Source organism: Rousettus aegyptiacus, unplaced genomic scaffold (genome assembly GCF_014176215.1).
Source record: "Rousettus aegyptiacus isolate mRouAeg1 unplaced genomic scaffold, mRouAeg1.p scaffold_m13_p_17, whole genome shotgun sequence".
NCBI lineage: Eukaryota > Metazoa > Chordata > Mammalia > Chiroptera > Pteropodidae > Rousettus > Rousettus aegyptiacus.
Genome location: NW_023416292.1, coordinates 32,238,382 through 32,368,600, shown reverse-complemented (window position 1 = coordinate 32,368,600; position 130,219 = coordinate 32,238,382). Strand labels below are relative to the sequence as shown.

At 52.5% G+C, this 130,219-nt stretch overlaps 1 protein-coding gene, 1 non-coding gene and 1 pseudogene across 7 annotated transcripts; 1 reads left to right on the top strand and 2 right to left on the bottom strand.

Annotated features, from left to right (window-relative positions):
* Nucleotides 1-9,020: 9,020 nt before the first annotated feature.
* On the bottom strand, nt 9,021-60,305 carry SYT6 (synaptotagmin 6). Of its 6 annotated transcripts, none has more exons than XR_004955259.1 (8): nt 60,046-60,305; nt 49,101-49,366; nt 46,811-47,369; nt 20,112-20,232; nt 15,546-15,717; nt 14,050-14,200; nt 10,917-10,984; nt 9,212-9,312 (listed from the first exon to the last, which is right to left on the bottom strand). XR_004955259.1 is itself a non-coding variant. In XM_016124426.2 (7 exons), exons 2-7 carry the CDS (start codon nt 49,268-49,270, stop codon nt 9,241-9,243), a joined length of 1,245 nt encoding a protein of 414 aa, XP_015979912.1. In that variant the 5' UTR covers nt 49,271-49,366; nt 60,046-60,305; the 3' UTR covers nt 9,021-9,240. The 6 variants fall into 6 exon arrangements, 3 of the variants coding, with proteins under 3 accessions (XP_015979912.1, XP_015979911.1, XP_015979913.1); XR_001594392.2 differs by having other exon boundaries at nt 49,101-49,449; nt 60,046-60,299; XR_004955258.1 differs by having other exon boundaries at nt 14,071-14,200; nt 49,101-49,449; nt 60,046-60,299.
* A 21,165-nt stretch (nt 60,306-81,470) lies between these two features.
* On the bottom strand, nt 81,471-81,589 carry LOC118613084. The gene has a single exon (XR_004955338.1). It is a non-coding gene; the product is annotated as a 5S ribosomal RNA (ribosomal RNA).
* A 27,255-nt stretch (nt 81,590-108,844) lies between these two features.
* On the top strand, nt 108,845-108,960 carry LOC118613086 (annotated as a pseudogene).
* The last annotated feature ends 21,259 nt before the right edge of the window (nt 108,961-130,219 follow it).

Sequence of the window (130,219 nt, the reverse complement as noted above, 5' to 3'; positions counted from 1 at the left end):
TTCCCTCTCCCAGGAGTTCAGCTGAGGTTTTCTCTTGAAAACTTTCGAGCTCTGAGGAGTTCGCAGAGGCACGAGTGGTGCATCTGCATGAAAACACGGCGTGGACACCTCATGTGTTCCTTCTAGCCGAGGGCAAGAAGGCGGGCGAAGGGCAAGGAGAATGGATCAGTGGGGAGGGGTCCCCACGGAGCAGCGGCAGCACCCAGCCCTCTGGGGGTGACGCTTGTTGTCTCCTGTTCCTGCAGCCTCTAGGATCTCCTGCTTCTGAAATAGGTGCCCGCGCTCACCTAGTGGGCAGACACCGGAATTGGTGGCTGTTAGCACAGACCTTCCAGCGACAAGGAAAAAGAAGCGTGAGATATTTGACATTTAGAAAGACAGCTGGAGCGCGCGAGATATCGACTGACACATTCATTAAATGTCACCACTTTTGTTTCTCTTCGACGCTCAGTGCTTAAGTTATTCTAAATTAATTACACAGACACTCGATTTATTCCTTACACACCCCCCCTCCCTGTTCTCTCCCACCCTCTCCAGGCTTAAGAGCAGCAGAGCGGCTCAGTCCCTTTGTTCTCAAGTGACCCGGTGAAAGGGGAACAGGCCTTCGAGGAAAGAGGATGTTGTCCAGGCAGCTGTGCTGTAACGTGCTCTTGGGGTGCAGACCGGAAGCCGGACCTGACCACCGCCACCAGAGCGACGACACTCCTGCTTTGCAGATGTGCAGAATGAGGCTCAGAGAGGTCGTGGGATCTGCCCAGGGTGGACTGGGGAAGCTGGAGAAGCTGGGGGAGCCAGGACTTAGGCTCTCGAGTTTTCCAAATGCATTCTCGTCCAAGGGATGAATCCATCCTCATGTGGTGAATCTGGCAGGAAACAGCATGCCATGTCAGGTAGCCACTGGGATGAAGCGACTGGAGAAAACAGTTCTACCCTCGTCTTCACCGCCCGGGAGAGAGTGAGCTGGGAGCCTCAGGGCAGCCACAGGTTTGAGACCAGGAGGCAGAAGAATAATTCTGCATAGTAAGTCATGCATATTTGGACCATTGGGAGAGAAAGTTACTGGTGATTTAAGGAAGACAGCGTCGGAAGCTTGTCTGGTACTTTGATTTCGCAATCTATTTTCAACTGCAGTGCGTCGTCGTCAGTAATTTCTCCAGGGAGATGAAAGACCACGGTACAAAGGGCCGTAGCCCTTTCAACTGTGATTAGCTAGCCGTCTGTTATCTCAGGGACTCATATTTCCCCGAAACGCTTAGAATTTCTAGCCAGGGGTTTTCATTCCTAATTGCCCCCGCCTGAAGCATCCCCGCCAACCTGGCTCAGGCGGAGACTGCAAGGGGAAGCTGCAGAGGAAAGAAATGTTACATGTCTCAGGATGCCTGAGGCACCTGCCCACATCGGCGCTCTGTGTCTCTCTGGATCATCCCTGATGTGTCACCAAACTTTCCCAATCTGTGCAGAAGAAAGAGTCACCTCAGGGAAAAGAGTCACATATCTCCCCACTCCAAGCCCCCGTACTAATTCACTGTGAGTTAGTGGTCCTGCAGGAGGAGAGCCACCGCTCCAGTACCGAAAGGAAAGAGAGGCGAGAAGCCAGGAGGGCTGAGCTGGCCTGGGGGAGTGTCCGAATTTGCAGGGTCCCTCTGAACCCTCAGAGGTCTCCTTTCTGCCCTCTCCCAGGGCGGCTCATCGTCAGGTTTCCCTTTGCATCGAGGCCAATGGCACAGGCTTTGTTTGGAGCTGCGTTCTGGAGAGCGATGAGTCCTCCTGCCCTGACTGAGCTCAACACCGCCTTCCAGTTGAGCTGCTCAGTTACAGCCAGACTGCCCTGCATTGTGCAACACAGAGCACGTTTATGGGATGTCTGGCTGGTTGGGTGTGTTGGGAAGACTCCACAACTCTGTAGCTGTTCCTGGAGGAGTAGCTGGTGTAGGGGATCGAGTTAGCACACATGACCGATGTTTCACAAAGAGGTCATTGCAGGGCTTTCTCCAGCAAGGGGTGAGGCTGTGATCTCAAAGGGTACATTTAGGGGTGCATAAATTTAGGGGTATGTGCATAGATGGCTGGGTTAGGCGATTTTTCTCTAGGATACCTTAAATCTCTGGTATATCTCTAGCATTGCCCTTACCACATATGGAGTAATTTTTAGTTTATGTGTCTGTCTCCTTCTCTGAATTCTGAGGTCCTTCAAGAGCTGTGTTTTGTCTGAAGGCAGCTTAGCATCATGCTTAAGTGTGCGAGCTCTGGAATTTAATTATCTGGGTTCAGTTCTGTAACCTTGGGCAGGTTTCTTAACCTCTTAGGGTTCGAGGGAGAATTAAGTGAGATAATGGGTATAAAGCACTTAGAACAATGCCTGACATATATGGAGTGCTTAGTGTATGTTATTTATTATTAATTTGTATGTCCTCAGCCATACCATGTTACCTGATAAACACTAGGTGCTCAACCTGTTTGTTGAGTGAATACCTATGTGCGTGCAAAAAAAAGAGAGAGATGAGCCTGCATTCATGGGAGTAAGTTCAGCTGAAGTTATTTTTTTTTGCCCTTGGTATTTAATTAATTAATGAATTAATTAATTAATATATTTTTCCCCCTCTTTAATCCCCCCTCCCCGCCAAGAAGTTCTTGAGTGGTCAGTGACTGAGTAGTGCAGGAGAGAGAAGCTGGGTTGCAGAGCTGAGTTTAGTCGGCAGGTAGGGAGCAGGCCCAGGACATTTGCTGTTGTGGGAGATGACTCCCATAGGGACCTGGCAAGAGTTGAGTTGAGTGTAAAAGGTCTGGTTTGATCTCCGTGACGTGCTTCATCTGGCATTAAGGATCACAACACAAGTTTATCAGTAGGAACCCCAGAGGAGAGGATGGGTTTGTAGATAGAATGTTAGCAAATGACACATTATAGTTTCCTTAAGAGTTGGTCCTTGTAAATAGTACCCAAAGCAATCTGCATACTCAGTGCAATCCTTATAATCATCCTAATAATTTTTTTTGCAGAATTAGATTCATCCTGAAATTCATATGGAATCTCAAGGAACCTCAAATAGCCAAAAACAATTAAGAAAAAGAACAGAGTTGGAAGATTTACACTTCCTGATTTCAAAAGTTACTACAAAGCTACAGTAATCAAAACAATGAGTCACTGGCATAAAGACAGACATATAGACCAATGGAACAGAATACAAAGCCTAGAAATAAATCTTCTCGTATATGGTCAAACTGTTTTCTACAGGGTGCCAAGAACATTCAATGGGGATAAAACAGTCTTTGCAATGAATTATGTGGAAGAAAATGGATATCCATATATAAAAGAATGAAATTGGGTCCTCACCTTATACCATATATAAGAAATTGGCTCAAAATAGATCAAAGACCTAAGAATAAGAGCTAAAACTATAAAACTCTTAGAAGAAAACATAGGGGGAAACGTCCTGGCATTGGATTAGGCGGCAATTTCTCGACTACGTCTCCAAAACCACAGATAACGAAAAAGTAGACAAACTGGGCTTCATGAAAATTAAAAACATTTGTTCATCAGATGACATGATTAACAGAGTAAAAAGGCAACACAGAATGCGAAACGTTGTTTGCAAATCATAAATATGACAAGGGATTCATATCTAGAATATATAGAGAACTCCTAAAACTCAACAACAAAAAATCCCAATTCAAAAATGAGCACAGGACTTGAATAGATGTTTTCCAAAAAATATATACAAATGGCCAATAAATTCATGAAAAGATATGCAACATCACTAATCAGTAGGAAAATGCAAATCAAACTCACTGTGAAACATCACCTCATACCCACTAGGGTGCCTACCATCAAAAACAAAACAAAACAAAACACCAGAAAACAGCAAGTATTGATAAAGATGTGGAAAAACTGGAGTCTTTGTACACTGCTTGTAAATGATAACGTCAAACATTGCAGCTACTGTGGAAAACAGTATGACAGTTCCTTAAAATATTAGAAATGGAATTGCCATGTGATCTCGCAATTCCCCTTCTGGTTATACACCCAGACTTGAGGCAGGGACACAAAGAGTTATTTGTACGTCCGTGTTCATGGTAGCATTATTCACAACAGCTAAATGTCCTACTCAGATGTCCATTGATGGGTGAATGGAAAACAAAATGTAGTATATACACACAGTGGAATATTACTAAGCCTTAAAAAGGAAGGAAATTCTGACATATGTTATAACACAGACGAACCTTGAGTACATTCTGCAAAGTGAAATATTCCAGACACAAAAGGACAAATTTCCTATGATTTCACTGATATGAGGTACATAGAGTAGTCGAATTCATAGCAACGGAAAGCAGAGTGATGGTTGCCAGGAAGGGAGGAGGGGAGGGAGAGCTGTTGATTGATGGGCAGAAAAAGTTCCGTGGCTGGATGGTGGTGCTGGTTGCACAACAGTGTGGATATGTTCAAAGCCACTGAACGGTGCGCTAAGAATAATTAAAATGGTAAATTTTATGATGTGTATTTTTTACCACAGTTATTTCGAAAGGCAAGAACATAGCCGAGGGGAAAGGAAAAGAGGTGGGCTTCTGCAAATGTGGGTGAAGGTAAACTTGGGAGTCAAGTTACAGGTAACATCGTAAAGAATCATGTTACAAATAATCATTTTACAAAGCCCGTGATGGCTCTGTTGTTGCTCGTCAGCGTTTCCGTCGTCAGCTTTGCTTGGGCACCCCTCCCTTATTATTCACATCCCGTTCGTTGTCCTTGACCTCTCAATGTTGATGGTTCCCAGAGAACCTCTCTTTGAGACTCTCCTTGTCAACTTGTCCCCGTGTGGCAGTTGTCAGCCTCCTGTCTTCACATCTCATTTTGGTGTGTGGGCTTTCTATAAATTAACATCTCATGCCTGACCTGTCCGCTAGGCTACATCTCGAACTGTAGCTGTCTGCTAGACATCCCTCCAGCATCTTAAACTCAGTTTGGCCCAAAGCGGACTCATCATTTTTCTCCTTGTTCTGCTGAGTTTCTGGTTTCTATGGAAGGCACCTGGTGTCTCAACCATAAAAAAATACAATGCTTTAGAATCCCCCTTCCCTCTCCCTGTCTTCCAGATCTGCTCAGCTGTCAGCCCTGTTGCATTTTCTGGCTGTGATCCCCACATCCCGTATAGCACCCCCTACACAAAGGTCTAGATCAGAGGCCCTTTCCTTCTCGAAGCCGTCACTCATTCTGCCCAGCTGTGATATTCTTCCTCAGATTTCTGTGGCCTTTTATTTCACCTCCCTTGATACCTTGGGCTATAGTTACTTATGCTGCCAACTTACAAGACTTCAAGCTTTTTGTGGGCAAGATTCAAGCCTGAATCTTGTTGTGTGGCCCGATCGACAGCCTTTGATTTCATGCAAACACTTCGATTTCATCCAGCAGTGAAAAACAGTGCAGTTTCCCTTTATTAGTGTCTCTGAATCGGCCGTTGAGCAGCAGTCACCCTCCACGGGTCTGCTAAGTTCCCTGCGATCTTCCCAAGTGCGGCTAACCAAACATTTCCAGTTCTTCTTCCCCTGGGTGTTTGAGCCTCTTATGTTTTGAGAGGCCACAGGAGTAGTTCTGGGCAATGAACCGTGAAGGAAAGTGACAGGTGCTCCTTCTGGCCAGAGCACTGAGGCCAGTATAAGACCCTTCTGAGCTCTTTTCCCTAGGGCGCACGACTAGCAACGTTTGGGATGTTGGCTGCTCTGTCATCCTGAGTCCCCCTGAATAAATCCCTGAGCAGAGCCCCCGTGCTGACCTGTGATGGACACCTAGCAGGAATGACAAATAAGCCTTCGTCGTTTTTAGCCGCTGAAATCCGAAGGCTGTTATTGCTGCGTGACGCAGCCCAGCCAGACAGACACATTTACCCCGCCGCTCAGTCAGTGCCAGATCGGATGGCTAGAGCACCATGGAACCCCGCCGGCTGGCAGGTGACCAGACGGGAGTGCGGAGGCCAGCGGAAGCTGCGTCTGCGGGCGGCAGAGTGCTTCTCCCAGCGTTTCGGACCCCAGGGTGGCATCTCACTGTGGAGTGCCAGCGCCTGGGACGCAAGTACAGGCGGCACCCTTCGCTCTCTTCTCCATGGGCTGCCTTCTAAATTAATTAAGAGCTGGGGGCGGGGAGGGAGGTGAACAGAGAGAGATTCTATTAAGTTAGAATGCTCTGTTTAAATTTTCAAGTCTTCAATAGGATTTTCTTCTCACTTGGCCAAGGTGTAGTTTATGAAAATTAACAGGAGTCCTCCCCTGGTGGGCAGAGCGTCGCACTTTCCAGGGATGAATGTGCAACCCATTTGCCTAGAGAAGCTTCGGCACCTAGAGGGGACCACTGAGGAAACAGCTGAGCCCCGTGCACCCAACGCCCTGCGAACCGTGAGCCTGGCAAAACACAGGCGGCTTCCAGCCATGTGGGGCATGCAGGTATCCCCTGGGCGGAATGAAAAACAGGAGAGAGCCGTCTGCTGTACGTCTCTGATCGAGGGGAAGTGGTTATCTACGGGAAGCAGGTGAAAGAGAAACGCTCCACAGTGTCCTTCCTGTATGTGATGACTGATAAACCTCAGGAACACGTGAGAGAAATGGGCGAGGACAGAGATTTCACTGAATGCAAACTCTAGGCTGTGACGGGGTGAGAAGACACGAAGCAGTAATTAACGACATAATTTTTTAAATGATGATGTAATTAATTAACATCCTGAGTATGTAGGGGGTGGTGCTGGTGGTGGTGGGGAGCATCTTTCAGCCCAGAAACACTGCTAAATAAAGGAGAAGGGAGCTCAGCATTTAAAAAAAACCTACATGCCAAAGACCTGATTATCAAGACTTCAGCAAAGCTCACAAGATCAACCCAAGAGGTTTCTCCTGGCAGAGGAACCTAACAAATGAATCAACCTGTGTTTCGTTTTATTTGGGAGCTTGTAATTCATTTTATTCTCATGCGTGGGGGAGAGCTGTTGGGCTAGATAATGAAGTTCTGACGTTCAGCTTTCACTCCCATCTCGGTTGAGGACCGGTCTCCCCTAAGGACCCCAAAAGCCTCCTTGGGTGGGCTCCCAGCCCGTGGAAATTCATCTGCTGACCAAGACTGCTGGAGCAGGAGCGCTGTGGGAGCTGACTGCAATCTGCCTCCCGAAACCGCTGTGGGCCTCACTCGTGTGAATGAGCTTGGATGGAAGAGGGGCCACAGAGAGCAGGGGCTGGCCCTAGACTCACGCCAACCACAGCGAGAATGGCCACCCCGCCTGCCTGGGGGTTTGAAGATGACAGCTGGCTATGCATCCTGAGCTCACGTCTGGAAGGACCTCTTCACACTAGCTTCTGGGCTCCTTATAACCCAGCAAACTCAACTGCCCCTTCAGGGGTGCGGGACCCATAGCATCCGTGATCAAGGTGGCCATCTTGATGAGGTCAGTTAAGAAAAATGAAGTGCATGGCCTGTTGGGAGTCTTGTCTCGACCTCGGCTTTTTTCTTACTCTCAAGCGACTATCCAACCACAGGACTATCTGACTAGCAAGGCTATTGATCGCAAGACATTTAGGGAGAAAACTTACCGTTGTACAGCTGCCCCTAGCCTAGGACTCAGTACAGGGTGAAGTTTGGGTTTATCTACAATTACTTTTTCTATGCTAAAATTTTCTTTTGCCACAATCTCCTATTACCTCATGACTAATCTGGTCGTTTTTAAGACCAGAAGGTGCTACCCAAAGTTATAACAAAAGAGAATCCTGAGAACTTGGCTTAAAATGAGGGTCACTTTATTGAGTTGCGGCTCCTAAAGCATGTGACACATAGAAAGAAGACAAGGGCTGTGCGAATGGCGTTTACGTCTGTGACCTTCCATTGCAGGAACTGCGTCTTCAGCACACTTGCCAAGTCACACACACGGCTCTGGAAGTTGGCGATGTCTAGTCACACCTTGAAGTGGAAACTCACCTCCATGCAGTTAGCAGGGCTGTGCAGAGGGTGGTGAGCAAGTCAACCTAGCTACAGGGGGTCGGTGGGAAGGCCACTGTTAACGCAACAGAAAGGTACTATTACATGACGGAATAGTTTAAATTTTTTTTTTTTCCTAAACTAAATTTGGCCTAAGGTAGAAATCTAAAGAGAAAAAAACAAACAAACCTTCATTACCACTGAAACAAATAAACAAACAAACACTGAAATACTCAGTCATTTATAGAACTAAAGTTTAAGATGAATACTGTCCCAGAGTCAAGGTGCTGAAATAGGTTTACGATGACTTGGTTTCAATCCAGAAGATGCTCTTCATATGAAGATGGACTCCACCTATTACAGAACTCCTCGTTCGGAAAAGAACATTTTACCCGGCTTTTCCTTTGATCTTCATAAACGGCTGCTTGATATTATTTCATGGAATCATAAAGCCATGTATAATGCAGAAATCATTCTGGAACACGCGTACCTCCTTTTCTTTACAATGAAGGTTACTTTCGAGAACAAAGGTCCTGTTTCCAAACAAATGTGGTCATTATCTGTGGGGCGCAAGGACGCACGGCACCTTTGGTTTCAGCAGAACCACCCCTACAGAAAGGGACCACGTTCTCACGAGGAACCAAGGCATTTCCACACCACGAAGGAAGGCGGTGGGGGACGGGAGCAAGGAGCCCTGCTCGAGCAGCCGCGTGTCCAGACGCCGCAGGGCGCGCGCGAGTCGGGCGTGGGGCCAGGAGCCCGCATCTCGGCTGACGTCACATCCGCCCGGCTGGCGTCACATCCGCCCAGAGCTTGGAGGAGCCGCGCGCGGCCTCGTCAAGGCTCTGCCCGGCTGGCATCGGTCCTGCAGGCCACCGAGAGAGCGGCCGAGCTCCGCCGCGTCCAGGGCGGGGGAGCGCGGTGGACGCGAGATTTCAGAAATCCGAACCATCTTCCCCCAAAAGACAACTATTTTACATTGATTTTGTGGAACCGACTTCCGGGCTCTGCACGCTTGGGTTTTTTTTTTTTTTCCCCTCTACTTGCTGCTTCTTCTTTTCTTGACAGCAGATCCATAAAAAGCGAAAACCACAAAAAACATCACCTTGGGAGACAGAGAAGACGAAGACAGATCTGACCACACGACGAGGGTCTCGGCCTCGGCCTCCGCAGGAGCAGCGGAGACCGCAGCAGGCGACGTCCTGTCCCGCCGCCGCCGCCGCACAGCACCGGGTCTGGACGGCCGGACAAGTGCGCAAAGAACGGTGCGGAGCCCCGTCCGTGCCGCTCGGCCGTGCAGCTCACGGGGTCGGCGGTGGCTTCGGAGAGGGACTCGAGCTCTCGCTGTCGAAGCTGGCAGCTCGGCCCTGCCACTGGCGGGAGGAGAAGAAGCTGGTTATTGGTTGCCAGGGGAATCCACAGTCCAGCTTCCAAAACTTATCCGGCCCATGCACTGAATTTACCTCTCCCGGCTTCTTGTAAGCTTTCTCGAAATTTGCTGTCAGCCATGCAAAAACGTAAGGAAAACAGCTTTAGGGCTCTTAGCTTAGGAATACCTGACTTTTAAAGAAGATCTAATTGCACAGATAATTGAAGCTTTCTTCAGAGAGACAGAGACAGAGTGTGTGTGTGTGCGTGTGTGTGTGTGTTAATGAGGTGCAGTGATTGGGCCATTTCTGAGTGCTTCGGCCATTTTTCACACTGAAAATTGGATTCCGTTAGCAGCGAAAGAGGCAGTCTGCAGAGCATGCCCTTACTGCCAAGAGCCCACGATCATGAATTATTAGCAATTTGCCTGGGAGCTGTTAGTATAGCTGAAAACCTGACACTGCTTCAGCTCTAGGTTCTCTTCTTCGGTTCTTCAGTCTTAACGCTGCGAGGGGCGTTCGCCTGTGTGGGTGATAGCAGCCACCTTTGGGCGCCCCCACCCTTCTCGTCAGTTCTCATCTTAGGTCACCCCCTTGCAGTCTGACCCTAAGCACCCCCATGAGAGTGGGTGATGTAATGAGTCGTGATAGAGCAAGGGAGGGCTGAGGACTGGCGGACGGACCCAGGCTCGAGCCGTTCGGTCCTTCTTTAAATGGAAAAGCCAGTCAGTCATGGATAGAGCAGTGTTTTCTGGGCAAGGAGCTGACCCCGTGAACACGCTTGACTTCGCTGGGGCTTGTGACTTCAAAACGAGTCAGTGTCCACTGCTCACTCTATTCTTTTTGTGAGCTGAGGAGACCCAGTAGCACTCTCCTAGGTTCCCGAAAAATAAGGCTCCAGAGATAGAGGGAGAGGTGAGGGAGGAGGCAAGTTGCCCTTTCTGAACCTGAAGTTCAGCCCCTCCTGCTTCTCCTGAGCTTTGGGGGTCTCCGGGGTGGAGCGAGGGGGCTGAGTAGAAGCTGCACCTTGCGTTTGTGCGTGTATGGGGGCGGGATGGGAAGGACACAGTTGTCCTCTCAGCACGGTCGTTTCTAGACAAAGCCAGGCCAGCTAAGGAATAGCCCACGCGCCATCCAACTTCTCCTGTGGACTGACGGGAAAGTCATGACGCCGAGGACAGACCCAGACCTGCCGAACGCCTCATGCTCCCGGCTCTGAAGAAAGCGTCTGTCATCCTCCCCCAGGCTTAGTGTTCCCTGCCCTGGCCAACCTGCAGATCTTCACAACTAACCAACGGCTGGACAATCGGGTATGGACCACCACGATCACGTGACCTAAGCCTGAGCAATCCTAGCAGGGCGGACCTGGAGGCAGGCCCGGGGGACCACCTGGTGAAATCTCTTGCTACTGCAGACGAGAAAACGGAGACACAGAGACGTCAAGACGCAGCTGGCTGGGGGCGGGGCCCGGATCCTAACCCAGGCCTCCTCACTCCCTTCTCAGTGCTCCTTCCGAGCCTCCCTGCCGCCATCTTGGCCACACCGGGGAAAGAACGGGACATGAGTGTAATGAGAGACCTAACCTCTTCGGGTCCACACCAGGTACTTACTCCTAACTCCGGTGGCAGCCTCTCTGCGTGCGGCATCCGCGTGAATGCAATCACAACCGAGGGTTTCCCTGGTGAAATAGTTTACACAGATAAATGCCCGCTGGTTGAGCCCACTCTGACTTCCGACTCAAGGGTTTCTTAACCAGAAGGTGATATACCACGATTTGCTTCCATTTACCAGACCTTCATTTTAGAAGTCCTACTTTTTCTGTTACAACCTTTAATGTAGGTACGTCATAATTACTGGCTTCTCCCCTGGGTTAGCCAGCCACTTAAACAACCTGACTGATAGGTCCATTCAGGGGAGAAAAAAACGAAATAGCTACCCAGAGTACCTGTTTTTCTTATATAACAGCCCAAAGAGAAGGCACACGGAGCATAATTGTTTATCCAGGACAAACGAAGAAGGCACACGGGCTCGCCTGCCAACCCTGGATTTTTCCTCTGCAGGTAAACACAGGGAGGGGACGGGGTCCGTGGACAGTGGGCGGGGAATGATCCCGGGAGGCTTATCACGTGGATCTGACACAGCAGAGAACGGGCCGGCACATGGGAAGGTGATGGTTCCCGGGTGGCTGCATTCCAGGAAGATCTTTTATTGTTCTGAAACAGGTCCCATTCCAACAGAGATCTGAAATCTCTGGCAGATGATCGGAATCTGGCCGAGCTGGAGAAGGCCGCTGGCCAGCCTGGGCTCTGAGTGTGGTGACAGAGATGACACGCGGCCCTGGGTGGGTGTGCTGAGGGGGAAGAGGACCCAGTCGCTGCCAGAAGGAGGCTCGCTGAGGCTTAATCAATTTGTGTTCATGGAAAAACATCCCAGCAGGGAAAGATACCTTGCAGTTAATTCGTTCCCCTCAATCTTATTTAAAAACCCCAAACAAGTAAGCCGGTATGGTGCCCTCTGTTCTCATTAATAAAAAAGAAATGATCACAGCACTCGAAACTCTTCTAAGAAAAATGCGATACAAACGCAGAGCGCTGTGCAAATACGACGGCATTTATCCTCCCAGGAGCTGGGGAGCGAGATTTCTCCGCATATTTTACAAGCAGTAGAAATAAACAAGATTCTCGCTTGAGGTCCAGAGCAGGACTCAAAATAAGGCAGCTCCGAGGATGACTGAGAGGGATGTTCAAGGACGATGCGTCTCACGAACATAAGGAACGTTTCCTTAATATCAGCCCGGCGGGTGTTTGGTGCGTGCTTACAAAGGTACTTAAACTGTGGGTGCTAAGGGTGTGGATACAAATTTGACACGAGTTTGAACCGATGAAACCCTAAATCGCCAAGACGGATGTCATTTTTGGCTGCTTCATACAGAGATGATCAGCTGAGCAGAAAGTGGCCGGATAGTGAGTGGGGGAGGGGGCAGTCCTGGGAGATTGGTGTTCTGAGTCAAGAAAAAAGTAAACCCAAAGGATATAAATCAATTTATTTCTCTTTTCGTTTTTCATGTACTGTTACTTTCCCTTTACTGCCTCATCAAATATTCATTTTCAAAGGCTTGATTCTACTTTATCTTTCTTTTGTAGTCTGGACTAGTGAGTTGGACTCACTAAAGAAACAGGATTTGGAATCAATTATTTGTCTTAATTAGGTTGTATTCATCACGAAAGAGAGTGATTCTGGGGCCAAGTCCTAACATCTCCGTGCTACCTGCACCCACCCTCAACCCCAGCCGCTGCTGGTCGCTTCCTTCCAGTTTGCGTGGACAGCCCAGCCTGGGAACTGTGATGGGTTGTCGCAGATTCGAGATCGGAAAGGGGGTACAAGATGCCGGCTCCCCGGCTCAGTCATCATTTAGGATCAGAGTTGCCTGGGAAAGCTGACATGAGAGGCGCCTACGCCCTCATTTCACCAACCACGAAAATGAAGTCCAGAGTAGGACAGTGAGTTATCTCTGCCTTACTTCCCCCACTGGCCTCAAGGGCTGCAGGCAGGAGCTGTGCAGAGCGCGCACCTACCTGGGGACGGAACTCACATAGCCCGGCTCCCCTGAGGCCTCCCCCTCCCGCAGGGTTCCACGAGTCCAGTCCCCTCAGCTCCCAGTCTCCCTTGAGACACCTCACACTGCTGCAATCAGGTGGAAATGGGCCTGTCCACCCGAGAAAGAAAGGGAGCCGGCAGGTCCTCTGGTTTTCATATCACAGAGCATGGGGAGGGGATTACTGTTTTTAAGGTGATTCTGCTTTTAAGCTCAGGGGCCAGATGGTGAAAGGGATTAAGCCTTATTTTTTATTAGATTTTCCAATTTTATACAGCTATCTAGACTGCTAGTCTTGAAGCCTGTTAAGATGATCACCTGGCTTTCTAGGATATGGATTGGGGTATGAGATATTCAAAATGAGGCTTATAGCATGCATGGCCACCCACCCCCATGCCCCAACACATGTGAGGAAAAGCAGGCCTGGTGGGGGGGGGCACCAGGATGCTAAGAGACGATTTTAGGCTGGTGGAGTCCGGTAGAGGTGGAGCAGACTGGAAATGTCACTGGAAGGGACATTTTCCTACGGCTGAGAAATGATGGCTCAAGGTTACGCAGCAGGTTGGGAGGCGCGGAGGTTGGAGCGAGACCCTCGGGACTCCCCAGACGGCGCGCTGTCCGTTCCCTGTCTGTTAGAACCCGCCAGGAAGTGTGACACCGGGAGGCCCAGCTCTCCCCTCCCGCAGCGTGAGAACCAGCACTCAGGAAAGCGGGCCCTGTTCTCCCTCCAGGCAGTGAAAACTGCCCCCCACTGTCGGCCAGCCGGAGCCTCAGGGACCTTTCTGCTCTGACAGGGGTAGAGTTTCTTGCCCAGTTCTGATCTCACCCCCTTGGGCCTTTCTCCCCCAGGACTGACTTGGCCCCGAACCTGGCGAAAGCAGGGGGCCCTGCCCCGCTGGCTGCTGGGAAGGCCTCCGGGTGTTTGTTTTCCATTTAGAACTCGGTGTTGCTTTTGAGATGCGCAGCATCAGAGGCCGTTTGCCAGGCAGCTCCCCGCCATTTTCCTTCCTTTCCTCTCCACCTGTCACGCTGGGGGAGAAGCGCCCGGCCCGCACGCCCCGCGGGAGGGGCCCACAGAGGCGAGGCCCCGCAGCAGGCGCCTGCCATTCTCCAGCGCGCGGCCATGCAGCACACACGCCCTCACCCACCTCTTTGAAGGATTTCTTTACCTCCACCAGGGAGTGCCAGTGCGCAATGGGCTTCCGCGGGTACGCCAGCATCTCGTTCCAGTGGTCCCTGCCCAGGCCCTCGGCGCTGATCCCCACGCGGCAGACTCCGATGATCTCGTTGTGGCCCACCCTGAGGAAGAGACAAAGGGCCCGCCCGGCGTTGGGGACCAGACATGCTCTCAGAAAGGGGGGCCCCCGGGGTCTGGGACTCTGCCCAGCAGAACGCCGAGCTCCGAAGGGCCGCGGGGTGTCAGCGGCAGGGACGCTTTGCCCAGCCTCCTCGGGTGGACAGTGGACACAGATAGATGAGCGTAAGGTGGTAAACGCATTTGGAGTCTCAGGAAATGGTGGGCAGATGGCTTGACTTTGGGGAGTTGGAGAGTTTAGGTCTCTTCCCTGTTCTGACTCGGCTAGACACCCGCTCTAGAGACACAGCAGTTGGAAATCAATCAGCCTGTTCTGAGTGCCATTTCTCCACACCCCTGGCAGCTGGGATGTGATTTACTCACACAGCAAGAACATCAATCATCTCTCACATATGTTCACCGAGCACCTACTATGCCCGAGAACTTGTGCTACAGTTCCCAGATCGCGACTTCACTGCATGGTTTCTTTCTCCTTCGGCCAAAGTGACAAGTGCAGAGAGGAGCCATAGTGGCTAGAGCAGTCCGAAAATATTTTTGAGCCAGAATTGATGGAAGAGCAGGATTCGGATAAGTGGAAGACAAGAAAGATGTCCCCAAAAGGAGAAATCAGTGATGGGCATGCTGGTTCAGATTATGGAAAGCCTCGAGAGTCCAGGGGAAGATCCTGGACCACAGGAGCCATTGATGGTTCTTGAGAAGGGCAGGTCCGGGAGGAAAGGGGTCTTTTATTAGGAAGGTGTGCCTTTAACCTGCTGTCTGGGTTGAGGCAGGGAGTGATGAAGGCGGGTGTCAGCTGGAGACCGCACAGCCAACCCCGAGCGGGAGTGGTAGCAGCAGCAGAATGGGGAGGATAGGTACTGGTCAGGGGCCTATTAGGAACCGGGCCACACAGCAGAAGGTGAGTGGCTGACTAGGAGCGAAGCCGCATCTGTATCTGCAGCTGCTCCCCAGCGCCAGCATCACCGCCTGGCTCCACCTCAGATGAGCAGGCATTAGATTCTCACAGCAGCACCGGTCCCTGGTGCCAGAAAGGTTGGGGAGCAATGTTAAAGGACAGATGACGGGGCTTGGTGCCATGTGGAGGAGTGGGAACAGTCGGGGCGAACTCAGGGAAACTGATGGGTGGAGCTGCCCTGATGGAAATGGGCCGCTGAGAAGTGAAGCTTGAGTTCTGACTGGGGGAGCCTGGGCTCCCCAACTCCTGCACTCTTCTCAGGTGGAGTCAGATTCGAGGCCACGGGGCACCTGAGCCATGAACCACAAGGTCGGAGGTCAGGGAGCCCTGTGCTGCACTGGAGGGGGGTGCGGGGAAGGGACTCGGGTACCCACCGGTCATAATCCATAACGGAGATGAGCAGGCTGACTTGATCCATGTTCTCCGGGGGAATGTCAAAGATGATGGCCTCGTTGTAGACGGGGTTGAGCGTGTTCTTCTTTATGGTGGTTTTCTTCTTCTTCAGCCTGCGCCCGTCACAAAGCAGCGACACTTTGACGTATGGATCTGTGCCGACGGGAAGGGAAGGGAGTGTATTAAACAGATGTCCTCGAACATCATTAGCAACAGAGGGACAGACGCCCTAGAACTACTGTTGCTCATCGGGTTGTTAAAATAATTAAACCACCTCATATTTATGTAGCACACCTGTCTCTGAGGACACTCTGTGCTTAATAAACAGAGTCTTCAGGGTCCTTGGGAGAGCACTTAATGGGGAAGCTGGCCCCGAATCAGACAGGACGCCTTCCCAGAGGTGTGCCCAGGACGCCTTCCCGGAGGTGTGCTGTCCGTGCCCTAAATCTCAGCTCCACGATGGCCGGCTGGTTGCCAAGGGCGGTGAAGCTGAGCAGAGGCACTCCGTTCCTTCCTCCTACTTGGAGTCCTTTTCTCCGGGGGGGTTTGTCAGCATTATTAACCAAAGGATATGGGGTAAAAATAGAATTCAATGACACCCAAGGAGTAGCAACATGTCAGAGTAAATGAACAGTGACAGTCACAGTGGCAATCACAATGCCGTTCGTGTCCTCCCCACCCGACAAAAGGATTATGGGTCCCGTTGTCCCAACAAGCTCATTTCCATCTGGCTTCGCAAAGGGGAGCAGTGGCCCTGCACTCTGACTCCCCGGAAGCCATCTCCTGCCCACTTCTGGGCAGTGGCGGAGGAGGGAGCTGTGGCCTGGGGCAGTGAGCGAGGCGGCTCCTCACACTCAGGGCGGCCAGCTCATTCTTCATTTCTCGGTGGGGACTTGGATTCTCTCCATCCCACGAGAAGACAGCTTTTTACCGAACACCTCAGGCCTCCCACCTTTGTTTCTTCTTTAGTTCTCCGAATGGGTATTTCGTGGTCATCTTTCTACCCTGAAATTTTCTACTCATCCAAGTGAAGTGACATCCATTGTATCTCATAGCACAGGTGTCTCGGTCACCATCGTAATTGTTATTTATGCTGCACAGCTCAAGAAGTGGGAGGGCGATTCGCAGGTAATAACAGCTTTCGAGACGCTGATGTGCTGAGACACCTTCTCGCCCAGAAGCCAGGGCTCACGTGAATCTGTCAAGAGGTGGGGGCCGAGCAGCCCTGAGGCGTGCGGCGTGTCTCCCGGGCACCCCAGCACCCAGCAGGCCCTCCTGCTTCCTGAGCATCGTTCGGGCGTCGGCCGAGGCACACAGCTGCTGGGGAGCTAGAGAGAACTGTGACCCTCTCAGAAACTCCAAGCCTTACAGGGATTTCGTAGACCCCCAAATAAGCCACTGACTAACCAGTGTGACAGTGACATGTGTGCCCTGACCGTGGGGACACTGGGTTTATGGGTTTGGGAGACTGGGAGGTATTTAATCAACCAGCTGTCCCTGACGACCCATTCGAAAGGGCCCTCTCTCAGGAGGACTTTCGGTCAAAGGGAAGGAAGCGCTCAGACCCGCTGTGGGACAGCTTCCTGCTTCGGCAGGCTCCATTCCCTGGGGATGCGCCCGGGACAAAGTTCTGGCCAGGCAGAGCGGCGGGACAGAGTTCCCAGGCCTGTGTCTTCAGCCTAGCAACGATGAAGCTCCCGAAGGGCATACACTGCTTTGGGAAGTGTCTTCAGACTGAAGCTGCCTTTGTCCGGCCTTGTCCCCTGCACACCTGTTTCCATGCATTCCCAGAGCAGACCAAATGTCCATGTCACCGGGCTTGGAACAACATGGCAGAGCCTCCTGTCCCGTGGCCCACTAAACAAATGCCTTATTACCGACTGGGGTATTCTCAGCCTCCTTCCCCGACTCTGTTCACCCCTGCGAGGCACATCCAGCTTAGAACATCCAGTGCGTGTGCTTCCCTTGCAGGAGCCAGTGATCTCGCCAGCACCTGAGAGGCTGAGCAGGGAGAGATGCTGTCCCCTGGGGTTCTCCGAGCCCCAGCTGTGTGGCTTCTGGCGGAATGCTGGCTCCAGACAGCCTCTGAGGTCCTGTCCTCTCTAACAGCCTATGCCATCCGCGCGGCCAAGGGTGGGGGCAGCGTATTTCAGTCACATTGTCCGGAGAGTGATTCAGCATTTAGTATGTGCCGGGCACTGTGCTAAGAGAGTTACACACTTCATGTCGCTTCAACGTCACATCCACTCTATAAAATATTTATCATCATCATCCCCATTTTCTAGATGGGGAAATCGAGGTTTAGAGAGATGGAGAAACTCGCCCGAGATTTGCACCCTAGTCTGACTTCAAAGCTCCCATTTTAAGCATGAAACTCAAAGCAGTACAGACCACACGTGGGGAGGTGGGTGGTCTACTTGTTTACCACCCTTCGTGGCATACTGATCCTTGTTATTATTTTGCATGATTTCCATTGTCATGGTTCCAGTAAGTAGGCTCAGAGAATTGATTCACAGCCAGTTTAGATCAGGGAGAATAGGGAGATCCTTGGTTTTAGAAGTCAATGCCATATCACTCAAGAACAGACAATGAATAAGCTCTATGCCCTCCCTAGTTTCGTTCAACATCAGAGCAGTCTGGGCTAAAGGTATCCTCAAACCCACCCTCAAAAACAGGAGAAGTCATCTGAGAGGCCCCTGGCATGTATGCGCGCAGCGCAGCACCCTGACGAGGTTCCTCATGCTGGAAATTCATTCCTTCATTCATTCTCCATTCAATACACATTTATTCAATACTTCATGTATTCTGTGCGCTGTTCCAGACACTTGATTATTTCAGTGAATGAAGTGGACAGAAATCCCCGACTAAAAGATGGCCCCTGAATTTTCAGGATCAAGCTGAGATTCAACACCAGATTCCAAACCCAGAGAGAAAAGCGGGGCGATCGTGAGAGGGAGGAGAGAGCTAAGCATGAGGAACGGCTCCGGCCCCCGACCCTCTGGTGTGGAGCAGCCTTGCCGCGTCCCTCGGCGGCTTTGCCGCACGCTCGCTCCCTAGCACATTGAGTTAATCACACCAGAGGAGGTAGCGTGGGGACTTGGGCAGCACAATCCTATTTCTCTCAGCAGGATTGGGAGTCCTCGGTGAAATCTTTTCCCTGGCACACAGTTATTTCGATATTCAAATGAAATCTACATTCGCTGTCGTTTTGGAAGAAGCCGACTTGCTGCTGCGTAAGAGCTTCACACAGGTGGCCAGATGGGGGTGGTCGTGGTGGGGAGGGGGTGCGGGAGACGGTGGGCGGTGCTCTCTAGGGGAGCTCTTGGCCTGGAGGCCAGAGCTGCCGGGAGCCTGGGGTTCAGAGAGACTGGGGCCAGACCCCCAGGCTCCGAGGGGTTCGAAGCTGCAGCAGAGACACGGTACTTTTGCGGTTCCCTGAAACCTCGTGTGTCAAGACCTGTGCCTCCTCCTCTTCCAGCTGCACCAGGTTGCACCTGGGCGCAGATGTTTTCAGCTCGATAGGCTCCTTTATATGGCACCTGTGACGACACTAAGGAGTTTTCCAGGAAATGAATAATTAATGGGTAAGAGGAAAAATCTTCCAGGTACTTCCATCAAGTTCAGAGGCACCCTGGGAGCACCTTATGGTGGCGATGGGAGCCATCTCATCGGACGAGCCCCCTGGGCGGGGTCCGGGGAGACCAGCCCAGCCTTTTCCTACACGTGCCGCTCGCATGTGGCTGGGACCCCTCTGCGCGTCTCCTCTCTGGGGGGCTTCGCCCCATCTCACCGACTCCGGCTATTTCGAGCCCATGGGGCAGGGAGGCTCCTGGGCTCAAGCTACTGCTCTGCGACACCCCAGCGCAGAGGCCTCCTCCCACAACGGCCCGCAGCACTGTGGGGAAAGAGCCGCCTCTGACGCCAGGCCCAGCCCGAGGTGTCTGCGGCTGCCTCCAAGCAGGCCTTTCGGCAGTGGCTGGGAGAGGACTTACTTTTCCTGCGGCTCCCAGCAGCTCTCCTGGGGCTCAGGCTGGGAGCCCTGCGGGAAAAACTCAAACACAAATACACTTTGCCTTTCAGCGGCTTTGCTGCCGTGACTCGGTCTGCAGGGCTGCAGTCCGCTGTGTGGACCTACAAACATTTACACCCTCAGACTCGGCACAACCCCTGGAAGTTCCGGGGCCTCGTGTAAGCTGGGGAGATTTTCCTCAATCTTTTCTCCTATATATTTACTTCCATTCTCTCCCTCTAAGAGAAAGAATGATGGTTATAACTAATATCTATTGAGTGCTTATTATGTGTCTGGCAGACTTCTAAGCATTGATATGAATTAACTCACTTATCCTTCAAGCAACCTAAGTATGTTATTTTTTTCAGATCAGGAAACCAAAGCATTACAGTGCAAGGAAGTAGCAGAGCAGGAATTTAAATCCAGGTAGTTTGCGTCCAGAGCCGATGCTCCTATTCTAAGAATGCTGATCATCCTTCCCCCTTCTCCTGTCAGATCCTAATGGCTGGGCTGCCGGCCGCTTGGGCAGGAGAGATACCTGAATAGCCCGTGATGTCCATCGCCTTGAGGTTCCGACATTTGATTACCGTGAGGGTGAGCCTGCCCGCGGTGGGCAGGTAGCAGAGGGAGAACATGATCTCTCCCAGATCCACGCTTTCCTGCAAAGAAGCAGATGAGAGGGCAGATGAGGGGCACGCCACTTCCCCTGAGCCGCTGCCGGCCACTCCGGGCAGAGCGAGGGTCTGGCCTCCACGCTGGGAGTAACTGGGCATAAAAGGCAATCATAACAATGGTGCCTGTTCAGTAGGATTTGTCCCCTCAGTAAGCCCCAGACTCCGGTCCTGGTCCTCGCCCTCCTGATCTGGCTTGACTGGCCCTACCTGAGCCCCTTGGCTGCAGTCTCTGGACCACCAGCCCCTTTGTGGCCCGACCCTGTCTCCTCCTGCTCACCCTTCTCAGCCACTGGTCCCCAGAATCTCCTCGCCACCATGCCCGGCCTGCGGTCATGTCAGTGTCCAGTACGAGAAGCAAGCCGGCCGTCAGGGGCACCCTCTCCCCGCAGGTCTGCTTCTGGCCTGCATTGTAGTCCCTCTGTCTTGGCCGTTTCCTTACCTCTCCCCAAAACGCACCTAGCACTCCGACTCCCAGGCCTCAGCGCGGGAGCAAAGGAACGGGGACCCTGCTCGGGACGTGTGGCCGCCCGAGGAGAAGTACACACCCCGTCCCGTGTTCGCGCCGGGTCTTGGATCTGCTTCGCCCTTTGTCCATAAACGTGCTTCTCCTTCGGAAACGACCCAGCACAGAGCACGCCCTCTGAGGCCTCTCCGGCCCCCCGAAGCGTCACGGCCAGGGCCCCCAATCCTAGGACGCTTCTGAGCGACAGGGACTAGGAAAACTGGAAAGCGAGCAGGTCCGTCCACCGAGTTACTAGCGGTTAAGCTGCTCCCTCTTCCTGCCCCCACTTGATGAAGGAGGGCACCGTCACTGTGACAGCCGTCCCCGCCTCAGGCTCTGGGGGCCAACCCACGGAGGTGTTTCCTCCCTACACGCTCCCAGACCCGGGGCGGAGGAGGAGGAGGAGGAGGTCAGCGTTCCAGCGGCTCTGATTTCAGACAGGGCCGTCCGCTCATTCATTCATTCAGTCAGTCAGTCAACGAATATTAATCATGTACCCGATAGGTGCTAGGTGTTGCTCCGGGTGCTAAAGATACAGGAGAGAACGAAATGGACAAACCTCCCTGCCCTCAGGGGGGGCTTGCACTGTGTTAGAGCAATGGACGAGAAAATAAGTGACTTAGTGGACGGTACAAAGCACGAAGGAGACAAACGTAAGGCAGGCCAAGAACTATTCACGGTTGCTGGCATCGTAGGCCAGCTCCAGAGAGAGAGGAGTCCACGGCGACAGCAAGGCTTTTGTCCCTTCTCCTCATCGAGAACAGTCCTAGACCGGGGACTCCTAGAGGCACCTGATACTTGGTCCCATCCAGAGATGAATCCAAGACCTCCCGCCCTCCAGAGCGTGGGGTCCACGGTCCTCCTCTGGGGGCACCAATACCCATCCTTCCCCGGCCCGAGATTTGTCATTTCTTTTAGCCCGCCCCCCAATCAAATCCCAGGGGTAGCAGGAGGAGAATCCTTCTAGCTCCCCGGGAGGGGTCTGGCTGGGGCAGAGGCAGCAGCCCCTCCAGCACACATAACCCCGCGGCCCCACGGAGCCAGCTAAGTCCGACACCCATGGGCTCTGCCCTGCCAAGCATCTCCTCCAGCAGCATTTGGAGGCTCACGGCCACTCCGCGGGGCAGGGAATGCTACCATCACGCCCTCCACAGCTCAGATGAACCCCTCAGTGTTCAAACTCGGGTCTCAGAGCTCTGCCCGGGCTGAGCAGCTGCTGGGAGACACGGCTGGACCCCCACTCTTACGAGGGGCCTCCTTGCACTCTGAGCATCTTCCTGCTCACCCAGGGAGCACCTCAAGGCAACCCTGGCTCCTCCGGACCTTAGACCACTATTACCCATTTGTTCATTTGTCCCTCTGTTCAGATTTATGAAGAACCTGCTAGAGGCACCGTGCTTTGTGGGGAGTATACAGCACCGCCTCAGCATACACACCGTCTAGTGGGGTATAGCCAGTTCAAGGAAGCCACCATCGCCCTCGGGTGCATCTCCCATCTCCGTGGTCCCCGAGGACCAGGGAGGGGGACACACAGGAAGTGGCCCTGTGACGTGGGGTTGTGGGAGCCTGAACGTCCCCACATAGGCAGGGATTGGGTCAGCGGTGCACCTGGGCGAAAGCTTCATCTCTGACAGAGGCCCCGAGGGGCCAGGAGGCCCCAGCTCCCTTAATTTCCCTCAGGGTTCCATCCTGTCCAAAGTTAGAGAAACCCTTCCAGGCTCATTAAAGCAATAAGGACTTACATTGTAGCGTGCTTCCACAGGCCAAGTCTTTTGCCACATTATCTCAGGGAATTTTAACCACAGTCCTAAGAGGAAGGTGCTTTTTATTATCCCTGCTGCAAACAGGAGGAAATGACTGTTTCATGACCTTAAGTAACTTGCCCAAAGTCGCGTGACTGTGAGCATCGTGGCGCGAGACTTTCACAGATCGATGCCACCCTTGGTGGCTCCCACTGTTTGGCTTCTGGACTCAAGGCCCATCTTCTCAGCCCGCATTCAGCACCCTGAACGGTTGGGTCCTGCCTCGCCTCCCCGCACACTGATTATTTCTCTCTACTCCTCTGCTCCGACCATCTGCCCTACATGGCTGGTGTATCCTTGGCCCTTTTTGCCAGACACCGCCTCCTCTTGTCTTTGCTCGGGGGATGCTGTGCATCTCGCAGGGCCCAAGGCCACGGCCCTTGCAGGCATCCCCCACCGGGGCCCAGCCCGCAGAGAGCATCTCCCCCCCATCCGTGGCACTTTCTGCCTCTGAGCCGCTCCCAGGGCTCCCAGGCCCGCCCTCTGCTGCGGTTCCTCCCATGTGTCCAGTGGCTGGAGGCCGCTGTGGGGCAGGGGCTTTGCTTCCCACCCACCTGCCCTTCTGAGGTGCCCAGGAGCACGAGAGAAGCTGCAGGAATGACCATGGGAACGGGTGGGTACGTTTCAGCCAGGAGAACCCTGCAGGAGTGGTTCTCGGTGTCAGGGTTATGGTCGGGGTAGGGCCCGGGATGGAATCTGGAAGCTCCTATGGGAGCGAACACAGGCTGGGGTCACGGTTTCCCCACCATTGGCACCCCCCAGAGGCAGAGTGGGGTGCTCATGGGCCGTCTTGCTCAAGGAGCATCTGAGCTGATGTTTTGAGACTTGGAGACCCTGCCTGGGGAGATGAGGGAGACCTCGGTGTAAACAGGATCACCAGGGGCTCTAGGAACTGCCCTCAGGGCGGCTCCCTCCAGGGGCAGCACTGACCCGGGAGGCCCCCTCTTTTCCGCAGGGGTTCCCTTTCTCCATGGAACTATGAAGGCAGGTGCATGCAGTGCTGAGTCTGGATGGTGGTGTGGGACCCCCCACCCCACTCTGGTCCCTACACCCAACTGTGAACTCCAGCCTCTACCACTGCGCCCAGACAGGCAGAGGGAGTGGGCCCAGGTCTCACCGTGACCTGGAGGCAGAGCGGCCTCAGGGGCCGGGGGGCCGCGGCCTGGCCTCGGAACCTTCTGCTGTGGCCGACTGGGCCTCATGAGGCCTGATGGCAAGTTGGCTGCTCTCGGATCAATGGATCATGGGGGCCGTTGTGCGCCTGCTTATGCAGGCAGCCGAGGACTGGGTTATTTGGTAAAGGAAGATAAATAGGTTGATTCTGAGTAAACAGAGAGATGGAGACTAGGGAAACAGTGTCTGCATCTCTTGGCAACACTCCTCCCTCTCCGGAAAGCCTGGCCCCCAGCTCGGGCCCCCAGTTGCCCTTGCCAGGTCCACTCTGCCCGGTCCTCACCTCTCAGGAGGTTTCGGCCCGAGATCTCTGCGCCTTCCTAGCCTTTTACCCTCATTATGGATGTTTGAGACTTGGGCTTTAATAAAACCAGGAGTGTGACCAGGGGCTGCAGAGCAGCCAGCACGTTATTGCTTTCATCTTTACCTGCTATCGGGGGGCCGCCTTAGGAGCCCTGACTGGTAATGAGCTCCCCAGTGCTGGAGGGGTCACTGCTGTCCAGAAAGTGGCAGAAGCCCACGTGGCCCTTTCGACTCCTAACCTAGGGCTGATAGGGTGGATCCAAGCCCGGGAGCAGCTGAAAGGGCTTGGAGGGGGCGGGCCCGCTGCCAGGGTTAGGACGGCCAGGACGCCGGCTCCCAAAGACGTCTGTGCGTAAAGAGCAGCCCGTCCACCGGCCATCGCTGCCCATTACGGCAGCGCCGTCCCCTGGCGCAGCGGCCAGGCGTCCGGGCGGTCGGATTCTTAAAGGCCCATCCATTGCACGGCATTGTGCTCACTGGCTCCCCAGCAGACCATCTGTAACAGCTTATTAAAGCTCTTCTCTCTCCCTGGTGCACTCAGCCCTGGGCAGAGAAAATGCGTTCCTCTTGGTGGGCTGCCCAGGAAAGAGCAGGGCGCCCAGAGGCTCTCCTCCCTCTGCCGCTCTCTAGCTTTGAGGTCTTGGGCGTGTCCTTTCATAGCTCTGGGCTTCGGTCTATGCAATGAAGGAGCTGTACTAGCCGGTCTATCCTGCAGGTCCTTGCCAAGCCATAAAACCAAAGATTCCCACTGGAAAAGCTGTCGGCAGCCATCACCCACTGAGATGGCCCAAGGAGGCCCGGCGATGTCTGCTGCCGCCTCAAGGAATCGAACGACGTGGATCGGAAACCCAAACGCTCTCCCATTCTCTCAGGCCCCGCTGCCCCGGAGTGTTTCGTTCTTCTCCGGGGCTGGTTTTCTTCCCCCCTAAACGGGCCGAGCCTGGCGTCGGTGCCTCTGCATCTGTCTCGGGCACCCAGGCCGAGCGAGCGAGCGAGGCAAGAACAATGCTTCCCCCTCTGAGAGAACACTTCGCGGCTCTTAGTCACTAAGTGGCTTGTCTGAATCTCTCAGCGTCAGCAGAGAAACATCCGCTATACTTTCAGGAAAGCCACAGGAGACCTAAAAGGATCTCCGAAGCGCTGGGCAGGAGGCGCCGCTAAGTTCGCTTGGGGCGGAGGGCCTGGAACAGAGATGGGGCGGGAGCCAATGTGGCTCCAATGGGGGAAGAAACACCCCGCGAGCATCCTCCGTGTGGGCTGGGGGCTTGGAACTGAGCGCAGCCATCAGAGGTGGAGACAGGACACTCGGGGCTGGGCCGACCGCCCCTGTATCGGCCCCGCATGGCACCACGGCCCAGGCCACGACTGTAACTTTTACGTTGCCCGTGAAGATTCTATGGCGGATGCCGTGGGCTCTCCGAAGGCAGGAATGGGGTCTGGCCTCACTCATCGTTATACCGCTCATGTCTGGTTCAGTGCCTGGCTCGTAGGAAAGGCTCAGTAAACATCGGCCGATGAATGAACAGCCGAGAATACGAATTTGGGGTCAGGCCCTCCGGGTCAAGCTCCAGCCCTGATGTTTATGAGTGTGACATACTTAGCCTTTCGTAGTCTCAGTTTCCTGATCTGTCAAGTGGGGCTAATATCAGTACCTACCTCTTAGGATCGTGGCAAAGATTAATAATTTGTGCAAAGCGCTATGAGCATAGTGCCCAGCACCGAGTAAGCGCTCGGTAAGGATTAGCTGCTATTATAATTGTTACTACTATACTTAATACTGTTATAAGGAACTCATGGTCTCGGGGTGGGGGCAGCGGGAAGAGGGGCGTATACGTAAGTAATACTGTTCGGTTTGATCAGTGCTGTAAGAGGTGTGGACGCGATGTGGAGGAGCACAGGAGGGAATAAAATCTCGGCCAGGGATTCAGGGAAGGCTTCCCAGAGGCGGTGACGTCCAATAGCACCTGGCAAGGTGAGTGGAAGGGGTCCGCTCGCTGAGGACTCTAAGCAGGGGCTCAGTGGGTGCCTAAAGACACAGGGCGAGCAGGGCGAGGCCCCCTGGCGGCCGGAGGGTGAGATCACCCTGCCCCCGAGCGGCCCGGATGATGCTAAGGACAGAGCATGGCCCAGCCTCGCCTGCCTCGTGCGTGGCCCATACCTAGGAGTGTGTCATTTATTCACCACCAGCCTCCTAAACGTTCACGACTACAGGGAGACAGCAGTGATGAGACGAAGTCCCAGCCCTCCAGAAGCTTGTATTCTGGGGGGGGGGGGGACAAAAACAAGGAAGAGTGTCGAGCATGGCAAGTGACCTCGAGCGTGGCAAGCGACCCGCAGAGGCAAGTGACCGTGGGTCTGGCGCAGGCCCAGGGAAGCGAGGGGTGGCCGCCGTGCTGGAGTGCAGGGGGCCAGGGACAGGGACGGGGAAGGGGAGGGGAGTCAAGGGGAGCAGGGCCAGACCGCAGAGGTTTGGATTTTGTTGACTGCGAAAAGCAGAGCAGTTTGGAGAGAAAGGATGCGGGTGAAGGGGGGAGCCAGAAGGGTCCCGGATCCCGGTCCCCATGTAGCCGCCACACCTGGTCGGTCACCCAGCCATCCTGTTCTGCGAGGCAGTCTCTTCCCCTCCCCTCTGCATGACATTCACATTCGAGGCCCACGCCTGCCTGGACCTCCAAGCTTTCTGACCTCCTCCACCTCCCCGGCCCCCCTCCCCCCATTCTCCCCGCCTTGACCAGCAGGCTGTCCTCCTGCTCGAAATCCTTCAGTGCACCCCAGTCTGCATCTGTTTTGTAGTAGGAACACCTCTTCTTCAAGTGAAATATTATCCAGGTGACCAAGTATGTACACCTGATGAAAAACGGCTCTGCCATAGGGCTCCAGAGACCCTTCCGCCCCTCAGCCTGCCTCTTTGGAGCTTACGGACTCAGCCTGAAAATCACTCATCCACAGAATCAAGTGGCATCCGGGTTTCTTCAGGATTTGGTCCTTGCCTTTCTTGCCAGCCATTAACGGATAGCATTTATTGAGTGTTTGCTCTGGGCCATCCTGTCCTAAGTGCTCATACATATTGAGCCATGTAATCTTCACAAAAGCCTCATGAGATGGGCACTATTATTATCATCCGCATTTTGCACACGGAGACGCTGAAATGCAGACAGGTTATGCCACTGGCCCGAAGACACACGACTAGTAAAAGGCGGCTCTGGGATAAGGACCGGGGCAGCCAGGCTGGAGAGCCCACGGTGCGAGCCAGCGCACCCCCCGGCCCCTCCGCGAAGGCCCCTCTTCAAACCCGCCAGGCCCTTTTGCAGCTCCCTGACACACACTGTTCTTTCCACTGCCTGAAATACCCTCTCCCTCCCTCTGACTCTCCTGGACAACGCTCATCTTTCCAAGCCAGCTGTCCGGTTTCCTCCCGTCACTCCCCTGGTCAGGTCTGGGCTCGTGGTCCAATCCCTCTGGGTCTAAAGGCCTAGGGAGGAGAGTCACAAGTGACTTGGAGCGAAGGCAAGGCATATCTGGAACAAAATCTCCAGAATCTGGTGACCTCCCAGATGAGGGGGCTGCAATGGAGCAGAGCGGAGACTGACACCCCACCCGCCCCGCGCCCCCCTGCCGGCTCAGCTCTCTGCTGGGGGAGGGGAGTCGAGGGTCGTGGGCGCTCCCTCCTGGGGTGCTGAGATGGCTCCCGGGGGCTCTGGGGTGGATGCTGGGGGAGGCCGGGGTGGAAGGGCGGGACGAGTCTGCCTGGTGCTCCGGCTCCCTGCTGGGTTCTGTTTGTTCTGAGTTCCACGCCTGCTTTTCCTCTCAAGTGCTTTCTTTCTTCCCCAAGGGCTTTGTGGCATTATGAATAAGTGATTGAGGAGAATAGAGGCAACTTAAACGAAATCCATGTGCTCCAGCTGCATGCAGCCTGCGGTGTGCACTCTGAGAGCTCCGACGCTGGGGGGAAGAGGGAGACCCTCCAGCGTGCTGGGAGCCGGGCGTGCGGGAGGTGCAGGTGTGACCCTCAGGCTGGGTTTGGTCCCCTGACCGGACCATTGAGAGAGGAAAGCTGAGCAGCAGGAGGCAAATGTTTCTGCATCTGAGCATCTTCAGAGAAGCAGATGGTTTTATTTAGGAAACTTCTCAGCCTCTCTTTCCTGAACCTGTCCTTGAAAAAAGGTTTAGTGTTGCACCATCACTTTGGGGCAAATATCCGTGAGTCAGAATCGCACTGGGAGGAGCAGATCTCTTCCCGAAGACTCTTCGAAAGGTGGGCGGAGAGAGCGAGGGGCCGCCGGCGGTGGAGGGAGCGTGGGAGAGCAGAGTTCAGGGGCGTTCTGGAGAGATGGACGCAGCGCCTGCGGCGGCTGGGAAGTCCGCACACGCATGTGCTCCTCCGTGAGAGGCTAGGGCCAAGGGCCTTCCATCCACCAGCACCTTCGCAATGACAGAGAGGAGTAAACGGCACGTGAGGAAGTGAACGTTGAGAATCCGTCTTCATGTCTGGCTCAGTTGTCCGGCGGCCACGTGGCTGTCAAACAGCTGCCAGTGTCCCTCGGGGTAGGGCGGGCATCTCAGCGGGGAGCATCCGATCTGCGCCCCACACAGGGCTTGGCGGCAGTGGCTCTCGGCAGGAGGGGAGAGGTCCTGGTCTCACGGCCTGGTCTCCTCAGGCAGGGCTTTGGCCTCAGCCAAGGACACACACTCGACCTGCCAGTGACAGTGGCTTTAGTGTCATCGTTGCTTTGCTGACCCGAAGGTTCAGGTCTTCACCCACCTCCTGTTCCAGACACTCCCGAATCTCTCGGTCCTGGCGTGGCGAGGCTGCTCTGTGGAGAGCCTCTTTACAGCCCTTCACGGAGTTGGCCATCTGCTCTTGAAACAGCCACTTCCGTTCTCCGCCCAGCTCGCTGGCCGCCCCGCCCCAGTCTCTGCTGGATCCTCCACCTGTCCCCGCCTGTAAACAGTGGAGTTCATCAGGACCCAGCTCCGGGCCCTCTACTCTCTCCCCTCGTCCATTAAGGTGATGCCCATCGCCACGGTCACGGCTCCGCATCCGCGGTTTCCTCACAGGCCTGTGTTCTAGACTCCAGACCCACGTTTCCAACACATGTCATTGCGGACGCCTCACAGAGCTCTAACACTGATCAGACGCTCAGGGGCGAACCTGTCTTCCATGTCCACTCTCCTCTCGTTTTCCCCAGCTCGGGAAACGGGCCCCTCCGGCCACTGAGTCGCTCAAGTCCCAAACGAGGCACCAAGGCTGACCCCTGCCTTGCTCTCTGCAGTTAGTCCATCACCAAGCCCTGTCGGCTCTGTCTCCAAATTCTACCTCTTGTCTGCCCACTTCCCTCCATGGCCAGTGCTGCCCAGGGGGCCACAGCGCCTCTCAGCTGCCCGAAGGCGCCACCCTCCCTGGGCCCCCTGCCGCCCTCTGTCTCCCGCCTCGTTTTCCACAGGGCAGCCCGAGTGCCCTCTCAGAGTCATAAGACAAACGATGCCACTCGGTGTAAAAGCCTCCAATGCTTCCCTTTGCTCTAGGAATAAAAATCCAAACCCTTGCCGAGACCTACAGGTTCCCACACGATTAGGGTCCAACGCGGCCCCCCTCACGACGCTGCAGCCTCTCAGGCTTCCTTCCAGCTCCTTGACTGTCCCGGCAGAGGACCTCACTGAGCAAGGCCGCTCTGGCCAGGGTTGTGACACGTCTTCCACACCTTTAGGCTTCTCACTTTGGTGATCGACGCCCCTGCTAGTTCGCAGAGACCATGCTGGGCACTTAACATAGTTCATTCAGGTCATTCATGCAACACTCCTCGAAGAACCCATAACTGTAGCCGAATTGAGGTTCATAGAGGTAAAGTAAGTTGCCGAGGTCTCAGGGTGGTCGAGTCTGCATTTGGCCTCCTCCGTCGACTCTCGGGCCTCACTCTCCAGGCCTCCGGCCCCCCCTGGAACTGTGTGTGCCCCGCCCCTCCCCCCTCACGCCCTGCCCCTGGTTACTGAGGCTCAGCCGGGCTAAGGACCCGTGTGGGTTTCGAAGGTGAAATTTCTTGATGTTCTGGAAGCGAGAAGCACTAGAAAGGAAACCTCTGAGACTTAGTTTACCTCCCTCTGTCCGACGCAGCCTACTTCCTCTGGAAAAGAGACAGATGGGTGGTTTTTACAGCCTGCATTGCAGACTGCGAGGGTAAGCCACGTCCTGCTAACTCGAACCAGCCAGGGCCGGCACGCGGCTTCGGCCTGTCGTTCATAAAAGCCCCTGTGTGTCATCGGCTCAGGAAGTGCCAGGTTGCTCCAGCGGATACTTTATTATAGGAGAAGTTGGGAGAAGAGGAAGCTGGGCCAACGGTGGCAGGACCTCGGGCCAGAAGCTCTTGTCCCTGCGCGGCAGCTCAGCGGAAGGACCCTGGGCCCTCCCCGCACAGAGCGTCTCGCCTGAGCTCCGGGTGCCACCACCGAGACGGGGAGGAGGAAACCGGACGGGAAGAAGTTCGGGGCAGGCGAAGAGTGTCCTGTATCTCGGCGGAGTTGGCGTTGTTTTCCTTACTTCTACTTCCGTGCTGCCTGATGCCCTGAGGTGGGCGGGGGGGACAGTCTGCAATCCCCGTGGGCTCCCTGGGAGAGCCAAAGGTGTCCTCTCTCAGGATTCAGCCTCTTGCTGCAGGTCTTTGTGGGTCAGGGCGAGGCAACTCCATCACACGTCACTGGGCAGCAAACGACTGAGCGACGACTGGTCGCCTCGTCCAGTCCTGGCCGCCGCGCAGGACCGCACTGCACCCCACAACTGCGGCCTCTTTTTGAACCATGTCACTCTCACATTCCCCGGGAAGTTCTCCTTGGTGTCCAGGCTGCTGCCCCCCACGGCACTGAAGCCCTCCCCTCCTGGTTCCCACCTGCTGCTTCGTGGCGACGCAGACTCTGCGCCTTCAGAGGCTTGAAGGCTGTGTCAGCTTTTACTCCGTCTTCCCTTCTCGGAGTCGAGAAACTATTTCCTTGGCATTTTGGCTTCATCAGCAAAGGTTGGGGGGATCTGGTGGGAAACCAGGGTCGGGGCTCTTTACTGAAGCAGAGGAGCAGGGTCACAAGTCTGCTACACGGGAATGGTACAAACGGCCCCAGTAGAGGATGCTTGGGGTTTGGGGTTCCGGTCCTGCCCCAGTGCTCCAGCCGTGTGACTGTGAAAGTCATCGAACATCTGTGACGTCGAGCGTCAGCCGCCCTGGAGGCGGTCCCCTCTCGGGCGGTGGCTCTAAAGTCCCTGATTTGCAAGCATATGAGGAAACCATGAGGAGAGCCTTGCCAGCAGCTAGTAGAAAAATCCAGATTCACATGCGGCAAGCATGCGATCTGTTTGTCTCCAGACATCTTGCGGAGGCGGTGGCCCTGCACCTGTTGGGCGCGCTGTCCAAGGTGTGACCCACAGATGTCCGAGTCAGCAAGAGGAGGAGGATCGCCGCCTCGGGTGTGTCCCCGAGGTAGGACATCTTCCAGCCTGTGTTTCTCAGGCCCCAGGAAGCTGTGCTGGTTTGTGGGTTGCCTCTTTCTCCCCTCCCAGCCCCGGGCTTCCCCACCCATCAGCCCCTTCAGCAAGTGGGATTAGGGATGGCATCTTGTGGGCTCTCTCAGGCTCCAGGCTCCAGCTCAGGTGTCCCCAGCAACAGGATAAACTTAGGGCTGACACTGAACTTAGAGCCGGGAGGCCTGGGTTCAAATCCCGGCTCTGCTGCTCACCGGTGGAATGATCTGAGGCAAGCCATTTTGCCTCCCTGCGCTGAGGCGAACTCAGCTGTCCAGCGGGAGCACCGTGCCAGCTGCCCTCACCTTCTCATCCATAAGACGAGGTTCGTCATGACAGTGAACGAACGTGTGCGCTTAAACCCCTTGTTGGCGCCCAGCGCAGACAGACCCTTCGGACGCGTCCTCACGCGGCCCAGGCCCCTTCCTGCGCTGGCCTGCTGCGGAGCCGCGTCTGGCGGCTGGCTGGGGGTGGCTGCAGCCATCGCCGAGCCACGCTGTGACTGCACCACCAGAAGGAGAAGCAGGCGGTGGAGAGGGAGGACGAGGGAGGCGGGAGCATGGCCCCACCGCCCCCGGAGGGGCCTGGGGGAGAGCAGAGCGCTGGGCTGGAGGCTGCTCTGAACCGGGCCCCAGGCCTCCCCGCCCCCTCCGCTCACCCAGGAGCACGAAGATGAAGCACCAAATTAGCTCCATTATTGTAACTCCTCCAAAAATTATAGGCCGCATGTTCTGCCAGAGTCAGCTAATGTCTCCCGTTGGTGAGCGGATGACACTAATGGTTATTTCCTCTCTTCCAGGCACCAAGTGCAGTGTGGCGAAAACAAAGGCAGACCGGGGCGGGAGGCAGCCCTGGGGGTGGGGAGGAGAGCGGCCCCTGGAGCGAGGCTCCTGCCTGCCCCTCACCAGAGTCCCAGCTAGTGGGTGCCCAAGCGCCTCCAGGTCCTTCCTTACCTCCTTCAGAGTCACTGCCTCTTGGCACTAACTGAGCCCGGAGGAGAACCCAGGAAGAGCTTGGTCTGGCATTGCGGCAAGGCTGTACCCCACGGCCATGCCCCTGGTCCAGCTCGGCCTCAGCCCCGGAGGCCGGCGTCCCCAGGGCTGCAGCCCATCTTGTCCTGCCCTCCACACAGCAGCTAGGGGTTCCTGTCTCACCTCTCCCTCTCCTCTCACACCAGATGAAGCCATCTCCTCTCTGCGTCAGCAGGGGCCCACCTTACCCAAGGGGGTGGGGCCCAAACAGGAGCTCGTTCCCAGACAGACCCGGGCCGCTCCCTACTGGGGTGGTGGTCCATAGATCAGGACCTGGGGTGGCTCCCGTAAACCCGCATTCACTGCCATCCACACCCGGCAACTCTGGTCTAGCCCACCCCCTTCTTAGAGGCGAGGGTGGGAACTAGGTCTCTTTGAAGAATTTCTAACCGAGCACCTTCTGCAGTTGGCAGTTTAAGAGTAAAGACCTCTCTGTGATACTAAGTGTAAGAGTTCACTGATGTTACAAAGATATCCTTAGGTATTACAAAGAACCTTCTTGTTTTACAGATCAGAAAACCCGGCTTTGAAAACCCAGGCTTTGATGCTAAATGGAGTTCTCCAACTCCCAGACCATTTTGGAATTTCTCTCACTTTCCAGCCTCAATTCCACATGTATAAATTGCGTAATTACTAGTTGAAGTCCGGGGTTAAGGCTACAGAGCACATGCAAACAGACAAGACCCACGGGTGGCAGCGGGAAGTTGAGAGCCATGGATTCCAGGGGCTGCTGCCTCTACCGCAGAAAGGACAGTTACAAGGAAGAACTCCAAGGACCTACTCGTAGCTGCCAGTCATGGGGCACTCGCCGTGCTGTTTACGGAAAACGGGTCATTCATACCCATGTTTTACAGAGGAGGAAGCCTGGAGATGTTCACGGAGCTAGCAGCCAGCCCGCCTGGCTAACGAGGAGGGAGACGCGGCTCGAACCCACACAGCCGGAGCCCAGGCCGGTCTTACCCGCATGCCAAACCAGCTCGGTCCTCCGAACGGTTGTCATCGGCAAAACTCATGTTCGTGACACATGCCACCCGATGTTGCCCTGATTAGGCAGCGTGTGACAGTGCTTTACGTGTGTTATCTCAGTTACTTGTTTTTGTAAGTCTTTTCAGAAGAATCTCCTTTGTCACAACAAATTTACGAACTAGGTTTTACAATTACCCTCCCTCCCAACCTCACTTTGCACACGAAGAAACCGGGCTGAGCGGTGTTCGAGTCTGTGACCATGGCTCCCTCTTCACGTTAGTGCTGGATGCTTACGGCCCAGCGTGCCCCGCTCGGCTGTGTCTGGCCAGCAAGGCACACGTGTTGTGTGAACGCATTTGACTTTCTGTCGTGTGTCCTGTGGCTGCATTTGTATGATGCTGTAAACTTATTTTTTAATCACATTATAGGTCTTGAGAGCTAGCTGAATCCCTTTTGGAGCAACACAAAGTAACAGACAAAAATACGTGAAAGTTTTTACAACTTGCTGTGCAACTTCAGACAGTTCGCTTAGTCTCTCTTAGCTTAGTTTTCTCTCTCTGCAGAATCACAACGACACCCCTACAAAGACTTGCCGAGAATAAAATGAGACAAGGTGTGAAAGGCTCTGTGAATTCATTAGTGCCCTATAAAGGCAAGGTGGACCTGTCGGTAATATGGTTATTAATAACCAGATGGGGTCCTCGCCCTAGGCAGTCTGGACCCAGGGACAGTGAGGAGGGCCTGGTGGGCTGGCACCCAGCCCTGCATATTAGGAAGACACCCAGAGCTGCCGGTGGGCTGCTCGGATGGCCCGGACTGCCCCAGTTGGGGACGGAGCTGTGTCAGACCTCACGCTTCCCAGGCCATCCCTGCCGCTCTGTCCACCAAGGAGCCAGCTGGCTGAAAAAGGGCAGGTGATGTCCCCAGGGCCACCGGGCCCCCAGCAGAAGGCCAGCGGTTCACAGTGAGGTTGTAGGGCTCCCCAGAGAGTCTTGGGCGTGTCTCAACCTTATCACCTGGGAAGAGGGGACCAGCAGCCCCCTCGCTCCTCACACCTCAGGAGACTTGGGGACCCCCTGCTAACAGACACGCAGTGGCCGTGGTCTGTGGTGAGCAGGTGGTCTGTCTCCAGTACCCCGCTCCGAGCCTTGGCCCTGCACACCTGCGTCTCCTTCCTCCTGTTCCCACGCCTTCCCTTGTTTCCTGCATTCTCCCGAATCACTTCATCGCAGAAACCTGCCCCCTCTGTCTCCAGAACATTCCTGCCCGATGCATCACGTGGTTCTTCCAAGCACTGGGCGCACTCTGGACTTTGTCAGAAGGTGAATGGTGGTCATCTCAGGGTAACTGGCTTACTGTGAATAATATTTCCTTTTTTGTGTGGTTTTCTGTATTTTCCAAAATATCTAAAACAAGAACGTAATACTTTGCCTAGAGGCAAAGAAGGGTAAATATACTACAGCCATATAACTTTTAAAGAAAATGATCTCAGTTTCGGTTCTGTTCTAGCGCTTTAAAACTGCGTGACTCTGGGGAATTAATTTCCTCAGTTTGCCTCATCTATAAAATCGAAATACTGGTTTCTTACTGTGTCGAGAGGGCTCAGCGAGATAATGGACTTGGGAAGAGCTTTATGAGCCTGTGAATGTGATCGTTGTTAGAATCGGGGGAATAAGCTGTGGCGAGAACCCCGGAGGGCCCTTCCTCACTGCTGTCTTATCACATCCTCACCACAACCTTGTGAAATACAGGCTATTTCCCACATTTCACTGATGAGGAAACGCAGAGGTGCTGGCACTTGTCTGAGGCCTCGCGGCAGAGGCAGCACTCGAGCCCTGGTCTCCTGACCCCACGTCCTGCTTACGCGCAGGTTCTTGAGGGCTGGCGCCTTGTCTGCCACACGCCTTGCAGCGGCCTCGTGAGCTCTGCCGGACAGGCCAGAGCTGGCCGGTGTTATAACCTTATCAGTGCCTCGGTTTCCCCACGAGCGAAACGAAGAGAGAATCTCTCTCCTCCTTTCTCAACGCGTAGAAGACACTGCACACGTGGGCTCATTCGAGCCCCTCCGACGACATCTTAACAAGCTGTGGACTCTTCGGGGCACAAGATCTTCCTAAAGTTCTTCTGTTCCAAACACAGTTTCTTAGAGCGATCAGAGTGCCCCACGCTCGGGGCCGGGAGTCCTCTAGGGAAGGAGAAGTAACAAAAAGCCAATCAGACAAGCTTGTGTCAGGGGCATGTGCACGCAAGTGCGTGTATGCATGTGTGTGCGTGCATGCGTGTATGCGTGCGTGTGTGTGCATGCATGTGTATGCGTGTGTGTGCATGCATGTGTGTGCATACGTGCGTGTGTGCATGCATGTGTATGTGTGTATGTGTGCACGTGCGTGCGTGTGTGTGTGTGTGTGTGTGTGCATGGCTGCCTGGGGTCTGTCCTAGGGAGGCCCGGGCCGAGTCCCGCTGGCCCGACCCGGGTGGACAGGGGGCTCTGCCGAGACTCTCCCCTCCTGTCTCATGTAAGGGGAAAGAATTGCTCAGCCAGAGTTGCTCGGGTAAATCACTTTCCTCAGGGAGCGCTCACTCCCTGAAGAGAGCCGGGCTGCCAGCCCTCGACTAGGATTCACTAATAACACGAAATGCCCCGTCAGCAGGAACTGGGATCACAGAGGCGCTCGCTGCCCTCTCCCTGGCCTCTTTTTTTCCCTCCGGATCAACCGAAAAGGCCCAAAAGCAAGAAGGCCGTTCGGTCCCCATGTCTCCCCCCATTAAAAGCCACCTCAGAGCCCTAACACCCACCTTCAAAATGCCCACCCAGGGTCTGCCTTCCCAGGACACCTTGCCAGCTCCTGCATTCTCCCGAATTACACTTCCCTGCCCCCACCGTCCCCCAGGCCCTCAAAACTTAGCCGCTCTGCGGACCTGCCTCCCCGCTTTCCTCCCTTCCAGCTAACTCAGTAACCTGGTGTATCGATTTTGGGGAGATGGTAAGGAGGGCTCCTTGGAGTGTCGCTCTGGGAGGTCTCTGGGGGAGTGACTCAGCTGGAGATGGTTTCTGACAATGTGGGGGAGGCATTTTTGAGCAGGTGCCTCAAGTCACAAAGTCAGCCTGTCCCCAAGTTCTCGAGAAGGGAAATGCTCATCATGGTTTCCCGACACATCCCCACAGCTGTTTTTCTTTCTGGAAATTGGACTGTTCCCAGCACATGGTCCCGGATGCCACCACAGTGAATCAACCAAAAGGCTCATGGGAAAAGTGGGCTCACTCAGCCCCCTAGGGAAGGAGCCCCCTGCCAGTCTGTTCCGGGCTGGGGACGACCTCGCCCCATCCCTCCCCACAAAGACCAGGCTCTCTATTCCGAGGCTACAAGGGGCTCTGGCGAGGGTTTGCCAGGCGGGGAGGGTAAACTCCCAATTCCCATGACAACAGACCTCCAACGGAAGCCCTGCTACTGACCCGCGCTGCCTGGGGTGGGGTGGAGAAGGGCTTCTATCCAGTGACTGGGTCAGTGAAGGAAGAGCCGCCGGAGGCCAGGAGGAGGACGTTTTGGAAAAGAGCCAGGGGACCGCGAGACCGTCTGCTTGCTTCATCCCAGGAGGGGACAGCCCTCTTAGCCAGCTTGGGAGAGGCAGCAGGGAGGAGAGTTAGGCACTTGCACAGTGCAGCCAGCTCACCTGGGCCTGACTCCTGGCTCTGCCTCTCGCTGGCTCCGTGACCTGGAGCAGGTTGTCTGAGTTTCCTCGTGGAAACCGGGGATCATACTAGTACCCACCCAGGGGGTGACGAGGATTCGATGTAAGCCTGGCACACAGGAGGTGGAGGAGCCCCAGCCGACACCCCGCTTACACCTGCAGCTGGAATTCTGCGTATAGACAGTAATCTGGGTCTTGTTCTCTCCTCCATTCCCCATCTCACCTCAACTCCTTCGCACCCCACACAGACTCAGGCTGTGCCTTCTGATCACAATACAAAACAGCTCCCGGAGGAACCAGTCTCAGAGGCAAGGATTTGGGTGCCCTCCTCGTACTCCAAGCCGTGCCGAGGCCACGCCACGCGCAGGGGAGCGCTCGACCGTGACAGACATGGACCACGCAGACACGGACGTCTTCCGAAGCGATCACTGCTATGTCTCAGGCCATCACGACTGAGGGCAATGCCGGCCGGCGTTGCTGGCCAGAGAGGAGTGAACGTCTAACTAAACCTCTCGCCCAGCCCCGCCCAGCCCAGGGGCTGCCTCCCGACTCTAATCCCCTCATCCCAAGGCCAAGTGGAAAGTGGACTCCACGGAAAACCCTCCGTCCTGAGTGTTGCTGCTGCTCTAGAGAGACCCTCAAGGTCTCTCTTTGTCCAGAAAGGAAGGCATTAAATATTCATGGGGAATGAGTGGGTGTCAATTCAGACATTAGAGGAAAATGTAGGTACAGAGAATGGCTGATGAGGATGAATGAGGGCCGGATGGGCACGGCGTTGGCGGGGGGTGGGCTGGACAGAGGCTGACTGCTGGAGAGGCCACATCTTTCTGTATTGCCGCTGACACTGAAACACCATAAAATTATGCCGGTACCTAGACGAGGCTGACCCAGACCCTGCAGTTAGTCTGTCTCCTTCCTCCCCGAGGCATAAATATTGATGTGTGATGGGGAGGCTTTGAGGTCGGAGGTTAGTGGCTTAGGGTCTGAGGCACTTTAACAAAGGCTTCCCTTTTTTCCTCCTTGGTTTTCTGTCTCCTGTTGCTAGTTGATTTGCTTATTTTGAGTTTCAGAAGAGGCAGGAAGTCTCCTGCATGGAAGAGACAGACTACTGGTAAAGAGAAAATGGCATCTTTGCTCTGTGCCTTTCGACACTTCATTCTTGGACTCCGGGTCTTCCCTTGGCCCTCTTCCCTGTAGGACAGAGAGGCTCACAGGCCCAGAATGAAGACAGCAAGTGGGCAGCAGCCTAGGAAAGGAGGTAAAAACAAAAAAACAGGGCAAGAGGATTCCCTACAAAAACCTAGAGACCAGGAAGGCAGTGAGCAGAGGGCAGGGTCTCACGAGATCTGGGTTTGGGGTTCGGCTTTACGCGGACTCTCTGAGCCGCCCCAGATGGGTGTGATGTCTCTCATCTTCACTTGCTCATTTGTGGCAAGAGGACTTTGGGCCAGATCAAAGTCCTGGCAAGAGGACTTTGGGCCATCCAAAGTCCTGTCTAGCTCCAACCTTCCTCGAGTCCGCGGCAGCATGGAGTCGTAACCCTGCGGCCCGCAGGAAATGAGAAGCCCCTCAGGGGCCGCCCCTGTTGTCCCAAGGCCATTGCTGTTCTGGTCACAGGTACAATCGCCCTGTGACTCCCCATCTGTCTGCACTGCTGCTGATCCGGGCCCCAGTGCGAGCCCTTCCTCCTGAATGCATCTTGGAGTTCAAACATCCTTGACGGTGTCCAGGGAGGATGTTTGGCTATTGCTTCCCTTGTGGCCAAATACGCTCGCTCTTTCTCTGGGAGAAAATGTCACTGTGGGTTCTCAGGTGATAGAAGCTCCTCTGCGCAGCAAGGCAGGGGAGCGCGTAAGGCGCCCCGGGGATGGAGGAATGGATCTGCCTATGCGCGCGCGCGCTCGTCGACGCTTCCCATTCAGTCTCGTGGAAGGGAAGGATGAGATATGTACACCCCTGAGGTGCGCTGCATCCTAGTGGGGCATGTGGGGGCCAGGCAGGCAGCGTTGGCCGGCACAGCCAGCAGCCCAGGCTGCAGCGAGCTAGCTGCAAGCGGAGGTGGAGGGAGGCAGAACAGGGCCCGCGGTCGGGCTGCCGCCGGGAGCCTGGCTCTGCGGGAAGCCAGCCGGGTGGGTGGGCAGTGGGGCTGTCTGATCGCTAGGAGTTTAGCCTGGTGAGACGGGAACTGTGTCCACTGTTCAGAGCCTCTGGCAGCCTCTTAAGACCATTTCCTGTGAGGCTGCGGGGAAGGATCTATTGCGAAAGGCTGAGTTTAGAAATGACATCAAGGAGAACACCCAAGGCCAGGCGAGCAGTTACTGAGCAACTCTGCTTCCAGCCAGGTCAGAGCTCTGTCTGGACCAATTAGCTTTGTTTTCCAGCACCACGCAGGAAACCCTTCACCCCATGTACCCACGACCGGTCCCCGCTGGCCCCCGAGTGCGGGCGTGGGAGGGTCGGTGCGCGTCCCTGACCTCCGCAGACTTGGCGGGGTCACCTGTGGTCCAGGGGCCCTGCTACCCACCCCAGGAATGGGGCCCCGAGCTGGCGTGCCGCCTGGGGGATGGAGCTCGGACCCACAGCCTGCCTGTCCCACTTCTGCATTCCTGATGGATTTTTAGTCAGCCTTTCCTGGAGGAGCCTGGGCGCTTTGGGTGGCCCCAGAAAAGGCAAGGTCTTTTTGGCTTAAGAGCGTCTGGCCTGGCAGGGCGAGCCACATCCTAGGACCTGTGCTTTGAGCATGGAGGGGCCCCTGGGGCAACCCCCCTCCCTGGCTCCTCCCAGTCATTATGGGACGTGGGCCGAGGGCAGGGCCAAGGGCAGGAAGAGCTGCTCCCGACTTTCCATATGACTAAGACGTCCTTCTAGAGAGGTAGCCAGGCCCCTCCCCACATCCCCTCTTCCAGGAGGAGGGCAGAAGATGGATCCACCCACGCAGCTGCCCTCTGCAGGAGCCTGGCCTGGACCTCTGCGCAGAGCTCTGAGGCTGGGAGTGCAGGAGGAGGGCTCAGCGTTCCGGAGACTGAGGATCATGAGGCCAGGCCGGAGGGAGTGGGGTCGTCCAGGAACATTAGCAGAGACAAGCAGGTCAGAGGCAGCTCTCGCTGAGCAGCACTGAACAGCGAGCTTGCAGCCCTGGTTAGACCCAGGTGGCTTCTGACTCAGGCAGAGGGTCAGGCGGCGGGGAGGGCACAGCCAGGGCTCACTCGGACCAGGCCGCTTGAGGCAGGGCTTCGTAATCATTCAGAGCAGCTCTGGCTAATGGGCTTGGGAGGCAGTCTTCATGGGTCTAGGCAGGCAGCCCAGGCCTGGCCTCGCTCTCTTCACACCTCCTGGGGCATCTGTGTGATCCTGATCTGCCCTGCAGGCCTCTACTGGAAAGTTCTCCCTGTCTGCTTCTATCCTGGCTTGGTCCTATCTGCAAGAGTCCAGACCCTCGAGAATTCAAGGCAGAATTCTAGGGATACTGAGCCCTGGCTGCAAGTTCCAGAGGGAATGAGGTCTGCGTTGCTGTGAGTGGGCTGGGGCTCTCACCTCCTCGCCGCCCCCACCCCACCTTTTCCCCAAGGTACTGCCCTGCAAAACCAGCCTCCCCAGTCCTTGACATCACATCCCATTTCAAGGACAACCAACTCAAGGAAGTTTCCCTAAAATGGTAAGCCCGTGTCCCAATCTTCCACAAACAATCTTGTCCCCAGCTGGGCTCCACCAAAACGGCTCTTGTCAAGGCCAATGCCGGACAAAATGGTCAAGCCTCAGTCTGCGCCTCGCTCGAAGCCTCTCCTGCCCCGGAAACACTTTGTTTCCCAGGACCCTGCACTTCCCTGGTTTTTCTCCTATTCCGCTGGCTGCTGGTCGTTAGTCTCCTTTGATGATTTTTTTCTCATGGTCCCCACATCTAAACAGTAGAGTGTCCCAAGGCTCAGTCTTGAGTCCTCTTCTCTTCTCAAAATTTGAGATCTCAACTAGTCTCATGGCTTGTAACACCTCTTATGCGCTGACATCTCCTGAATGTATTTGTTTTAGCCAAGACCTCTCTCTTGGACTCCAGCCTCTATATCCAACTTCCTAGTCGACATCTCCACACGGATGTCGCAAAGACCTGGACCCTGTTGAAGACCTGGATCGGGATCTTGGCTCTCCATCACTTTTGCCGGGAGGCACTTAACCTGGAACGTCCATTTATTTACATACGGGGAAGGTAATAAGTGTGTGGTGAGGACAAAACGTGATAAAGTGGTGATGCTCTTGGCTCCTGGCAGGAGCTCAAGTAACCGAGGCTGAAAGGAGACGGGCGGGGAGGGAGCTGAGCCCCCAACGTGCCTCTGGGGAGAAGGAGGAAGACAGCTTGTTGGCGGGGTCTTCCCCGAGGTAGGAACCTTCAACAGGACTTTTCTCAGGGGCTTGAAGAGACAGCTGATTCCTACTGACATTTCAAGGGAGCGGCTGTGTCTGGAAATTCCACCCAGTGGCCTGTTCTTCTGGGGTTAGACCACACTCCGCTCTGTGAAAGTGCGGAGGCCGAGAAGCTCAGAATCGCGGGACTCTGCGGCTGGTCTAATCCTGAGAAAATGTAGCCCAGAGACTGGCCAGAACGGCGGCCAGGATCCAAGGAGGGGTCAGCCTGGGGGCAGTACAAAGCGTGACCCCCAGGCTGAACTTGAGGGAGGGACACAGAGAATGGCTGTGCTGTCCTGGGCATCCTGTGCATTTTATTTAATTTACTGCAGATAATGCTCCTATGAGCTGCATACCATTATTACCATTCCCATTTTGCCAATGTGGAAACTGAGGCACGGTTTAGCTAGTGGCCCCCGGAATCTCAAAGGCTAGAAAATGCGGAAGTTAGAACGCGACACGGGTTTGTTTGGCACCAAAGCCCGAGCTCTTTGTACACAGCTCTGCTCAGTCCCCAGCTGGAGACTCGAAGGAGACACTCTGGGCAGCTCGTATCATGTGAGGCCTCCCTTCCTCCCTGCGGACTCTGGGTCCAGGCTCCCCGCACCCTCAAAGCGACACACACACGCACCCTCTGACCCGGCAGGGACCTGGCGAGGCAGGCAGATGGCCGAGTGCATTAACACCACCGAGCACAACACGTATTTATGTCTCCAATTACAGCTTTCACCTCCCGCCTCCACAGAGGAGCTGGAATAGCGTGGGAGTAGCGGATGCAGGGGGGTCTGAGGCTGCTCCAGCAATAACTACAAGATGACAGACGCGTTAGCAAACCCCGGTGACGCGGCTCTATCATGATGATAAATCTACAGCTTTATGTAGAAATAATGAGACTGGGGGGCAGAAGAGGGGGGAAGGGAAGAGCAGGGTGACTTCAGCCAATCGAAGCTTAGGATGGAGAGGCAATGGCAAGCCTCTGGGAAAGCCTGGCGGCCACCAGGGAAGCTAAGCCAAGCCGGGCAGGACGGGGTCAGAGCGGCCCTGCCCCAGGCGGAGCGGATTCAATGGGGTGCTGTGATCTCTTCTGCTGCCCGGGCTTCCTTTTGAAGTGGAGCAGGAGAGGTCTCCAAGTGCCTACTTATCACCCTGCAGGCCGGAGGCGGGAGGGTGGGGAGGAGCTCATTTTTGCTGAGGTTTCACTCCAGAACAGCCTGTCTGGAGGTGGAGGCCAGGGTCACTTGTGGCTTGAGATGTGCAGTTAATTAACCAAGCGGGAGCCTCCCCTTCAATGGCCTTGCTGATGCTCAGGCTTTGCCCTTCAAGCCAACACCCCAGCTGGGGCAGCAACAGAAACGAGGGCCACGCCTGGTCCCGCCCACCAGGGCTGACAACTGGCTCTGGCTCTTCTATACAAGCGCGGAAGAGCAGCAAGGAGCCGGCACTGGTGGACTCCAGTGACCTCAGAGCAGCCTCCTGAGCCCCGTCCTCCCAGCGCCTCCCCTACGCAGCCTGTAGGTCCCTCTAATCCAGACCACCTGATCCAACTGGTTAATCTCTGCCACGAGCTACCCACCTGAGCCACACGCCTGCAGGATGCGCAGGCTGGGTCTGTCCCCGCCAAGCCTGGCTCTCCCCGTTTACGACCTCCTCCCTCCCCAGCTTGACCGCGCCCGACCTTGTTGTTCTTTAATGATCCTTGATTCTTCCCTCATGCACTAATACAGACAGTCCCCGACCTACGACGGTTTAACGTACGATTTTTCAAAATGCTATGCGCGTTCAGTAGAAATCGTACTTTGAGTTTTGACTTTTGACCTTTTCCCGGGGTACTGATACGCGCACGGTATGCTACTCTCTTGGGCAGGCCCGGCGAGGCACAGCTCCCAGTCAGGCACTTGATCACGAGGGTACCTGACTGATGCTTTACAGTGTATTCATTATGTTAGATAATTGTGCCCAACCGTAGGCTAATGAGTTCTGAGCACGTTGAGGGTGGGCCAGGCTAAGCTACGATGTTCAGTAGGTTAGGTGTGTATTAAATGCATTTTCTATTTAACGATATTTTCAACTTATAATGGGTTTGTCCGGATGTAACCTCATCGTAAATCAAGAAGCATCTGTATATAATTGTAATTGAATTAACTAAGCCATTGGTCTTTCAACAAGAATGTGCTGATTTCTTACATGTGCATAAAATAACATGCTCGGCCCTGAGGGAAAGTACAAGAGAAAGCCAAATGTGGGACATGAGCCATTCCTGAGCCGCTGGGAGGACTTTGTAAGACAGAATATGTGACTCGGGATATAACTGAGGGGCACAGAGAATAAATCCAGAGGAGTGATTGCTGTGAGCTGTGAGTGCAGGCCTTCGGGGAGGCTGTGGAAGCTGGGTCGGTCTGGGAGAGGCAGAGAGGCGGGTCAACCGCCCGCCTGACACGGGGAACCCTGTGAGCGAAGGCTAGAGTCAGGACTTTCAGGCACGTTCGGGGACCAGCCAGCAGGCAGAGGACCTGCCAGAGTTCCAAATTTGGGGCCAAAATGTAGCTCTGGGAAGGGAAAAGGCAGGCAGGAGAGATGGGGGCTGGCTGCACGCATCTGTACTGTTCCGCTCCTTGCTGGCTGCAGGATTTCATATGCACTGTGTGCTCCATCATTCCTGGTGATTTGGGCCTCTCTGGCCCCGAAATAATTAGGATCTAAGAGTCAGCGCCAAAACACAGGTGAAAGCACCGGCCTTCTTACTTCGCTTTCCCTCCTCCGCCCGATCCCTTGCCTGCTGGGGAGGCCTGCGGGGGCCTCCTGTAGGCAGGAGTTCGGCTCAGGCATGCGTCCAGCCAGCAAGACGGGGTGTGTGAGCCCAGTCCCAGGATCCTCAGCTTTGGAAACTCCTGGACTCGCTCCGTTCCTGGCTAGATGGCTTCCCCTTCCTCTTTGCCTGTCAAGTTATGTATACTGGTCCCTCCCCACTAGCTCCATCCTCCTCCTGCTCCAGGAAACCTCTCCTGCTGTCCTCTCAGGTCTTGCAACCTCACACGGTGTATAGTATTCTAGTATTCGCTGTTTTGCATCGCTAGCTACCGCATGGAATTTCCTGTCTCTGTAATTAGATCCTACATTTCTGTGGGGTGAAGTGTCTGCCGTCTATCCCAACCCCTGTCATCCCCCAGTGCCTGGCACAGTGTTCTGCTCAGGAGGAGGTGGAGGAGGACGATAATGGTACTGACCAAGGATGTCAGGGACAATGATAATTTGTCCAGCGCCTTTTGGATGATCTGCTTTTTCTAAACCTGGGCTGGGGAAAGGGGCGGGAACGAGGGTGAGAACAGCCCCAGAGTTCTAGGATCCAGGATCTTAACATCCAGGTGAGGGCCACGCTTGGGCGGACTGCCTACATCGGGGGCTTTCACTCAGGGCCAGAGCTAAAGTCCCAGGAAGGGGAGCACTCTGGTACGAAGGGAGGCTCCTCGGAGGTCTGAGGTGAGCTCCGCTTCCCGCAGCCTTCGGCTTTCACTTCTGCTTCGCTCTGAGCCCCTGGGTCTCCACCTCAGTGAGGATGACTGAGCTGCTTTTCTCTACCTGCAGTCAGTGTATTGAAGCTGCTGCCTTATGGGACCGCGCGGGGAGAGCGGCACCAGATGTAAACTTCAGAGTGATTTATGGAGCAGAGCTGCTGTTGCAGGCCGCCCCGTCTGCCCGCCCCGTCTGCCGGCCCTGCTGTTGGGGCTGTTCTTGAGGATGACATTTCAGGGAAGTTAAGGTGCTGGGATATCGGACTGGACTGGTCAAATCAGCCCCACCTGTGAGAATAGGGGGTCCCAGAGACCCTTCCCGGGGCAGAAACAGAGCCCACCAAGCTTGCTTTCTTTGAAGAAATCAAGATTCTTGTCCTTTTCTCATCAGAGCAAAGGACAAATTCAGTGCAGAGATATTATGTATTGACTGTGGGAAGGGAGGGTCTGCAGACGGGGCGGGGTTACCCAATGGTGCCTTACGCTTTACAGAGACAGGAAACGCGCCTGCGTGCTCGTGCGCCCACGTGCTCGTGCTCTGCTCGTGCTCTGCTCGTGCTCTCGGGAGGGCTTCCCGGGCGGCCCGGGAGGCCTCCACCTTCACCTGCAGGACGCACTGCGCAGCTTCCTCAGCGCCCACCCGGAGGACTTGCGCACTCCGTCTCCACCAAGCCGAAGCGCTCGCACGTGGCCTCTTCAGTTCCCGGGGCCAGAGCTGTCCCCCCTCCTCTTAAAAGCCACCTGAGCCTCAGCTGCTCGAACTTCAGGGTTAATTCCGGTTGAGCGTGACTTCCTGGCCCCCTCTCATGCATGGGTCAGCCACATCTGCTTTTGAGGCCTGCCTCCCCGACCTCCCAGACCGGCCTGGGCAGGCGGTGCCTAAGAGAAGGGCCCTGCTGTGTGGCGGTCACTCGTGTTGGTCATCAAGTCCTCCCAGTTCTCCTGGACACAAGGTAGGATTGTTTTGCCCTGCTACGTGTCCTGCTGTGCTAACGAAGTGTGAGTGGAAGTGACACGTGTCACTTCTGTGTGGAACCTTTAAGAAACAGTGCAGGATTTGTCACAGCTCCTACCTCCCGATGTGGTAACTGGGAGCCCGTGCTCATCTGGAGCCTCTGTCAGCTCGGACCCCTCAGGGGCGAGGCCGAGTGAGCCGCAGCCAGGCTGCAGGGCACCCGGAACGTGAATGAGAACTAAAGCTTGGTTGCTCGGAGCCACCAGATCCTAAGACTGTTTGTTGCTGCAGCGTAACCTGGCTCATTCCGATTAATGCAGCCCGGCCCGATCACCTTTGCCCAGCCCCCGGCGTGCACGGGTGCCCTTGGCAGACGCTGCTGTCTGAGTCAGCCTAGGAGCCTGGCCCCGTTCTCACCCGTGATCAAAGAGACAGGTAACATTATTTTATAGGTGGTAAACCTCAGAACATGCCATAGTGAGCGACAGATAAAGATTCCCTTCCGTTCTCACGCGTGTGGGGTCTGCTGCCCTCCACCCCAACCTGGGGCGGAGTGCAAGGACCTCCCCCGGGCGCGCTGGGCCGCTGGTCAGTGTCCAAGTCCTGGCTTCACATGCTGAAGGGCAAAGGCCAATTCGTGTCCAGGGGTGAGGGGGGGGGGGATGAGGACACGCCCCACCCGACCCAGAACTAGGAGCCCGCGAGGCCCGGGGGGCGGGGCTGTACTCACGGTCGTGGCGTACTGGATGTCCTTCCAGATGGAGGTCTCCCGGGACAGGTCGGAGGCCTCGAACAGGTTGTCCAGGATGACCTCGCCGATCATGTCGTGGCGGGAGAAGCGGTCAAAGTCGAAGACGCTGAGGTGCAGCTTGCGGTCGGCCAGCTCCTCGTAGGGCACGGGGAAGTGGAAGTTCTCGTCGAAGGTGGGGTTCAGGGTCTTGCGGTGCACCCGCGTCTGCAGCTTGCACTTGCGGTCCGGCAGGAGGTAGATCTTGACGTATGGGTCGGAGCTGCCGCAGAAGTCCTTGGCGGGGAGGTCGAAGGCCTTCAGGATGCGCACGATCAGGGTCTCGCTCTCATAGTCGTAGCGCAGGCTGAAGTTGATCTTCCCGCAGCTCTTGGCGCCCTCGGGCTTGGCATCGTCCCCGTCCACCGACTTCTGCTTGTAGAGCTCAGGCTTGATGCGGCCGATGCTGGTGGGCTGCTCGGCCGCGGGCGGCAGCTCGTTGCCGTAGTCCACGCTGGACACGTGCATCTGCCGTGGCAGGTGGCGCTTGAAGGACGTGTGCCTGGCGGGGGGCGGAGGGGCGGAGGGTGACGTCAGGCCTCGGGCAGGGGGAGGCAGGCAGATGCCCCTCGGCGGCCCTGACCCGCCCTACCCCTTGTGGGGCCCCCCCTTTCCTTCCATTTGTTACCCCCATTTTCTCTGCGTACACTTTGTGGGCAGCTCGTCATGTGCATTTTGTGTCTTAGTATAAAGTGGTTGGTTGGAGTAGGGCCTGGTACACAGTAAGCTCAAGAAATCTTAGCCATAGCTGTGGTTACCACCTCCCCTGCTTTTCCACCTGCTCTCTAGGTTTCCTTCCCAGTAGACACGACCCTGGTTCCCCCATTAAGCCATGAGATTCCGTAGGAGATGGACCATCCTTTCTTACCCGGACGTGGCTCCCCCTCATCATCTACCACCAGGGCCACCGTCACTGTAGTTACTGGTCACTGGGCTTTGCAGCCCGGACTGCATAGGTTAATTTTGGCTCTGCCACTGTCTCGCTATGTGACCTCGGGCAAGTTACTTAACCTCTCTGCTATAAAATGAGAATAATGAACGTAGCAACTGCATAGGATTGCTGTGAGGATGAAATGAATCCATTTGAATAAAGTACTTAGAATGGGCTCAGGTGTATTATAAGCCACGGGTCCCCAACCCCCAGGCCACGAATGAGTACTGGTCAGTGGCCTGTAAGGACCTGGGCTGCACAGCAGGAGGTGAGCACCCGGCGAGCGAGTGAGGCTTCACCTGCATCTGCAGCCGCTCCCCAGCACCAGCATCACCGCCTCAGCTCCGCCTCAGATCATCAGGCATTAGATTCTCATAGGAGCACCGGTCCCCGGTGCCAAAAATGTTGGAGACTGCTATTATAAGCAACGTATTATTAGCGCTCATTATCACACAGATTCTTTCGTAGGCTCCTCACAGCAACCTTATGCATCGTTAGCCCTCTTTTACAGTTGGGAAAAGTGAGGCTTAGGAATTGTGAGCAGTTTGTCTCAGCTCGTACCATAAATGCTGCGAATGTGATCCCGGCACTTTCATTCCTGGCCTCCAGCTCAGGCCCAGGCCCCCTTCCCCACGGCTGGTCCCCTGGGAGCCCAGGGAGATGCTGCAGGGACCCAGGAACCCACAAGCGCCCTAACTTTTGAATAAACACAATGCCTCATGCGTGCATGCATCATTTTTTTTAAAAAAAAAATGTTTCTGAATTTAGAGTAGCTTTTTGTCCTTACGTGGCAGTTGTTATTTTGTTTGTTTTGGTTAAAGAATGTCATGTGTACACCTGCTGCCATGCAGGGGACTCTGCCAGTTGTGAAGAAATCCTCATTCTCAGAATGTGAGGAATGTCTCGCCTTATGGCTCGTGCACTGCGGACTCTATCTAGGCTTTGTGGACATGTCACTAGACAACCCGGGACTTTTACGCCTCCGGGTCTTTGCATATTCCCTTCCCTCTGCCCAAAGTCTTTCCTTCCCTCCGTACAACCAGCGCCTCCCACCCACACATGTCCCACCACACACCACGTGCACAGCAGCCCTCCTCAAAGGTTCCCCTTCCCTAGAGTTTTTCCTGATGCCCGCCTCCTAGTTGGTCACCCGCCACGGACCACATCATTAGATCTGCTCTCCAACCAAGGTTCACGTGTTATTATTTCTAGTCTCTGATCCGCACAGGCTGGAATCTCGTTATTGAATAAGGAAACATGGAGGCGTGGGATTAGGGAAGGGAGGGGACCACCCCTCCTCACCTGGTGGATGACGCTGGCTCTGTGGTCTGTCGCTGCAGCCGCGTGTGACGCATGATGTGTTCTTTGACCGACATCTGCACCTCGGCCGGAATGTCTGGGGACGTGTGGCTGATCTTCACAGCCGCCTCCAGGAAGCCCAGGGCGTTGGGGTCCTTCAGCTTGTCAGCCATGTTGCCTCTGGAGCGGGGGCTCCGAAGGGCCTCCGGGAGCGCGTTAGCAGAGGAGGGACTGGAGGCCTCCTTGTTCCTCCAGGGCGTCCAGCACAGCTTCCAAAAGAGAAAGAGAAAAACTGCCACCAGGGCCACGCCACACACAATAACTACCACTGCGAGGAGGCTGACAGAGGTGCCTGCCCTCGGCGGGAGCCAGGCAGGGAGGGACAGAGACAGACAGAGGTGGGGAGAAGCAGGGAAGGGTGTTGGGAGAGGGAGCGCACGGAAGGGACAAAGACGGACGAAGAGAAAAGAACGGTCATGAGAAAGCTGCCCGGGCGGGGGGGAGGTGGTTTTAAGGTGACGCTCCACAGTCCGCTACAGTAAAACACCTGTAGCCTTGTCCTCCCCTCCGTCTGAGGGTCTGACGTCGGCAGCGCCGCCCCTGCCCGCCCACTGCCAGCCTGGGAGCACCTGGGCTGCCTCCCCTCCTGCCTGCTGGCATAGGCACAGGGAAGGGAAAGGTATTTAAATGGCAGCCTGAGCAAATGTGCAAATTCGCGAAGTGTTCACATTTGGATGCTGTTCAAATTTCTATTAGAGCCGTTACTATGGCCAGACTTAGAGCAGAGTCGCTCTCGTGTACAGCTCTCCTCCTCAAGAGGCTGCGAGGCCTTGGGGACCAGAGGCTCTGCCAGTTGACCCTCTTCCCTTACCCCAGCCCCGCCGAACCCAAATCCTGCTCAATAGGTGAGCCGACTCGAAGTGAATGAGATGGAGCACCAGCTCCTCGAGGGCCAAGATTAGGTCTAATGCTCCTTGCATACTCAGAACTCTGCACACAGTAGGCTCAATAAAAGCAGTATTAAGTTGAAATCCAATCCACGCAGTTTATTTTGAAGCTAGATACAAATGATTCCTCTAGCCATCTTTTCCCCATTCCTGTGGCTCTTTGAGAACTTTGCTGTGAGACCGATTCATTGAATGTTGCGGTTGGCTCAACATTCAGGGGTGGGCGCTCACTGCCCTAGTCCCAGCCCAGCCCAGCCCCCGGTAGGATGCCCATTTCCCAGGAGAGCTGCGAGGATGGCTCCCTTCGGGAGAAACGATTAAGCAGAACTCCCACCCCACCTTTAGGAATGACCCTGAGCCCAAGGCCTCTTCTTCCTCTGAGTAGAGAGGTCAGAACCAATGGCAGGTGTGCACGAAGGTTGCGTGTGGCCAAAGCCAGCCGTGGAGTCTTATGTGGTTTGCATGATGCTTGGAAAGGTGAGAAATTCCACCACATCACCACCACACCAGATTTGGGTTACTCCGGAAAAGGCCGGATGACTTGGTACCCAGACTTGTACTCCCGCCTGCTGGGAACTGGCGACTCCCTTGAAAGGGAGTTCTACTCCCTGTTACCAGCCTGGCCCCTACGGGTCTGCGAGTTTGCAGTCTCTGGATTGTCCTGTCCCAGTGCCTTAAGAGTCTTAGGATTTAAGGTAAGAGACGACCCTGCAAGCACTGAGGCCAGACCGTGCTTCTGCAGATGGGCTCAGTGGTCCAGAGAAGGGACCACAGTTCGGACACAGAGCCTGGACCAGGGTCGAGATGCCTGGCACCCAGCCTGGGGCTTTTTCCACCGTCCCAGCCTGTTGGTCCCCGATTAAATTGGGGCTATTGTAACCCTATTTTTTATATTTATCTGACTCTGGGCCCAGCACAGAAACCGGCCCATGAAAATGGATGAGTGAATGAACAAACGGCACATAAAAGAGCTGTAATCATCTCTCACCCAACATTCGCTGAGCATTTGCCATGTGCCAGGTGGTAAGCTCTGCTTGGAGTATAGGGATGCTAGGTCCCTGCTGGGGGGATCCGCAGTACTCTCACAGCACACAGGCCCCAAGGAAGGCTGTCGCCCCACTCCGGAGGGATCTGAGAAGGAGGCCAGAACATCAGCCACCGTCCCCGAGGAGCGAGCACTTCCTTCGACTCCCTGGCTGTAGCGTATTGGCCCTGATCAGCTACCATGACTAAGGAGAATCTCAAGTCCTTAGCTCCTTGCCCCAATCCCCAGGCCCCTGCACAGAGACCTGGGAGCTGAGCCTTCCCCTCCCCGCCCCCGAAGGAGCTGGGATTAGCCCTTCACCCAGAGACAGCCAGGGACCCAGAAAGCGGATTCTAAATTAACTTCTAGACTAAAGGCCTCCCATGTGATGTGTGTGCATCTCGGGGGCACCAGAGAAAAGTATCAGATTGTTTTCATATTTATTTATTATCTTTAAAATAAGAAATCCAAGTTTTAATATACAGACAGGTTGATAGTCACAGAAATGATAGCATTTTATTATCAAATTTAGCCAGGCATTGAACCCTACTGTTTCCAAGGTACAGAGTGCTGTTCATGGTTTCACTCACGTAGTAGTGCCCAGGGAAGAGGTCTGGCCATCATGCTCATTCTGCAGATGAGGGAGCCCAGGCACAGAGAACTGAATAGATTGCCCAGGGTCACCGGCTAGTGCGTGGTGGGACGGAGCTGCGTTGGCTCTTCAATACCCCCTCTAGCAATGTGTAGTGCATGACACATCGAGAGGTGTTAAATTAATACATCGGAGGTATTAAATCAAAATGGTTTTTGCTGCTAAGCGTCCGTGGGCTAAATGGTTCGGAGACTGCTTCTTTCAGCCCTGGCACCCCTGGGGTTCGCGAGGAAAGCAACCACAGATAGATGGGCCCTTATTCTAAGTATCCGGCCATCTCCACACCCTTCACATCTGCTCTCTGTTACAGCTGCTCTCGATGCCTTCTCTGCAGTGAGTCACCTTAAAACAAAAGGTATTTCTAGGGCTTTGCTTTCCTTTGATCATACATCTTACTTGCTCTGGTAATAATTAGAATTTTAATGAGGAAGGGGGAGAAATGGGGGAATCCGGGGAGCATAGAGTGCATTTAAATGTTCAGCCTGACAAAAAAAAAAAAAAAAAAAAGAAAGAATTCATAAATGAAAAGAGAGGTGGGGGAAGGGGGTGGGCTGAGGGAATCCATTTTTCCTCGGTGTGGTTGCTATTTTGAATGCTTTTCCACGTGACCCCGGCTGTTGTTCCCTTGGAGCTGAGATGAGGGGAGACAGAGGTATGGATTATTGGGAATCAGCACCTAGTGCTCAACGCTGGCTATGTAAGGATGAGGAGGCCCTTCCTCTGCCTGGAGAACCTTCTTCCAGGATACTTCACAGGCAGGCAATGATGCTGAGAGGCCCCGCACCTCCCACAGGGGGGTACAAGGCAGGGAGCAGGATTGGTAAGAGCAGAATGAGACCAGGGCCAGGGTTGATTGTACAGAAGTTAGCCCCTTTAAAAGCACTGTGTGTGGCCTTGAACTCAGCCAACCCGCAGAGCCTGGTCAAAGGTACATGAAGGCTGAGAAGGGCAGGCTCCTGGATGGCCTACAGGCTGTGCAAAGGCCCAGATCACTGGAGATGCGTGCCTCCCTGCCCTGGGTGCGCTGGGGCCAGCCCACCAGGACATGGTGCCCTCTGGTAAATCACAGATACACAGGTAGGCTTCAAAGCCTTTTTCCCCACTCATCTCTTGTTTGAACTTCAACCTTATAAGGCAGATTGATTTTTGACCTCAGCCACCTTTTGAGTCCTGATCTAGTGCTCTTCGTATTTATACAGTGGACTAGCTTTGTGACAAGAGAGAGAAAACCAACCGTCCAGGAAGGACAAAAGCCCTTAACCACAGCACCGGAGAAGAGAAAGGACTTCCTGAATATCTGTATTCTTCCTCTCTTCTTCCTTCTTTATCTTCCACTCAGCTTGGAGAGAAAGAGGCACGGCCCAGCAGTCAGGCGCAATCAATGCCCGTCCCCACTGGCTCTAACCTGTGACTTTGGCAAGCTACTCAATTGCTCAGCCTCAGTTTCCTCATCTGTAAAATGGGTGTAAAAATAGTATCGACCTCATAGAGTCACTGTGAGGTTTCGGTGAGATCAAAGTGTATCAAAAGTGCTGAAGACAGTGCCAGGAATGTGGTCGGCAACATAAAAAATATTAGCTATTTTTATTAAAAGTACCTAGTTCTACTCAGTCTAGTTTTAAATATCCCCTGGTTTAGAAATTTGTTTTCTTGGTAGAATACCGGCAGCCATGAATACTAATAAATAGACACAGCTTTAACTTATCCATTACAAACCAGGAACAATCTTACCAGCAGAAATAATGTATCATATATGTAATTAGATCGCTCTGTATCTCAAGGCATAATGTGTACTGTGTTAAAGATCTCATATTTCTTTCCGTTTTTCTGTCAATTCTCATTGGCTTGCTACTTGTCCAGTTGTTTTATTGTTAGTGTCACTAGCCCGCTGGTGAACAGGCGTGAGCTCAAAGGACAAGAATGATGGAAGAGAAATCAATTACTGAGAATGTGCTATGCTTTTGCCAAGTTTTCTTGGAAATTGGGGAAAATGAGTCCATTATTGGGTGCTACCATCTCGATATTAGGGATGAAACATCTTCATTCAGGTGTCAGAGTTGTCCAGGGTTCCATGGGCACCCGCTTTGAGAAATCATGTTGGCCAATTACCCAGCAGCCTCAGGGAGAGCAATGAGCTACAGAACCAGGCATTGGAAACACATCCAGTGGCCTGGCATTGTGCAGGGGCTCGTGGCTCCCAACTCCCGGCCAGGGAAGCGGACCTCACTAGGACTTAGGCACCCGGCAGACACCTCTGGTGAACACTAGCACCAGAATGACCACAGAGCACATCCATCCACGTTCCTGACCATGTGACCTTGGGCAAGTTACTAAGCTTTCCCAAACCTTGGTTTCTTTTACTTAATGGGATTCTAATTAATCCTACTTCACCAAATCACTACACAGTGCCTAGGACATGGCGAATGCTCCTGAAATGGGCTCTGATATTATTCTTCACGCTTCGCTTATTTGGTGGAGGGAAATGGTTTACCGTGTACAGAATGGACCCAGAGCTCGGCCCTCTGAGCCAGAGGAAGGGGACCTCAGATCCTTCTTGTCCTGGGAAGTTAAGATCTTCCTGAGGACCAGCAGGGCAGGACCCGCTTGTCACCTTAAGTGAGACCGTCTAGCAGGGGTGATGGCTCATAGCCTCCCTCTCTCCCTGGAAAATGCCAGGTTATTAATTACCGACCCAGGGCTTCCTTATCTCCTCCTCTGCCACTTCCGTCTCCAAAGACAGAGCCCTGGTGCCCCCTCCCCTCTCTTCACCCCTAGTGTTAGGATTTATCAGCAGTTCTCATCACTTGCCTTTGTTCCCGTTTTTCTAATGGGCTCCCATGTCAGGAGAATCTATTTTGTAATGGTAACAGGCATTTTCCCTAATGATCGTAATTGAAAAGATCAACTGAGGAGAGGAAGTGAAAAGAAAGGGCCATTTTTACTGCTCCACTGCCCCCCCCCCCACTCCCCCAAGCTGGAGCAGGCTGGCTGTGGGCCCGGGCTTGCTGGTGGCCCCTCGGATGTGGTCAGTGCTGGGCTGTGCAGAGAAGGGGCTGCTCGGCTGAAGGGCTGTCATTCAGACACAGACAGAGACACAGGCAGGCACAACCCAGAGACCAGACGGCAAGACACGCAGGCGGCGCCCAAGAGCCTGGGAGGGACAGTGCCCCGAGCGGGAAGGAAAATAACTCTGGGCCTTATTATTACCGTAGTAATACTGCTAACATTATTTGTCACTCGTTGTACCCCTTACGTTGCACCCCTGACGTTATCTCACTTAATCTTTAAAGCCTCTCGAAGAAATTGGTATTCGCCTCTCAAAGATAAATTGAGTTTAGAGATGTTAACTAAGTAACCTGTTTAAGGGTAGGGCGCATTAAGTGAAAGAGCTGGGATTCGAACCAGGGACTTTTTGATGCCAAAGTCCAGGCTCTTGAGCCAGTCCTCTGAGGAGGCTGGAGGCTGAGCTGAGGAACTGTCAGTTGAGGGCTTGGGCAGAGGAGCTGGGGAGGCCATTCTTTGTTATGTTCGGCGCTGGGGGCATCCTCTTTGACCTTTGGCCTGACCCTCGAAACCTAGGCAGAACCATGGAGACGAGGATTATGACCAGCCTCCTCATCCCCCATCCTTTCTTCTGCCCCGGAAAGTGCAGCCACCAGGCAAATAACCAATGGCCCCTGGAAAGTCTGCAGAGACGTACCTGAGAAATACCTGAGCATGTGCACGTGTGCGTGTGTGTGTGTTGGGGGACCAGGGGCTCTTCTGGTCTGAGGCTTACAGACGTGGTCCATTAACAATGAGCTCTGCCGTGTCTTGTAAATTTATTAGGAGAACTGGTGTAATTAAAATTCCAGGTTAGCAGGAGGGGGAGCAGAGAGCCCTTGCTTTCTTTCCTTCTTTCCGAGATCGAGGCTGAACTACCGATGGGGATAATTAGCAGAGTCCAAACAGAGAAGGAATTAATGCTCCTGGAGAAGCTGGGATGGGGAGAGACAATGCCCAGCTAATTACGGCCGCACCAGGCTTTACGACTGGGCGCTGCTTCCACCTTCATTAAGGGACTCAGAGATAAATTGGAGGCTAATGTGAAGCGTTCTAGCTAACAGAGCATTGGCATCAGTTTAGCAAATATTAATATTATTATTTTAGCAGATGGTGACTAGCCCTTTCTGCCTGATTGATCAGGGCATGTGGCCCCTCTGAGTGTGGAGATCAGGGCCACGGTGGTGGGGGGAGGGGCAGATGGAGAAGCAGAAAGATTCTTTATTCTCTACCTGCCTCTTCCTGTTTGTACTTGCAGCTAAGTAGTCAGAGGAAAGGTCTGCCGGGGGTCCACGTGGAACAAGAAAAACAGGTCAGCAGTAGAGAGAAGGGAGGGGCGAGGCAGTAGGGCACACCTGGAGAGTCCAGAGCTGGGAGCCCTGTTCACTTCTCCTTTCAAAGGCCCCTCTGCTTTTAGTTCTTGAGTGTGGCCCGGTCCTTCAGTCCTTAGAGGCCTCTTTTTCTAAGCAGGACCAGTGGGGGTGCCACCCAGCTTGGTCAGGACTTTCTTGTACCCCGCTTTCCCCCATTCCAGACAGCCCGACACAGACCCTAAAGAAACCCAGCCAGATCCAGACACCTCAATCTTAGCCTTATGTATTCGCAGCCACATGTTATACTCCCACCTCCGTGGGCAGGGACGGCAGAGTAAGGTTAGAACGGTGAGAAGAGAACACGCTTTCGAGAGCTTGCAGGGATGGGGCATTCTGGACCTGCCATCTCTACTCTTGAAGTTCCCACAGTCGAAGGGAGAAGAGTGCTTCTAGAACTGTAAATCCTAGGGCTCTGCAACTCCCAGATACCGGATCCTGAATGCTGAAGCTCAGACACACTACAGTCAGAATATCACCAGCATGGGTTCTAACGGATCAGGCGAGCATCCTCAAAGGAAGGCAAAATCTGCAGAATTCCTTCCTTCCAGCAAAGAGGGAGAGAGTGACTGTTCAGTTTAAAAAAAAACACAAGACTTTTTTGTTCCGATAAGATGCTGTGCATTTAATTTGCCATCACAAGCAGGAAAAATATTATCTGTGATGCAGAAGGCCAACTTCAAAGACAGGTGGCTGAATCACAGAACATCTCCAGAGTCATTAGAGAAGTGAACAAACATCACATCCATCACACACATCTCATGGCCATGTGTAAGCAGGAGAATGACTATTCCGGGCTGCCAGCCCGGGAGGGGCAGGGCAGCCCAGGGTCCCCCAACAGGCTTCTGCATGTTCTGGAACACCTCTGAATCTCTGCTTACTACCTCAGATCCGAAGCCCACGCTACCCACACCCTACACTGCAACTTGGCCTATAGAAAAAGTTGAAAGGAAGAAAGGTGGAGAACTGCCCATCAGTATCCCCTTGCAGGAGTGGGGGGCAGGGAGAGTCTGTCAAGGAAGGAATCAGACCTTCCATCTTTAGAGTCTTTAAAGAAAAAGGGGGACTTGCTTTTTAGCTGGGACAGTTTGTGTAGAAGTGTTTCCAGGTCGGGGTCTGATTGAGATTTCCTGTGCAATTTCTAGCACAGACACTGGCATGTAGGAGGGTCCCAGTAAACGATAGTAGAGTCTACATCTCAATTGTTGAATCTCAGGGTGTTACTAGAAATCCCATGAGCTAGAGACTTAGAGCAGGAGAAAAGCGTGAGGGAAACACACAGTGGTGAAGGGAACTAGACACTTGCATTTTTTATGAAACTGCAAATAAAAAGACCCAGCGCTCTCTGATTGGAGAATCCAGACCCAGGCAGCGGCTCTGGGGTACAGGGAGTAGGCCGGGAGGCGGGATACTTGGGGGCTTGGTCCTGAATGCCACAGCATCTCCCCAGACCCTGTGCTCACCTAAATCCCAAGATCCCAAAGCCATTCTCAACCTCTGTCTTCCTTTCGCTATGATCAAGGGCCTCCTCTGCCTCCCCCATCCCTTTCAGCCCCCCAGCCTGGCCCTGGGCTTCCTGAGGCTTGTGACTCAGCAGCCAAAGTTAAAGTTCCCCAGGGCTGACAACTCAAACTCCCTTTCTGAAGAGGCCTGCAGGGAAGGCATACTGATTCATCAGGGCCTGCTGGCTTTCACTCCTCAGCCGTCTCTCGCCCTCAGCCTGGCGTCCAGGTACCTGTCATTCCAGACTACGGGGCGTCCCTCTGAAGTCAGAACACCAGTGCCTCTAGGTATCCGGACATGCTACACACATACATCCCCCACCATGCTCCCTCCCACCGCCCCGGCATTTCGGCCCTGCACAGACAGGAGGGGCTCCATCCCAGGTGGGACTCGACAGGTGTGTCCTCACCTTGAATTATCCCCTTCAGGATCTGAGGGGTCGGGATCAGCATTAAGGGCCCCACTGGTGATGGGTCATTGGAGGAAGGATGGAAGGGAGCTGGAGAGGCAGGCGGGAGACTTTGTGACTTGGGGGAAGTCATCCGTCTGGTGAGTATGGGGAGTGGGGTGGCGTAGGAGGCGAGGGCACCAGAAAATGGAAGTCTAATAATACTTGCTGGGCCCAATCTATTCTGAGATTCTTCAAGGGGGAGAATCTAACTCTCCAAGCTCCATCTGTACCACCCTCTAGAAGTTCCTCTTTATGTCTAACCTCAGTCCCTTCTGCTGAAGTAGTCAACCCATTGATTAAACATTGCCAAGGGGAGAGAGAGAGAGAGAGCGCGAGCGAGAGAGAGAGAGCCCTAGCGAGCACAGAGAGCTTCAGCGCTCAGCGCCCCCTACAACCCCCACAGGGCCGGAGGTGGGCTCCACGTCCCCCCAGGCTGGACTCAGCCCCATCATACACACACAAGCTTCCCCTTGGCCAACTACCCTGCTCCCTCTCCTCTTTCCCAAATGGCCCTGTTTCTAACCCAGGACCTACCTATATCCCTGACCTTTAACCTCAAGTGTAAACAGAGCCTGGAACCTGCGGCCTCTGGGGAGCTTACCCCACCCGTCCCCGCCCTCGGACCGCTGCTCGGTCCCGGCTTCTGGTCCCAAGAGAAGCTCGTGGAGACGAAATTCCCGCCTCTCCGCAGCCCCTTCCTCCCTTTCCCGCGCTGGTGCGGCGAAGTCCCGACGCGACCCCTTGGTATCCCTTAGGCCCAGCACCACTGTCGGGGGACGAGGCGGGTGGAGTCTGCGGAGCCAAGGAACCCCGGCGCCGTGGTCCCTGCAGGATCTCCCCACCCCCACCCCCCATTCCCTCGAGGCCTCGCGCTGGCCCCGGGGCACCCCTCCCCGGAGGGAATGCCACCCGGTCCCCCCTCCCGCCCAGGACCCTCCGGGCGTCGGGATCCGGACAAAGAAGCCCGGCTGCAGCGGGCGAGCGTGGCCGCACGGCGGCCGGGTGGCCGGTAAATAAACGCCGGGACCGGCCGGCCGTCACACTGCCCACCCTCCCCGGCTACCGCCGCCAGGGCGCGACACGCCATTCCCCCTGTCGCGACTCCCGGGAGACGCCGCAGCCGCGCGCCGGGCCCGGGCCCCGCGGGCTCGGGCTCCAGACTCACCGGCTCCGGCGAGCTCGACTCGGTTCGGGCTCCCGCCTGGGCTCGGCGGCCGCCCGGGGCTGCGTCGGGCGCGGGGTCCGCGCGGTTCGGGCAGGAGGCGCCCGCCTGGCAAAGTCCGCGGGAGGCACCGGCTCAGTCGCGCACCGGCCCGAGTCCCAGTGAGTCAGAGAGAGACCGAGAGAGCGAGTTATAGGGGCGGGGGGTGGGGAGGGAGGCCGCGGCTCCCTCCCCCACCCCGCCCCCCGCCCCCCGCGGAGACGCGGCCAGCCGCTCGCGGGCACCGAGACCTCGTGCCAGCCGCGGACCCAAGTTTCTCCCCGCGAGGCCCAGGGGGCTCCGGCCGCGCACCCTGAGAAAACAGACAAACGGGCGGGCGGGCGGGCCCCGGGACTCGACACCCCGCGAGCGACGACTTGTGTCCCCAGCCGGGATGTCCCTGGTCTCCGACTCGCTCCGCGGACCCCTCCCCTGGCAGATCGCCCGCGGGGCGAGCGGAGAGACGCGAGGGAAACCGAGGCCCCGAGGGGCGCCACCTTCCAGGGTTCCGGTTTCCGCGAGGTCCGCTCAGGGGCGCAGCGGAGCGGGGCGCAGGGGCTCCTCCCGTCCCCGGCCCCCTTCGCGTCTCTCCGCTCGCGCTGCGGGCCCCGGGCCAGGGCACCGGCCGCGGCTGCCGCGAATCCGGAATCCCGAGCCGAAGTTCTCTCTCTGGGCTCCGGCTGCGGGGCCAGAGCCCGCGAGGGAGGGGGCGGCGGGCGAGCGCGCGGCCGGGGAGGGGGCCTCGCGTTCCGCGTTACCTGCGTCGGCCGCGCTCGGGCTCCGCTCGGGGGGCTGCAGCTCGAAGCTCCGACAAGTCTCCACGTCCAGCCCGAGAGGGGGTGGCCGGGCCCGGCACAGGGAGGCCAGGACCGCGAGCGCCGCCTGGCACCGAGGCCCCCCGGACCCCCACACCCCGCTCATGCCCGGGACGCCCCGGCACTGCGAGCAGCCGCCGGAACCCGCGCCGTGGCCGCACTGGGGAGGGGCAAGGAGGCCCCAAGAAGACCCTCCCCGCAGCGGCCCCCCGCGGCTCCGTTCGGCTTTTAATCACTTCCCCGCAGGGTCTCCGCCCCTCACGTGGCATCCCGCGGCAGCTGGCGAGTCTGGCGCCTCACGGCCGCCCCCTCTACACTCGGGGACCGGTCTGAGTCCCAGCGGGTTCGAAGAGATGGCGGTCGCCCTGCCTCCGGGAGGGCGGAAGGCCTGGGAAAGGGCCTGGGATGCGGCTCCGCGCTCCACTGCCTGGCGTGACCTTGCGAGGGCCTCTCCGAGCCTCAGTTGCTTTCTCTGTCAAAGGAGTGTGATCGCGAGTGCCTCACGGGCTGCCCAGGGACATACAGATAGTGTCTGTGAAAACATTGGGTAAATTGCCACATGCCACACAAGTGGCAACGAAATAGATAAGCCCGCGGCAGAGGGAAGGACGACCCGGCGGGGGGCGGGGGGTGGCAGGACCTTGGCAAGCGCTCCCGACGGGAGAAGTTAATCAGACTTCACCCTAGTCCCAGCTGCGGAGGGCAGAAGACCCTAAGACTGCGGGGCAATACAAACTGCAAAAAGACTTTCCAAGCCCCGCAATCCTGCGGTCCGCCGTACCCGCACGTTGTTGCTATGGCGACGGGAGGCAGCGGCCGTCTCTCTCCATGGCAACCGGAGAGGAAAGTTTCTGCCGAATAGGAATGGGGGGCATTTCAAGAGGGCGCTCGGTTCCCGCCAGACCCACCTCCCCGCAGCCCTGCAACCCCACGGGGAGGTAACGTATCTCGCAAGGACCAGGACTAACCGGGAGGATCGAGGCTAGACTAAGGCAGAACTCGCCTCCAGGCACCGTGGCGCGAGGTCCAGGAGCAGGCTGAGGGGCTCCGAGGAGCCTCACGCAGTCCTGGAAATCTATGGGCCGCCACTGGACGCGGCCCCGCGGGTACCCTGTCACAAAAGTTCTGCGTCCTCGGCTTCTCGGGGGATGGGCCCCCTTCTGTGCGGGGCTCACTGGAAGTTCCAGGCTCGGGTCCCTTGGCTTTCCAGAGCTCGGAAGGAAACTTTGGCTGCAGCACCCAGAAGCCGCAGGGCTGATGTGTACCCGGGTGGCAGATGGGGGAGAAGGGTCTTTCCTGCTAATTAACACGCTAATGGGAAGTGGCTTGGCGGTGACTCACGTTCCGGAGGGAGGCGATTCGGAGCCCCAGCTCCTGGCGGTCGCCACCAGGCACCATCGGCGCCAGCCGCGCTAGCCCACCTGCCCTTGGACTTGAGAGCCTCGGGCAGCTAATGTCCCAGGAACACTGGCCAAGAGAGGCCTGAGGGGACCCTGGCCCCACCAAGCGGGTTTTCTGGTCAGGACACGCTCCCTGGCGCTGTCCAAGGTGCTGAAAGCCCAGTTAGTGTAGCCTTGGCGTGGGAATGGGGTGGGGTGGGCATTGGGACGGGTTCGCAGCTTTCACTGGGACCTCTGGAGCCTGCAGTAATAGACGGCTGGGAACGCAGGCAGGGAGGGTAGGGGGACAATGGGCGGGGGACTGAGAAGGCTTGATCCCAGTGACACTGTGCAACCCAGGCCACCTCCCTGAGAGAGGCGCTCCGTGGCCACTCCAAGCACAGGTGAGGCTATGGCCCGTTGGCCTCCCAGTGCTTCTAGAACCCACCTGAGGAGCTCAGAGGTCCTGTTATCTTCCCCGCCACCCCCCAATGCAAAGCTCAGCACCTGTGAGAGACAGGAGCTAGGAGGCCCCTTGTTACACGCTCATTAGCAGTTTCTGAGGAGGCAGGCTTGTGTTTATGTAAAATACAAGCGGAGAAGAGCTGTTCTCTGCCCGTGTTTATGGCAACTCTGTCACTCCGCGGCGATTTCGCCCTCCCCCTCTCGAGTTCCCGGGGAAATTCGCAGAACAAAGCGCCTTGTTTTGCCTTTGCAGAGAATGAAAAAACACAGGACCGGTCCAAGGGCCCAGGCCTGCGATGCAGGGAAATCAATATTTTGCTTACAACGAGTGGGGGAATTTACATCTAAACCCAAGGCAAAGGAGCCTGTTCGGAGCAGAGCAGGTGGCAGGAGCCGAGAATTAACAGATAATTTCTCATTGTTCCCGGATTCAGCCTCCACACCCGGCAGGCGGTTCTGCAGCGTCTCTGGCGCCCAGCAGCATCTCTGGACCTGGCATTTCTCAACCGAATAGGGAGAAGGAGGTTCTTGCTCTGATAAGGCTGTGGAAAGGGCTGGGGCTCCCGGGTTAGTCAATAACTATCAAATCTGGAGTGTGTGCGTGAGAGAGAGAGGGACAGAGAAAGAAACGGAGGCAAAGATAGAGACAAGAGGAAGACAGACGGGGAAAGGCAGAGACAGAGACGGAAGATGAGAGACACAGAGGGACCAACGCATATATAAAGGGGCTCTTATTAAGAAAGAGAGATGAAAGAGAAATGTATTTTTTTCTTACATTAAGAAAAAGCTTCACCCTAGTTGTCCTCTTCATGCCCTCCCCCGTCCCCCCCCCCCCCGCCACCACCAGGTCAACTGCCGATTCTCATAGTCACATAGCCAGCCACAAAGCAGAAAGAAAAAAAAAAATCCTCATGTAAAGATGGGAACTTTTCCTTTCTAGAACCCCTTTCTCTCGCTGGCCCAATCTTAAAACACATCTGTGCTTCTTCCTATGTGAAGAGACCAAATTCAGACTCCCAGGGTCCTACGCGGGCCCAGGGAGGGAAGGAGAGGACGGAAGTGGGATTGTTGCCCCTTCGCACTTTCTCTCAGGGAAAAGCCATTCTGAGTTTCAGTTTAGGAGTGGGAGGAAAGAGACGGGGGCAGAGAGAGCCGGCAGGGCATAGTGGCAAGCGAGGGCGCTGGGCAGGGCGCCAGCAGGCTGGGTTCCAGGACCGGTGCACCAGACCAGCGCAGGGCAGTCAGATCCCATGTCAGGACATAGATTTCCTTCTCTGCAAGATGATGAGGTTCAATGAGGAGCTCTTTGAGGCTCCTTCCAGCTGCAATACTAGAATTTTATATGGGGGGGGGGAGGAGAAGGCTGAGGAAGGGGAGGGAAGGAGGCAGGCGACTGAAGAGCAGCTTTTCCAGGCGGTGAAGAGGAGGGTGGTGTTACAGATGTCCAGGCTCGCTGCAGGCTTCCCCTTCCCCGTTGCTCTCATCTTATCTGCAGCCATGGCTGGAGCTTCCTGAGTCTGGAGCCCCCTCCTCCAAGGCCAGAGTGCTGAGAAGCAGAGAGGGGAATTAGAGGTGGGGCGTGCGGCAGAATGAGAGGAGGTTTGAGACAGAAGCCAGCAGCCTCCCCCTCCTTTGCCCCCCTCTCCTCGGAAATAGCCAAAATGCACCCTCCTGACCCCCACCACCACTCCAAGTCCCTTAAGGGCAGCCTGACTGTTGTTCTTGGACAGGTTCCCACCCTGCTCTGAGCAGCAGCGTCCTGTTGAGTTACACTACAAATCAAATAAATGAAAACAAAATAATAATTCTAAAAAAAAAAAAAAAAAAAAGTTAAACCTCAGTAGGAAATTGCTAATGCTGTAGGCGGGAAGAATGAGCTCCTTTGACATGAGCAGATGTGTCATATTGTCTTTCTATCTCAATGCAATTTCTAAATAAGGAGCCCTTTCCCCATTCCCTCCTCCCCTCCAAGCCCCCAGCAGAGATGTAAAGGGAGCAGTCTGACGTTCATAGCTGGATTGTCTGCCGCACAGGGAGAGACACCAAGAAATAGACACGAGCAGACCCATCGCTTTGCCAAGAGGGTTGGAGCCAAGACGGCTGTCCCCCCAACCTCGAGGACCTCTGATCTTCCTTTCCCACCTCCCCCAAATGCTCGCTGAGGCACGTGGCCATTTTCTGCAAAGGTTTTACATTTACTCTAAGAAAATAGACATCAGTTGAACCTGTTCTACTGCTGATGGAGAATTAAGTTGATGTCCTATATTGGGGGGTGGGAGTAACTTTACGCTATTATTTGGAACGAGCTGCTATGGAATCTCTGTGAGGTTTCTGCCAGAAGAGCTTTATCAGTATTTCCAGCAGATGTCACCCTCTGCCCCCCCATCCCCCACACCAACATAGCAACTCTAGCCAAAGCTGGGTGACTAATGCAAACCATGCCATTCCAAGCCATCATCAGAGTTTTCAGGAATTCCTTTGTGCCTGAAAAGATGCAGAAGACATTGCAGAGCCCCGAGTCAATGCCCAGGTATTTTTGAGAGTCTAGTCTTGCTTTTATTCTACAAAAGATCTTCAGCAATTCAGACCTCCTAAGCCAGCAGTATATTTGTCTCTTTCTCATTCCTTCCCCATTTCAGAGGTCTCACCTCTTGTTCTGTGCTCTCTGCTCAAGCAGACAGTGCTCTACATTAGATTCGGGAAGACCGGGCAGGCTTCGCTGCTTCCAGCAGTCTGGGGACTGGCGAAGCAGAGACAGGTGCAAGGTCAAAAGGCGACATCATCCCTGAAACAGTTTTGGAGTCGGACCTGGCCATGGTGAGTCCAGGGCTCTCTCTGTATTATTTAAGAAGTGAGAATGATATTGGAGGGGAGAGGCTAGGTAGAAAGCCAAGTGCATTCCTCTTTACATTGACCTCGTGTAGAAGAAAGAGCGCACGTTCTGGAGTCAGACGGACCCGTGTTCAAATCTGGCTCTATCACTTAAGAACTGTATCGCTTCAGGTGCTGTACTTTAGTTTTCTGAACCTCAGGTTCCTCATCTGTAAAATGGGACATATGAGGCCTGTGTTATAGTGTACAAGAATGATGTGTTACGTTAAATGTCTAGTATGCTGTGATTGATTCATAGCAAGTGTTAAATGACAGTTTCTACCCTCCTCCTTTTGTCTCTCGGATCATAGAGGGACATTCAGCAGGCGCGCCGTCCAAAGCTTAACCCTTAGTCTTCCATCAGGCAAGTCCCTGAAGATTGCCAAGAGGGAACTGATCTCATTTAATCCCATAAAAAGCCCAAGAGACAGAATGGGTGGATGTGATTGTCCGTTTAGTTAATGAGGAAATTTAAGTGACTGGTCCCCGGCCACATAAACTAGGAGGTAGCAGAGAACTGGAATCTGGGCTTTCTGATCCCCAGTTAGCACCCTTTCCTTCTACTGGGGAGGATAGTGAAGGTGTAAATAATTTTATTTCTTTTACAAAAAGAAAAGAAAAGTTATAGTATAATAAAAAAAGTATTTGGAAATAAATTATCGGTGAAAGATTTACTCCTGGGTCTCTTTGCGAAGCTCTCGGCCCTCTGACCTGAGCCATTCCAGTTGCCTCTTGGACCCAGCTGCTGGTCTAGAGAAAAGATGATGGGGTGCCCGATGAAACACAGGGTGCGGCCAGACAGCGTCACGGCGCAGGACGTGCTTGGCCACTTCTCCTCCGAGGGCAGCTTGGGGAGTCTCTGTTGCATATGGGTTGTGTCCTGAGCTTTGAGCCCCGCTTCCAGGAAAGGGCCAAGCCAAGATTCTTGTAAGACCAGAACTCCAAAGGCTGGAATTCTCCCCAGGGAGCCTGGAGAGAGTTTGCAATCTCAGGACTCTGGCTGTTCCGCTAATGAAAAGAAACCAGATAAAATGCCAAAACTAATTAAAATGACAAATCCGAAAAGGCCCCGTCAAAACTAGAAAGTCTTAATCCTTGGTTTCAACAGAACCCAGGCAGGAAGAATCCACAGAGCATGTTATGGGTCAGGGTCTCGCAGCCCCCTGTGGAACTGAGGGGCTGGAGACCCCGGAGAGAACAGCTCTGTTCCCCAGGTTTTGACCTCCATCCATTCGGTGGAATAGAAGTCCTTTCTGCCCCGGCCTGCAGACCTAATCTACATTTCTGTTATTTGCTGGAGGTGCAGTAAATGGTTTTAGTGAGTCAGCCCCCACCATTTATTAATAACACGCCCATGTGTTTGTAAAGCGTGGTACAGTTTACACAACACTCTCAGATGGCACCTCGTTTCATCCTCACGACACCTCTGAGAAGCGGATATTATTATCCTCATGTCACTGGTGAGGTCTCATAGGGCCTAACAACCGATGAGATTACAGCTGGCAAGTGGCTGAGCCAGAACCTGAGCCCGTCTTTTCCCATCATTCATTCATTCATTCATCAGCATTTATGAGGCCCTGCTGAGGCCCAGTTCTGTAGCCGGCCCATAGGACGCGGTCCTGCGTTATTCTCCCCCTGCACGCCGGCCTTCGATCACACACAGTGTGCAGAGCCCTAAGCACGTGGGCTCTGTCCTGGGGGGGGGTGCACACAATCGGTTGTGGAGAGGGGCCACACGTGAAATTGGTTCAAGATGAGGTCTTCGACCTCTTTGCTGCAGAGTTGCCCACACCCCCGTCGGCTGTGAAATTCTCTCCTACGCCACGATTCCCTCCTTTCTGGATTCTCTCCTCTGCCTCCTCCCAACCCCTCTATTTTCTGTGGGGTTCAGCTCTCGTCCCTTCGTTCTTCTGTCTCCGCACCTTCTCTCTGAGTGATGTCGTCCACTCCTGGGGTTTCAGACACTAAATAACGCTAATATTAATAGCAGTACTACTGAACATTTACTGAGCACCTCCCGTGTTCTGGGGCCTCTGCTGCTCGGTCCATGCAGACTGGATCACTTACTTCTCACAACGACCCTGTTGCTCTCTGTGGTTTGCAGGTATTGAGTGACAGAGGCAGAAATTGAATCCAGGCAGTTTCCCCTCGAAGCCCAGCGACTGGAGACTCCCAATTCTGTTTCTGTGACTCATCTGTCTGCCCCCCAGGATCTGCATGTGTGTTTCTACATTCCTGTTTATAACGACTTTACCCCAGACCCCCTAATCTGACATGTCCATGACAGAATCCATATCTCCCTTCACAAAAACCTGCTCCATCCCCTTAAAGACGGACATTAAACTAAACCAAACCAAAAGCCTCGGAACCCTCCGCGATTCTCCCCTCTCCCTTATCTGCCCACCCTCAGTCTGTCACGGAAGCCTCTTGTTTTCCTCTCTAAAAAGTTTGAACCCTTGTCCTCCTCGCCGCTGTCACTGCCCGGGCTGAGGCACTCAATGCCTCTCTTCCGGGTCATGGCCGTCGCCTAATGGGATAATATGATTTCGTCCTAGACTTCCTGGGGTCTTCAGATGAGGCTGACAATCTGCAGCACGGCATACGAGGCCTTTCCAGACCTGGCCCACGTCCATCTACCTGGCCTCCTCTCCCGATACCCCTGGCGTCCGAGTAGGCGGCCTGTGCCGTGGTCACAGGGCGATAATTTCTATCTCTCATCTTCACGCCCACCCAGACTTCTGTGCTTCTGCTCTTTGCTTCTTCGGCCCCCCTCCCCTTCTCCCCCTGTGCCCGGTCTAGATTCCAGAACTTTGCAATTGCTTCTCTGCCCTGAGTGCCTTTCCAGGTGGTTCCTACAGGGCATATTGGGGCACAGAGGTGAAGAATGGGGCTTTGGAGCCAGGCTGCCTGGGTTCAAATCTTAAATTTGTCCCGTAGTTGCTGTGTGGCCTTCAGCAAGTTACTAAACCTCTCTGTGCCTTCAGTTTTCTTGTCCATAAAATGGAAATGATAATAGCAGTACCTCTCTCGTCAATTTGCTGAGAGTTTTAAATGAGTTGATAGACACAAAGCACTCAGAACAGCCCCTTCCCCGACTTCCAAGTCTGGCTCGCGAGTCCCCGTTCTTGTCAGCCCGCTGCGCCCAGTGCTCACATTTGTCATAGAGGTTAGCAGCAGCATACTCAGCATACTGTTTGTTGGTGGCTACTAAGCTGTCAGCACCTCGAGCTGGAGTCCGTGTCCTGTGCATCTTTATATCCTCGGTGCCTCACCTGTGGCTCTCATTCATTCAGTGAGCGTGCATCGCTACAGAGAGGTGGATGTGCGAATGTACCATGGTGCAAAGCGAGTGTGTAAGTGCTGGAAGAACCCCAGAAAAAAGCCAAATCAAGGAAGGCTTCCTGGAGAAGCAGACTTCTGAGATTTTAGGTAGGAAAGAGTGGAAGGGATGGGGAAGAGAGTCATCCCAGGGCTGTGGGAACAGCCTGTGCCGAGGTTTTCAGCACAGATGAGCACTTCACAGGTGACAGACAGGTGGGAGAGGGCGGTGGGCGCACCCACATTTACCTCTCTGACCTCGGTCTCGCTCAGCTGGGTTTCCCCAGAGAGCCCAGGTCTCTCCAGCCGGTCAGAAGGCACCTGGAGGGAGAGCCAGGCCCTGCCCTCGAGGAGATTGTGATGAAGCTACGGGAAGCTGGGAGGAACCGGCTCCCAACTCCTCTGTGAACGCCCCGGAGTCTGGGTCACAACAAGTTTCTTTATGAGAAGAAATTGCTCATTTGTCTCAAGTGCCAAGCCATCGCCGTGAAGCAAGTATGTGTCTGCTGGGACAGCTGACTGTTTTCCAGGATAAATTTCTGATAATAACACAGAGTCATTACTGTGCAATTAGCACTGCTAACGGGGAATGTGCGCTCCCTTCCCACTCCCTGCCTCGCCCTCCCTTCCTGCCTCTCCCTGCTCTTTCTCACCCCTGCTGCATATTCTCCTCTAGCCTCTCCCTCCGGCCTGGCTGTGGGAGCCAGAGAGGGCCCAGGGTGGAGGATCAGAGTTTGGATTTCCATGCTCAGGCCTCCCAAATTAACAAAACGCACGCGGAGCTGGGAGGAAGCAGAGAACAAAGGGCGGGCAAAAGGCTGGGAGAGGTTGAACATCGGAAGTTGAAAAAGGGGGAGCCGGTAGTGGGGGGGGGGCTTGCTCTTCAGGGTGCGGAGCGGCTATCTGGCTGTCTGCCATCCTAGGGACCCTATCTAAGGCCCCGGTAATGGGGGAACTTGTCTCACCAGTAATGAGACAACCCCAGCGTCACCGGCTGTGTGGGGGTGACATTGTGTTTGTTTAGGCTGCTGGGAGGAAGAGCAGCTATGTTTGATGGGAACATATTTTGTTTCATTCTGAGTAATTAGTGCCCCCCCCCACACACACTTGCACAAACACACACTCAGCCACACAGACATACACGCATAGGCCACATTCAGACACACGTCCCCAGGGGGAGTTTTCCGACATGCTCCTGAAAGCACCTGACAGATTCTCTGACACGCTTTTCCTCCGGGAGTCTATTGAGGTTTTAGGAAACCTCAGCGATCTTTGTAGGATAGAGAGGGGCACGTTTTGAAACTGCTGAGGAAAATGTGGCGGGGAGGCCTGCGGCCCACGGAGGCCCCTGTCCCCGCTGATCTTCCTCGTGGTGGGCTGGAGACTCATCCACTGACCTGACCAGCTGAATCTACCGTGGCTGATGGAGCCCAGCCCCACCGTTTCGGGGGAAGAGGGTGGGCAGGGAGGAAAACAGGAAGGAGGGGTAAAACGGTTAAGCCTGTTCCTTAAGGAGGAAGAATCAGGGGCAGGGTTCTGCCGAGACAGGGCCTGGACACAGAGGAAACTTCCAGACAGAGCAGGCGGGTGGGTGGCAGCCTGGCCCCGCTCCACAGCGGGTGCAGGCTGCACGCGCCACGTGAGGGCCTCCAGCCCCAGCAGGAGGCGGACTGGGTGCTCTGGCTTGCCTCAGATCCAATTCTTTATGATTCTTGCTTGTGAAAATTACCGAAAACCTCATAGCTGTGCTCACCTGGGGTGGGGAGAGGGAGGGGGAGGAGGAGGGCGGCTTTTCATTATTTGTTGGATTAGATTGTGAGAGCCAAACAGCTTGACCAAGGGCAGTCGTTGCTTTCTCAGAAAGCCATTCTGATTGTCATCTGAACCGGGGAGCTTGTCCTGGAGGCTCATGGAGGTTTGGCGCTGAGCTCCTCCTGGAGGCTCACAGAGGCTGGTGCTGCGTTCCTTTGGGGGCGAGGAGAACTCAAGGAGTGCTCTCCCCGTCTCCGCCGGCCACCCACAAAGCCTGCTCAGATGGTTTCTCCCATGCACCCCCCTCAACTCGGCCCTCTTGTTCCCCCAAAGGCTCAGAGACACAAACACTGAGCATTTTCTCCTTTCCAGCATCTTCTCTGGGAGGAAGGTCCCATCTTCCTAATCAGGGTTAGAACCCCAAGAGCCCTTTCGTTCTCTGTCTCACCTGCCCTCAGACTTTACCGTAATTACTTATTTCATGACCTGGCTTCTAGGACAGGTAGGAAGTAGACTGCAGGCAGTGTGCGGGCAAGGCGTGTATCTGGTTTTTCACTTCGCTATTCCCAGTTCTTGCCTCGTAGCTGTTCAATCCCTTTCAATCGAACGAATTAACTTGACATAGGAATCTCAGAACTGGTGGTGATGAGGAGTTGTTTTTAACTTGATCAGTTCCTCCTTGCCCAGGGAAGGTTTACAGGCCACAGAATGGGAGAGGGCCAAGTCCTCAACTTGAAATTCCTAAAATCGCCCACACGGTGAGAACAGCTCCCTTGAAGGTCTACCAGGTAAAGCATGGAGATCTTCCCAGAGCTCAGTCGCCTGGACCAAGGCCAAGGGTAGCATTTATGGCAGGCCTCAGGCTCCCTTCTCTCCTCACCCTGGCACTGACGCTAGGTGCCTCCAGGAGAGATGCTCAGGGCAGGCACTGCCCGATTGGCTCCATTCCCTGGAAATCCTCTGTCTTGAACCAGGCACCTCAATTCTTTCCCCTCAGTTTCACCCGGAAGCTGTGGCTGATCCCTGCTGCCACCGCCATGTTCTGCTTCCGGGGGGAGCTGCTCCATCCCTTAGAACTTTCTTTCATCCTAGGGAAGACGTGGTTCTCTTCAGTGTGCAATGACAGGCCAACAATTTAAAAAAGAACCTTAAGAACTACTAAGGAAGGAATTATAGGTCGTATAACAAGGTTTTCGGTGGTTAGATTCTCAAAGCACAGCCTCCGATCAGACAGTCACCATGTTCAAGCCAGGAAGGGCAGGTGCATGTCACGGGCTCTGCGCCCTAGCCTGGTGAGGTTGAGCCATTCGGGTGGGGCTGCAGCTGGGTTCTCAGGAGTCACCAACTAAAAGGCAGGAATGAGGGGGTCCTGACATTCACCATAAGCTCTGCATCTGCAGCCAAGTGGTCCACCGGGACTGGAAGCGGGAGCTGAGATCCCAGCTGCCAACCAGAAAGTCGGAGGCCAGCAGGGGTGAGGCCACCACAAAGCAGGGCAAGGGCCACAGACTCTCGTGAAGACTCACGACTTGTTGTACAGGCCGTTGGTATAACCTGAGCAAGAGTAAAGAATTTGGGACATAACAGGAAGTTTCCTTTCCTTCCGCCTCTGCCAGTCTTCAGATGACCTTGCTGATAAAAACGTGAAATAAAACCACGGTAAACTGTCACCCAGAGATTTGGATAACCCTCATTTTCAGCCCAAGACAACTTTCAATGTGCAAGACCCAGCGGAAGTTAAGAGATAGGGTTTGGAGCTGGTGAGACATAGGTATGAATCCTAGGGACCTGATTAATTCAATGTGTATAACACCCCCGCCCCACACCCCAGCATCCTTTTCTTCATCTGTAAAAGGGGATAATATGGCCGCCCGTTACAGCTGTCTGGAGGATCAAATGTAGTAATACCTGGAATAGGCCTAGCAAACAATAAGCATTTCATAAATGCTCACCCTGAGGTTAGCATGTAGACTTGGGACGTGAGTACCGGGTGCCCTCAAATACGAGGAGATGGCCTTGATCGAGTCCTCCCGTACAGGCCCCCAGTGGAACGCCTCAGCCACGTGAGAACATTGGTGGCCCCACAGCAGACCGTCCTCAGCTGCCACAGGAGCGATCTGCCCCCAGGTGAAGTAGGCAGGTGTCTTTGCTGGCCTGGAAACGTCCAGATGGGCCCTCTCCCTCAATGCTGAGGTGGGCACCAGTGGAGGAAGGGCTTGCTGGTTAAATCCGGCCATTTAGACATAAATTATGAATCGGTGACCTTTTCTAGCTTAATTACTCCCACCGCTGGGTGGTCTGGGCTCTGGCACTAGGCCCTGGGGGGCAAATACTGCTCACAGTCAGCAAAGCCCAGGGCCCAGAGGTAGTGCTTTCATCCACCCTGGTTTGCGTGGCTATTTCTGTGGCAGGAAAATTCTCTTACTGTGATGAAGGGCACGCCCTAGACCAGGGGCTGGCCCCCTTTCGGCGCTCCTAATCCTTGTGACCTTTGCTGAATCACCTTATCCTTCTTTTAAGCTTGATATCATTGCCAGTTTATTTACTCTTTTAATTGAAACTGAGGGTCATTAATAAAACTCATACTAATAGAACTGTGGATTCTTGAGCTCATACATAGAAACATACACATTAAGACAAAAAGTGCACAGGGCACTCCACAAAGGGTGATTCCTGGGGGCCTTAGGGGGATATTTTTTTAGTTTGTAGCCTTGAGAAGGGAGGAACCACGAGGCTAACTTTTTAATTAATGGAAAACTTTCAACATATAGAAGAGTAGAGAGAGTAAAATGAAATTGCAGGTACTTATCACCTAGCTTAAAAAATTACCAACATCTTCCCAATCTAGTTTCCTCTCTTCCCCATCCCTTTATTTTCCTAGAGTATTTTAAAGCAAATTCCAGATACTATATCATTTCACTTGTCCATTTTTCTGCATGTGCTTCTAATAAAAACTTTAAATATATGTGTATATAACCGTATACATAAGTGTTTACCACCCTTAATAAAAAGTAACAAAATAATAATTTTCTAATGTTCCCTGGTTCATATTCAAATCAGCGACTTGTCTGAAAACTGTTTTTCTGGTTGGTTTGTTTCATTTAAGATCCGCAGTGGTTGGTTTTTAATAGTAGCTTCTGTCTTTCTCTATCCAAGTTGGTGACCCAACAGACATGGAGAACAGTAGTGCAGAGCAGGACGGGGACTTGCAACAAACCGACGCTTTCCAAGGACAAGGACTGAGCCCCGGAGAATCATTTTAGGCTCGGGCTTTTGGAGACTGCGCCCTGGAGCCTTGGGAAAAGAGATGTGTCCCTTTGGTGGAGCATAAAAGCCATCCTCGGAGGTAGGTCTTGCACGGTCACTGCAAAGCCGGGCTTGGGGCTTGGCCAGGGCCTTTGTGCTGCTCCTGCCTCGGAGGTCAAGGCTCTCGCTCCCGTTCATGGATTTAAGGAATGATTATTGGGCGTCTGTGCTGAGATGAGAGCTGGGGGAAGAGACAAGGAGCAGACACAGGCCGGGGCACTGTGGGGCTTGCCTCAAGACAATGTCTTAAGCTCTTTGTCAGGTGCATGCTAAGAGCTGCAGAAGCCAGAGGAGGGAGCAGCAGAGCCTGCTGGGCGTCAGGGAGGCTTCTAGTAAAGGCCACGTTTGGAACTGATTCCGGAGTGTGGGAGTTTCTGAGGGGGGACTTTGAATCAAATCTACAGATTTTAAAACCAGAAACAGACATGGAGATCAGAGAGAGCGAGATCAACCATCTGCTTTATTGCAGGTGAAGCTGACTTGGGGAAAACCATTTAGACTCAAGGCCCCGAGGAGCCCCCTGCTGCTCGTCCTGAGTGATTTTAAGTTAAATGCAATGGGAGAAGCATCGAGGATGCAGACAATTAAATGCAACGCTTAAAAAAAAAAAAAAAAAAAAAAACAGACTGTCTGTGATGCTATTGCAAACGGGTCAGAGATTCATTGGAGTGGATCCAGGAGGGCGGCGTTGAGAAGTCTGTCTTAGCAGAGGCCAGGAGTGGCTGTGGATCAGGTCAGGGAGGCCTCGCGCGTGACGAGGAAGGCTTCCTTCCCGTCCGCGGCCTCCATCTCCTCTCTCAAGGCGCTCGGTTGGCCCAGGGACCTTGTCCAAACCCTTTCAGCCACGCATGTCCCTCGCACGCTTTACTTCAGGAAATCTTCCCTTTCATCTCTTTTCGGTCTCCATGTCAATGTCTGCAGACCTGCCCGGCCACTCGAAGGCTGTAGTGGAGGCCGCAGCACTCTCCCGAGGCCCTTGCGCATCATACAAACACTTGCTACCGATGAATGCTGAGTCATCGCCTGTGAACTTCCAGAGGTAGGTCCCGGCCTTGGGTTTCTTTCCTATCTGCACAATACTTAACATAGGTGCTTACTCTTGGCCAGAGCCTCTTTCATTAATTCATTCATTCAACTAATGATCAAATCGCCATCTAAGTACAGAGGTACCATAGTGAGCAAACACAAACTTACCCCCCTATGAGGCTTATAACCTAAGAGATGGATAAAGAAAAATAAGCCAGTCTATAGTATCGTGCCAAGAAGGAAAATTATTGCGCAAGACGTGCAATAAAAAGTATCGTGCAAGACGTGCCAAGAATTTTCTTCTGAAGCGAGAGAAAGAAGATAGAAAGTGATAGGTGATGCTTTTATTGGTAGGATGTTCAGAAAAAAACTTGTCTGAGGAAATAGTATTTGACCGGAATAAAGAAAGGAAGACATCCAGGGAAAGTGGATTTCAGAGAGACGGAGGGGCACGTGCAAAGGCCGCGAGGTGGGAAGATGCTCGGGCGTTCGAGGAGCAGCGGGGAGGCCCGTCCGGCTGGCGCCGAGTGAGAGAAGGGGCGGAAGTGGGAGGCAAAGTCGGGGCGGCTGCGCAGGCGCCAGCCACACGTGGTTTTCAGGTTGAAACTAATTAACATGGACTAAACTTTAAGATTCAGTTTCTCAGCTGCTGCAGCCACACTGCTCAACAGCCACGTGTGGCTTGTGGCTGCCATTGGGGATGGCACACGTGTGGGTCATTCCCATCATTGCAGATGATGTGGGCCAGAGCTGACAGAGAGCCCTGTAGCTCTTAGTCAAGGTCTAGCGTATTGTTAGAGCGATGGGGGCTCTGGGAAGTTTGGGGCAAGAGTATTCGTGACCTGATTTGCGTTTTAGGAGAGCATTCTAGCTGTATGGAGGATATGGGGGTGGAGGGGCAGGGGTGGAAGCGGAGGAACCACTTGGGCGGTTTGGACCAGGATGGTAGCGGTGGAGGTGGTGAGGCCGCGTTGGGTTCTGGATACATTTTAACAGCGGAATCAAAAGAATTTGCTGATTGATTAAATGCAGGGTGTGTGTGAGAAAGAGTCATCAACGACGCCCAGGTTTTTGACCTGAGACGCCCGAGGCGGTTTCTGGAGAAGATTGCGGTGTCAAGGGACACTTCAGTTTTTACGATGAGAGGCATTCCGGCGTGTCCGTGTGCTGATAAGGACGGTCCGGTAGGCAGGAAAAGTGATGATGCAGAAGAAAGAGGAGCTAGTGCAGGAGCGATGACCTTGAGCGGGGGCGGGGGGACCCAGCGCTGAGGTGGAGAGGGCGACCGGCCGCTGACGGGCGGCACGGGCCCCACGTACCTCGGAGCAGGAGGGAGGCGGTCTCTGTGGAGTCAGTGTGCGGGCAGGTTGATGGCTATGGCTCACAGTGAAATAACGTGCTAGGTCATCGGCAGAGAGTGAGGAGGGGGCGTGGGCATGGAGGCGTTTGAGGACAGAGGAGAACGTGTGACATAGCCCTCTTGGAGAGGAAGTGAGTGAATTAACTAGTCGCATGTAGGAGCACCGGCCGGCAGCGCCGAGGGCTCACTTGAGGTTTGCAGTCATGAATTTAAAATGAGAAAAATAAGCGTGTAATTTTTCTTTCAGCCACGATTGCACGTGAAGGGTAGGCAGAGTTGGATTTAATCAGCATCGGATTTTTGCCAGGCAGATATCAAGAATGAAGCAAGGGCGAGATAGTTTGTTGTAACGATGCAAGGCAGGGATTCTGTGGATGGATGTGGGACTCTGAGTGGGAGGGGGGGAGGCGGGGCGTGTTCAGGGGAGTGGAGAGTGAGCGGTAATTGAGTCAACGGTTCTGAGGTCCCGATGTGTGTGAAATGACATTACAGGTAAAGATGAATGATGGGAGCTGGTGGCTAAGGAGAAGGAACCTCAGATGGGGGGGGGTGGTGAGCGAGTCAAGGAACTGAAGAGCCAGGGACATTGATACGGTTGTGGAGGTCGCCAAGAATCGTGACAGGTAGAGAGAGAAACAGTAAACCAGGCGTTGCAGTAGTCAGTGAATGTGGGAGCCTTTAGCAGAAAAAGAGAAAATTGCAAAACAAATGATACCGGGGGGTATAATCTGACAGCCCCCTCTTCAAAGCACCGGAGGAATTCTAGAGAGGAAGGAGAGGAAAGCCCCTGAAAGTGGCAAAGAGGAGTGAGGCCACGGGTCCCAGGTCCTGGTCCAGCGAGGGGGGACACGGTTTGGGACTCTGATGTCATGGCGATTATATTTTATTTGCGGGAGCCGGATAACACACAAGTAAGTACACGAACACGCGAGATAATAGTGAATGAGAAGTATTATGAGGAAAACGAAAGGGGTGTCGCTATCGATGCTGTCAGGCGTGGGGGCGGACGTGGCGTCGTTTCGGTGCGGGTGGTCTCAGGGACTGGGCCACGGGGCTCAGGCGTCCCGGGCGGCGGGACAGCCAGTGCAAAGACAAGTCCAAAAGCATGGTGTGCTTGAAGCAAGACCAGGAAAGATCGGGACCCCTCCAGACTTAGGGCACTGGGCTCCGAGTCTGACAAAGGAACCTTGCTGAACCCAGCCACCAGGAAACAGAGTTCTGACCTGAAATTGTTTATCTATAGCGCCTAAGGATATGTTAGAACTGAAAACAACATTCTGGATGAATCTCTGTGTGGCTCAGAGAAGTTCCAGTAGTCCCAATACCCAGTTTTTACAAAAGTCCACATTTTTTTTTTGCCCGTAACCAAAATCTTCTTGCTTTGTCTAAAGTCGAAGAACATTTTTTATTCTGTTTGCATTGTTGGCTGAACATTGCCACGTTGCTTCTCTCTCGCTTGTTCTCATTTTTGTATGTTATTGTTATTCAGTGTAAAACCAAAAGCTACGACCAGAAAAAAAACAACAACAGAGGAATGGCTGGAGGAAGCCGATCCGAATAACCTCTCGGTTAGTAGTTTTGCTTCTGCTCAGCCCTAAGACTTTCATATGCACCAAAAAGGCCAGAAATTTATCACAAAATGACATAAAATTGCATTCCATTAATTTCAGAGCCTTTGGCTCCGGCAGCTCGATTTTCAAGAGCAGTCGCTTCCAGGATGTTCTAGAAAACAGAGCACATTGGAATAAAAGCTATTTTGCTTATCTGTTTCATATTTTAGAATATCTTTCAGTACGTTCTCCAGAGATTTTGCTCCGAATTTCATCCGTTTATTTAGAATCAGCTCGCCTGCACAAGCCCTTGACTTCAACTTGCAGACAAAAGCTTAAAAACTGTGGATGAGGATGGTGAAACAGAAGCTCTTACAGAAACCAAATTAAGAAAAGTGAAATGCCTTTCAAAATGAATGGAATTACTTGAGAAGCAGAGACTGAAAAGCAAACGCCTAACCTTAGAATTATTACCTCGCTGTATCCCTGATACTTGTTTATTCGGCCTTTGCTTGAATTTCTCTAGTGACAAGGAACTCGCTACCTCCGAAGACAGGCCGTTCCATTTTTAAGCAGTTGTAACTCGACGATGTTCTTTCTCTCTGAGAGCAGAAGTGAGCTGTCTGCTGCATGCACCTGTTGGTCCTGAATCACCGGGCGACCGTCCCATCTCCCTTGGGACCAACATCTCCAATTCCTTCTCTTTGGGATTGTCAGACTTCTGCCGCCCGTGACCCTGTAAAATTCAAAATGGCAAAATTCACAGATCACAACTCAAATTCAGACATGTGTTTATCTCCTTGTGCTCGGGAAACATCGGGCAGCGCGATGCCATGAGCGGAGGCGGAGGGCCGCGAAGGGACCGTGCCCTGCTCGGTGTCTCCAGCAGGCGGCCAGTGCTGCCCGGGATGTACTTCCGTCCCTTCTCCTCCACTAGGGCGAAGGCCAAATGTTATACAAGCACGTGGATTTCTCGTGCTTTCGGGGAGCCATAAGTCCTTTCGAAAAGCTGATAAAAAGCAATGGACACCCTCTCCTGAAAAACGAACGTGCACATAACAGATTGCATTCGGTTTCATCAGACTTGCCCTGCCCCCCGCCCCCCCGCACCCCCCCAATCGCATGTGTGGACCGCGCCCCTCCCATGGGGTGCCCAGACACCAAGTTACGCGCATAGATTCGGCTATGAGCAAAACCTTCACGGCCCAGCGCTTGGTTCTCTGTGGATTTAAAAAGGGTTTTTTAATTGAGGGCTTGAAATGAGTCACTACATTCACCCCATCCTCTCAACAAAGTGTACCAAGTGTGTGTTATGTGTCACCCGCCAGGGGGTGACAAGGAACAAGATGCGTTCTCCACTCTGGGAGCCGGCGCCCAGTGGGCCGAACGCAATGGCGCTTCCACGATGACGCCACTGTAACGATTAGAACGGAAAACGACATTCTGGAGGGATCTCTGTAAAGGGGACGAGACGTGGCACACACAGAGGCAGCACCCAAGCCCGGAGGGTTCCAGGGAGACGCTTCGGAAGAGATGGCTGAGCCCTGAAAAAGTCCCCTCCTTCGCTGTGTTTTTAGAATTCCAGCTTCGGTGCTGATTCGTAGGCCACGCTGGCCTCGCTCAGCACAGCTCCTCACGGCAGAGGGCAGACGCCTCGCCCTCTGCTCCGGAGGCAGCCACACATCTCCCCCGCCCCAACCCCGCCGCGCCCCGCCCCCTCCGTGAACTTTCCTCCCAGAACCACTTCTCCTTGCCCATCTTGCTGTCTCCTCCCTGGGGCACAAGGTGGTGACTTCTCACAGCTGTCCTTTCTTCCAAACATCACTGGCCCCCAGGCAGGAACAATTAGGGTACAGCTCCAGCTGCTAACGCGGAGATGATGTCCCTCTAATGAAAATAGGACGCGGCGCTGGGAGCCCACCACGCACGAATAATTACATCCTAATTAAACACTGCCTTTTGTTTCCCACTCGTTTATTCGGTATTAAATGTGAATGAAGTTTGCTTCATGCAAGACTCAGCTCTGACACATTCCTAGGGAGTCACCAAGACATCATTTCTCCCCGGGTGCTTATGATACCACTGGTGCTCTTTTTAAAAATCATGATGCGTATATGACATTCGCAGGTGGAAAACGTCCCTGTAGTTCTGGATTCTCTTCAGACGGTTGATCTGCCCTGCAATGTTTTTCGGAACGAGCCTTGCTCGCGGGTTCTTCCTGGCATGCTCCTCTCCACCAATTATGTCCATTCTTCAGTGCGATAATGACCAGCTTCACTGGCTCTTTATGCAGCCAGGAAGGAAAGGGTGAGGAAGGCCGAGATGGAGCCAGGAGGGGCTGCGATCATGTCGTCATTGCCCGCACAGGGTAGGGCTGACTCAGCGGAGTTAAGCATGTTTTCGAGGCCTCATGGGTTATTTCTTCGTGGTTCAACTTTATCATCTGTTCAGAAGCTCTGCGATTTCTCTGAATATTAGAGTCTTCATCTTCAAACGCATTTCAAAGCACAGACAGGATTTTTCTGAGCAAAACAGGCTTATCAGGGCAGCTCCGTCTGGCAGAGAACATCAGGAGCTGTCTGCAATTTGCGACGATCGTGACCCCATAAGGGCAGGAGACGGCACAACTGGTAAAGAGAAAGCAATCCGGAGTCACGGCGGTCATTAGTTCTCTCTGACAGGTGTCACTTCCAGGTCTCCTTGTGTTGGGGCCCGTGATTGGTTCAGGCCAATGAGTTGCAAACAACAAGGAAAAAAAAAAAAAATGTGCCGCCTTCAGACTGGAGCATTTAATTGCTGCTCCGCGAGCCTGCAGGGAGTTCGAGCTCACGGACGCTCCGCCGACAAGGGCTCCCGGACACCCACAGTGAGCAGACTGTGCCCTGCTCCATGACTTATATACATGCACCACCATAATTATTAACCCATCTCGCAAGGTCCCCAGAGGGATGTACCTCCCTAATAAAACGAATGTAAACCCACGTTTCAAAGAGTGTTTCTGATCATTTCTTTCTTTCTTTCTTTTCGTCCCACTGTCTTGTCAGAGAGAATTAGATCATCACTGTTTTACTGCATAATGTGGCAGATGTGGCACTCGTGTTGGGAGGAGAAATGTCACTCCTGCCTCTTTCCGATTGCTCGCTCAGGCTTGCATGACTGGGGTTAACGTCAAACCACAGGAATCCTTTTACACCATTTGTCTATTTTATGAGGGCTGTTTTAGTTCACACCAGAGAACATACTCTCTAACTTAATAAAAACTAAAGCTTTCGGGAAGCCAAAAAAGTACATCGACAAGCGAGGACGTCACATTAACCCCTCGGGGTGTGGGACCCCTACTTTGGCCTCTGAGTCTCTCTGGACCACATGCTCTTCAGAACCATCCAATATTGCGACAAAGTAAGGGCTCCCGTGTCATTAAAGAATTAAATAATGCTAAATTTAATTTTTCTTAGTTTTTAAGTAAAATAAAAATATTGTATTTTACTGATTCAAAGACATGTGTTTTTGTCACAATTCAACATCTCTAAAATTAGAATGTATCTTACAATCCACAGCACATCATAGCTTAATTGGTAGCTTTTTGATGTTTTTTTCAATGTACATAAAATCATGGTGATCGGTGGCATTTTCAGTAACTATAAAATGTGGTCAATAGAAATTCTAGAATCATCTTCTCTCAATCCAAATGGCTTGTATTGTGATCACTCTTAGAGACCACTGCTCTGGAGACCTGCTGCTCAAAGTGTGTGTTTCAGACAGCGTCACGGGCACCTCCCAGTTCATTAGAAAAAACAGAATCTACGGCCCCTCCACAGACCTCCAAAGTCAGATCTGCTTTCAACGAGATCCCAAAGTACTTTGTGTGCATATTAAAGTTTGAGAAGCCCTGCTCCAGAAGCTGTGAAATCTGGGACTTGTCTAGTGAGAGCTCACCCTGAACTTGGCGAGAGCAGACTTGGATGAAAAAGGCTAAGCATCGACGGAAGGAGCCACGAGCCGGGGGATGCAGAGGCTCCCAGAAGCTGGAAAAGACCAGAAAGCAGGTCCTGCCTCAGAGTGTCCAGAAGGGAACGCGGCCCCGCAACACCTTGATTGTTATGAGATCCATTTTGAACTTCTGACCTCCAGAACTGTAAGATAACAAATGTGTATTGGTTTAAATAACTAAGTTTGAGAGAATTTGTCACAGCAGCCATAGAAAATTAATACTTTGTCTCTTCCTGTAGATCAGTAGTTCTGTCTCAGCACTGTATCAGAATCGCTCACAAGATCTATCTATCTCTAGATATCAAGATATCTATCCATCCATCCATCCATCCATCCTCTATTTATTTTAAATGTCTACAGCACCTGGTCTTCCAAGGTGGTCTCCCATCCAAGTACTAACCAGGCCCAACCCTGCTTAGCTTCCGAGATCAAACGAGATCGGGCTTGTTCAGGGTGGCATGGCTGTAGACTGCTCATGATATTTATAAGTTCTAGATGCTGACATCATCGTGGCCGACACATTAGGATTTTTATAAGCGTCCCAGAGGGCATCCGTTGTTTGAGAGCTTGTTAGAAATGCAGAATTTCAGGCCCTACCTCGTATCTACAGAATAAAAATCTGTATTTTAACAAGATTCCCAGATGACTTGTATGAATATTGAATTCGAGGGGTGTGACTTTAGCTGCTGGGCATTTCCAGGACCGGACTGGGCTGCCTTTCTCACCTGGCGTCCCCAGAACCCAGCGTGGTGCCTGGCACAGAGCAGGCACTAAGTGAATATTATGTGGATGGATAACTGAGTTCTGAACAAACAGAAAGCTTGAACCCTAGACTGATACGGAAATAAATTGGTGGTTTTAAAAAGATCTAAGATGATGGTTTTCAAACTTTTTTTTTTTTAAGCAGAGATTTTTTTTTTTTTTAATTGAAGTCTTAGGTAGAACTTGAGTGTGTGAGCCATGAAAATGGCTCTGACATTTTTGCCCGCTCAGCTTCTCCCCTGGCGTCTGGGCCCTTCCACGGGTGGGACCTGGAGCTCAGACAGCACAGCAGCAGGGCACTCTGGCTGAGAGCAGAGGCCAGGGAGGGTCTGAACAGGATGCTGGGGGCCGAAGGTCTGGAGCAAGTGCGGGCGAGGTGGTGGCGTCCCTTCTGAGGGGGTAACTGGGCAGGTAAAAAGCAGTTCAAGTTCGCTGGAGTCCAAGGCGTCAGTCTCACCGGGCCAAGGATAGGCCGAGGTACAGAGGTGACGACCAAGCAGTGGGAGGAAGGCAGACTCCGAAGCCGGCATCCCGGCAGGGCCCAGACGAGGCGAGAGCGGACAGGCAGGCTCACGGGCCTCCACCCACTCACTGGCTTCCCTTCGGTGATACTCTAGTCCAAAGTCAAAGGCCAGGAAACGAGAGTTCGACTAGCCAGACTTGGGGGCCGTGCCCTCCTTGGCTCGGGGAGGACAGGTCACCTCCGTTTATAATCCTGTCACAACTGTACCCCAGTGGGCAGCTTCCCCAGAGGAGATCAAAGTGCTGAGGGGAGTGAGCAGCCAGAGCCGGCACGTGTCTGTTACGCGCAGCGAGTGTGATCTCCATTTTTCAGATGAGAAATTGAAGTTGAGGTTGGTTGGCCAACGTGGCCCGTGTTTGCGCAGACGGCAGGTGCTGGCCCTGGGGCTGGGGCCCGGGGTGGTCTCGTGCAGAAGCCAGCACTCTGCAGGACAGCACGTTGTCTGGGAGGGACCTCGTGTCTGGAGCTGAGATCTCTGGACAGGGCAAGGCCCGCGGCAGAGCCGATGATGGTGGTGACGTAGTAGTCCCTGGGTCCTACCAGGGCAGAATCCAGGCTGAGGTTACACATGGGGACAGGGGGCGGGGGTGGGGGGTGGGTAGCAGCAGGGAGGGGCCGGCCTGTTAGCACAGGATGGGAGGACAGTCCTCACTGCCAGGTGGCCTTGCCCATGCTGGGGGCTGCTGCCTTCCTACCGCAGCTTTAAGCACCTGTATTAGTTTGCCCGGGCTCCGTGACAAAGCGTCCCAGACCGTGTGGCTTACACAACAGAAGTGGATTGTCTCGCAGTTCTGGAGGCTGGAAGTCCAAGATCGAGGCATCGGTGGGGTTGGTTCCTTCTGCGGGCTGTGAGGGGAGGGTCCATCCGTGCCAGCCTCTCCTCCTGGCGTGTATGTGGTCTCTGTCCCTGAGTCTCTTCACCTCGTCTTCCCTCTGAGTGCCTCTGTGGCCCAATTCCCTCTTTCTATGAGGACACCAGTCGGATCGGATTAGGGCCCACCCTGATGGCTTCATATTAACTTAACTACCTCTACAAAGACCTTATTCTCACACAAGGTCACGTTCTGAGGTCCTGGAGGTTAGGATCGCAACATATGAATTTGGGGCGGGGGTGGGGGCCACAATTCCACCCATAACGACCCCCTTCTTGGTGCCAGAAGAAAATTACTAGCTGACGTATGCTCCTCCTTGACTTAAAGCAGGACTGTACACAGGGCATGTTATCCCCCAGAAGCTTCTGGAACATCGGCTGTGCGCCTGGCAGTGAATGCCAGCCGCCGTCACTCACAGGTGCGTGGGAGAGGAAGGCTTGTAAACGGACTCTTCTACGAGGCCGTTGGTAGCGTGGGACATGCAAGTTAACAGAACGGCCGTGCGCCCAGAGTGAGTGACCAGCTCGCGTCTGCACCCCGCCCCACCACGCTCAAGCGGTGCCCCCCGGAGCAAGGCGCCTAGTCTTTCTGTGCCTCTTTCTCATCGATACAACATGCATAATATTAGTAATCACTTTTTCCTTGTCGTGAGGATTCAGTGAGTAAATATTCCCAGAAGTGCGAGCGAGCATTCTGTGTTTGTTAAACAAAACTATTCAAAGTGAACCCAGGGCGCTAAGAAAGCACAGACGCCTGACCAGGACTTAGAAGCTTAAGGGACAGTTGGGGTGCTTCCTGGAGTCCTCAGTCATAACGTGACGGAAGCTGCTGAGACGAAAGGCCAGGGGGGCATCTGTGGTGCGTCATTAGAGGGGGTGTAGGGGTGATGGGATGGGGGCTTGGCTCTTCCGGAACATGTCCCCCTTCTTCCTCTAGACACAGCGGGGGAGGCCCAGCCACTGTCTGTTCCCAGAAGGGGAAAAATCAACAGAAAAAGCACAGCCCACTCCGAGCCCCCCGCAGCCTTCCCGCTCCTGGAAGTGAGACGGGCCTGTCTCTAGCTAACGCACAAGTCAAGTGCACGATGTTCATCCGAGTTCGGCTCCTCATTACCAAGTTCATATCCGAGTCGCCTCTGCCTATGCATCTGTGTACATCCAAGGGATCGAAAAAATTTAAGGAGCTAAGGTTGATTAGAAAGCCAACCCTTCTTTAACCCTATCCCAACCACCGCCGCCTCCCACCGCCGGAATTGTTTTTAATCATCTCACAGACCTTTTGTCATTCTCAGATAAACTGCAGTTTAAAAAAACTGTCCATGCCCCAAACACCCGAGGTCATGGATTATTATTACAGGCAGCCTGATTCCTACTAATAGCAACCAGAGGCACCTTTGATGTGAGCCTCACAAGCCTTAGTGACCGCCTCTGCTGACGGTGGGGAGAGGGCCACAGCCGCAGGAATCAATCGGGAGGCAGAGGCCCGTTGTCTGCAAGAAGGGGGGAGGGGCGGTGGCTGCCGCTCTTTAAAAGGCTTCTCTCTGTCACAGACAAAAGTGGGGGGGGGGCGGGGGGAGGGGCTGACACATGACCAGGACACGCCTGAATCTCATCCACGCAGAGCCATTGCTACCTCTCTCTTCCCAAGTGCCCCGAAGAGTATTGACCTGCCATTGAAGTCTCTATTTCCATTTCTCGGCTTGTTTAGAATTTGTCTCTGGGTCGCACAGCCAGAGAAATCGGGAAGCGGGTTGGTGGAAAGACAAGCCCCTTCGGGCCCCCCACCCATTGTTTATGGGGATGTGAAAGGCCTCCCAGCCTGGAGGTGGCTTCCTCCTCACGCCACCCGTGCTACTGGCCTTAAGGAAGCTGATGTGCAATGAATAAGAAAATTAGTCTCGGATGCGACAGAGCAGCCCATGAAGGGGCTTACGTCAGGGTGCGGGCTGGGGGACCTCGCGTGGGAATCGAAGTTGCCGGCCCACGGGAACCCACGAACGTGCCGTTCCTCACCCACCTGCCGGGGCGGGGGCCGGGGTGGGGGTGGGGGGCTGGGATTGCGCCAGAGAGCGGGGTGGGACTGCGTTAAAGCGACAATGCAAACAGCGATTGGGCTTAGCCTCCCTTCTCTCCTCTGGAAGGTTCTCCAGTGCCCAGGGTGTGTCCTTTATTTACCCTGCAGCTGCCTTGCCGCCTGAGGCCCTGCCCTGCTTCTGCTCTCACTGAGGTGGGTTCAGGGCTGGGGACGGCAACTTCAGTGACCGCAGAGAAAGCGAGGGGAGAGGACCCAGCTCCAGCCAAGGCCTCCGCAGGCCGCGGAGGGAGGGCGACAGGCGGTAAATGGCAGGGGCGGGTCGCACGTCACTTCCTTCCGTTTATGGAGCCCTGGCTGGGGAAGGAGGCCTGGGGGAGGTGGGTCCTCTGTTAAGCATAGCCCCCTGGGGAACGCAATTCTTCAAAACTTCCAGCCACGAGGGCCCTTCCTCCACAGAGTGGGGAAGGGGACCAAGCGGTGATGCCCGGATGTCCCGCTTCGGGCTACGGGGGCTGCGGCCCCTGCGCGTTCCTGCTGTTCTGATGCACGCACATCAGGATGTTCTGATGCACGCACATCAGGATGCTTTAATTTCCCCTCCGCGGCAACCCTTGGGCGTAGGGATTATTATTATTCCCGATGAACACGGGAGGAAACTGAAACTGGCAGAGTCAGGGACCTGGTGAACTTGAGCGGTCAGGGAGAGGCGGAGCTCCGCCTGGCTCCAAAGCTGGCGAAGTCCCTCCCGCTGAGGTCCGCGCAGGGGAGGCCCAAATGCGGATAAAGGGGCTGGTCGCTGGGGTGCAGGGAAAACGCAGGCTCTAAGGCAGGGGTCCCCAGCCCTCGGGCCGCGGACAGGCACGGGTCAGTGGCCTGTTAGGAACCAGGCCACACGGCAGGAGGTGAGCGGCGGTGAGCGGCAAAGCTTCATCTGTATCTGCAGCCGCTGCCCAGCGCCGGCATCACCGCCTCAGCTCCGCCTCAGATCGTCAGGCATTGGATGCTGACAGCAGCGCCGGTCCCTGGTGCCAGCAGGGTTGGGGACCCGCTGCTCTAGGCACGTGCCTTCCCTGCGGGTGAGCTGGAGCTCCCCGACTCTCTCTGCTGGTCAAGGAAGCTAATCATCATGCGAGTGTGCGAGAACCACGCTATCCTATCTGTTCTGTCCGAAAAGTATATAATTCCCCAAATTAGCAGCAGCAAGTTATTGATAGCACCTCTCACAACTGATGGACACACGCCTCAGCGGTTCTCAGAGGAAAGTCTGCATCAGAAGCAGGCTCCTCCCCAGCCCCACCCCCAATTCTGATCCGGTCGTCTGGGGTGGGCCTCAGACTCGGGCATGTTAAACATTTCCCAGGTGGTTCTGAAGCCAGCTGGTCCACAAGCCCCACTCACCCCACCTCTGCCTCCCCACAGACACCAGAATATGCTGGGTCCAAGGTCCTGGGCTCTAATCTCACCCAGCTGCTCCCCAGCGGCGTGCCTATCGGTGGGTCTCTGGCCTCTGTTTCCTCCCGTGCGCTGGATGGGATAGCGTCCATCCGAAGCTCCCTCCAGCTCTAAGAGTGGAGGCCTCTGAGGCCGGGCACCAGGATGTCGGGGAGGAGCTGCGGCTTTTAAAAGGCAGAGAGGAGGAAACGGAGCTGGTGCAGCAGCTGAGCAGGGCGGAGGACGAATGGACAGACATGGTCCTGCCACCCAGTGAGCAAGGTCCCCTGGACAGGGCTGCACCGGCATGCTCCAGGGCAGCGGAGTCACCGGGCCTGGGTTCCGGAAGCTGGGTGCCACCCAGCCCACGGAGAACCTGGCTCACTGGGGCCCTGTCGCTTCTGCGGACAGGGTTCAGGTAAGAGATTCTGGACCATTCAAGTCCTCGAAAGGAATCAGTTCTACGCCGTGGAAGCGCGTGGCGGGAGCAGCAGCCGGGGTTCTCCTGGCTGGCACTGGCCCCGTGTTCGCTCCTGATTTCCTTTCTGTCTCTGGGGCCAGCGAGGCTCTGCGATCAGACTCATACCTGCAGCCCCTCCCATGATTTCACGGTTCTGAGGCGGCATCATCCCCACCCTGCGGAAGCCGGTCTCTCACAGATCCTGTCGCAGGCGCCCAGCTGTTGGCGACGGCCCTGCGCTGCTCCACAAACCAAAGGTGAATGAAGACTGGGGAGGGCGGAAGCGGTCACAGCCTCGATTCGCTACAAATAAAACACCCGGGCTCAGAGTCGTCGCAGCGCCTCTGCACACGCCCGAAATTAATGTGCCGTCGCCTCCCTGCAGCCTGTTCCTAGCACCGCCGCCGAAATCACTTTGCTCCCGGAGCCACATCGGGAGGGGACAGAGCCCAGCGCCAGCTGTGCCTGCGAAATGGCTTCGCATTGGAAGCCACATCCCCTTCATAGGCCACTAGTCTGGTCTGCAGAAAAACCGAAGGGTCTGAGACAGGGCGGGGGGAGCGAGGCTGGGAGAGGGGCAGAGCAGCCCTCGCGCCGCGGTCCGGGGGTCTCGCCCCTCCCGGCCCCCTCAGCCAGCTGTGCAGAGGGTGAAGGGGACAGTGGGGGCTGTGCTGTGTCGGGTGCCCATGTCCTGTCTTGTCCTGGCCAAGCCCCGTCTGTCACCCCTGCAGCCTGTGGGGCAAGAGTCGTAAAAAAAAAGCAGCGGGGTCTTCCTGTTCTCGGAGCACCCCTTCCTCAGGGCTATGGAAGGGCCAAACCCTGTGCTAAGTGTAAGGGATGCAAACCAGGGATGTTAAACCAGGACCTGACCGGGAGCCGTCAGGGCCCGTGGGGAAGCCAGCTCCAGGCACCGAGGCGCTGGCCTCAGCGAAGCTCCCTGTGCCCAAGCCTGGCACAGGCAGAGGCACAGCAGAACCCCTGCTGTCTGTCGCGTGGCCACCGGCACCTGCACCAAGAGCCCTTCGTCGATGCTGCTCCGTCCCGAGCCCCGAGGGTCCTGCCCTGTGCCACCCATTATCATGACCCTAGCGGAGGAGAGCTGCATCAGGAGGAACTCCCTGGTGACGGTGTAAATTTTCTGTGAGTCTGATGGGTTGGAGGCTCAGGCTCAGAGTCAAGTTGATTTTAAGAAAATAAGGTAAGTCCGCGATTTTTGCACATCCAAGTTAGAATTTAAATTCTTATCCATTAAACGATAACTTTTAATTTGTCCACAGACATCTGTTTAAATGCACAAAATCTGTATTAACAACGGTTAGAATTGTTGGTCATTGGATCGGATTTTGGGAAATTCTGACCTTAGAACATTAGCCACCACACCTAGGACTTCGCCTGCCAAGAATAATGGGCCAACCACGAGGCGGGTAGGACAAGGATGAGAGGGCCAGAGAGGAGGAGGGGAGAGTGGAGGAGGGAGAAAGAAAAGGGAGGAGGGAGGGAGGGAGCCGGGCGGGTAGAGAGGGATTGAGCTAGGGAACAATGGGGAGAGAGCGGTGGAGGAGGGAGGAGGGGAGAGGCTAGAGGACAGGGGAGAGGAGGGATGAGTCCTCAGGAGCTGAAAGGCAGTATCGGGCTTCTCTGTCTGTCCCCAGGGCGAAGCTGACAATGACCTTCTGAGCACTCCTCTCTCTCCCCTGCCTCAGAATCGCTCCCCCCACCTCCATTGTGGGCACCTTCAGAGAGGAGGCCTAATAAACCCCTCCTGGCCGAGAGCCATAACCCGTTCTCTCTCCCAGGAGTCTCAGAATGTAGAGAAGGAAAACCTCTCTGATTGTGGAGTTTTCACGTACATCGCCCAGGCGATGGGATCGAGATGCTTACAACGGAAAGGGATAGAGGATTTTGTCCAAAAGCGCTGTTTTTGCTTAGGTCAAGACAGATGACTAAGTCAAGACGCAAACTTTGATTCTGAATGGTGAAGCAAACTGGGAACAGAGAGACTGGATCTAGACCCGCCTTGGCCAGTCGGCTGTGGGACCCGGTCAGGGACCCAGTGCTCCTTCCGTTCACAGGGGGCAGGATGAGGGGTTCCATCCAGACATTTCCTCTCGTAGGGTACCCCCAGCTCTAACATTGTAAGTTCCACAAATGGAGTTTCATGTGAAAATCAAGTAAAACTTACAACCAAATCAACCCAGCACGGATACAGGATGCCCATAGCTGTGGCTGAGCTGCATGAATGGTCAGCATTCATTCAGAGAGCTAGACTTAGTGGTCGCTTTCCCTCCACAGGGATGGAGCAGGGGGGAGAGGCAAGGAGGGACAGCTCTGTGCACCCCCCACACAGAGAAGGAGGGGGAGTCTCTGGCTTCCGCTGGCTTTACGGCTCATGGTCCTGCCCCAGCCTAGTCCTGGGACAGGAAGATGCAATGCCGTGACCCAGCCTTAAATCCCTTCACAGGCATCGTTCCTACGACCTCGAGGTAGTACACTAGCCTGGACTTCTGGTTATGAACAGCAGAAACCCAACTCAGCCTAGTTTAAATAAAACAAGAGACCGTATTGGTTCGCATGACTGGGGGTGCCAGGGGTCCATCTACTTTCAGCCACAACTGGAGCCAGGAATCAAGTGATCACACTCGGGCCTCTCTCTTCTTTAACCTCTGCCTATTTCTCCTTGGTGCCGTTCTTCAGACGGCCTAGTCCCACACGGGAGGAAAGATGGCTACGGCACCCCCACACTCCTATCCCAGGTCACAGGTCCATCAGAAAAAAAAAAAATCTCTTTCTCAATAGCTCCACCAGAAAGATCTGAGTGGACAGTCTGGGTCACATGCTCTTCCCTGAATCTAACTCTGCAGCCAGGGGGATGCATTCTCTGGGTCCCATGTCTCCCCAGTGATGGTGAGGATGAGGTTGGTGTGTGTGGGAGAGTCAGCCCCACTCGAACTCTGTGGAATGGATTACTTACAAGAAAGAAGGGGGTGAAGAAGGGATTCTAGACAGATAAAAATAGCAGATTTCCTCAAATAGGTTGTTTTAAAGTCCATTTTACAGACAGAAAAACAGAGGATCAGATGGGTTAAATGACTCACCCGAGCTCACAAAACTAGGAAGCCATGAGTTTGGCCTTGAAGCCACACTCGTCTGCCTCCCAAGTGCCTGTTTTAACCACTAAAATCTGTTAGCTCCGCTGCCCCAGCATCACCAGGCGCTCCGTTATCCCAACTCCAAATACCGGGGCTTGGCCTTCGGGGCTCCCCAAATAGCTGAAGTCGTAGGGAGCCTGACAATAAGTTTGAGACCTCTGGATCCTCGAGGAAATTTCTGCTCCCTCCGTGCCTTTTCCCTTGCCTTTCCGCAGTCGGAAGGCGGGAGCCGAGCCCCTCAAAGACACCTTCCCGCTCCCAAGGCTGAATACACAATACGCGGAATAGGCTGAGCATCACCATTGAAGGCAAAAGTTCCCGGTCTCTGTGTGTGCACGCCGGGGTGGTGAATCATTTTAAGCTGTCTTGCAAGTCATTTGTTTTATGAATAGTTAAATTATTGAAGTTCGCAAATGATTTACCTTTAAACAACACCACCGCCAACAACAAAAAAGGCAGAGAAAATTCAAGGTTATCCCTATAATAGCATCCGCTGCGTTTGCTTGTGTTCTACACTTTCTCGAGTGGGAGGGAGGTGAAGGTAAAGCTCGTGACTTTGTCAGCACCCTGGCATGGCCCATGGGAGGTTTTCCTGCTCGTGTGCCCTCCTGGAAAACCAGTTAGGGATAACTGATTTAAGGGAGGACTTCTGCCCACAAATACCATCTTAATACCTACTTTCAATTCCACCCAGCGAAGTTATGTTAGTTGTAAAAGCCAAAGCCGAGTAGGGAGTGTTCAACAGTCACTTGCATGTTAGTGTGAATTATAGGGTACCCTGTTCACGAGTCAAGTCTTCTAGAGATTCCAGATGAATGGAGACATTTCTGTGTACTTTCAGGTAACAAAAACTTCTGAAGGACTGAAAAAAAGTCAAACTTTAAAGTGGAGCTTTAAATAGAGTTGAAAACTTTGAGTTAATAGATAATTGTATGCAAAATAACTTCCACACTAGCAAGTAGCTGAAGTAGGCAACAGATTTCTTTTCTCCATTGTGGCAAGGTAGGGTTTTTCCTTTTGGTTCTTTTAGCTTTCTGTTTACCTGTGTTCATTGCAACATTATTCAGAGTCACCAAGGGACGGGACGAGCGTCCATTGACAGAAGATGTATAAACAAAACGTGACATACACATTCAATGGAACATTATTCAGCCTTAAAAGGGAAGGAAATCCTGTCACGTGCTATAAACATGGATGAGCCTTGCAGACAGTAATTATACTAAGTGAAAGTAGCCAGTCTCAGAAAGACAACTACTGTGTGATTCTGCTTACACGAGAAGTAGTCGTACTCATAGAAACGGAAGGCAGACTGGCGGCTGGTGGGGGCTGGAGGTCGGGGGAGGGGGGCCGCTGTCTAACGGGCACGAGTTCCAGATGTGCCAGATGAAGACCTCCAGGGGTCTGCTGCATGACAACGTGAATGTGGTCAATACTGCCGAACTGTGCCTTTAAAAATGGTTAAGACAGACGGTCGGTTTTATGCTATATCTTTTACACACTATTTTTTAAATGTGAAAGAAAAAAAGAGAGAGCCAAAAAACTGGTCGTGAGCTATTCCCTCATTTGAGGGAAAAAAAACGAAGGCGGGGGGAGGGGCAGGCATTAATTGGCCTCTGAACCTAATTCTAGGAATCTTTGGAAATCAAAAAGTGATAGATTTCCTCTCCGGTAGGATAAATATCAAAAGAATAATCTACATGGGGTAATTTATTGCAAAAAAGGAACACTCAGGAGGAAGGAGGGGAGAGGAGGTGGAGGAGGAGTGAGAAGCAAGACTGGAAGACGTAATCTAAGGAAACAATTCTTTTCAGTGAGACACACACACACACACACACACACACAACAATGCAGCAATGTCATTCCCAGCCATCGTACAAAGTAGAAAAGTGCTGTTGCCACCGCGGTTATAAAAGCTCTTCACGCTCCTGGCAGAGAAGGAGCGCTTATGACTCATCACAACGAAATCTCCCCAGTCATCACCGCGGGGGTTTGGGAGTCTGACCAGATGGCTTTCTCCACATCTAGCATAAGACAATGGCGCAGTGATGAGGGTAACCTGAAGGCGTGGAGCCCTATGAAGATGAACAGGCCGAAGCCAGGGGTGCTGGGGAGTCAAGACTGGTTTGCGAAGGGCCAAAGGGAGACTCGTGGGCAGGCGGAGGGAAGTGGGGGGCAAGGCGTCGAAAGGGAGGCGAGAAGACAGCCCCAAATGTCATCGGGAGGAAAAAACGTTTTGCCGGAAGTTGATTCTGCCTTCTTCTCCCTTTCAAGAAGCGAAATAGTGTTTGCTCAGGTTTTATGCGGACCGGCCTTCTTCCCACCCCGAGCCTCAGGGACGCGGAAGGGTGGAGCCAAGGCAAAGACGACCCTCCCCGGGGAGCTGGCGCTCCCGGGGTTTGCCGAGGCTGGACACGAGGCGCAGGCCGGAACGTGCCGGGTCGTCGATGCCACAGGGGAGGCACACGAAGGCAGGTGGTGGAAACTCTGTCACACAGGTGGCTATAAGCAAGCCCGGCTGGCCAGCAGCCGCGTGTCACGTCATTTTAATGTGCAGCCCTTCTGGACTGGGAGAAGGCTGGCTACGGCAGAATTCACCGAGGGAGGCTGTGGGACTTGCCCTGTCCACGCTGGACATCGGGATCCCTTCAGTCGGGGCGGGCGGGGCTCAGATTCCGCGTATGAGGATACTTGGACACGTTCTTTAATTTAGACCTCAATGAAGATGAGACCACAGCTAACTGAGAACGGCTGAGCTCCACATTACAGAACGAGGACCACCGAACTAACGCTGCCTGCACTGCGAGCTGCGAAACCGCAGGTGGGTTCTGCGGTCGCCCTCAGCTCCGTCCCAGGCAAGGAACAGATTTGTCACGTTTTCCGGGCCAGCTGATCTGCTTCTTCTCTTTCGCGCAGCTCTGGGTTCATCCTGGTCTGGGTTCAGGGGATTGTTTTTTTATATCAAGGCTCTTACTACTGATTGCGCCGAATGCTCAGTTTTTATATCTGTAATTGCTCGAAGTTCAGATTTGAAAGAACAAGGAGAGGTAGACGCCGAGATGCTCTCGGTGATCTCCGCCCCGTGGTGTGCATGCACTTCTGTAATACCGCATCCCCCTGCCCCTTGAATGTGGGCGGCACCTAATGGCCTAATGGCTCGCTTCCATCAAATGTAACACGGCACAGAGGATGGGATGTCACTTCTAAGATTAGGTTATAAAAGGTCCGTGAATTCTGTCTCGCTGACGCTCTTGCTGGCTTTTAGCTGTGAGCTCCAAGTTGGAAGGAGCTGGTATCCCCGGCTAACAGCCAGTGAGAACCTGACACCCGCCACCAGCCACCTGAGTCATCTTGGAAGGGGGTCCTCTTCCCACTGAGCCTCGGGATGAATGCGACCCTGGCCAACACCTTCTCTGCAGCCTTGTGAGGGACCCTGAGCCAGAGGGACCTAGCTAAGCCACACCCAGAAACTGCGAGAAGATGATACAAAACCAGTTGTTTTAAGTCGCTAAGTTTTGTGGCGATTTGTCACATGGCAACCGACAACTAATACACTTAGCCTCTTAATCTTTGGTCTTTTGACTGACCACTCACTGTTGGCTTCCATTTGGGGGATGGTCTTGCTGACTTTCCTCCATTTGCCATCCTGGTAAACTTTTCTTTGGGGTCCTTAAAAGCCCGACTTCCCCATCCCACATCATCTGTCTCAGGGAAACAGAAGTGCGTGCACACCGGGGGGCGGAGATCACCGAGAGCATCTCAGCGTCTACCTCTCCAACAGCAGAACCAAGGTGAGCACCCGGACGACACCTGCCGGTTCTGCCTGCGGCAGCCAGAGTGCCCCTTATAAAATGCAGACGAGGGCACATGAGGGCAACTCCCCCATCACCTCTCGGAGCCGCACCTGCCTCAGCCGTGCCCGCCCTTCCCTCATCCCGCCACCCAGGACTCAGGCCACCCTGCACACAGCAGCCTCGGTGCTCCTGCTCCGATATGCCGCCCCGCTCCGGGCCCCTGCTCCGATATGGCCCTCCCTCCGGCCTCAGACACTTCCCACGTGGTCCTCTTCCCTCCCGTCACTCAGGCCTCTGCTCAGCTGTCACCTCCTCAGGGGGCTTTTTCTGACCATCCCCGTCTAAAACATCCATCCAAACTCCCCCCCCTCCTCCTCTTCTACTCTATTTTCTTCCCACTACTCATCATTCACAAAAATTGTGTATTTCGTATTTGTCTATCGTCCGTCTCCCTGACCACAAGGTAAGATCCATGAAGACAAGTATTTTCGTCTATTTTGTTCACGGCTGTATTCCCAGTGCCTGGGATTTAGGAGATTCTCAGAAAATGCTGCCAGAAAAAATGAATGCATTTGAATGTATGTTAAGAGGAAATCATCTCTAACACAGTAATAACAATATTTTCCACAGGGGATGGTTATTATAGCCTAGGCAATTTTCAAACATAATTTTATTCAAATCTTACGAAGACCCACGAGGCAGGAACCATCATTATTGGCAAGACCAGGAGACTGACCAGACCAGAGGCCACACACAGAAAAAGGAAGAGCTGAGATCTAAAGGCAGGGCTTCCACGCTGTCACCACTGAGGTATGGAGTGTCCTCAGCCACAAAGCCGCAGACCACGCACGGAGCACCGCCTGTCCAGTGTGGACCCTGCCACCAGAGGATGACAGCCACGACGAGACTACTGCTCGAACTGCCCCCGGGAACTCCTGATGCGCAGCCTGGGTTAAGAACCTTTCCTCTAAAGAATCCTGTCTCACGCTTCAAGATCCAGCGAAAATATTAACGTAGTGCCTCGCTCAGTCTATAATTTAACAGAGCATCTATTTAATCTCACGCCGGCTTTAGGCAAAACTGACATTCTGCTTGGGGCTGGCCAGGGAGCCAGTGGAGACTCAGGCAGCCCTGGTCTCTGCTCTCCTACCCCACATTTACCGATGCTGTGGCCTCCTCCCTCGGGGACAGTGAGAGGACAGGCCAGGACCACCCCACCCCGATACGGACAGTGCTCAACCTCCTCTGCGGCCGCTGGCTACAGCCTTGTGAACAGACGAGGCTCCCCCGCCCGGGTTGATGGTCACCTCTTTTCTCAGTACAGGACAGCGACAGCACCGCCCCGTGGAGCCCCCCGCGTCCCAGCATGCCTTGCTCCTGCCACCATGAATTTCAGTCCCTGAACTTCTCATGCCCTCTCACCTACTGGCTTAGGTCATGCTTGTGCCTCTATTTAGAACAAATTTTCCCTCATACCATCTGGTGAAAGCCGATTCATGCTTCCGGTCTCAGTGTAAACGCCACTTCTTCCAGGAAGACTTCCCTGACCACTTCATTGGTACCCAGGATTTCCTCTAATTGGGGAATTCACAGTTACCAGGTCCTTACATAGAGGTTCCCCGAGGTCAGGGGCCATGCCTGCTGGGCACCTGTTCTTCGCAGCCCAGCATTTAGTTCTCTTCCTTTGAGAAACAGTTCGACGAGTTCCCTTTGGGAAGGCTCTTCCGTCCCCATGTCAGCAAGGTGCGCTGTGTGGTGTTGACACCAACGTCCAGCTCAGCTGTGGGGCCTAAGCTGACCGGCACCCCTATGTCCAGTCTCCCGGTCAGTGACTGACTCAGGGTTGACATGTGACAAAGGCCGGTCTGATCGGAGCTAACCTCAGGACTCTGCCTGAAAACCATGTGCTCTGGCCTTTCCCCCCACTGGACAGGTACCCTCTTAGGACACTGGACACCACCCAGGACCAATGGGGTGAGGCTTAGGGTGAGACAGGAGAGCCAGCTACAGAGCCCAGCAGAGCTAAGAAATGGAGAGAAAGAAACAGAGTCCTGGACACATGATTTGAGCCCCTGGTCCAAGCATTGCCTGAAACTAGAGCTACCTCCAGACTGGGCAGTTACGCGGACCAATAAATTCCCTTTATCCTTCAACAAGTTTGAGGGTTTGTTATTGTTCTTGTCATTTGCAACTAAGCAATATCCTAACTTCAAATTCCGCCTTATCGCCACTGAATCCTCAGCCCTCAGCACAGGGCCTTACACTTCGTTAGGGTGAATGAAGAAGTTTCTCTGTTCTGGGTAAGAAATGTGGGGACTGGACGCTCTGAGGGCTGGCACGGGGCAGGCGCTGGAGGCACTCAGCCGTCTCGAGTCTGGTACCCCGGAAGGCTGGTTCTACGTTTTCCTCCCGTTTCTACTCACAGGCTGGCTAGAGTTCCCTCCCTCAGCAACCCAAGAGCTCTCCTGAGACACAAGCCCCAGCTCCTGGCCCTACTTCCAGACTAGCTTCATTCAAGCCCTCAACCTGCCTCAGCAGGTCTAGTAACTCAGAGCTGGGCAGAGACCCTGCGGCCATCCAAAGCACATAGTTACGGCACTGCTCACTTGCCTTAAAAAAAATTTTTAAAAATCCAGGCTGCGAACGCATCTTCTACTCACACTCTGAGCAAATCCTGTGCCTCGTCTCGTGTCATAAATCTGTTTCTATTCCTGTCGTTGGAATCGCAGAAGTTGAGAAAGAAACGTAGAGGTCCCCTGAGTCAACCCCACTCCCAGGAGAGGTGCCACCGCCGCCTCTGGCTGCAGTCTAGCCTGCCTTGGCTTGAATACGACCAGGGGCTGGCGGCTCCATCCTTTGCGAAGCAGGCATATTGTCAGACAGCTCAGATTGTTAGAAAGCTCTTCCTGAAGCTGAGCTGGAATCTGCTTCCTTGTCATTTCACCTAGTCCTGGCTCTGCCATCTGGAGTCCCTGGCATCAGCCTGATCCTTCCCCCACGTGGCAGCCACTGGGATATATGAGGACAGCTCGTACGTCCCTGAAGTCTGCTTGGCTTCGGGCACAGCATCCCTCGTGCCCTCGCCCGGTCCTTAATGTGACGTAGTCCTGATATGGCACCAGCACATCCTCCTCTGGATGGACTCCAGTTTGCACTTGCCCCTCTGAAAATCTGGTTCCTTGGAGAGATCTCAACAGTCTAGATATGGTCTGTCCAGGACCAAGTATAGCAGAATCATCCTGAACCTTGTTCTGGACTCGCCATGCCTGCTAATGGTGGCATGTAAGGTTCCTCGTCGTACCACTGGCTCCATGTAATGTGATCAAGGGGAAAAAAAAAATCCACTGCATGTTCCATAGTTGAACATTTTATGTGTGAAGTTCTACAATGATCTCCCCTAAACTTTATCTTGTGAGGTTTAGACTGGGCAGAACCCCTAAGGCGACCATGTCATTAATCATCAGATCAGAAAACTTTTGAGACTGAAAGAGGTGTTGTTACTGCTGCTAACGATCGCATTCAGACGACAGACATAAGCAAGACTGTCCCAGACAAACCTGGACACCAGGCCACCCTCAGCAGAGCGGGCAAGGTCCAGGTTGAAACCCAGTATCGTTTGCCGGCTCTCAGAGTTTCCGTCTTCCCGTCCTGGAAAGGAAGAGAACGTGCCTGCATCATGGGATTAGCATAAGCTTTAAACGAGATCGTGTGTGGCAAGCACTTAACCCAGAGCCTGACTTACGCCAAGTGCTTAGGAAATATCGCCTGTTATTTTTAGCTCCTTGAGATCGTTTTGAATTCGACCAGCTATCGCACTCTATGTTGGAGTCATCCTCGCATCTCAAAAGTATGGCTTCCGCGGCTTTGTCTGAATCATTGCTTAAAATAACCCGAGTCGGCCTCCAAGGCGGAGCCCCGGGGCACGTCACCAGGGTTCTCCTTCCTCATTGATACTGATGCACTGGCCACTCTTCTCCGGAAGTGACTGTTCAGCCAGCTCACCCAGTGTGCTAGAGAGAAGTGAGTTCACTTTGGAGACCCCACAACAGCCCAGAGGCTTAACGGACATATAAGGTTATTATTTCTCTCTCACAAAGCAGCCTGGAGAGGCCCCGCCTCGGCAAGAGGCCGGCGGCCAAGGGCCCCGGCTGGGGGTGTTCTCCCGTCTTCAGCACGTGATCTCTGTTACTCTGTTGGTCACCCTCCCAGCCAGCAGAAAGGGCAAGAGCTTGGAGGAGCGAGTGGGACAGGCTTAAGGGTCATGCCTGGAAGTGGCAGGCGTCACCTCTGCTCACACACCAGTGGAGGGAACTTAAGACACAAGATGCACCTTACTGTTCAGAAGGTGGACAGTGCATTTGAGCTGGGGAGCTGGGAGCCACCTCCATTCCTGTTTCTCTGCAGAAGGAGAGAGGGGAATGGCGGACAGCCGGCAGGAGCCACCCTGGCCATGCGCCTAATACATTATCGTCAGCCCACATTTTCTATCTTGTTCTCAAGGAAATAAAGTGACACTCTGCCAACGAATGCCTTGTGAAATCAAAGGCCTCCAGCGTTCTGCTCTGCTAGTGGCCTAGGAAACCCTGTCGCCAAAGAAATCACCTCCGGGGCCTTGTGACAGAAGATGGCTTGCAGGCAGCCTGCACTGTCTCTGAAAAACGGCTTCTCAGTTTGGGCAGTGAAATTCATGTACCGCTTCTATTAATCGGTATGAGGAAGAAACAAAAAGGAGAACAGAGGAACGCAGTGGAATTTAAAATGAAATAGAATTCCAAGACTAGGAGCTTTAGGGAAGGGTCAAGCACAAAAGGGATTCTACATAAAAATTAATTTTATGGATGGTTCAGCATCCCTCCAAGAAGCAGCTCTGAGCTCCCTGAACGAGGTTGCAGGACCCGGATTTCCGAGGTAAGTAACATATGCATCATGTGCAGCTCAGAAACTCCAGCTGGGAGTCATTAAAGTCACTCATGTGGCTTCTGCTGCTCTGCCGGTCACCCTTCCAGCCAGCAGGAAGGACGAGAGCTCGGAGAAGCAAGTGGAGGGGGCTCACGGGCCGGACCCAGAAGTGGCAGCATCGCTCCTGTGCCCCGTGAAATTGGGGAGCTGAAAAAGGAAGTATTTGGCTCTGGTTGGAAGGAGAGCTTATAGGGCAGCATTTCTCAAACTCTGGTGCGTGAGAACCACCAAGGGAACTAACTGTGAAAAATGCAAATGAGCAGGGACCACCGTCAGACCCTCTGAATTTGCGTGGGGTGGGAGGTGAAGCGGATCCCAGAAATCGGTGCCATGAGCACACTCCCCCAGACGGTTCTGATGTGGGAGGTATGAGGTCCACACGTTGAGAGACTCTGGCTTTGAGGGTAGAAGGGAGTGGCGGCTGGGAAATGGGGAGGCCAAGGGACAGAGGCGAGTAGTGGAGGAAGCCATAACCCAGACCACAAACAGCCTCCGCTGGGGTGCAGAGGCCGAGGGGAGGGACGCGGGGAGGGAGCAGGAACCGTTCTCAACTAAACGTTCAGACTCGGAGTGCTCTGTGGAACTACGTGTCCCACAGGGCTTTTAATGAGATGTGATGACGACGATGGTGATGGAGATGACGGTGGTGGGTTTGGCGGGGATGCCGGAGATGGTAGAGGGCAGGAAGCTTTCTTAACCAGCCACACAGGCCTGGTAGGAAGCAGGGCCATCTGGTGCACATTCGGCACATTACAGAATCTATTTCGCTCTTGCTAGTGCGGCTCAGCCAAATTTATATCTGTTCCTGGCTGCAAAACGTGCCCGGTGTTGGACTAAGCCCTGAGCTCTGAGCAGGAAGAATCCCATGCCAAGGACGTGATCGGTTTCTCCGGAGCCCAGGGCAAGTCCACCTCTCTGAGCCGTCTTAGAATTCGAGCCCTTGTTGCAGAGGGTGGGGACCCAGAAACGTCACACATCACCAAACCCTCTGTCTCCCCGCAGGACAGGGCAGCTTTGGCCCCAGCCCCATCGTGTTTCCATGTCCTCGTCCTTGTTAGGATATAGCTTCTGAGTTGTTCATCTTCGCAGGCCAGAGAGTATTCCATGAGTGTGACTCAGTGAGTAGGTGGCTGGGTGGATGATGTGGGCAGGAGATGGCCACACACAGTCTGGGAGGTACCATTAGGACCGGCTTGTCTGAGCCAGATCCAGACAGGATTAAGTGACCAGCAGTAGAGGGTGGCTGAAGATTAGGGGTCCAAATACCCAGAAAGTTACTCTCCTTGAGGAGGAAAATGAATCTGCCTAAAGCTACTCAGCAAATTAATGATAATATATTAAACGACAACTAGTATTACTGCTCCTTCCTGCCACAATCATTCCCCTAAACAAACATAAGAAAACAAGACAATTTGCAGGCGAGCAGGGAGGGGACAGGCAGGTAAGGGCTGGTATGAGCTCTTGGGACTAACAGAGAGTGTTTCGCCTTATTTCTTCCCAGCTGTTCCAAGACATGGGCAGAGTTTCTCTTCCCCGGGCTGGAACACAGGACCTTGCCAGACTCTCCTGGATCTTGGAGTGATGCTCCAAGTTTCACATACCTGACTTTCCCCATTTAAAATTCCTCATCAGGAATCCGTCCGTCCACCCTGATGCTTGAGACACTGCTCTCCGCTCTTCGGCTCTGCTCGCCTCGCCGCCCCACAGCTCAGCTCTGACAGATGAGACGCTGGAGAAAGCGTCTCGGCGCATGGGGCAGGGACCTTGTCTTTGTGTCTCATGAAGTGCCATGTACACCTGCAGTGCTTTGTAAATAATAAATGGTCATAATAAAGAAGCTGTCTCTCCGGGGTCAGGGGCATATGTTTGCAGAATAGCAGCTCCCCACCCCCCACCAGGCTGGCTCCGCCTGGGGCGCCTGTCACCAGAGCCTGCAGTGCGGTGCATGGAGATTTCAAAGGGACACATGACTCGAAAACTTAGGGTTCTAAACAAAATAAAGGCACGATGCCAGGATTTCTTGGCTAAGGGAGGCCAGAGAGCGGTCTGCTGAGAAATAAATGCACCATGGAAATGCAGATGTCATTATTATTACTTCCGGTTTTATTGTTCGGCTCAATCCAGCATTAACGAATTACAACTGCACAGTCCTTTTTAGCCAAGTGCATAATAGTAATTTATCCTGAAAGGGAGATCGACTGGTAATAACAGGTGTTATTCCTACAAAAATGATTTCCCAATTTAGTTTAGAAAAAGAAGGGAGACCTCTTTTCAAATGGGTGAACAAGCAGAAAGAGACAAACAGGGTCTCATTAAGAGAACTATGGGAAGGGCAGGGACATGATCACCACACGGTCACTGACCATGACGACTGGGCCACTGTCACCAGGAGCAGGTAGAGTTAAACCCTGGCACCTCCCACCAGAACGAAGAAATGGCAGTTCACCTTTTCGGAAATGTGCAGCTAAAATCCCCCCTTCCCACTTCCTGTTGCAAGGCATTATCAGATGTGCCCGCCTAGCAGATACTGTGGCTGCAGAAACTTGAGCAGATTCCTAATGGGAGCGGCGACCGTTTGTTGCAGCCTCGCTGTGCGCCCAGCACTGTGTCACCTCACGTAACCCTCCGCGCCTACTCTGCGGAGTCAATCCTGTCATTAACGACGTGGCTCAGGGGCCGTGAGTGAGAGCTGGCGCGCAGAGTCCAGGGCTCCGTGGAGTTAGGATGTGAGTAGCCACATTAGAATCCAGAGCCCAAGATCTCAACCGCTGTACCCTAATGCCCCGGCGCCATCTGCAGAATCCTGAGCAGTGCGAGCTGTTAGCTCAGTGCAAGTGACCCGACCCTGACAGCTCTGGTCAAGACGGAATCATTTTCAGTCACCCAAACCCACGGAAAGGACGGACGGCAGTGGCACGGATAATCCCAACGCGTGGACATGCGGACGTGGTTTAGATTTGGCTCGGGATGGCCTCGCTGGGACAGCCCGCGGTAGATCTGCTTTCTGAATGATGCTTCTCCAAGGCAGGCATTAAAAATAGCCCCTGGTCGCTAAGACAGCTCTGGCTAAGGAGGAGAGGCGAGGCCCGAGGAGGGGAGGTACCGCTGCAGCGTGAATATTTGACTACAGGAAATCCATAAAGTTGAATAAATCGGCTCTAATTAGCAGAGCTATGCGGTTGTAGCTCCTTTATACTTGAGACTTTGTTTTGAAAAATTTCTTTATTTTTATCTTACTGTCCCAGCCTGACCATCGGCCCCAGCCTCCATTTATTCCAGATTGCAAGTTCCCTATTAATGAGCGAGCTGGGAGAGGGCCTCAGTGCAAGGCTTGCTCTGGCCTAAAGCGATTGCCTCGCTCGTGACTCACTGATTTCTAATTAATCCTCTGGTTCATCCCAGAGCCCTGGTTTGGGCATATTCTGCCCTTTCCCCGGCCTGAGCCAGCAGGAAGTGAGATGACAGGGACCTGTCGTGACAGGAAGTATAAGCAGGGTGGCACACAGCCCTTTCATCCTCGGAGAAGTCGCAGAACCACGTATGTTTTTAAAAGCTTGAGCGCGGAGGGCCGGAATGGGGAAATCGTGAAGGAGGTGTGTGTATTCATGCGTGGGGGCTGCTGGTGTGGTCGTGGGATGGGGGGTGTGTGCCCACGTGTGGTGCAGTGTGTAGTAGGATGTCATGAGTGTAGTGTAGGTCAAGTGTGATGGGGGTGTGTGTGTGTACGTGTGTGTATCGCAGCATGAACGGTGGTATGCGTGTGCGTGTAATGTGTGTGTAACAAGAGACAGAATGAGCGTGAAGATGTCTCTGACGAAATAAGCTGAGTTTTTCTATTCCCTAGAAATTTGCCAGAATAACTTCCTTTCTGACAAAAGCTTCTATTCAGAGGCTCTCTGATGCTCTGGATTAAAAAAAAAAAAAAAAGGACAAACTGGATCCTAACCAAATCAAGTGAGTACTAAAGATATTTTGGGGGAGAAGCATTAAAAAAAAATAATAATAGTGCTAACGACGCAATAACGCAATGGTTTCTGTGTCCTTTCACTGGGTGCGAAGGAAAGTTTCATTTAGAACAAGTTGGGTCTCAGGCACTGCGGGAGGCAAGGCGGGAAGGGAAGCCAATCCTCAAGTCCTCGAGTCCTCGAGTCCTCGCCGCCTTCTTTGCAGACTCATCTAGCTCCTTAGGTGGCTCCTGTCTGCCAGGTCACAGATGGGGTGAAATTCTCTTTCTGTGGACTATTAAAAAGGGCTTTGGGTCTCCTTTGGGTCTCCTGCATAAACCACTAAAGTCACCGTGATTTGGAGGTGCCAACTAGGGGCAGGAAGGGGCTGCAGGATTGTGTTAGGCTGCACACAGGCCTCCTGGAACTGGGGTCCTTGTCCAGGGAAGTGTCATAGAAAGGGACCAGCCCAAAAACCCGGGCAGCTGCAGAGGACGGTAAAGGGAGTCAAATGCATGGTGCTGGAGGGAGGCTGGACTTTGCGTGATGAGCACACAGTGGAGCGTGTAGATGTTGTATTGTAAAGTCGTACACCTGAAACGTACACGTTGCTATTGACAAATGTGACCCCAATAAATTTAATTTTAAAAATAAGTATTTCCACTGACAGGCTTTTCCTCAAACCAAACTCCCCTGTACAGAGGTATTCCAGAGAAATGGAAATGATGTAAACACATAAAAAGAACTTTAACTTCACAAGTCATCAAGAAAATGCAACTTAAAACAATCGACTAATAAAGACTTGGCAAAAGTTTTTAAAGTGATGTCAGCTCAAAGGCAAGGGAAATAAAACCAAAAATAAATGAACGGGACTACATCAAACTGAAAAGCTTCTGCACAGTAAAAGAAACTGTCAACAAGGTAAAGAGACAGCCATCCGAATGGTCGCAAATAGTTGCAAGCGACGCCTCCGATAAGGGCCTAATATGCAAAATGTACGAAGAACTCCTATGACTCAATAACAGCGAAAAAAACAAGCAATCCAATTAAAAATTGGGCAGAGGATCTGAACAGACACTTCTCCCAAGGAGACATACGAATGACCAACAAACATGTAAGGATGCTAACATTGCTAGCTATTAGGGAAATGCAAATCAAAACCGCAATGAGAGACCATCTCACACCTGTTCGAATAGCTGTAATCAACAGGACAAGTAATAACAAGTGTTGGAGAGAAAAAGGAACCCTCATACACCGCTGATGGGATTGCAAATTGGTACAGCCACTACGGAAAACAGTATGGAGTTTCCTCAAAAAACTAAGAATTAATTGATCTACCATACGATACAGCAATCTCTCTACTGGGTATTTACCCCAGAGACTTGAAAACATAAATCTGAAAAGATATTTGCACACCGATGTTCATAGCAGCATTATTCACAGTGACCAGGACATGGAAGCAACCAAAGTGTCCTACAATGATAGATGATTGACTAAAGAAGCTGTGGTACATATATACAATGGAGTATTACTCAGCCATAAGAAGAGATAAAATATTGCCATTTGCAACAACATGGATGGGCCTCGAGATAATCATGCTAAGCGAAATAAGCCAGACAGACAAAATTGAAAGTCACATGATATCACTTATATGTGGGATATAAACCTAAAAGCAAACAACGAACAGGACAAACGGAGATTCACGGACATGGACAGTAGACTAGTGGTTACAGAGGGTAGGGGGTGGGAGGAGGTAGATGGGATAAAAGGGGTCAAATATGGGGTGACAGAAAGAAATCTAACCATGGGCGGTGAACACATATGCACTACATATATATGCTTTACTGTTGAATTGTACACCTGAAACTTATTAGATTTCGTTAACTGATGTCACCATAATAAAAGATAAATAAAATAAAATGACAAACAAATTAAAAAAAATAAAAATGATGTCAGGACTCTCTCCTGTGCTGCTGGAAAAAAATGTAAATTAGTGTAATCTTTTTTGGAAGGCTGATTGCAATATGTACCAAAAGCCTTAAAAAGTTCCTGTCCTTTGACCCAATTGCTAAGCATTTATTCTACAAAAACTCGCCATGGCATAAAGATTTCTCTGTAAAGATGTCCGTTGCAGTATTGGTTACACATGTGAAAAAAAAAAATGGTATTAACTTTAGTGTTTGAAATAGGGAAGTTTTAAGATAAACGACGCAGCACCCATGTTTTTAGCCACCACCAAAAGACGTGGGAAAACGGTGCAGTACGATGCGAAGCGAAAGCTGCGTGCAAAACGAGTCTGTGTGTAACACGTATTTCTTAGAAAATGGGTTGGAGGGATGCACATCAAACTATTAATAGCTGTTTTCTTTGGGGAAAGATTATGTTTTTTCTGTGATTTTTATATTAAGCCTGAAGTATAACAATGATGTGTGTAATTAAAAAATTACATTGCTCTGAACCACACTCACAAAGACAGTAAAAGGATTCCTTTCGGGTGGAGGGAAAGGCGCTAACGATGGTTATAACTGTCTCCTGTGTGCTTGTGCCGTCTCCGTTAACCCTCGCAGCAGACCTGGGAGGGGTGTCCCTCCTCGTACCTCCAACACCCTCCCCACCTCGCTCTGCGCCGGTGACCTTACCTCCCATTTCACAGAAGAAGCTGAGGAAACAGGAAGAGGACGTCCAGAGTGCTCCCCGCGGCATCGCCTCTGCCTGCACCTGCCCACGTGCCTGCTCTGCTCAGCCTAAGGGAGGCCTGGCGGGCGTTGCGGGGGTCGGGGCCGGCCGCCTCCACACCTGTGCTCTGGCTCAGGCTCCTTCCACCTGCCCAGCTGCTTTCCTTTAGCAATTCAGACCAATCTCGCATCACCCTTTCCCCCTCCGTGTTGGACCTGAACAACCCGTAACATCTCTCACATTAAACAACAACAACAACAACAAATCAACCGCCCTTTCCGTTACACTCTGCCCTTTCTCCACCCCCGTTTGCATCCGGCCCCTCAAAACAGCCGTCTATGTTCGCTGGTTACATTTCCTCCCGTTGTCCCTTACACCTTGAAAGTCAAGTTGTCGCCCCACCCCGTTCCCTTGGAATTCTCGCCACACTCACCGGCTCACTGTTGATTTCCTTGTTGCTAAATACCGGTCCGTTCTCTGTCCTCGTCTTGTTCACTCTCTTGGTGTCTTTGACGCAGGGGACATAGTCGAAGCTTCTTGAAGCAGCGTCTTCACCGAGGCCCAGCTGTCTGCTCACTCCCTGTCCCGCACTCCGCTCTCTCCACGGCGGCTTCCCGGGCCGCACCAGGCCCGTTTCTAGAACACACCTGCCTGGCTTGCTGCCCCTTACCTCAGGCTTCCGCTCAGACACCGCTGTTCTCAATGAGGCGTCCTGTTTAAAACTGCAATCATCCCCCTCCACGTGCCCGCGCCCCGCCTCCCGGTCTCCAGGGCATTTCCCGCGTTCTGATCGACATGCTCTGCGGGTCGCCTTGTAATTGCTTTGTTATCTAGAACGTGAGCTCCGGGAGGGCAGACTCTTCCTCTGCTTCGTTCACTGTTCGATTCCCAACACCTAGATCAATGCCTAGCACGTTAGAGGCGCTCGGTGTTTTTGTGGAATGAATGAATGAATGAATGAATGAACTCAAAGTGATGGAAAAAGACTTAACACCCTAGTCAGTGCTTTAAAAATGTACTGCTAATTACAGGAGCAGAAAGGAAATCGGGCATGGATATTCCTTTTCTGGTCCTGTCAGAACCTCTAATGAGACGCCCAGTCGCATCATTCCAAAAGCAACAGTTTTCCAGTGTTTGCCAACGTGCTAAGTGCTTTTGCTGTTCGTTTTCGTTGCTTTTTTCCAGTGGGTGAGGGGACGTGCTCGCTGATTTCTCCACCGTGCACACACACACCCCATCAACAGGCTGGGTTCCCCTTTAGCGTTTGCTTCTCCCTCCTCAGATTCAGCCAGGCGCTTGGTCAGGTGATTAAGTTTTTTGAGCAGCTACTACTACCTACTACCTGTGCGACTCTCTAGTTCTCTATCTGAATTATGTCCACGGCGCACCACAAAACAAAACAAAACAAAACAAACAAACAAAACCTGGGCCACAATCGTAGTTATTTCCACTCCTAGGAACTTTTGTGCTGTGTGTCTAGTGGTAAGGATGTCCTCTCTGCCAGGAGGTCTTAACACAGCACGGGGGTGATGCAGTGGTTCCCAGACTCTCCCGTAGGACTCTGCTTCAGTGCCAAAAAATGCTAGGCTCTCTTTACGTAAGAGCGGTTCTGTGTCCATCAGTTGAGGTACAGGTGGCACTTACTGTGCATTTAGATTCGTGACCCTGTTACGATAACTGAGACCGCCTGGGTCCACAGACCGAAACACCGAGGTCACCGGAAAAAGCATTGTTCTCTGAGGCAAAAGACCAGGTTTCACTTTGGGTTTTGCAGCTACTGGCTGTGCCGTCCTGGACGAGTTACTCTACCTTTTGGAGTCAATATCCTTGACCCATGAAGTAAATGCAGGGAACCCGCCCGGCTACCTGTGCTCAGGTGCAATGAGAATCAGCTGATAGACTGTTTGCAAAGGGTCTTGTAAATGTATGCAGGATGAAGTATCAGTAAATCCACGTGCCTACTCTCCTCTCAGCAACCTTCCACGCAGGTGGCCGCCACCTAAGTCCCCCTTGGACCTGTCTCTTTAGAAATATTAGCTGAGGTTATGCAGAGCCGTCTTTTTCGGTCTACTTCTCTTTATTTTTCAACTTCATTAAACGTGAGCTAAGAATAAATTTACTATTAGGCTGTGAATTTCTTTAGGGCGGTGACAGAGCCTCCATAGTCCTGTGCCTCTGACAGGACCTGCAATAAGTACTGGTCCCCAAAACACCTGCTGAAAGGAGCCCTGGGGGCCTGGGGTGGAACCCCGCCTCCCCCCCACCGAAGGAAGATGTCCAAAGGAGGGTCTAAGAGCCAGGCTCCTTCTCTAGTCACAGCCTAGGAGGAATTTCTCCTCTGGCTTCTCCAAGCAGGCTCACTTCCTCACTGAACATTTTTGCCAGCTGCTTTCAATCCTAATATTTTGGCAGCCAAGCAGCATGCTGTTCTGCAAAAGAGTTGGGAAACTGTTAATGATCTGATATCAGCAGCCTCTCGGCTCTCGGGCTCCTGCTCAGAACCCAAGGCTGACGACGGGACGTGGCACCTCCTTGGCCCTGCCCTGGGCCTTGTGACTTAGAGCCCCACCCCCCAAACACGCAGAAACCATACTTCCGGAGGAAAACATGGGCGCCCCTGCCACTCGGGACCTGCCGCCCTACTCTCTGGCACAGCACGACACATTCCTCTTGAAATGACACCATTCGGGCCCAGGACGGCACTTCTCCCCTCCTCCAGTCTCACGTCCTTGCAACCGAAGGTGACCGCGTGCGAACGTCAAGATCTGTGGGTTTTGCTGCTTCTGATGTTGGAGACGGACGTTATTTCAGAATGTGCGTTAACTGGGGAAGGCAGGGAATCGATCGGCAGAAGTGCTCTGGTGAAAGAAAAGACAAATTAATTAAAATGCCAAACTTTCTTCTGACAGCAAGAATGCGGTAGAGTCTTGCATAATACAATCTGTGTCGCAAGTCCGTTTTCTTGTTTCTCTTCATGTTCCGATTTACGATTCTGGAGTTCCCCATAATTGGTGCAGCAGTCAAACCAATTGCACATAGCAGTTGAACTTTCTGGGACATGGCTTTATAATGTAGTGGGTAGCACGGCTGCTTTACACGCAGAAAGTCCTGGGTACGCACCCCAGTCTACGGCCATGCCACCCTGAACAAGCCCGATGTCTGATCTCGGAAGCTAAGCAGGTTTGGGCCTGGTTAGTACTTGGATGGGAGACCACCTAGGAAGGCCAGGTCCTGTAGGCATGAATAATAACAAAAAAAAAGAAAGAAAGAAAAAGAAACATGTATCACCAGGGTTTCTCAGCGCTGGCTGCCTCTAGATACCTGTAGCAAGGTATACCCCCCAAAGATGTCTCCACACATTCCCAAGTGCTCTAGGGGGACACAGTCACCCCTGGTTGAGAGCCACTAGTGTAGACATAATATGCATAAAGAGTAATACTATTTTTAATTACACCGGCAACTAAATGGATATTGTATACTAGAATTGTGGATGTAATTTTATTTAGCTCGATTTGAATAACTGTCATTAAACACTTTTATATTCATTAATTATACTTTGTATTTTACCCTTAGTGTCAATATGTTAAAAGAAATATTACTTCTTTTGAAAAAATATAGGAAAGATGTATGTTCAAATAGTCTACATTTAGTTTGATCTGTGCTCTATGATGAAAAAATGCTGAGAGTTTGGGCTCTTAGAATACAATCACATTTTGTTTTTCACATCCAGATCATTACCATCAATGGAGCATACACGATATGAATATCTTCATTATATTACCAACATAATTAGTGATTTTGCTGAAACAAAAACATGGAAAATAAAATTAATGGAATAGTTTGTAATTATTTATTATGTCTGATTTCATTTTATTGCTCACCCCAATGTCACTGGCCTTATATGTATTTTTTATTTGTTGTTTTGAAGATATATTTGTCAAAGTAGGAGGCAAGACTATACTTTATTGAACAGTTTATCCACCTGGTTTAGAGCTTTAAGCTATTTAGACACCTGGTGCTTGGGCCTCCACTTATCCTCCTGCCTGAGGGTCTGGCACCCAGTAGAAGCATCTGATCTCACCCCTCTGACCCGAGGCCTCAGTTCAGAGCTTAAAGGGGACTTTGCAGGTGCCGCAGCTGGGGGTAGGGAGCAGGGCCGGAAGGGGCTGCAGAGAGAGGGAAGGGTGGTCCATCAACCGCATGTCTGAGGCGCAAACGGGCCCCCAGCAAAACAGGCACAGCCAGTTCTTCCCTCCTGGGGTGTCCCCGCCCTGAGATCCAGTTCCTCCTGCCCTACCCCGGTGAGTGCTCAGAATCCACCCCGAAACACAGCTGGACCAGTCTTCCATTTACCCATCAACCAGTATTTATGGATCATCTATATTCCAGATGCTGGGCCGGGCCAGTAGATATAAAATGGTTCCTGCTCTTACCGCATGTAGAGGAGAGAGGCCTTATCAGCACCCAGTTCTATCTCTTCCCCCCTTTTCTCATTCCTTCTCCATACGAGCCATAATAAAGGAGACAAATAGATATTTAAGAGTCATTGTATTTATTAAGTTCCAGATTCCCCTCTGGAGAATCTTGCTTTCTGCTATTCTAAACAAGAATTGATTTAACTTCATTCAACAGGGATTTGTTTATTATTACCTGACAGGCATGGATCTGTCTTCAGAGGACCTAAAGATACAGAAAAAAATAGGGTTTTGGCTTAACGGCGCACCCACACCAGTAGAGAAGCAGACAGGTGGGTAACGAACTCCCTTATGCTGGGCCAGGACCGTGCAAAGCATTTGCACGAGCAACAATCACAGAGAAGGGAGAGAGGGACTTTTTAGGGTCCGTCTTCTCTTGTGCAGGATGTTGACGTGTCTGGATGGAGCCACCCCAGCCCTCTTGCCACCAGCACGAGGATGGAGCCGCGCAGAGAGGGCGGAGCAGAGGGAAGCATGACGCCCTGCCCGGCAGCCTCCCCGCCCGCTTCAGGCCCTCTCGCTGTGCGAGGTGATGAACCCTCCCGTTGCTCACACCATCTGGGGGTGGGTTTTCTGCCGCCTGCTGCCGGCAGACGAGCGTGTCATAGTATTTCTCTGTATCCATTTATAATTACCCAGCCCAATAGTTATAGGAACGTATTCTTCTAGAAAGAGGAGCCCACCAAGGAAGCATGATATATGCAAGCGACTATGGGTGTTTCGGTGCAATTAATGCACAAAGTCCAGAATGCCGTGCGGCTAGAGATGGAACCAGAGGTGTAGGGCCACCTCTCAGGGATGGTTGTGCAGCCCGCCTCCAAGGAAGGCCTGGCGTCTCTCCCAAGTCCCGTGGTGTCCCGTTTCCTTGGAGCCCTCGTCTCAACTTCGGGAAAGCTTTCCCTTGGAGGGACCCCCACAGCCCTGCTGAGAGCTACGCCAAGCGTGCGCCCGCTCAGCCTTCATCTGAAACCAGCTTTTCCTGCCCAGGAGCTGGGCCACGGTTAATTCTCCCTGCTCAGCTCCAAACCATAACCCTTCATAAAGGATTCTAGAGGCTCCTTTGAATCATTATCCCAGAACTGTGCAGTGACATGGCACCGTTCGTCAAGTCTACAAGTCCGTCAGGCCAGCGGTCACTGAAATTAGCTCATCGTTCTGACCCTCCAGCTTTGAACCTGCACAAGATCCAGCGACCCTCTTCGGGAATCCCAATAGTCCCCTCGCCTAGCGTTCAGAGACGTTCCTCACCCCCACCTCAGAAAACATAGGAGGGGGATATTAAACACTGAACCAGCTTAAAAAAAAATATCGCTGTATAACACGTGTACAGGAACGTGCACACATCATAATGGCACAGCTCGAAAAGTTATCGCAACATGACTCTCCATGTAAACACCACCCAAGGGAAGCAACCGAGCATCGCTAGCTCTACAGAAGTACCCTTCATGCCCTTCTCTGTGACCAACCCCACTCTCCTCCCCGAAGCTCATATTGATTCTGATTTCTAACACTGAAGAAGTTTTTGAAAGCTGATAAGTACTGAAGGTTTAAAGTGGGGAGGAAAGACAATCAATCATATCTGTCCTTAGGAAAGCACCCCCTGGCTTAGAAGAGGGTCTGTCGCAGACGCAGTGATGGCTGGGGCCAGGAAAGGGGCAGAGAAGGAGGGAAGGAGGAAAGGAGGAAAGGAAGGAAGGAAGGAAGGAAGGAAGGAAGGAAGGAAGGAAGGAAGGAAGGAAGGAAGGAAAGGAAGAGAGGGAGGGAGGGAGGGACGCGGGAAGAGGGATGGGAGCAGGGGGTCATGAGGCCAACTTTTTCCCAACTTGTTCGCTCCTTGGTATTTTCTGTGATCTGCAAATAGATTAAATGACCTTAAAAGCCTCCTACCCCCCACCCTGAAAGTCTTTTATTCAAACCAGTCACCCGGAAAGCTAGCCTCCCACTGGTGCTTAATTCACTCAAGGGAAGATTAGAAGAACCTGGTTACCGAGCTTTGAAAAGTTGCTCATAAAATTCAGCAGGAGCCTGTAATCCTCAGAGGCTTCTATTTTTACCAGAAACACACACACGGAGAAGTGGGGAATTTTCAAATGAATTAGACATGAGATTGATCTTTCTATACAAAAGAGGGGAGAAAAGCAACAGTGATACTGAGTTTGAACTACTCTCTCCTCCTCCTTCCCCATTTCCCTAAAACGCCTCATCCGACAGCTTAAGTCAGGCCTGTGCTCTGTGTCCCTGGGTCAGGGACAGACCACTGCAGGGGCTGGTGGCCAGAGACGCCCTGTGGTTTCACCCAGACCTTAAACACAGCACACCCTACAAACAGGGCCGGTCTCCACCCAGGGAGGAGCTGGCCAAGCGCTTCGCTCCACCCTCACCTGAGTAAGAAGAACGACTTGCCCTGTGAGCGGTGACTGGAGTGGAGAAGGGTTAACGATGCAGGACACACTCAGGCAAGACTGGGGCGATTGACCCCGAGCATCCAGCGGGTGAGGCAGAGCCCAGAAGTCAACGCTTATTTCCAGCGCTTGTTCTACATTCTTCATGCTGTGGTCTTCCTCAACGGCGCCTTGTCAGCTACCTAACCCCCTTCTCTTTGGCTGGGCTCATTTGAGGACTCTTGCTTTTCCTCTTATGAGCTTTGCATAAGCTTGATCTGTGTTCTGTGGAACCCCATGGAATGCCTGGAGGGGCACCCAAGAGCCCCCGAGAAAGCAATATTCTGCTGGACTTAAGACAATATAGTAATTTTTTATCAGGTAGGCTTATCTCTGTTTTCTTGGCCATAGCGGTTGATCAAAAAGTAATTTATTTATATTCTTAAAGCCTGTATTCTTCAAAAGGCTGAATGGAGACGACAAACTCAAACCTTCAGGAAGTCGGGCGTGTGAGTGAGTGAGGTAAGAGGGCTTCCCAGACACACTGGGGAGCGGGAAGGTCTCTGACTAAATGGAATTTGCATTCTTCTCCCTCTCGGCCAATTGCCGCCATGGGAAAACGCAGGCCCAAGGATGTGAGACCCTCAAGAGAAGACAGACAGCACAACTGGCTGTGCATATCCTGGCTTTAAAAGTTTGGTAATTAATTCAAAAGTTAAACAAACAAAAACGTTCGTAGTCAAACTCATGCACGGTCTGGGGGTCGTGAGCTTCTGGTTTAGGTCCATTCAGAAACCGAACCCGAATGTTTGAGAAGAGAAAGGTTTTGAAGGCTTTGGACTTCAAGGATTGAAAAGGGGGAGGCCTGATTCAGGGGTGTCTGGAAACATAGGAACTAGGAAGAGAAAGGGTTATAGGTCCCCGAGTGACAAGGACCCGAGCCAACACAAAGCACAGCACCTTGAGGAGGCAGGATCTTGGGACGAGGGTCTACGAGGACAGGACACCAGATGCCAGAGCTGGAGATCGGGGAGGATCCCGCTGCTCGCATGACTCTGGGACGGTGCAGGTGCCATCAGAGCCGCCTGCTCTGCATAGACCTGAAGAGCCCGGGCAAGGAGCAGCATCCGCATCAACCAGGAGGGACCAAGGCCCTCGCCTGTTTTCTGTGCGGGGGGCTGTAGCCCACCCCAAGAGAGGAAGAACAAACCCCAGAGAATTAAGTACACCGGGCTTCCTCGAGCCAGAGTTAATTTTATTTAGGAAATTAAAAAAAAAAAAAAAGTGTCGTTTTTTTCAGCCCCAAAGACCTAGAACAGTGGTTATTAAAACATAAGTTATGGACCCCCGAAGGTCCTTGAGACCCTTTCAGGAGGCCCTCGAGGTCAAAACTATCTTCCTGACAAGATGTCATTTATCTGCTCACGGTTTCGCTGATGGCAAAAAGCAGCAGAGAGTGAAACTGCCGGCCCTTCACCGTGATTCAAGTGACCTCACTGCTCTAGCCGCCACTGTCGTCCCATTGCACACAGGAAAACGACGGCAAGGATCACTCAGGAAGGTTCTCGATGCAGCAGTAAACATTATCAACCTTTTAGTCCTGAGTACGTGCATTTCAGCCTTCTGGGTGACAAACCGGGAATTATGCAAAAAGCAGCTCTGCCACACGCCGAGGTACAGCTGAAGAGAAGCACCGTGCCATGGGTCTGCGTTGTGAGCTGAATTAGCCTTCTTTTTTTTTTTTTTTTTTTTTTAACAGAAAACTATTTTTACTGAAAAGAATCACCGGTAGACAAAATGTGCTTGTTCAGAATTGGGTATTTGACAGAAATTTTCTGAAATGAACAAAGGGAGCCTGTCACGTCAAGAAAATCGACTGACAGTATCTGTTGCCAATGATAGAATCTGAGCTTTTAAACGAAAAGTTGTTAATTTTTGGAAAACTGTAAGCTCGAAAGCTTCCCAATACGCTAAGATTTTTATGATGAGGCTGGTGGTAAAAATTAGTGAATGGGATTTTTAAAATATCGAATAAGAAATTGTGTCAACATTTAGAGAAGATCCGCATAGGTCAGCGGACTAATGTTTTCCAAATGGCCAATACGTGACTTACAGAATCACGCATGTGGATTTTAATGTAAAAGAGAAGGAAAGACTCATTGATATGACTTCAGATTCCACATCACAGCTCCTCTTCAAGAAACCACTGCTTGCTGAGTGGGTGTGGTATCAAAGAACATCCACAATTATCGGGAACGTCTATTACAATACTTCTTTCTTTTCCAACTATACATGTATGGAGATCAGATTTTCTTCATGTACTAAAAACAAACAAACAAACAAACATACCCTAACAAACTGAATACAGACATTGAAGAGAGTTGTAAAAATGTTAAATAATGCCTCTCTTCTCCCTTGACACTTTTTTGTTCGGAAAATACAGCTATTTTTAAATAAAAATATGAATTGATATTAACATTTAACGGGCTTGTGGTTTTCTTACACTGAATTACTAAAGTACACACGTTTTTTTTAATCCTTAGTTTTAACTTTGAACATAATAAATAACCATGCCCCACAGAAATTCATTCTTTGGGGGGTCTCAATTTTTAGTAGTGTATAAGTGTCAAGTGACCCTGAATTTGGAGAACCACCTTGATCGAAAACCAATCATACTTGTCTTACTCTGCTTCTGTGGGGAGCCCAGAAAGATCACAGCCACTAAGAGCTACTAACCTCCACTTTATGGCAAAGGTTACGGTTTGCAATTTAAAATTCACTTCTGTGTATACGATGTCCTTTTACTCTCGACCCTTGATCTGCCTTTCCCAGATGAGGGACTGAGACTGTGAGAGGTGAAATACCTGGTCCCAGGCCCAGCTACCAGGGAGACCAGTCGGGAATGGAATCCAGGTCCTCTAACTCCAAGCCCAGACCCCTTTCTGCCCCCGGCACCTTACTGCTAAGCCCAAAATGGACCTTGACCCTTGTCTCTCTGATCATCCTCCCAATTTGGTCTCAAAGTGATGCTGGGTCCTCTCCTGGGTGAAGATATCCCTCCTCTGAGGGGTTTGAGGAAACGCCTCCTGCTCTTCCCAAGTAGGTCCTGGACAGTCATCACCAAGTTCAGCTGCCAAGTTCAGACAGGTGGCAAGAAAGAGTGATGCTAACTAACACCGGGCCTGCATGAATTCTCCCCAGTGACCGGCAGCCTCCCAGGTTAGGACTATAAAAGAGGGTCACATTTGCGCTTGGCCCCCAAATGCATTAATCCCGAGCAAGCCTTTCACTTGCCCAAGCCAGGGGCTCTTGGTAAATTCTAGAAAGTGCTATGGAATCGCTTCGCGTTGGGCCGTAAGCCAGGCTTCCAGCCGCGGCAGCCACTCGGCTCTGCCCTGTCCCTCTTGGCCTCTTCCTCTGGCTTGTACTCACCAGTCACGCTACTCGAAGAAGTCTTCCAAGGCCACCAGGCCTCAGCAGGGCACCGAATTCCATGCAGAGGGAGACTCTTGCCCGCTCCCAGGCCTCAGTGTGTCACTTGGTTCTAAGCATCCCAGCCTGTGCCCAGAATCTCACAGAGTAGATGTGTTAGAAATGAAAATAATTCCATCAGTTTCAGATCTTTATCCCTCTAGAGATCAAACCCAAACTAAGGGGCCAGGTGAAAGACATATCCATAAACCGCTGCCCCGAGAACAAAATATAAGCACCGTGCATGTGAATGGCTGCAAATAGATGGAGGAGGATACAACACTTGGAATAACTGGGTTCTAGCTCAGCTAAAACTGCTCCCTGATACATATACTGAAAAGTGATCTGGTTGGGTAAACCTAGGATGCCGGGGTCCTCCCTGTGGTTCTAAACAGCAGCCGTCAAGATGCCAAGAAGGAGGGTTCACGCCCGCAGCCTGGGGGCGGGGAGAGTGGCCCGCAGGAAGTCAGAAGGCTTTCTTCTCACAAATACAAACAGCTCGCCTCTCCTGGAGGGTACCACCTGCTTGTCCGTTTCTTCCTTTTTACTTGCTTCAAAGCACAGTTCATTGATTTGGGCTTTTGATGGACTCCAAGGAAATGTAGTGATCTCCCCCTTCGAGGCCCTCGGGGCGACTGGGCAAATGAGAATCCCCCCCCGAGGCTGCTCCCACACTGAGCGAGATGGGGGTGGGGGACTCTATTCAGTTCCCCGCTTCCTCCCAGACCAGGACTAAGTTGAAAAGATCGCGTCAGCGGAGTCGGCCGTCGCCTGGAGTCGGGTCTTAGCGGTCAATGCCGCACAGCTACCTTCCACCAGATGGAGAATTCCTTTGGATAATGAGCTGTGTGGGAGGGCTCAGGGAGCTCCTGTTGCTGTCCTTGGATCATCTGGTCCCACCGACCCCGGGAGTAGCCTGCCAGCCGTCGCCAAACGCGGAGCCCGAGCGCCCTGGCACTTGGCGTCAGTTCCTTTCCCGCTGAGCTGCCGAGCCGCGGTACACGACTTGGTGAGCGCTCTCTGGCTGCGGTTCAGAGGGAGACAGATGGCCGAGAAATGATTTCCTGGAGTTTCCTGACCAGATTTCTCTCCTCTGTATCGTGACACAAACCCGTGGCTTTAAGGTTCATCTCTGGAGGGGCGGGCAGCCACGGTCTCTGAGTCAAATCCCGCTCGGGTGGGAAAAGTTGGAATACCGTGGGATTCAGGTCAGGGCGTCTGTGTTAAACAGCCCATTTTCATTTTCTGGGACAAAGGGAGGGAGAGGAGGGTAGCTGGATTGTCACAGCTGGTATTAAATGAGAGAGAGGCAGCCAAGGAGAGCGAGAACACGGCCCTGGGGTGGGACGAGGCCGCCCCCTCGCACCACGGAGATGAAGGGAAGGGCCCTGCCATCGACCGCCCCCCACCTTGCGCCAGGCACCTTGAAGGGAGAGCTGGTTTATTCCTGCGCCTCTGACCTTAGCCATTTCATTGATAAGGACATTTTTCTCTTCCCTGACTGAATGCTCTTCCTGGCGATTACCTCTGCTCATGCGGCTTTAATGACCCGCTACGTGCTGGCAACTCACGATCAAGCTCCATCGTCCTTCTGAATCTCTAGTACATTTACATGATTGCCCATGGGACCTCTTCAGCCTCACACTCAGCACGAACCCCCCATCTGCCCCTGCACCACCCCCGGTGACCATCCCGATCTCTGCGAATGGCACCACCACCCATCAGAGGCCGAGGTAGGAGCCAGAAATCGCCTGGTCCCTCCTTCCTTTACTGACCACATCCTGCAGTCACCAGACCCAGTTGTTTTCCTGTGGAATGGCTCTTGGCACCAGCCATGGCTCACCATCCCCTGCCACTGCACGACTACCACCCCCGCCCCCTCCAGCCCGTCTGCGCCGCAGCCAGAGATGGTTCTCAGCCATCTAACCATTGCCGTAGCTCGAAAGGCTACACGCTTCCTGAGTCGTCTTGAACCTGCCTGGGAAGTCCCTTCCAGACCCGGCTCCTGCTGCTTCTTCAGTACCCCACTCTGGTCCCGGCCCACAGGGCTCCGGCTCGCGTGACAACTTCGGTTCCCAGACTGTGTTTCTTATTCCTTGTCCACACCTTCAGAAGCCATTCCCTCTGCCTGTCTGGAATCCACTCGCCCACTATTCTTCGCCCATAGTCTCGCCACCCTCACGCCGGTTAGCCGACTCCCCCTGGTTCTCCGATTCCAGCTGAGAGGCCGCTTTCTCTAGGAAGACCTCTCTGTCCCCTTTCGTATGTGCTCTCTTGTCGCTCTGTCCTTACCCTTATCACAACATGGCGCTGTCCCCCCACTGGACCATAAACCCCTGGAAAATGGGAACGATGCCGAGTCCTGAGTGCCAGGCGCAACGCCTGACACATAGTAGGTGCTCAAAACATTTTTTGTCGAGTGAGTGAATGAAAAAATGAACCAGTAACTTGCCCAAAGTTGCTCGGCAGCAGACGGTGGAGTTGGGATTCAAACCCTGTCCTGTTTGCCTCAAAGCCTGTGGCCTTTCCTTTGCACTCCGATGACACAAGCGTCATCATGCAGATTATTTAAAGCAAGCCTAGATGACCTCTAAAGTTGATACAATATCTTGGGAATAACGGCAGTGAACTCTTGAAGGTGCTTTGAATCTGACATTTGGAAATCAACTTTGAGTATTCATTACCCGTCCACTTACTGTTCTGGTCTAGAAGAAGACAGGTCTCGTCCTGCTCTTTATCTACAAATTGACCGACTTCCATCTTCAAATCTCCTCTTTCTCTCCCCTCATAGCCGTGCCTTGCCACTGGTCCAGTCCTGTGTAATTTGCCCAAGAGCCGGCAGGAAAACAGGCTATTACTGTGCTTTCCTATTAAAGGAAATTGCTTGTCTTCCTGTCCCAAAATTGTGCCGACCTGTTGTGGATACAGCACGACCAACTAGTGTTACAAAAATTCAATCAGCCTGGAAAATTTCAGCAGAGGCCAAACAGGAGCCAGCCTCTTTCTCAGCAGCAGTCATTGTAAACACAAATCCCAATGTTTGCATTTCTGTGAGTCACGGATGGATTACATTATCTACCTCTGCTTTATTCCAATGAAGAATGACATGCAGCTGGGGGGATACAGAGACTCAGCAGAAGCCCTGGAAACCCTCGGCAGTGGGTGGGATTAGTCCTTTCCTGCAGGATCATTGGCTCCCCCGCGACATGGACCGAGCACAGTGCCTGCGGGCTTCCCACAGCCTTGGGCTGTGATCGCAGGAGATCCCCGCCAGGACACCCCCTGGACAGGGAGCCTTTCATTTGTCTTCTGAACCCTCAACTGCTCCAGTGAAAGCACACTGAAAATCCCCCCTTTGGAACCGATTCAAATAACCTAGCCAAATTGGGAAGCTGTAGATGAAACAGGGTGGTCCTGAATTGATCAGTATTGAATCCGAGTGATGGCTCAATGGGGGGAGCCATGATGATAATCTCTGCTCTTTTGTACATTTTTGAAATTTTCCATAATAAAGGTTTTTGTAAAGGCTGCATTGGAGGATAATCTGATATAAGTTTTCTGAAGGAGTAATTTGGTTTTAAGTATTCAAAATTCTTTAAAATGTGTAAATCCTGTGACTCAGAAAGTCTACTTCTAGGAATTTAGGCTTAGGAAGTAATCATGAATGTGTGAAAAGATTTATTCGCCAGAATGTTCCTTACAGTCTTGTTTATCGTCGGGAGAAAATGGAAATAACGTAAATGTTCAACGGTGAAGACCGTTAACTAGATTAGGGCAGATATCACGATGGACTTTTACACAGTCATTAATATCGGGTCTGGTGATGGTGAGGAGAAGCACTCACTTCAGATACTGTGAGTGGAAACAAATTGAGTGACTATTTTTTTTTTTGATCCATCATCTTTTAAAATGTGCAGATACTCTGACCCAACAATTAAAATGTTAGGAATTCTTTCCCATTAATAGGCAAAAATGTATATATACTAGGATGGCTATAGCATGCTTCGTAGTAGAAATACATTACAAACCATATAAATGTTTAACAAATGAAGATTCATTGAGTAAATAACGGTACTCCGTACAATGGAATACTCTGTAGGCATTATTTGTATGTAGTCATAATTATAGCTTGCATTTTTTAAAGCGTCCTATGGTCCAGGCACTGTTCTAAGTGCTTTATATGTGTTAATTCATTTAATGTACTGATACGAAAACATCTCCGTATCTCTTAGCTATCGCTATATAACAAACTGCTCCCAAACTCTGTGACCTAAGCAATAAGCATTTTTGAGTTTGGGTGACCTTTGGTTGACTCTTCAACCAGGCCTCCCAAGCTACACAGAGCCTGCAGTGGCCTCATGGCTAAGGACAAGCTGAGTCATGGCAGAAAGTTATTATTCTGTAAAATAGATCCCAAACTGACAAAATCCGAGAATCTGTTTTATGGGAGAAACGCACAAATTGTGTTCCACAGCAAACTCCTCCTTGGGTCAGCTTCCCTTCCACGGTATGATGTGGAAGGATTAGAAACATGTTCCTTCTTTACCGGTCTGACATCCCGATCAGGCTTTGTAATAACCCAATTTATCATGGTGCACCTGTCCCAGACTATTTACGTTATTAACACTCATTTGTCCCGATTAAGATACGTTTCTGCTTGAGAGTCTTGTTATTAGAGGACCAATCTTTTTGTATGATATGCTGAGTCTTGTCATTCTCTGGACAATTGGTATTGATGTCATCTGAGAATACCGACATGTTAACATATTTCCTCCCTCTCACAATAAACCCTGGATGCAGTGCACCGGAAAGATTTTCAAAACACTGTGCTTCCCTCCTCCTCAGGCTTTTCCGGATGGACCAGTCAAATCTGAGCAATTTCTGGGAGAACATACCACCCAAGCCTCCTCAGATTAACCAAGTACTGCAAACAATGCATTTTCTTTGGTGGATAGTGTCATACATACCTCCCTGTTTTCAGTTAACAAAAAGAAAAAAAAAAAAAAGCCAACTTCCAGAGGAATCTGTCAAACTCCACAAAACTTGCCCAATCATTTGGGGAACTTAAGTAGAAAATCTCATCCTCTAACTGAGACTGTAACAGCCAGTTTCACGGATTAAACCGTTCTCTGAAAAAGAACTTTTCTCCCTGGAGAATGAATAAACTCAACTGGGTGTGAGGTTTTTAAATCTCTGCTTGAAATTTTAAAGAAAGTTATTTTTGCTACACAGATATGATTCTCATTCTCTAAAATGAAACGTGTAATTTTTAAAAATTCAAGCTATCAAACCGTGCCTCTTTCTTACACACCGTGGGAGAACTCTCTTTGAAGAGCTTCATGTTTTTCAAAACAAAGATTTTGAATAAATATGCTAAAGGCCACTCCTGATTTAGTAAGTAGATTAACTAAATTTTACACTTATTCAAATTCTTTCTACCTTGAAGCTCAACTTTTCTGGATGCTGGCCATATCTATGTTTTTCCATTATGATGTCATATGCGGGTAAATGTCCCCTTCACACCCACCGGAACACAAGGAAATGGATAATAATAAATAAGAGAAATGGTGGAAAAATGATCTTGTCTCTCAACTCCACCAGCCGAATCTCAGAAGGTCCCCTCCCCCGGGTCACCCTTCTCCACTCAGTGTCTCAGGGCCTCCTGCCAGTCTCAGGCTGCCTGGTCACGCCTGGCAGGTATCAATGTTCACATCCATCCTCTGTCCCCTGGCTGTGCCTCTGGGCTCACAGTCACCACACTGAGGTGTCAGAGTTTCTCTCTCTTACCCAGGGGCACGATACCTTTTTTTGTTGTTGTATTTTTTTTAAAGACCCCCATCTTGGGAGATTTCACACTGTACTTTTCTTACAATACCCCAGTATGTTCCATCTTTGTATGTGATTTGCACTTCCACTACAATAATGTTGAAAATATTGATGAGCATCATCACCGTGCAACAAACCCTTTCTACGCCCTTTACATGGATTATCTCAGTCGAGCCTGACGACAGCTTACAGCATTCTTGCTTGCTAAGGTTGTGGCTAGGAACTTTGGAATCAAGCTATGGGTTCCAATTCCAGCCCCGAGATCTTAGGAAAGTTACAAAGTCTCTCTAAGCCTTTCTTTCCTCAACCTTAGAATGGGGATGATAATAGCCTCCACCTCAAAGTGCTATTATTAAACAAAATTGTGAATGCGAAACACCTAGCAGAGTGCCCAGCCACAGTAAGGGTTCAGTAATGGTAACGGACCCAGGTCTCCTCTGGGAATTTCCCCAGCCACGTGACCCCCAGGTTCCCCAGACTCGCCAATGTCCTGGTCCAATGGGGACCACTGCAGCCCTGTCTTTCCCCAAGTCCAGCCCTCCTCCGATTCCTAGGACTCCACTGTAACATTATAAGTCTCTCCCACTTCAGAATGAATTTCCTCCCTACCTGTGAAGATCGAAGGGCAGCCCCCGGCCCTCTGCTCTGACTTAGTCCCAACTCACTGGCTGACAGAGCCCCCAGTAATGACCCTGCCAAGCCCAAAGCCCTGGATCAGGCTCAAAGAATAAGATCTCCTTCTGTGGTCTGAAAGTACTCAACGGCCTTAAGAAATTCTTTTCAAATTAAGGTTCTCAATTTCACCTGATACTTTCTTTGTTCTCAAGGGAATGGACTCGCTTCCTGTTATTTGTTGTTTGGGAAGAGCCGGCTCATCCTGGTACAGGGTGCTGTTCCCTCCCCAAGCAAGAGCTGCCAGCCCTGGGAGGCCTCAGGGTGATGGTCCACATGAGCCCCAGGCAAGCTGAAAACAAACTATAGCTATACTGTGCATTTTCTTTTCCCTTTTTTTTAAATTAAGTTTATTGGAGTAACATTGGTTAATATAATCATATAATTTTCCTGTGTACATTATTATTTGACATCTGTATGTTCTATTGTGGGTTCACCACCCAAAGTCCAGTTTCCTTCAGCTACCATATATTTGGTCCCTTTTACCCACTTCATTCTCCCCTTAACCCCCTACATGTGACCCCCTTTATTCCATCTACCTCCTACCTCCTCCCTCACCCTCCCTGGTAACCACAGTCTATAGCCCATGTCCATGAGTCTCTGTTTCTTTGTCCTGCTCATTTGTTGCTTTTAGGTTAATATCCCACATATAAGTGATATCATGTGATTTTCAACTTTTTCTGTCTGGTTTATTTCACTTAGCATGATCATCTCAAGTTACTATGCATTTTCAAACCTATGTGGATGCGATTGCGATTAATACAACACAAGGTACCTCAAAAGCTCCACGGAATCCACTGGTACCTTTTACCATTACTGCATATAGCTTTTGTAATCGGTAGTCATTAAAAGCACAGCTTTGATCATAAGAGCGTGTTCGACATATCTGACATTGAAAAGGGGATCTTTTTACTTTGAAAAGCTGGAAACTCCCGGTGTGGTGACAGGAACCGCGGCAGGGCAGACAGGTACGTGGGGAGGGTGTGAGCCTGCGCAAATCACTCCTCGGCTCTGGACCTCGAGATTCTGCTCGGGAAGATGATAGGGGCTGGAGGAGGTGGGCCTCTGAGCTCCAGCACCAAAATCCTATGAGTTTAAAATCCCTCTCTCCAACTACATGAAGACGAATATTTATGGGAGTGACTGACCTACTCCAAAGAAGAGAACTGTATAGGCGCGCTCTCTAATAGCAGGTTTGCAGCTGTTCGTTTTTCTATCATAGTTTATTTTTGCTACTGGTACCGCTCCTCTAGCATCTTCGCTTTTCCCATTGTCCCTGTCCCCTCGTCTGTCGTCCGCATCCCGTATCTGTCTTTCGAGGTTCGTTAATGTCAGTACTTTCTCAGCCATTATAAAATGGTCGTTATTGCCTCTCTCCATCATTTATCCATTTCACTTGTTTGGGTTTATTTTTGTTCTCCATGCCCTCCAAGACCTCGCCTTGAACAGACTGCTTTCTGGAACCACAGTCTTAACACTCCGTTCGGGGACGATGGCCTCTGTCACCCGCTTTACCATCTTAAATTCCTCAGCGGGAGTCGGAATTACAAACACTCCGACTGTTGCTTAAATATTTGCCCCCTTTTCCTGCAACAGTTTATTTCAAAAGAATGAAATTCTCTCAGTGGAGTCACGTGTTTATTTGCCCGCCGTCGGTTGTGCCTTTGTGTCGCGCTCTGAGCAGCCGGAGCTTTCCGAGCCTTTCCATCCCTTTTGCTTTGTCACGCGTCCTCTTTCCACCATCCGCCTGAGAACCGACCAATCAGAGTGCCTCTTTGTGTCTGGACAGCCAATCAGAAAACATCCTCATCCCGGCGTGTATTGAGCCTCTGTGGCTGGGGGCCTGGGATCTTCTCGCAGGAAAGAAGACAAAGAAGCTTCAAGGTTTCAGCTAAGGAAAGATAACCTGTTGGTGGGGAGGGCCGCATATTGTCAACTTTACCTTCTTTTTCGTGAAAGCATAGAGGGACATCTTAAGCCCTCCAAAGTGACAGAGCACTTAAAATTCTTCCCTGTTTGGAAAAGATGCTCACCGCCATCACAAGGAGGGGGACCCCTTTACTACTGTGGCTCCATCACGGACCTGAACTCTTCCTCGTGGGTCATTTTAGAACAGTGAAAGCAGGCTGGAATTTTCCATTAGCCTTTGTTTGATACTAAGGGATAACAAAAAGGAAATGCACAAAGAAAACATCAGAAACATTTTTTTACATCAAGAGTGCAGAGTGTTTATCCTATTGTTGCTGTTCTAGAGAGCCTGGTCCATTCCCTATTCTCTCTGAAGTGGTTACTCTCTAATCCCGAGAGAAGTCTTAATGTCCCTTGTATCAATGTCTTGCTTCCTGGCTTCCAGCCTGCCTGTCTGCTTCTAGACAAGGCAGCCTCAAGACGCTAGTACGATCTTAATTTATAACCATCACGAATTCAGCAGACACGTCTGGCCCGTCCACTTCTGTGCTGAGCATGGAGGTGTAAGAACAGCGCGACATCACTCGTAACCTCCAGGTTCGTGTTCACTAGCGGGGGAGGCGGGCCAGCACGCATCCACTTCCGCTGCAGGACTGATGGGCACAGGCACAGGAAAGTGCCATCGAAATCAGACTGAGAGGCCCAGGAAGAATTCCTGGAGTCTGTCATGCTTGAGGTGACATGTGACAGGAGTATGATTCGCTAGATTCGGAAACGGGAGGACGGAAAAAGAAGTCATTGCAGGCAGCAGGGGCTGCATATATGGAAGCAAGGGGGTGTCAAAGAGCATCGTTCTTTGAGGGACCAGATGACTCGGATTGGTCGAAGCAAAGGAGGTGAAGAAGAATCTCAGGATAAGCCAGGAAGTGGGTCAGAGGGTCAGGTCAGGAAAGGATTCGTGTACTGAGTGAAAGGGTGTCAACTTTATCCTGACGGGCCTGGGGAGCTACTGTAGAATTTTAACCAGGAATTTGACATGATCAGATTAGTGATTTCGAAACTCTAGCAGTAACGTTTATTTAGAAAAAGAAAACAAGGAGGGAAAAAGGATAGGATTCATCCTGAGGCCTGTAACAGTAATCCAGGTAAGGAGTGATGAAGGGTTAAGTTGAGGGTGATGGTATTTAGATGTGGGAGTGGGAGGAAGAAAAAGAAGGAAAAGTCTAGAATACCTCCCAAGTTCGTGGCTGAAATAATTAGCTAAATAGTAACAGCTGACTTAATCGAGTGTCTGCTATATACCTACCATGTTGTGTTTCTCATACTTCCATTGCTTCATTCTACAATTTTTATCAAGACCCTACTATGTGCCAGGCACAGATTAGACACTGGGAATGCGGCAGTGAAGAGGAGAAAAAAAAAAGACAAAAATTCCTGCCTAGGTATAGTACATTCAAGAGTGGCAAGTACCAGGGAGGAAACGTGAAGCAGGGAAAGCCAGTAGGAACAGCAGGAGTGGGGAGAGTCTGCAATTTTAAACAGGGGGGGCCAGGGAAGGCCTCGCGGGGACAGGGACTGAGGAGCACTGAGGAGCGGGGCACGTGGCTGTCCGGGGAGTGAGCATTCTGAGCAAAGGCCTGAGGCAGAGTAAACTCAGGACAGCCAAGGACCACCGAAACAGCCAGTGTGGCTGGGTGGAGCGAGGAGGGGCTGAGTAGAAAGAGATGAGCTCAGAGAGGTGGAGGGGGTGCAGATCACCAAGGTCACACAGGCCATTGTATTGGTTCCAAAGTAGTAATGTGACCCTAACTTGCATTTTAACAGGATTAAGGTGGCTCCTGTGTTAAAAATGGACTTTGGAGGGGCAAAGCTAGAAGCAAGAAAGGAGGCCACGCCAACAGCACAGGTGAGAGATGATACGGTCTCAGACCAGGGTGATGGCAGTGGCCGCTGTAAGAAGCAGTAAATTCTGGATGTATTTTCGAAGGATTGGCTAATGTTTTAGATGCGGGTATAAGAGAAAGAGAAGACGTTCATGACACCAAGAATTTCAGCCATGGAGGAGCAAGTCGGGGGTGAGAAACTAAGGGAGTTCATTTGTGACAAGTTAATTTTTAGATGATTATTAGGCATCCAAGGAGAGATTTAAAGAAAGTAATTGAATTGATGAGTCTGGAGTTCAGGAGAGAGGTTTGAACTGGAGCTATAAATTTGAGTCATCAGCGTAGAGATGGCATTTAAAGCCATGAGCTCGGATGAGATCATCAGTGACTGTGGATGGGACGAGGAAAGGGTCTCTGGCAGGGGTCAGTCCTTAGAGAAATCAACAGTCTCTTGCAAGCCACCTACTTTAGGAGAGGTCATTGCTGGTTCTGAGACAAGGGGAGACTCACCTCAAAAACGGGAGGAATTATTTTCTACTCACAAAGGAGGCTTAGTGGAAGTTAGTTTGAAGTCCTCCTCTTCATCAGGAGCTGCCCATACGTCTCCATCCCAATTTTCTGTTTTCCTCTTCTTCCTAGTCAATGCCCTGACTTTAAAGTAAAACCTTTCAAGGTTATGATTTACAGGAGGAGAGGAATAGCTTCTTAAAGGTACAATTCACATACTGTACAATTCATTCCTTTAAAGGGTACAATTTGATGGCTTTTAGTACATTTGAGATGTAATTTCTTTTTGCACTGTAATTCAGCCACCTTTGAGATTAGACCTTGGGTCTAGATTTCAGATGTCTTGATTCTGCACCTACAAGAGATAAGGGTTTCGTTCAGGGCAGTCACAGAAGCTTCTGGTTTATCTCTTGGACCTTGCTTAGTGCATGTAGAGCATCAAGCTCATCATTTTCTTTTCCCAAGCACTCCAGCAACCAAATTCTTTTCAGTTGTTATTTGCACTAAAATCTTATGTGGTAATCAGTGCCTTGCTTTCTCTAGGAATTTGCAAGTGACTAAAGGTGGTCATTTAAGTGAAGTTTGCCACTTTGCCTAAATGCCATGGACTACCAAGTGTCCGATTTACCATGAGTGACAGAATCTTTAAATCTAGCCGGATCAGTGAACAAATCCCACATCCCCATTCTTAAGGTTCTGTTCTCCCGGAACCGCTTTTGGTATCAGTAACTGTATCAGTCAGGGGAGCAGGGTTATTATGGACGTTATGGGCTGAGGGACATATTTTGGGAATAAGACCTTGGAAGGAGCTGGGAAAGGAAAGGCCTGGGAGTGGTATTGGATGACCAGGGAGGAGCCGCTCAATCCATCTGAGGAAGCAGATGCGTCCAGCCACCTGGGGAGGGAGACTGGTGCATGCGACTGTGGGAAGCTTCGGCCTTGGCATTGCTAGTGCATCTATGGATGCTGTCAAGTGTGTTCCTGGTGAACCAGGGCACCACTGGTCGTCGGTAGAGTTAGCAGTTGGGGAGAAGAGCTGGACGTGGAGAGGCGGAGAGCAGGGGTGTGCTGGAACCTGCTGGGCATGTGGGCACCTGTCCTAACTGCCCACTAACTACGATGACCCCTAGAGTAACAGCTGCTTATTCATTTCTGCCTTGATAAACGATAATTGTTTTCAATGTTTTGGCTATTATGAATAATGCCACTATGAAAAATCACATACATATCTTTGTGTGGATATATGTTTTTATGTCTCTTGGGTAGAATCCCAGGAGTGTAATTTCTGGGTTCTATGATAACTTTATGTTTAACTTTTTAAGAAATTGTCAAACTGCTTTCTGTAGTGGCTATACCGTTTTATATTCCCGCCAGTATCAAACTTGATATTGTCTGTTGTTTTGATTAAAACTATTGTAGATGGTGTGTAGTGGTATCTTATTGTGATTTAATTTAATTATCTTTAATTTAATTTAAATATCTCGTTGCATTTCCTGATGACTAAATGATGTTGAACATGTTTTCACGTACTTATTATCTATTCACATATCTTCCTTAATGAAACGTATATTTCATTCGAATCTTTTGCCCATTTTAAATTAGATTGTTTATCTTTTTCTTATTGAGTTATGAGAGTTCTTTATATATTCTATATACAAGTCCTTTACCAGATATGTTATTTGCAAGTATTTTTCCCCAATCTGTGGCTTGTCTTTTCATTTTCTTAATCATATCTTTTCAAATGTAAATGTTTTTAATATCAGTGAAGTCCAATTTATCAATTTTTTTGTTTATGGGGAATGCTGTGTGTGTGTGTGTGTGTGTGTGAGAGAGAGAGAGAGAGAGAGAGAGAGAGAGAGAGAGAGAGAGAGAGAGAGAGATCTAAGAACCCTTTCCCAACCTAAGGTCATAAGATTTTCTCCTAAAGTCTTAGATTTTCACATTTATGCCTATGATCCATTTTTAGTTAATTTTAATGTGCTTCTCAACGCTTAATGTACAAATCACCTAGGGATCTTGTTAAATCCATATCTTGAAAAAAAACGCACGCACACATTCTGGTTCAGTAAGTCTACTGTGGTACCTACAGTAGTCTACAGTTTTGAAACCTCCACCCCGCCCCACCCCTCTACCCCTACAGGACTTATGGGAACCTGGCTCGGGCAAACTCTTTCATCTTCCTTCTCTTCATCAGTACAACCCTTATTATACAGATCCGCTCCGCTACTGTGACTTCTTTCTATTTTTCTCTTGCTTCTTTGCCCAGACGCGGCATAGCATGGAAGACAAGAAAAGCCCTTCTTCAGGAAGAGGGAAAGGCAAGGCGAAGACGGCCAGGACAGAATCCTCATCCGAGGCTGGATTAAGGGAAGAGTCTGCGACGGTCACTTGTTAGTGTTTTCCCTCTTGTCCCGTAACGCGGTCATTGGAATTAGGGGTAGGTCATGTGGTGAAAGGAAATCTTTGAGGAGAAAAATTTGATCACATTGGCACACTGAGGAACAGGGGCCAATGGAGTAGAACAAGGTGAAATTTAATGAAGAGGTCCGGTCTGATGGACGGAGGGAGGTCGGCGAGGTGATGGGTGGCGGGGGTGATGTCTACAGCAGAGGCGGGGGTGGGGGTGAGTCTATCACATAGGCGAGGTGAAATTAAAGAATGAAAACCACATCTTCCACCGAGGGAGTTAGGAAGGGGAAACGGGTGGTACAGGATGAAAGCTCCAAGGGGCTCAAGGAAGACCTCGAAGGAAGTCCTTAATTTCCCCCTTAGAACTGGGAGGCGAGGTCACTGGGGGGACAGAGGAAGATGGGAGGGCAGATTTAAGGAAAGAGGGTAAGAATATAGACTAGTTGCTAAGAAGATGGAAGAAAGACTAGGACACATAGAAGGATTTCTGAAGTGAAAGATGATGGTAGGAAAAGAATCTCGAGTGTCCAAAATTTTCCCAGTTCGAGTGAAGAGCAAAAGGCGAGGGCCCGAGCGGCTGGACCCACATCCGGATTCCAACTCCAGCTTTAGCGAGGCGCTTCCTCCTGCATTAAATCAGCTCATTGGCTCATGTCTCAGAGTGGCGAGGAGGGAAGGATGGCGGCGGGCTCAAGAAACACAGTCAGTCTGGCAGCTAAAATAAAAAATTTCCAAAATTACTCGAGCTCTTGCCTTGCATTTCTTAAGCACTGCAAAGGGGGTATATGGTTCTGGACAACTCTTCCTAAAACTCCTTTCCTCTCTCATCTTTTTCCTTCACCTGCCACAGCCCTCTCTGTCCTCTCTCTGTCCCAGCTTCTTGAGAAAATTTTTCTCCTACTCTCGTCCTCCAGAGCTGGCCCTTGCTCTTCGTCCTGTATCCGGGTGGGACTCGGGCCACCCAGCC

Bases quoted from the DNA above. Each gene is read 5' to 3' on its own strand.
- SYT6 (XM_016124425.2), bottom strand. From the start codon at position 60,208: ATGAGCGGGGTGTGGGGGTCCGGGGGGCCTCGGTGCCAGGCGGCGCTC. The intron at 20,233-46,810 runs GTGAGTACAGCC...GCTTCTTTGCAG, and splicing joins ACATCCAGTACGCCACGACC to GAAAGCGTGGATCTGGGAGA. The intron at 15,718-20,111 runs GTATCTCTCCTG...CCGTCGGCACAG, and splicing joins GGACATCACGGGCTATTCAG to ATCCATACGTCAAAGTGTCG.